General features: G+C 36.8%; 1 protein-coding gene across 2 annotated transcripts; it reads right to left on the bottom strand.

Annotated features, from left to right (window-relative positions):
• Positions 1-62,741: 62,741 nt before the first annotated feature.
• CDH19 (cadherin 19) lies at positions 62,742-125,649 on the bottom strand. 2 transcript variants are annotated; one of them, XM_036323262.1, is made up of 12 exons: positions 125,484-125,649; positions 103,884-104,192; positions 100,997-101,291; positions 93,008-93,127; positions 86,305-86,469; positions 82,726-82,910; positions 81,837-82,090; positions 77,204-77,325; positions 70,082-70,203; positions 68,659-68,776; positions 67,059-67,310; positions 62,742-64,354 (listed from the first exon to the last, which is right to left on the bottom strand). In XM_036323262.1, exons 2-12 carry the CDS (start codon positions 104,076-104,078, stop codon positions 63,903-63,905), a joined length of 2,280 nt encoding a protein of 759 aa, XP_036179155.1. In that variant the 5' UTR covers positions 104,079-104,192; positions 125,484-125,649; the 3' UTR covers positions 62,742-63,902. The 2 variants fall into 2 exon arrangements, with proteins under 2 accessions (XP_036179155.1, XP_036179156.1); XM_036323263.1 differs by lacking the exon at positions 62,742-64,354 and having other exon boundaries at positions 67,093-67,282; positions 125,484-125,647.
• Positions 125,650-144,179: the final 18,530 nt, after the last annotated feature.

Below are 144,179 nucleotides of genomic sequence, written 5' to 3'. Positions count from 1 at the left end.
TTAGCATAATGCTCTCCAGCTCCATCCATGGTGTTGCAAATGGTAGGAGCTTTTTAACTGTCCATATTCTTCGTGATGAGCCTAGTTCCCTAGTTTGGGACCTAAATTTTATGTTGCTTTTCTAAGTCATGAAATGAGGATTATTAAGCTCCATATATCCCAGACAGAATCTCCTTCCAACTCCAGTGTGATTATTTTCATGATTACAGAAACGTATTCAGTAAAGTTGTCACATGGGCCTAATATCTATTCTCCTTGAAAAATATTTTACTACTCCTGAAGATATGATGAGTACAGAAGGTCTTATTGTAGCTTCCAGTGCCACTGTACAACAGTGACCTGTCTGTGGACCTGCACAATTAGTTCAATATCTGAGACAAGCTTAGTGCCTCAGTTCTGAATGGGCCGTACAATAGCTCATCCATTGATATAGTCAGGATTACTTTATTTTAAATGTCACTTTTCATCAGGACAAAATAAAAATAATGAGAAGAAAGGTTCATTCCTAGGATTATTCTGTTCCCACAGAATACTCTTTCATTTGAACAATATGTTTCAGCATTTTTAGATTTTTATAAGGCCATGTTTATTCAAACTAAGTCATATTGATCAATAAGAATTTCTGTGTTCTAGTCATTACTGAAGGGCTATAACTGTATGGAAATAATACTGAATGTAATGCTAATGGTAGAAATATAGAGTAAGAAAAATGGTCAGATTCAAATATACCTTGCATATGTACTTAATAGTTACATATGCATTTTATCTACCTTCTTGACAATACTTTCCTTTAATCTTTATAACTTTTACTAAATTAGTAATGATATTGTGAGTTAGGAAACATTACAATACATAAAAAGTTAGAAAGCAAAATTGCTCCCCAGATAATATTTTAAATTAATCTATTACTTTAATTTTTAGAGGAAATATACTTTTGAGTAAGGTGTCACCAAGCATTACAGAAAATTTATTCTTTTTTCTCACTTCTCAGTCATTTCTGATTCATCCTTGGCTGGTATTGGAAACATAAATCACATAGTTAAACACACACATACACACTGAATAGTATTTCATATATTTCAGAAATATCATAACCAAAGTAAAATATAAAAAAATACAATTATATTTTAAAAAGTAATAACAACTTCAAACTTTTCTAAAAGCATCTTTGTCTACTACCCATTGAGTGATCAAAATCTTAACTTCTCATCAATGTAAAATAAAATTTAAACAATACTGCCTTGATCAACAGTTATAAGTAAGGTTGGTGAGCTCCTCTAATACCAGTATATCTGAGTGATTTCCTCCTGATCTCTGGTAAAATTCAATGGGAAAGGATGTTATCCATTCAATCAAAATATTGTCATTATTCATAGTTTTCAGTAATCAACATAATGATGCAAGTAAGAAAAAGTTTCTTCTACTAACTGAACACTCTTAAAGCCCAATGGTAAAATTGTATTAATTCAATAGAAATAATACTATTCAAAAAGTCTGCATAGATGTATATAGTAATCCAAGCAAGAACAAGTTCTCAAAGGAAGAGAATTTCCCATGATACACAGACTGTGAACATTGAGGCAGGTTAATTCAGGTCAAACAAAATATTTTTAAAAAGAAATTCTCCAATAGCATAAAAAATGTATACATCAAAATAAATATTAGACTAAAAATTTTTAATGCTAGAAAACATTTTTGGCTTTTATATTTTGTTGTATAGTTTGGTCATCTTGTGTAGAACAAAGTCCTTGTTATTTCACTGGGGTAAGTTAATCATGTCTGATTTTTTTGTGATATTTATGTTAGAACTTATTCATTCCTGTTGAGGAGGCATTTGAAAGAAAGCCATCATTCATGTTGCTGTGAGTGACTTATTGTCTCTCACGCAATATTTCTCCACTGAGGCGGCTGAGTGCTGAAGTGCTTTAATGTATGTGCATGGTTTCAAAGAACAAAATTATTATTTCATTATGATAAAGAGTAGAATATCAATGATCTAATCACTATTACTACTTAGATTAGTCTAATAGGTGAATGAATTCAATTTTCACCACTACCGCTACTTTGTATATGACTTAGTAAATTCTCCATTTGTATTTCGAAGGTAATAAATATTGCATTGTTAAATATTGGAGGATTTATATTTACCTGGTTTGAGCATCTCTTCTTATATGTGCATATATATCTATATCTATAATGTATATGTATACAAAATATGTATACCAAATACACATACATACCAAATTTATATAACTGTTACATATGCATATAAAATTTGATGATGTCGTTTGGTGAAGCCATCTTGCACACATGTATACACAAACAATGCATAAACCCATTATTGTGTAATCTTTAAATTCCTAGACTTTAGAGACAGATACGGGTACGAAAGAATCGATTTCTACTTCTATTTCTAAAGTATGGCTTCCTCACTTATAACATAAGAAGAAGAAGAAGAACCTCCAATATATGGGTCACCAATCAAGTGATATATGACCAGAAAGTAAATAATATATTGGCTAGAAAATGTGAAATAATGAAGTTTTATCATTAATATTGTTAACATTACCCTTTTATTATTGTTACTTATGTCATAAATTAAAATTTAGGTCATATATTTCCATTTTTCTCAATATACTTCATATTTTTTTAAAAATCATTTGATAGTTTCACTTTTTAAATTATATATTTTATCTGAAACTTATTCCAACATACCTTTTTTAAAATCAACATTTCCCTGTAGAGTTGAAATATCTGCTGTATATTTTAAAAAGACACACAAAGTACAGCAGAATGGGTAGTTCTTCATGGTGTAAAACAATGGGTGTTTTCTAAATCTAATTTTGGAATGATTCAATTGTGGGATATATGAGGGGAATGGAAATGTCAGAGATTCATTTCTTTGAGTTTAAGAAACCCATATTCCCTGAGATGCAGGGGAGAATTGAGTCCATTATTTTGCAGCATTATTGAAAATCACTCCATTTCCCCTCTGGGCTTACGGAGCAGGGAAGAATTTGAGGCCATCTAGTTACTATATGGCATTACTGATGTAATGCATTCCATTGTAAACTTTCAGCCTAAAAGAAGTCTTATGTTTCTCAGTGTCTAGCTTATTGCAGAGATTTAGACCTTTAGATAGGTACAGGGATTTGATATATCTGGATAGACTGTTAATGTTTTTCTTTTAAGAGCTGAGTTTGTAGTATTGAGTCTGTTCACTTCTCCTTGGGTAATACAAAAATCAAAAGAGAGTCATGCCCAAGCATTCTAGAATATCTGCTTATATTAGGGATGCATGGATTTTACAGTTGTTAAAAATGAAGAGAATAAACATGACAACCAACTAGAAGCTGTTTTAGTGAACTACCAAAACATCATTTTTCTAGGGATTACATTTAAAACTCCAGTTTCCTCAATTTTAAATGAGGAAAGTCTCTAATAACATAGCTATGGAGATCGAATGAAAGAAAAGTATGCCCAATTAATAATATACAGACAATAAATATGAGTTGTTTTACTATTAAACACTAGCAAGGGGTATATTATAAAATACTAGAGGCGCGGTGAACAAAAATTTGTGCACTGGGGGGGGGGGGTCTCCCTCAGCCCGGCCTGTGCCCTCTTGCAGTCTGGGACCCCTCGGGGGATGATCACCTGCTGGCTTAGGCCCGCTCCCTGGGGGTTGGGCCTAAGCTGGCAGTCAGACATCCCTCTAGCATCCCGGGAGCCCTTGGGGGATGTCCACATGCCAGCGGGGAGCAGGCCTAAGCTGCAGTCAGACATCCTTAGCACTGCTAAGGAGGCGAGAGAGGCTCCCACCACCACCACTGTACTGGCAGCCGTCAGCCTGGCTTGTGGCTGAGCAGAGCTACCCATGTGGAAGCGCACTGACCACCAGGGGGCAGCTCCTGCATTGAGCATCTGTCCTCTGGTGGTCAGTGTGTGTCATAGTAACCAGTCATTCCCAGTCATTCTGCTGTTAGGGTCAATTTGCATATTACCCTTTTATTATATAGGATAGAGGCCTGGTGCATGGGTGGGGGCCAGCTGGTGTGCCCTGAAGGGTGTCCCAGATCAAAGTGGGGGTCCCACTGGGGTGCCTGTCCAGCCTGGGTTAGGGGCTGATGGCTGTTTGCAGGCTGGCCATGACCCCCAGCCATCCAAGCTCCCAGTGGAGGCTGGCTGGAAGCAGGTATCTGGGATTTATTTATCTTCTATAATTGAAACTTTGTTGCCTTGAGCAGAGGCCACAGCCAGCCAGGGCAGGAGGGAAGCTCGGCTTCCTCCATCCCCGGGGCAACCAAGCCTCCTTCTTGCTCCAGCTCTGTGGCTGCTGGCCGCCATCTTGGTTGGGTTAATTTGCATATAGTCTCTCTGATTGGCTGGTGGGCATGACTTGGGGTGTAGCAGAGGTGCAGTCAATTTGCATGTTTCCCTTTTATTAGATTAGATTAGTATGATCCCTCAGTGGATGAGAAATACTATGTCTTACAGGTGTTTATGACAATCCCCAAATCCTAAATTATTCTGAGTAAAAGTATAATCAGCAATATGCATTTTGCCTTTTTACTTTAAAACTTTAAACTTTGGAAAATCCAAAATAGAAACAGTCAGGATGAAAAAGTTGATAGAAGAACCAATCAATGAATCAAGAAAGAACATAATGTGATTCCTTGTGTAGGGTCAAGGATAAAAGAGAGAAGACAAGGGGAGAAAAATAATATCATTCACTCATATGTATATTCCCAGCACCTTAGTATCTTGCTAATCCTGCGAAGTTACTGTGATCTGCATGAGAATCTGCTTTGTGTGAACTCAAGGGCCATCTGTGTCTGTCTGCTTGTGGTGAGTGCTCACAGCCTGGTTCAGTTCCTGGCAGGTGGTTAGGTGCCCAATTTCCTGAATGAGTGAATAATTAAGTGGAAGAATGAGTGAATCAGTGACTGACTGAGTAAATGGATGAATTAAAAGACACGTATCAGTAGAACCTCTTGTTTAACTTAGACACATTAGAAGCTCTTATTTTACTTAGTAATGTGAGTAGTACCCTTTTGAATTTCATCCCATCCAATGCAACAGGCACAGCAAGGGAAGACAGCGGAAGCCCTCCTGACAACAGGACTGTGCGCATGTTCAAACTACTTGATTTTTTTGAGGAAGAGTAAATTCACCTCTGAGACGGAAGCCTGGAAGTGGCTGTGGTGGCTTTGGCTTGAACTCATTCTATGCTGCCTGCCTTTAGAGACCAGATTTCCACTCTTCTACTAAAACTACCAGATCAATGACGGTTTGAAAAATGAAAGAAAAGATTTCTTAGATATAGGAGTAACACGTTTTATATTTTATTGTTTTGTTACTCCTCACCAAAGGATACTTTTTCCATTGATTTTCAGAGAGAATGGAAGAGGAGAGAGAGAGAGAGAAAGAGAGAGAGAGAGAGAGAGAGAGAGAGAGAGAGAGAGAGAGAGAGAGAAACCCAGGAGACCTGACTGGGGCTAGGGATCAAACCTGCAACAGGGTATGCACCCTTGACTGGGAATCAAAACCGAGACACCCCTTGACAATTGGTCAAGTTTGGTAGTAAAAGGAGGCCCTTCTGTACTATCCAGGAACAAAATTTTTATATATATATAACTCTCTCTCAGCATAAAACCTATCAAAGGGGTCAGCAGGAAACCTCTCCATGGCGATTAGCCAGATCCATTTGATAGTGTGATTCTGGGAAGTACCTTCCCAGAGAGGGGCCACTCTCGACCTCCTTCTCTCCTAGATGAATTGTAGCCTTGGCATTTGCCTAATGGGGCACGACCATGGCATTTCACAAAGCAATCAAGATACAACTAGAGCAAGCCAGTTTGGAATAAAATTGTAAAATTAGGTTGCAGTTGAAACAAAAGCACTCCTATTTGCTGTATGTGGCAGTTTGATGACCTAATGGTGTGAATCCAGCTCAGCATTTTGCACTGTTTTGGAAAGTGACAGAGCAAACATTCTGTTATTGAGTGGGAATCACAGGAACAATACACAAGGTCAAGAGCAACATGGCAAAAACAAAAAGATGAGTCCTGGAATTGGAAAGAGATGGCAATTCGGGAAGTAATAGAGTTAGTGCTTTTAGAGAAATAATGTGAGTGGTGATTTTTTATGTAGAAATGCACCTGATGCTACTAATGATGATTAGGTACCTGTGGCTGCACAAACAACGCAGCATTTTCCATATGTGTGAACCATTGATACGACAGGAGAATGGCTCCCTCCCCTTGTCTCCCAGTCTTCTATGGTTGATGATATAACTTGTCCTTTAGAGAATTAACTACTGGATCTCCCGTTGGCTGATTTCTCCTATTTTACAACAGGGTACATATACATCAGGAACCTGGTTTTCCTGATGTGTTTTTTTCTTCAGAATTTTTCATCAAAACCGCTGTTTCTTTGAAAACTATGAGCTCAGAGTAAGGTAAAAGTGTAGAAAATTGTCATCCATAAGCACATCATTTTCCTCAATCTAATTTGCATACACAGAACTGGAATGCTTCTGTAATGGGGTCAACAGGTCTGGCTGAAAAAAACATGTAGGTGTTCTCTCTTACTCTCTCCTTACAAAGTTGGTGATTTCAAAAGTTGGGTTACCATAGAATGAGGACTGTTTTTGGAAATAATTCATGAAACAACTAGAAAGTATTATAATTTTTTTCTTTTTATTTAGTGATTCCCAGATGGTTTAAGAAAAGTTTATATATTGTGCAGTACCAATATTTATAACTTTAGGTACCAAAATTTTATTATTTTGGTTTATTTACTTGACTAATATATTTGAGGTATCACAAGGATTTGGGGGTATTTAATGTTCATCCTCACCCAAGTATATTTTTTTCCATTGATTTTTTTGAAAGTGGAAGGGAGGGAGGGAGCAGAAGAGAGAGAGAGAGAGAGAAACATGGATGTGAGACACATTGATTGGTTGCCTTTCATACTAACCCTGACTGGGACCAGGGATATTGCCTACAACCCAGGGATGTGCCCTTGACAGGGAATCAAAACAAGACCTTTGGTCTGTGGGATGGTGGTCTAACCACTGAGCAAAACCAGTCAGAGCTGCATCATGTACTTCTTTAATATGTCTCCAATTGTAACAAAAGAACAGCCTATTGTGCTGTTATAATTTTTAAAATGTTTTTATTGGGGTTTTTTTAAAGAGAGAGGAAGGGAGAGAGAAATAGAAACATCAATGATGAGAGAGAATCATTGATTGGCTGCCTCCTGCATGCCTCCACTTGGGTTGAAGCCCAAACTGGGCATATGCCCTGATCAGGAATTGAACTGTGACCTCTTGGGTCATGGGCCAGCATTCAACCACTGAGCCACACAAGCCGGGGTGAAATAATAAATTTTAAGTTAGAATCATAGTGCAGAACTTGTCAATAGCAATCCATATTTTAGCATTCTTGTGAAACTTTTCTTAATATTGAAGTATACATACTGTATGACCAATCTAACATTTTGTCTGGTTCACTTTTGGTATTAGTTTACCTAGCATTGTTTAGAGGAATAAGACTTACACAAAATAGCAATTCAGTGCTAATTAAAAACAGCCAGCCATCATTATGGCCTCAATTTTAACATACATTTTTCAATTAGAATTTCCAGAAATTTTATCAAATAACGTCTTTTGATTTTTCACTGTTTATATATTCTTACAACTGTGAGATTCAATTGCTTCTACCATATTTATTGATTGCCTACAAAGTATTGTTCTATATAGTGATTATGAATGGAAAGCCCTTTGTGGAGTTTGAATCAAATCTAACTTTGATTACTGCTAAAGTGATAAGTAAAGGCCCTATTTGCTTGCAATCTGATACTTTAAACTGTCCTTTTGATCATATCACCAAAGCCCATACCTGCACTCTTCTGATATAATTTTATTAATATGAAGTTATAACAGTTATACAATTTAAAGTCACAGAATTGTGAATGCAATAGTTGGATTGCTTTCTGGTGTACACATTACGATTTTTAAGTGGTATTTTAATGTGTCCAGTGGTTTACTGGTAATTTTTTATTATTATTTCAGTCAAAAATCTGTTTTAAAAATCCATTTCTTTCTGTTTTAGCTGCCTCTGAAGCAGTCACAACTGGGTTTTAGGGGAATTTGGGAGGATTAGTGTCTAAGCCCTTTATCTGGGTAAGTCTGATAAAAATGAAGTGCATTCATACACTTTTCTTAGTGGAAGTACAGCCACTACTCTCTCCACCTTTTTCCAGGTCTCACAATTAGTGTGATTCAGTTGCTTCTCAGAGTAAAAGTAATTTCTGTTTCTGTTTCTTTAAGTGCCTCACCAGGAGACAGTGTGCCTCTTGTTAATGTCTGTCTCATCTTTTTACCCAGGGACTTGCAGTTATGCACATCAGCTTTGTCCCCTCCTCAGCTAAGCTCCTGTTCCATAAATATTACCCCATTGATTCAAACATGAAGCAGAGTTTTTCCTAATTTGAAAGGAATATAAGATGGATAATAAGAATTGATCCGCCAGGGAAACACCATAGAACCACAGTCAGAGGAAGAAAGAATTTTTTGTAAGGTTTGTTTTCCATTTTTAATTCAGTAAATGCCTTTTTCTCTAAAAGGCAACTGTGTTATTACACAGTAAGGCATATTTTGATAAGGCCCTAGGTGCTAAATTGATGAGAAACAGGAGTCGTAGGAGATGGGATTGTAGAGTGCCTAGTGGTCAGGCTTGGTTGTAGAATAGAATCATATGGGGAGCTCTACAAAATACTATTATATAGGTCCCACCTCCACAAAATCTGGTTTAATTTATCTGGGTGCTAGCTAGGGCCTCTCAGAGTCATGTGTGAAAAGTTGACATAAATGGCGCATTTATACATGGAGCCAGAGCAGTCATTCTGAAGGGGAAAATGAGACATTTTGGGGGAGCTAGCTATCTGAATCTGTGCCAGTAACCTGCATTCTGACGCACACTCTTGCTTGTCGATAAACTCCATTCTTACCTGTGATGCCTGTCCTGCCTTGCGGAACCTGTTTCCCGGAATACTCCCCTTTTATAGAGGCCATGAACCATATACAACCCCCTGAGGGGTTTGGCAACACTGATGCCAGACAGGCCTCTGAGTGTAATCTCACTTGCCCCATCCCAACTCATGGGGGGCTGGAAAGCCAGCAAAAAGTTTGGAAGCCTGATCCATATTTGGGGGACAAGGAAACCAAAAGGTATTAAGGGAAAGCTTTGCCCATATTCATCACTGAGGATTTGGAGACTGAATCCCTTGAGTCATGGCACTAGTGCACCTACAAAGAAAGGCTACTTTCCTGAATTTCCTCTGATTAATTCTCCCGTGCCTCCTGGCAGCTTATCTGCAGCAATCCCAGATAAAATGTTTACATGTCTTGCCCCTTAAACCTTTGCAATGTTTGAACTAGGTAAAATAACCTTTGGACTGGGCCAAAACAACATTGTCTTACAAACAACTGTTGGTAAAACTAACAGGAAAGCAGATATCCTGACCATAAGGACTGTTGATATAGGACCTTCCTTCTGAAGATAGAATCAGTAAGCACCCATGTACAGCTAAGGTGTAACTCAGTTTTTTAACACCAACAGCAGTTCCTTTCTCTACTCATGTAATTAATTCTCTTCCTTTTCTCATAAAAACACCTTGCTTTCACCCTGTAATCAGGAACAATTTGGGTTTCTGCCTAAATCTGTGCCCCATCAATGCAATTCTACGATCTCAAACACAAGCTGCCTCTTGAATTTGACTTTTTTAAAAAATATATATATTTTATTGATTTTTTTAGAGAGGAAGGGAGAGGGATAGAAACATCAATGAGAGAAAAACACCAATCAGCTGCCTCCTGCACACCCTCTACTGGGGTTGTGCCTGCAACCAAGGTAAATGCCCTTGACCGGAATCGAACCTGGGACCCTTCTGTCCACAGGCCGACGCTCTATCCACTGAGCCAAACCGGTCAGGGCAACTTTTATTTCTAGGTTAACACATGAAAACTCTAGTATGAAGACAAGATTGAGAAAAACTGGTATTAAAGTTGGAAGCCTCTGTTTTACTCATCATTGAATCCTTTGATTCTAGCCTTCTGTTTGGTGCAGAGTAAGTGCTCAGTAAACATGTAGTGTTAACATAGTAAAGAAACACTGAAATTTGTTAAAGTGGCAAATTCTAAGTATGGGTCAGAGTGAAAACACAGAGCCCCTGGAAGTTGCATATACAAGAGGAACTTGGCCTTTTCACAGGCTCTTTTCTAGGGACAATGCTGAAGATGGGAGAAAGCATTCCACTGGGTGGGATCCTGGTAGAAGGGAAAGGAAGCATAAAGCCACTGGGGGATAGGCAGCAAACTCTAGTGCCTACAGGGCACAAGTGGAGGCCCACTACAGCTTGGAAAGGAGGAAAGATGAGAAAACCCTATACCGCTGGGAGAGGAGGAAAAAACATTAGAGGTCTTCTAAAATAGAGCTGTTCTTTCACTGAAGGTATGTGTCGGGGGATGGGGGGTGGCCAGGGGGGAACACTGAGACCAGTTCTGAGACTCAGAAATTCAGTGGCTGCTTAGGAGACAGAAAATCCTTTCCCACATCCTGTCTAGCAAGTACTCAATCTTATTATTCAGAGAGAAATGACTGCAGAGAGAGAGAGAGAGTGAGCCCTGTTTTGAGGGACAGACACACAGAGAAGGTCTAACAGAGGAAAAGGGCACTGAGAAAAAATCTTCAGCAAACCAGACACCACCCTAAGGACAGGCAAGGTAACACTGGATAAATCGGAAGCTAATGGTGCATTGAAACAACAAAACCTAACCGTAATTCAATTCTTGAAAATATTAATTCAACTCCCCTCATGAACTTACTAGGAACATATGCACATACATACCCAGTTATAAGTACAAAGTGAAAAAATCACACACTCAGGTATGACCCAGGTGTTGGACAGAAAGGAAATCCTATATAATAAAGAGGCAATATGCAAATTAACCCTTACACCCTCACAAGATGGCTGCCTACGACCAGGCCAGCAGGGGGGTTAGTGAGAGACAACCAAACGACTGAACAAGCAGGCTGCCATGGGGCAACCAGGCTGGCAGAGGGAGGCAGTTGGGAGCAATCAGACTGGCAGGGGGGGCAGTTGGGGGCAACCAGGCTGGCGGGGGGGGGAGGCAGTAAGAGGCGACCAGGCTGGTGGGGGGGTGGCAGTTAGGGGAAACCAGGCTGGGAGGGTGGGCAGTTGGGGGTGATTAGGCTGGCAGGGGGGGTGGGGGCAATTAGGGGTGATCATGCTGTCACGCGGAGGCAGTGAGGGGTGATCAGGCCGGCAGTGGGAGCAGTTATGGGCGACCAGGCAGGCAGGCAGGTCAGCAATCAGGAGCGAGTGGTTCTGGATTGTGAGAGGGATATCCAACTGCTAAACTGGCAGTCGGACATCCCTCAAGGGATCCCAGATTGGAGGGGGTACTGGCTGCACTGAGGAGACCCCTTCCCCCCATGCACGAATTTCGTACACTGAGCCTCTAGTTTAAAATAACTGTGATTAATGTGTTAGATGTAGAAAAGGTGTTGAACATGGAAGAGCAGATTGGAAATTTCACAGAGAAATGGAAACTATAATAAAGAATCAGGTAGAAATGTGAGAAGAAGGGTAGCAGAGATGAAAAGTCCCTTTGATGGGCTGATCAGTAGACTTGACACAGCTGAAGAAAGAATCAATGAAGACAGATAAATACAAATTACCTACAGTAAACCACCGAGGGATGGGGGTATAAAAGATAACTATGGAAACAAACAAAATTAGAATCTCTATAAACAATAGAAAATTTTCAAACAATTTTGCATACTAGTAAATGGATATCTAAAAGCAGAAGAATGTAATAGAAAACACATATTAGTAGACATAAGGTTGAGACATTTCCAGATATAATGAATGAAATCAAATCATGGATCCAGGAAACTAAATTAATTAAAGAGAATAAATACTGCCCAGCTGGTGTGGTTCAGTGGTTGAGAGTCCACTCATAACCAGGAGTTCACAGTTAGATTCCTGGTCAGGGCACATGCCTGGTTGCAGGCTAAATCCCCAGTAGGGGGAGTGCAGGAGGCAGCAGATCAATGACTCTCTTTCTCATCATTGATGTTTCTATCTCTCTCCCTCATACTTCCTCTCTCTGAAATCTATAAAATCATTTAAAAAGGAGAATAAATATCAACATATACACACACCTATATAGATCATATTCACATTATCACATATTAAAGATTTTTTAAAAATCCCAAAGCAGATGAAAATAAAAGACACAGTACATCAAAATGAATAATGTTTAAGTCATAAGATAATTAATTAACACTCCATAATGCTGAAACAATAATAGAATCACTGCCATGCCAAATTCTATGTATGCTGAAAATATATTTCACCAAAAATGTAGAAATAGACTTCTTTTCTGACAAACAAAGGCTGAGAGGATCCATTATCAAGAGACCAAACAGAAATGTGAATCTCCAAAAACAACCAATAATCAATGGTTAAAATAAAGGGAATATAAAATAAAAATTAAATATTTTAAGGAAAATTAGTACCAATGTGTTATTGTCTGGAATGTATGAAAAGTAAACTGTTTGACAGCAAATAGCACAAAAGATGGAAAGAGAAGTTGGGAAATTGCTGTTGTAAGATTTATATATTAATGTGAAGAAGTGTAATGTTAACTTACAGTTAACATTACAGCTATAATTTGATACATTATAGAGATATATTGTAAACCTTCAATAAAGAAACATAAAGATAAGCATAAAACAACCATAAAAAGAGAGAAAAAGGAAAAAAGGTAGAATAAATAATATACAACTATAAAGATAGATTTTAATCCTACCACTTTAAAAATTTCAATAAGAGGAATATAATGAACAACATAAACTGATGAAAAAAAAAAAAAGATCCAGAGACAGAGAAGCATCAATCAATACAACAAAATAGCATACATATCAAATCGCATATATGTATGAGAAGCATCGATCAGACTGTCAAACCTCAGAGGGAAGGTAGGGGAGGGTGGGGATAGGGGGAGAGATCCAAAGGACTTATATGCTAGCATATAGGCCTAACCAATGGACACAGACAACAGGGGGGTGAGGGCATGAGTGGGGGGCATGGGGGGTAATGTGGGGATAAGGACACATATGTAATAACTTAATCAGTAAAAGAAATTTTCATTAAGAGTAACTGAGCTCTAATTACTTAAGAAAATATAGATCCTGACTCTATTTTTGTCTATAAGAATTACACTTTAAATAAACATAAGTATATTGTTCAAAAAAACTACATCATTAAATATATATATACATATATATATATATAATTCAACAATAATTAAAAGAAAGTTTTAGTGGCTATATTAAATCAGAAAAGCTAGGCTTGAATAAGGAATATTACAAGTGGAAAAAGTCTACTACCTACAAAGAAAATCCCAGGTCCAGTTAGCTTCCCTCAAATATGTAATTACTCTCAAATACATAAACATGGCCCAATACCAGGTGTACTGGTTAATAATGCGGCTTTTTTTCAATAGATGGAGTTACACACGTTGATATATATGTGATTTGATATGTATGCTATTTTGTTGTGTTGACAGCAAGCTTCAAAACTTCATATGTCAAATTTGCTGAAAGTATTAACATCATAGATATTTTTACACTTAAAAATGTCGAACATTGTGCCAAAAAAAGAGCATTTGTGGGAAGTTTTAATTCATTACTTTATTTTGAAGAAAAGTACTGCTGACAGTTATCGTATACTTCAGGAAGCTTATGGTGAACATGCTCCATCTCAAGATACTTGTGAATGCTGGTCGATGTGAAAGACAAAGAACGCCCAGATCAACCAAAAAAGTTTGAAGACCAACAATTACAAGCATTATTGGATGAAGTTGCATGTCAAACTCAAAAACAACTTGCAGAAAGATTAAATGTTGCTCAGCAAACAATTTCCGAACGTTTACAAGCAACAGGAAAAATTTTAAAGGAAGGAAAATAGTTGCCACATCAACTGAACAAAAGACAAATGGAAAACCAAAAAGTCATCAGTAAAATGTTGCTTCAACGGCACAAAAGAACGTCTTTTTGGCATCGAATTGTGACTGGTGATGAAAAGTGGATTTCTTTTGAGAATCCCAAATGCACAAAATCCTGGGTTGATCCAGGTCAACCATTAACATCAACTGCAAGGCCAAATTGCTTCGGAAAGAAGACAATGCTCTGCGTTTGGTGGAATCAGGAAGGTGTGGTGTATTATGAGCTCCTAAAACCAGGTGAAACCATTAATACTGATCACTACAGACAACAAATAATCAATTTGAACCACACTTTGATCATAAAAGGACCAGAATGTTCCAGAAGACACAGCAAAATAATTTTGCTTCATGATATCACGCCATCACACACTTGAAAACCAGTTAAAGACACGTTAAAAGATCTTGTCTGGGAGGTATTAACCCACCCGCTGTATTCACCAGACCTTGCTTCTTCAGATTACCACTTGTTCCGATCGATGGCACACACAGTTTCTGAGCAGCACTTCTAAATGTAAGAAGAGGTGGAAAATTGAGTCTCTGAATGGTTTACCTCAAAACAAGAACAGTTCTATTGGGACGGTATCCACAAATTCCCTGAAAGATGGGGGAAATGTGTAGCTAGCGATGGACATTACTTTGAATAAAGCAGTTTTGATGTTTCTCTTGAAATTATCGTGTTTTCTTTGATTACAAAATTCGCATTATTATAAGGTACACCTGGTACTTATTGTTAAAAGAAATTTCAAAAAAGAAGAGAATATTTCCCAACTAGTTTAGTGACAATAGTATCCTGACACCAGCCAAAGACCTATCATTCCTCAGAAAACTCATCATGACAATAATGAAGAAAAATCATATGAATATTAGATAGGAAGAAATAAAATGACCTCTATTCAGAGATCACATGATTGTCTACATAGAAAATCAAATAACCTATTAAAATGTTACTAAATCTAATAAATAAGTTGAGTATTTTCACAGAATAAGATGTCAATATACAAAACCTATTGTATTTCTATAAAATCAAGACAAATGTAAATTGGAAGTTTAAAAAAAATACCATTTACAATAACATCAAATACTTAGACATAAATCTAAATATATATATATATATGATCTCATGATAAATACTGCAAAAAGAAAATAATACATTTTGCACAGTGTTCCCCTTATATTTTCAGCACCATACATAGTTATTACAATACTATTGATTGTATTTCCTATATCCCCCTGACTATTTTGGAACTCCCAATTTGGCTAATTCTTAATCCTATTGTCTAACCACTATGCATCACACATAAAACTAATACACTATAATATTGGAAGAAACTGTATTGAAAAATAAAACAAAAAAAATGCAAAAACATTAAGTACATAGTAGCCTTCTGAATTGATATTTCACATAAATATATGCATATATATGTGTATTTATACACATTTGTGTGCATATATTAATTTGGGGTTAGAAATAAACTGGATTTATTAACTTAAAAATAAAGCCAAAAAAAACTGCAAAACAATTTTGAAATAAATAAAAGAAACATACACAAGATTTATTAGGCATCTTCCTAAAAAGCAAAACCAAAAAACCTTTATGTCTATTTCACACTATACACCAAAAATTGTCTTGAAATTTGGCAGGAATTCTGACAGGTATCAAAATGACATGCAATTTAACATCATTAGAAGTTTCCATCAATACGAGTATTGGAATTTATCCTCAGAAGGCTTCAAAATCCTTCAACCATTTTTCTTCTTTCTGAATATGTCCTAATAGAAAACTCCTGCTTATATGTATGCAATGCAATCTCCTCATTCAAAGAAAATTAGCACCCATTGGGAAGAAAAGTAATGCTTCCTAAGATGAATGAGTTTTCCCCTCTAGCATGTGATCAATTCATTTTAGATCAAAACTGAATATGTGCATGATATTTCAAAAATTATATACAAATAATAGAGCATGTATGTGCTTTGTCTACTGCCACTGTAATTCCATTTCTTGCACTATAAAATAGAGCTTCAATGAAAGAAAAAATATGTTTGATTCATATTTAAATGCACAGTAATTATCCAACAGGCTGAAAAGTCATGGCTCCCACAATGCTTTGCATTCGCTCAATTTTATAAGTAATATCAAAGGCCTGTTTCCTAGAAAAGATTCTTCTTTTAATTTTGTACACTTTCCATCTATTTTGTTAAATGCTTAACCTGTTTATATATTTAACTTCCACTATTCAGAGGTTGATGTTCTCATTTTCCCCATAACTTCAAAATTAGCTATAGTATTTTCTTTTTTCCCCTTTTAGTTGTTTTCACCTAATTTTGCAGCTCTTTATAACTGTTTTGTGTGCATACTTCTTATGATCTATTACATCTTTACTACCAATCTATATATTCAAACTATGTATTTTCACTTAATGTTTCTGTAACATGTATCCTAGCTGATTGCATTGAGAATATCTGCATATTTAATTTGACACTTTGATCCATTTTTTATTCCTTAAAAGTTGCTCAGCTATTTCTTTTTTTTTTTAATTCTCATCCAAGTATATATTTTTATTTCTTTTGGAGAGAGAAAGAAAAACATATTTGTGAGAGATACACCAATGGATTGCCTCTCATATATGACTCCACCAGGAATAGAAGCCACAACTCAAGCCTGTGCCCTGACCAGGAATCAAACCTTCAATCATTTTGGTGGACCATATGACCCTCCCACCAACTGAGCCACCCAATCAGGGCCTGACTATTTCTAACATAAGCTTTGGTTGTGAAAAGAAAATAAGATACTGATGTACTATAAAGCTATAAATAGCCACGATACAACATGAAGAGTGTTAAAATAAATGCTCAAAGTCACATGGAAGCTCTTGAAAAAAGATGCTAATTTGAAGTTAGTAGAATTTTACAATGTATAGCTCCGTGAAAAACTTTTTTTAAAAAAAATATATTTTATTGATTTTTTACAGAGAGGAAGGGAGAGAGATAGAGAGTTAGAAACATTGATGAGAGAGAAACATTGATAAGCTGCCTCCTGCACATCCCCTACTGGGGATGTGCCCGCAACCCAGGCACATGCCCTTGACCGGAATCGAACCTGGGACCTTCCAGTCCACAGGCCGATGCTCTATCCACTGAGCCAAACCGGTTTTGGCTCTGTGAAAAACTTTTAATCAATGGTAGGCTTGTTAAAATCTTACAATTTCAGTAAAAGCCTGAAATTACTTTGCTAAATAGTTGTTTACTTTTGAGCCAAATTAGGTATTGAGTCTTAATTTAAATGTGATTGGCATTATTTTGTAATCTTTTTTAAAATTAAATTTATTGGGGTGTCATTGGTTAATAAGATAATATAGGTTTCACGTGTACCTTTCTATGATACATGATTAGTATATTGCATATATTGCATTATGTGCCCACCATCCAAAATGTGATAACATTATTTTTAATACTTTCCCTACTGTTAAAGTTATGCCACAAACTTTGATTTTTCAAAAATAAAGAACTTGGTTATACTGACAAAGTACACTTTAATGCAAGCTGCTAAAACATGCAAGACCCCTCCCCTTAATCACAAGAAGGCATCTTACATTGGAAGAGATGTGCATTAATTTTTAGAAATAATTTCTCATGTAACTCCAATTGCTAAAAGGTATTTGAAATAAATGTTAAATTATAAAAAATAAACATGTGTTAAAAGATGTTACATAGTCTCAAAATATAATACTGTTAATAGTTTTAAGAAAATATTTTCTCCATACATAAGCGAAACACATAAGCTGTTAAGTAGGCAGATAGGTCATGTATCACTGGGGAGAAAGGAGAGCAATCATCAATGTTTAGTATTCCACAAGTTTGGAGTAAATGAAGCTACTAAATGTAACCAGACTTTGCCTTTTCTACTGCTCAGAATACACCTGGGAATTGGGAATTATGCTTGGTAATGAGCTCTTAAGCACATTTGTAGTGTGGGATAAAGTTCTTACTTGGATGAGTGATATTCATTCAACCAGAGCCGATTTTAAAGGGATAGAATATAGGCCAGCAGATTTCTGTGACACATGTATAACCTTTTTGCAAATGTACTGCCTTTATTTTTATATCAAATAAATGCTGCGGTTTCAAAAGGTATTATTCATAAATAAGATATAGTTTCTCAAAGGGGAAAAAAAAACTAGCCCATAACATGCTGAGCCTTGGGAAATAAAACACCAAATCATTTCTTCTTTAACTCCAAAGGAAGCCTATATGTTTTATCAGTCACTTTTGTAGAGAAAGAAGTCACTAGAGTTTCGCCATCTATCTCTGTTTCTATTAGGATTGTCAATTTGGTTTGAGTTTTCATCAGAGTTGGATTAACAGCTGGGAGAAAAAGTTGTCTTATCCAAACATTCACCAGGGGGCCCTGAGAAAAATCTATTAAATTTGATACAGGACAATGGTACTTATTCAAGAAGACACTTTGAACATTTGTAAAGAAAGGCAACTTTTTGAAAAAGTTTAGATAATTCTCACAAATTTAAGATTCTATTGAATGGAAAAAGCAATCTAATTCAACAAAGGAGAAATAAAGAGCCATATCTGTATGTATTGTTAATTAAGGAGGTATTTTAAATTAAGACATTTATTTTGGAGTACAAATGCAGTAAGATTTCAAAAATTATCAGTGCCAGAATTTAATGCAAAAGAATAATTCTACATAATAAAAGATATATATTACTTCTAGTTTTGTTGCAGGGAATGAAAAGAATTTAAAGATTTCTCTAGTTACAGTTCAAGTGGCATATGTTTTTAAAAGAAATAGTTGAAGTAAACGTGATAAAATATTAATGTTTTCTAATTTGGCTGATGGCATCAAAAGGCTCTAATACATTCATTTCTTGGCTTTTCTATATATTTTAAATATTTGTATCTTTCTTTCATATAAAAAAATTCCTAAGAGACAGCAGGTATCTATTTGTTAATAAAGTCATGGGAAATAAATTTGATTAAAAAAAAAGCCATAATATTTATGTGGTGAAATGCAGATTATAAAGTATGATCTAAGAAAAACAGCCTATCTAATAGAGGGAATATGCAAATTGCCTGTCACACCATCACAAAGATGGCAGCACCCATAGCCACACGATGGTGGCACTCAGTTCCCTTAGCCCTGCTGAAGTCCCCCAGTCCTTTCAGCCTTGCTGGGGGTGTGGCAGGCGTGTGGTGTGGGCAGACCCGCCCTCAGCCCCCCAACTCCCCAGGGCCAGCCTGAGGCGCAGGCAAGCCTCAGATATTGGTGGCCCAGCCACCCAGGGCAGGCCAGAGGCACAGGTAAGCCTTGGATGACGGCTGCCCAGCCACCCAGGGCTGCCCATGGCTCAGGTATCCAGGGCTGGCCAAGGCTTACACTGCCGGCAGTGGCAGCAGCAGAGGTGTGATGAGGGCGTTGACTTACCCTGATTGCTGGGTTGCCACCCACTCCTAAGGGCTCCTGGACTGTGAGAGAGGGCAGGCCAGGTTGGGGGACAACCCCTCCAGTGCATGAATTTTCATGCACCGGGCCTCTAGTCTATATAAAAAAAAAAATCATAATATGAAAATCAATTGGACCACAGAACGACTGGTTGGCTATGACACGTACTGACCACCAGGGGGCAGACACTCAATGCAGGAGCTACCCCCAGCCCACAGGCTCTGATCGCCCAATGGGGAACTGGGAACTGGGGTTGGCTGGCAGTGGACACGCAGCCCAGATCACAGGCCAGGCCTAGGGACCCTACCTGTACAGGAATTCGTGCAGCGGGCCTCTAGTAATAAAATAATATACCACCACTAATTAGGAAATAATATATCTAGTTTAGAGTTAGAATAAGGAACTACCCCTATATGAAGAGTTACCAGAAAAAAAGAATCTGTTCTATTGATTTTCAATGAGTGTAGCATATTTACAGATTAAAAATCTTAAGTCAAATGGTACAGCAGTTAATGTATTAGTTAAAGCATAATTTTTAAGATTACCTATATTTTATTACAACAGTCTCATGTTGCTTTGGGAAAAAAAGAGTTCCCATGTATGAGTTCTACATTGCTATTGACTTCCCATGGCTCCTTGAGCTATAGCACTCTTTACTCAGCATTCATGAATTATTCATTGAATATTAAAGGAAGTATCATTCCATCTCTTATCACACAAGCTATCATGAAATTTAAAACAGCAAGTTATGCAATATACAACTTTCTCCTTTAATAAAGGAGATATTCTTAGGTATGTTTTCTTCTAAGTGCATGCCCTTCACAACCCCTAAGGCAATTTGACCTCCAGGCTGCTACTCCAGTTGTAAATATTCCTTCTGTCAATTTGTGTTAGCATCATATCACATGGTAACTAAATACGGTCCTCACTCACATCCACCAAGCATTAGGTGTAGAAATCAAATATTTCTGTGGCCCTATTTTAGCAGTTGGAGCTGCACTTCTTGATAGAGATGTCCCCATTACTTTTCCTTTGTGACTATCCCTCAAAATTGAAATTCACTTCCCTACCCTGATGCATCTACAGAGATTTGAAACATGTTCATGAAATATTCTGAACAGTTACACATAATAACCTATCAACTGCTATAATGTTTCCTCTCATAGACCTTTCTCTCAGCAATATTAAATCTTATTGGAAAGATTTTATTCTTTTGCAACCTATACGGTGTCTCAAAAAAATATATACACACTTTAATAGCTAGTAATTCACTTAATTTTGAATACTAAATGTATGTTAATAAACACTGGCTTTATAATTATTAAAAATCTATATACATTTTTTGGCACAAAGCTTATATATACATATCTTACAAAAATGTGTCTCAAGCAATGTTTACAATACAGAAACAATAATAACTATTATTACTTGGCATTGTTTTGTGTCTTCATATGTAAACAATATAATCAAAGCACATTGTATTTTCAAAGAAGTAAAATATAGCATTTCAAATTATAAAATATAAAATAATGAATATAATTGGATTAGTCAATTATTTTTTAACATATATGTAGTGTTTTCATTATAGACCTGCAGGAGGAATAATCAGAGAGGGTGACTATTCCAACTGATGAAAATGGTTGGAGATTAACATTCACCAGACTGTTTCACATTCAGGAACATTAGGTCAAGTGTGACTAATTGTGGCCCAACCTCTTGTGAGTTGCTCTTGTTTTGGATGCACATTACTAATATTCGGGCTTCAATCATATGTAATACCAGAAGCCTTGTCCAAATTATATTTTTAATTTTCAGGATTCTGCTAACTTTAATGATCCAAAGACATAATCTAATCTTTTCCTCCATCAATATTTCTGTGATAGATCATAATTTTCCCTGGACCTCTTCCTGCAAATGCATATAAATACACAATTTTTAAGGTGAGTCTCATTTTTCTAACAAGGGCCCTTCTTCTTCTTAGCATGGACCCTAACATCCTTATGCAAATGAGACTATCTCTTGAATTTATGTGTCTCTAAAATGCTTCTGTGTATGGCAGGGAAGACATACCAGTATCTATGCCAGACATTTCTGCTTGTTTATTTCAAAATCTAGGGTAAGCTTATTTAGTTTACTAAGATGAATGATCCAACCCAAAACCTTATGTGAAGAGGTGTTATGATTGATATCCTTGGCTTTATGTCACAGTTTTCTGTACATGTAATTCCTGAACAATATATGCACTGCTAAAATGAGTGGACTTAGGAACCTCAGAGGACCTTGTAGCCTATAATCAAGATACTTGTAATGAACCACCCAAAAGGTTCATAATTCCCAAGAAGTTTGCTTTCATCTATTTTTAGCATTTTCTGTCTTATATACCATATATTCTACACTGAAGTCTACTTAGCTGATGATGTATTTTTATAATAATCTAAACTGTCTTCTCTCCCTTTACATAAAATATGCTATATTTAAACAACTCCAAGTTATCTATGACTGTAATTTTTGGTAATATGCCATGTACAAGATAGGATTATAATATAAACTGTTGATTGCAAGACATTTCTCAATTTCTGATAAGTAAATTTTTGAAAAAAATATGCAACTTAAGATCAGTGTAATACTCTTTATCTTTAGAAACGCTAAGTATAAAATATTTTGAGCAACCAATCAGAGAAGCTCCTTGTTGTTTTTTTAATAAAACAACAAAAATGTTTAATCTTGCAGATAGTTTTTCAATTGTTAATTTATTATGAATATAATGTGAAATCTAAACTTCTATTTCCACCTGCATAAAGTAATGCATCATTCAGCTGAGACCCATGGTAAAACCCCATGAGATTGGGTCCTGGCTGCCATGTGCCAACAGGTAGATCGCGAGCGCCATTCAAACTGCAAACCCCATGAGATCGGGTCCTAACCACCACGTAGATGGCGAGCACATTTCAAACTGATCGGGTAAAACCCCCTGAGAACGGCTCCTGACCTCTACCTGCTGCGAGCACCTTTCAAACTGCATGGGTAAAACCTGTGAGACTGGGTCCTAGACGCTACATGCCGCCAGGTAGATCGCGAGCACCTTTCAAACTGCAAACCCCATGAGACTGGGTCCTGGCCACGACGTAGATCATGAGCACCTTTCAAACTGCATGCGTAAAACCCGTGAGACCGGGTCCTGGCCTCTATGTGCTGCCATGTAGATCTTGGGTGGCCAGAAGCCGCCTCTTTCCTGTCCCCACACCCCTGCCGGTGATCGGAAAAGTACCTGTATTTTTTTTTTCAAAGTACCTGTATTTTTAATAATTTCTTGACATGGTAAAAGAATTTTACATTAGAATCCAAGGGTGGTGGGGTGAGGAGAAGAAGCAGCAGAAAAATCCAACAAACAAAAAGGGAAACAGAAATGCATGGTGGAAGGGATTTGAAGGGTGGGTAGAGGCATTGCCCAACTAAAATGCAATTGGTTTGTTACTGAGTACTATTCATGGGAAGACAGCATCCTGCCTCCTTCTCTATACAGCATATTTGGAGTAAATATGGTGCATCCAGGTGGAAATATGATTAGGGGTTGGAAGACAGACAGGGAAAGAAGAAGTCAGAAATAGACACTGAGAGAGTTACTGGCTGGCTGGCTGCAAATACTCTCCAATAGTGATAGAATAAAAAAGTGGGAGATATCTCTGGAAGATTCAAGAGATAGGGGGCAACTCTTCTATGGTTTTGACTTGCCCAGCAGATTTCCACATACACACGTGTACATGCCTATGTTTGCATGCACACACATATACACATAACTGACTGCCCTCCCTGGGAGCACAGAAGAAGAAGAAGCTGCCAAAAGAAGCCGCCCACCTTTGGTCCAGGCGCCAGCGCCTGCGGCTGGCTGCAGCCCAGGAGACAGACAAGCCACCTGCCCGAGGTGCCAGGCTGCAGCCACCTGGAGAAGCTTCCAGCCCTGTGGTCCAGGCACCAGCGCCTGTGGCCAGGGAAATAGGTTCCCTCTTCTCCTACTGCAGTCATTACTTCAATATTTCCCTTCTGAATTTCTCTCCTGTGTTGCAACCCAACTCCACTTTTCATTGGAAGGATATGGAACAGAGAGAGCAGTGTTAAAAGCTTACATTTTTAAGCCGGTAAGTTTGGTACTTAAACATATAAATGGAAAACTAGAGTCCTTAAGGTAACAAAGGCTACAAAGGACAGGGACAGCACATGACCTATTATATCCAGCAATCCATAAGGGGACCAAAAACTTTGCAATGATGACAATTAGTGAAGATATGAATCAACTAAAATAGTTGACAGGGACAATTCTTCCATTTTTGAAAATATCTACATCAAATCTGCTTAAATAGATTTTCAGCTGCATAATATAACACATTCTGACAAGACCACCACCATCACCAATGTGGTCAGTGTTGTGCCGATAAATATTTAATAACTGAGGGACACCCCCTTCCCCGAGTGCACAAATTTTTGTGCACCGGGCTACTAGTCCTATATTATAAAAGGGTAATATGCAAATTGACCGAACGGTGAAACAACCGAGTGCTGCTCAGCCACAAGCCAGGCTGATGGCTGGTGAGTTGTATGGCAGTGGTGGGAGCCTCTCCCACCTCGGCAGCAGTTGGACATCCCCCGAGGGCTCCTGGAGTGCAAAATGGTGCAGGTCAGGCTGAGCGACAACGCCCCCTGCCCCAGGTGCATGAATGATGTGCACCGGGCCTCTAGTCATATGTAATTAACTATATAAATTTTTTAAAATGCATGAAATCCAGAATTCTGCTGAAGACATTATGGTTCTGTGTAAGGAAATACTGACATTTAAATATTCCAACTTTAGTCAGCTTCCTGAGCCTTCTCCTAGACCTGTGTACTTTCTCATAAAATCCAGTTTTAGCAAGAACCCTGCTAAGATATTTTAACTGTAACTCCTCCCATTCTGCCTCAGTATCTGATCAACTTCAAAATCTGATCAGGTTCCTCATCCTCCGTAATCTCCCAGATGATATCTGATCATTCTGTTCTGTCTAGAGCAGTGGTTCTCAACCTTGGCTGCACATTAGAATCACCTGGAATCTTTTTAAAATTCTGATTTCTGGCCCTCATCCTCTGGAAATTCTGTTTCTTTGATACTAATGTTGTGGCCCCACCCCATAACAAAGAAACAGAATTTCTGGAGGATGAGGCCCAGAAATCAGGATTTTAAAAAGATTCCCACGTGATTCTAATGTGCAGCCAAGGTTGAGAACCACTGGTCTAGAGCAAAGTGCCAGTTAGATTGGTTTTTGCCAGATCCTCCTACCCTTGATGCTTTTCCTCTTAGTAATTTTCCACTGACCTCTACCCTGCTTCTTGGCTATAAATTGCTCCAGTATAAATTCACTACAGTGGTCTCTATAGCTGTCACAATGGTCCTAAACTAACAAATGTCATGGACTTATTTCTTTTTAATAATATCTGCCTTTTTTTTTTTAGAATTGTAGAAAAGATGCATATAAGTACTATAAAAATACCTTGCATAACCCAATAAGGAAAACTAAACAATTATTTTTACTGCTTAGCAAACTTGATTTAGTTCAACATGCCCACCTCCAAGGCTTTGAGAAAGCCTTGAGAATAAAACTCTGGTTAGATCATGCCATGTTCATCTAGGTGTTTAAAATCTTCCTAATGCTGCGACCCTTTAATACAGTTCCTCATGTTGTGATGACCCCTAACCATAAAATTGTTTTCATTGCTACTTCGTAACTGTAATTTTGCTACTGTTATGAATCGTAATGTAAATACCTGATATGCTGTATGTGTTTTCTGATGGTTGCGACCCACAGGTTGAGAACCACTGAGAGATCTCAGTTACATATACAAAGACTAGAGGCCTGGTGCATGACATTCATGCACTTGTGGCGGGGGGGTCCCCTCAGCCCAGCCTGTACCCTTTAACAGTCTGGGAGCACTTGGGGGATATCCGACTGCAGCTTAGGCCCACTCTCCCCCAACACACACCCCCCGGAGCAGGCCTAAGCCGCAGTTAGACTTCCTTACTGCTGCCGCGGAGCAGAGCGGGAGAGGCTCCTGCCACTGCCCTGCACTCACCAGCTGTCAGCCCAGCGTGTGCTGAGCGGCGCTCCCCCTGTGGGAGTGCATTGACCATCAGGGGGCAGCTCTTGCATTGAGCTCGTTCATAGCTACTGGTCGATTTGCATATTATCCTTTTATTATATAGGATTCATAACTTAGAAAGTAAAAGGTTTACAGAATTTTATAACCTATAGTTTTTATACCTTAAAAAGCATGTGTTACCATCTAGTAGACATAACCTCTCCATCTTTCTTAACCTTGAACTACAAATTGAAACTTTGGGCCTTTCAGAAGAACTGTAAACTGAGCCGAAGTTCAGCCCTATGTGCAAAGCCCACGGTTTACCTTTCAGTTTGTGTGGTCAAGGCACTCTAGCTTCATCCATGTGCACGTAGACTCTTTGAGAAATAGGAGCCCAAATTCTATTTCACTGTAGACGTAAATGCACAGCAGATTCTGGACACATGGTGGATGTTTCAGCCAACAGTTTCACCAATGCATGCAAATTACATAAGTCAAAAGTCACCGTTCATAGCCCTCTCCAATATGAATAGTCATAGAGATCCGTCACATGTTCTCCCTGCTTATTACTGTTATAAAATTGACTGGCAGGATTTCAACAAGTTATTTGGGGTTGTCTTACCAGCAGATAAGCTCCATAAACTGCATGCACAGGCCAACTGCAGAGATAAACCAAATGCTCTAGAAAATAGGAACCTGTAAAGGTAGGCTCAGAAAAATTGGTTGAGGCAGTTTTGCCATCTGCCTCAGAAGGTCAGACTGAACAAAAGATAAACATTTGTAAATTGAGCAAAGGTGAGAGAGTAGGTGAGTACCTTGGTAGAGTGACTAACAGATTAGAATGCCATTTGGGAATTGAAACCATGGAAAATGCTCTTCTTGGCCATATTTGTCCGTGGCAAAAGCAGTTTTAAATCACTTTAGTGAGCAGAACTGAGATGCAGAGATTCTGTCCAGACTGAGACAAATGACTGATCACAGTGGAAGCTGCCAGTCAAAAAAATGGGAAAGATTCACAGAGTCAAATTTTATGGCCCTCAATTTAGCATTCCTAAATTGTAAAGTAAAAGATTGTGGGACCATCAGGATCAAGGAAGAAACTGTCAGAAATGAGAAAATGTTTCAATAAAAATGAAATGGCTAATGGGATTTTATTCTTCCTAGACTATAATATTGTAGTAGTCAGAAAAGCCAGCATTTTCATTGACTTTGTAAAGCACCACCAAAAGCTCTTTGGGGGATAGGAGGACTTGATAGAGTGTCAGGTTGAATAATCAGAATTCACCTTACACTCACCTCTATTTGTATGTTTAGAACCCAGAGTTCTTTGTTCCTATGTGAAAATGTGTACCAAAGACACTAGGCTAATTAATCTATCATTTGTGGTCCTTCTGTAATTGATTATATTGTCTTTCCAATTACCAGTATTGGGCCCATGTTTCTAAATTCAGAGAGTCAGATAAGGCATGTAGAGTCAGAGTAAATCCAAATATAATAATGTATTTTTGCCAGTTATTTTTCGAGTTATGGGTTATGCATATCCAGAGTGGGAAGGTACATACATGAAATACTGAAGCCAAATATCATGAAACTAATATATTTCCTTCCCTGTAATAAATCTGTAGCTTTTACATATAAAAACTGAAATTCTTGATTTATTCTCTATGACAAAATAAAACATTTTCACTTGGTATTGTTGTAAGCATAAACAGAAATGTACTGAAAATGAAGAAAAATGCACTTACTCAGACCCATGTGTGGAAATAGTAACATATCCAAAATAATGTGCTATAATGAAGAAAATACTGAATGGTAAATAAGTAGTATGAGAACAGCATGAATAATTAAACACATTTCACAGAACAATTTTGGATATTCTGAAGAGAAATTAATGGTAAAGCTTAACAAAGCATCTTTAATTATTTCTTTCTCCTCAGTATAAAACTACTGTACACTATCAATACATTAATAACAAAAACATTTGATATTAATATGCATGCTTTTGAAACAAAATTTAGGAAGTAAAATCTAAATAAAATAACCTGTTTAGTATTGTTTAGACAGGATTTTAATACTCTTGTTTAATCATCATGAATTTCACACTAGAAAAAAAAGTGATGTTTTAGGGCAGACTAGGGTTTGTTGTAAATCTGCACCATCACTGCATGAGGTTGTGATGAGCTTTGAGACACTCACTGAATCTCAGGACCACAGCAGTGTTGTCTTCAGAATCTAATTGATTTTCTTTGGGTTCCCAAAGACGTTTCTAAAATTGAACAGATATGAATTTGCATCTCTATGAACTAGAACAATATGCAACTGTGCACATATATTCAGAAGATCCCTGGCTGGGAGTGAGGATTTATATCCAATCTCTTTTTGTATTCATAGCACTCTGTATTTTAGGAGACATTTCATTTTTTATTTCTGAGTGGCATCCTTTTCTTTAAACAACTTTTCCTTTTCAACTCCTTGTTATCACTAAGAATCAATTGTCTAACTACCCAACCAACTCCAAGGTTAGAGCTCAACAAGATCTTCAGGCCTTAGAATTTGAACATTGAATAGATACACTTAAATGTAAAGAAGTGGGATCAGAATTATTATGATGGCGACATCCTCCTGATGAGTTTGCTTTTGGCTTTTGAGTTTCCTAGAGCTTTTTGCTCTCTCTGTGATGATTTGGTGGGGTCAGGTTTTTCACAGAATAATTTCTTTGATTAACCAAAGGATACACTATAAAACGCCTGTTTTACTTAGTGTTATCAACATTTTACTGGTTTTGATTTCCAAGAAAAAGCAAAGGCATGTAGGAAGCTCAAAGACCAGAGTTTCCACAGACACATTACAAATTTGAGCAAAAACAGTCAGTATCAACTATGGCAGAACTATGATAAATAAAGGTTTACAACATAAAAGTATACAGTGAAATTTTAAAGGGAAGGCAACTTAAAAAATAAAGGTAAGTGAGTATATGGTATTTTGTGTGTCTGACCCAAACTCTCCCTGGACTTGTAGAAGTATTGAAGAAAACAGCCCCTATACCCAGTGGCCCTCCACTGGAGGAAGCAGAGTAGACCTTATTTTCAAAGAAACATGTTTGTCTGTTTCTGTTGGTGGGCTGCTGCTATTCACAAGCCCCATGATCACATTTACACAGAAAATCCTAAAGAAATCACAAAGTATTAGAGCTAAATATAGTTGAGCAAAGTAGAGGGTAAAATAGCAACACAAAAATCAGTTGTGTTTCAATGCACTAGCAATGAATTAGCTGGAAAGAAACTAAGAAAGAGCTTGGCCAACACAGCTCAGTGTTTGAGCGTCGACCTATGAAGCAGGAGGTCACAGTTTGATCCCCAGGTCAGGGCACATGCTTGGGTTGTGGGCTCAGTCTCCAGTGGAGGGTGTGCTGAAGGCAGCTGATCAATGATTCTCTCTCATCACTGATGCTTCTATCTCTCTCGCTCTCTCCCTCTCCCTTCCTCTCTGAAATCAATAAGAAAGGAACTAAGAAAGCAATTTTATTTTAAATTACGTCCCCAAAAATAAAATACCTAGAAATAAATTTAACCAAGGAGGTAAAATATTTGTACATTGAAAACTATAAAGCATTGCTGAAAGAGACTAAAAAATATATATTTTTTATTATTTTTTTTCTTAATTAAATCTTTATTGTTCAGATTATTACATTTGTTCCTCTTTTTTCCCCCCATAACTCCCCTCCTCCCAGTTCCCGCCCCACCATCCACCCTCACTCCCCACCCACTGTCCTCATCCATAGGTGCACGATTTTTGTCCAGTCTCTTCCCACATCTCCCACACCCCTTCCCCCCCAAGAATAGTCAGTCCATTCCCTTTCTATGTCCTTGATTCTATTATGATCACCAGATTATTTATTCACTTGATTCTTAGACTCACTTGTTGATAGATGCATGTTTGTTGTTTATAATTTGTATCTTTACCTTTTTCTTCTTCTTCCTCTTCTTAAAGGATACCTTTCAGCATTTCATATAATACTGGTTTGGTGGTGATGAACTCCTTTAGCTTTTCCTTATCTGTGAAGCTCTTTATCTGACCTTCAATTCTGAATGATAGCTTTGCTGGATAAAGTAATCTTGGTTGTAGGTTCTTGGTATTCATCACTTTGAATATTTCTTGCCATTCCCTTCTGGCCTGCAAAGTTTCTGTTGAGAAATCAGCTGACAGTCGTATGGGTACTTCCTTGTAGGTAACTGAGTTTCTTTCTCTTGCTGCTCTTAAGAGTCTCTCTTTGTCTTTTGCTCTTGGCATTTTAATTATGATGTGTCTTGGTGTGGTCCTCTTTGGATTCCTTTTGTTTGGGGTTCTCCGTGCTTCCTAGACTTGTAAGTCTATTTCTTTCACCAGGTAGGGGAAGTTTTCTGTCATTATTTCTTCAAATAGGTTTTCAATATCTTGCTCTCTCTCATCTTCTGGCACCCCTATAATTCTGATGTTGGTACGCTTGAAGCTGTCCCAGAGGCTCCTTACACTATCTTCGTATTTTCGGATTCTTTTTTCATTTTGCTTTTCCGGTTGGATGATTTTAGCTTCTTCGCATTTCAAATCTTTGCCTTGATTCTTGCGGTCCTCTGGTCTGCTGTTGGGAGTCTGTATAATATTCATTATTTCAGTCCATGTATGTTTAATTTCTAGTTGGTTCTTTATCATAACATCGAGGGTCTCATTAGATTTGTTGAGGATCTCATTAAGTTTATCAGCGGCTTCTAGACAGTTCTTGAGAGACCTTAAAAGTGTGGTTCTGAGCTGAATATCCTCCATTGACAGTTTTGTCCTGTTTCTTTGTCTCCGCATTTTTTATGCTTTCTTGGTGCACCCCCTGGTGGTCTTTGTGTGCAGTCCTCCTGTAGGTAAGCCTTGATTGTTGTAGTTAATACTAGGGGGATTTGACCTCCAGGCCAGCTGGCTGTGAGAATCAGCTTGTCTGCAGTGGGAAAACGTCTGTACTCTAGGGAGGTGCTAATCTAGCCTTTGCCTGAGTCTACCTGGCAAAAGCTCTGCGCAGGGCTTGGGCGGGGCGGGTGGGTCGCTCGGGCTCGGGATCAACAGGGTGGGCCGGAGAGAGCAGTTATGGCGGCTCTCAGTTCCTTCCCTAGAGGCTCTGCCTCACAGAGTCCCAGCAACCGCTGCAAACCTCAGAGAGAAAGCTGCCTTCGAGTTCCTACTGAAGCCAGACAGTCCTGCTTCTCCCGTTTGAGTCTGGGTCCCTAGAGACTCGCCTGGATCTGGAGCTCAGAGTCTGAGACTCCCTCCCGATTGAAAGCACCAACCGCGCCCTCCGCCGCCAGCCTGCTCCACGTGCACTCCGGACCTGAGTATTTCACTTCAGCACTGCGCCTCCTCTGAGTCTGGGTATGATATTCTCTTTCCTCCTAGTTGTAGAATTTCCACTCAGCCAGCCTTCCTGTGGTTCTGGTTGATGTCCGTTCCGTCTTTTAGGTGTGTTTTGATTTGGTTTTTCAAGGCAGCAATCTCCGGCGTTAACCTATGCCGCCATCTTGGTTCTCTCTAAAAAATATTTTAGTAAGTGGAAAAACAACCCCATATTCATGAATTGGAAGACAATATTGTTAAGAAGACATTACTACCTGAAGTGATTTACAGATTCAATAAAATCCCTATTAGAATTCTAATGACCTTTTGCTGCAATAGAAAAGCCAATCCCCGAATTCCTGTGGAATTTCAAGGAGCCCTTTAGGGCTATTTATAGCCAAAAATGCTAAAAAAGAAAAACAAAGTTAGAGGACTCACGGATCCTAATTTCATAACTTATTACAAGGCTGCCATAATCAAAACATTGTGGTACTAGCATAAGGAGAAACAAATATACTAATGGAATAGGATGAGTCCAGAAATAAATGCATATATGTATGACCAATTCATTTCCAAAAGGAATCCAAGATTACTCAATTAGTAAAAAGTAGTCTCATTAATTAATTTTGCTGGATCCACTGCCAATAAGTGAAGTTGGAACATACCTCACACAATTAAATAAAAATTAGCTGAAATGAGTCAAATATCTCAATGTAAGAGCTTTAAACCGTAACATTCTTAGAAGAAAATCACAACCTTAGATCTTAGCAATGGATTCTTAGGTACTACTATACAATCACATGCTATAGAAGAAAACACAGACAAACTGACCTTGTTAAAATAAAAACAAACAAACAAACAAAAAACCCAAACAACTTTTGTGCATTGGAGGGAATTATCGATAAAGTAAAAAAAGCAATCTATAGAATGGTAAAAAATATTTGCCAGTCCTATATCTCATTTACAATAAGGGTCTACTATCTAGAATATATAAAGAATGATCGTTTGAGCATCTGCTTTCATGTGCTGACTGGCCATTTGTATCTTTTTGAAAGACTTTCTACCCAAGACCTTTGCCAATTTTTAAATCAGGTTGTCTTTGGTTATTGAGTTGTAAGAGGGAAATTACTAGCATTGTTTTAAAACCTTTCCCAGCAGGTTCCATTTGTCTTCATAAGAAAGAAATGTGAGGAAGCCCCAGCTGGGTAGCTCAGTTGGTTAGAGCATCTTCCCAATATGCCAAAGTTGTGAGTTCGATCCCTGGTCAGGGCACATACAAGAATCAACCAATGAATACATACATAAGTGAAACAATAAATTGATGTTTCTCTCTCTTTCTTAAATCAATCAATAAATAAAAACAATGATAAAAAAAGGCAAATGTGAGGAAAGAAATTATGTGTAGAGTGTATACATTATCTAAATTTAATTCATTCTGAGAGAAAATTTTGGTTTGTGTATTTTTAAGCTAAAAGATATTTCTTTCATATCTATCCATATCTACCTATCTATCCACACCGACCCACCACACATTTATCTAATTAACATTAGTATGATGTAATAAAAACTGATAATTTATATTTAAAATCAGATATTGCCTGCAAATGACAATTACATCTAAAATGTTTCAGACCATTTAGAATGAAATGTAAAGGTTTAATGAACATAGAGAAAATGTCTTGCTGTAGTTGTATTATTGCATTACCTTATAAATGAATAGCAATGTTTCCCTGAGAAGTGAAGAGAAAAGGATACACTATATATACTAGAATTACTGAGGTCAGGGTAGGGAATGTCAATTTCTAGTACTCAGTGTGATTGATGCTACAACTGATAATATTGATTATGAAATATATAGTTGGTGATTTAAACCCAAATTAAATTCATATGTATTTGAAACATATAGAGTGAAATACATTGATTTAGTATTATCATGCAATACACATGATTAAATGCTATAGGCAATGATGTCAGAATAGTGAAACTAAAATTGCTACCTGATGTATGTTATTTCCTGAAGCTTCCTGTCTTTGCTAAATTTCACAGCAGTGGCCACTGTCCTTATGCCAAATGTTTGGCAGATAATTTGGAATCAACCTTTGCCTGCATATCATAATTTCTGATCTTGGCAATAATTTAATTTTTCCTTTAAAGCAGAAAGCATCCACTAACTGCCTTCTTGCTGAGATTGAGACCATAGATTTTGCTGTTTTAACCTGTAGGATGGACTATCATCATGCCCCTCTTAAATGGCCTTTGAGGGGGAAAATGCTATGAAAGCTCAACTTTAGCAAAAATGTTGCTGTCAGAATTTTACTCACACTAAATGGCCTCAGCATGTCTCTTGTTTTCTATGGGAACAACAATGGCTCTCTGTCAAATACCAAATTGATTTTAAAATTGCTTGGATGGCTTCTGAGGCACAGCAGTTGGGAGTGGTGTATTTATCTGAGTTGGTGTCAGTACATGAGTCAGGGTCCCTTCCAGCAGGTGTGAAACATGTTTCCACATGTTCCCAGCACAGGAGAGGTTAAAAGCCCCAAGATAAACAACTTCACTTGCACATATGTAGATCACAGCCTTGCTTCTGTTCCACATTTTGAATATTTAGTATATGTGCTGCCAAAGTGAGTACATTTGGAATATTTATATTCTTATATAAAGCACATCACAATTTAAAACTTGTTTTTAAAATGTATGACTTTTTATACTTAGATTGTGACATAGAACAATGTTGTATACACAATAAAGGGTTAGAGAAAAGTATGTTTTCAAAGGTAGCTAAGCTTATTTGCATTTAGAATTATGAAAACGTGCAAAGGATAAGTCAACAGGATGCGTGAATTCTCTGAAGATCCAGTAAATTATAGGCCAATTAACCTTTATTTTCTTTGTGCCAATTAACAGTCAGTTATTTAAAACACACCGTACGATCAATTGCACCCAAGGATGCTTCAAGTGTTCAAGTGCACCTGCAAGGTCTGTATCAGTGATGGCGAACCTATGACACGCGTGTCAGAGGTGACACGCGAACTCATTTTTTTGGTTGATTTTTCTATTTTAAATGGCATTTAAATATATAAAATAAATATCAAAAATATAAGTCTTTGTTTTACGATGGTTGCAACTATCAAAAAATTTCTATATGTGACACCGCACCAGAGTTAAGTTAGGGTTTTTCAAAATGCTGACACGCCGAGCTCAAAAGGTTCACCATCACTGGTCTATATGGTTGTTTAGTTTTAGTTTGTGGAACACCACAGAAAACCAAGCAAGACATCTACTCTACTTGCTATGGTGCATGAAGCATGGGATAGAATGTCGAGGAAAATTAAAAGGTATTTTGGGTTGGGCAATAAGAGAGAAGTAATATTCACAGGGAGTAGCTGGGTTCAATAAGAGAAAGAAGAGGGATATAACCCTGGGAAAATGATGAAGAAAAGATAAAGAGAATTTTGCAAATGTGAGAGACAGTGTTTGGGAGAGAAGAGCGGAAGATGTTAGAGGGTCAAAGAGGCATCAGAGATGGGTCCCACTGAAGTATTGTCTAACAATATGGGTATACTAATTCATTTGATGATGATGGCCCAGAGGAGCTTAGACTTCTGTCATGGCTGAGGTAAGGTGATTTGGAAGGTATGCTAGGCTCAGTCAGGAAGATGCTTCCAAGAGATGTGTGGGTGGCATCAATTTTAACTTCATGAGTTTCTCTTGCTCATCCACCAACCCCAGGTTGCATGTCTAGAGAGTTAAAATAGAGAAGCAGATGGTGTATTAATAGAGAGCGCTCTGCTGGACTTCTCTGATGTCTTTCAGTAGGAGGGAGTCAACTAACCCAGTGCCTGAGACCTATAGGCCTTCAGGAGAGATTCTTCTTACCAGAATGTACCCCTCTTATCACCTATAGCAATGATGGTGAACCTTTTGAGCTCTGTGTGTCAGCATTTTGAAAAATCCTAACTTAACTCTGGTGCCGTGTCACATATAGAAATTTTTTGATATTTGCAACCATAGTAAAACAAAGACTTATATTTTTGATATTTATTTTATATATTTAAATGCCATTTAACAAAGAAAAATCAACCAAAAAAATGAGTTCGCGTGTCACCTCTGACACGCGTGTCATAGGTTCGCCATCACTAACCTACAGTTTACTCTCTTGTGTCCAATATTATCTTAAAGAGTACTTATATTTCTTTACATTTGTTTAATAAAAGAATGTAATAAGGGGTCTAAATCCACTTTTTTGATGTTTGCTGACAGTTTTTAGGCCCCACCCCTCCCTGTTCCTTCTGCTCCACACCTGGACAAGTTGATAGAAAGTCTGGGTTCTCCCTCCTTTGGTGCAGGTGGGAAAATTGAAAAGCAAGTCCCTGTCTGCATTTGGGAACCTTCATCCCCATCCTTCCCCCTAACTCTAATAAAACCCCAGCCAGTGTTCTTTCTTGCTCTCTCACACCATTTTGGACTTGCATTGGTGGCCTGCCCTGTATCTACAACACACCTTTCATGCATTCTTGCTGTGTGTGTGACATCATCAGTCTTAACCTTAAACCAAACTGTATGTACATAGGGGTTCACCTGCTTTTTCAGGATGAGAATAGCAAGAACAAGGACACAATAAATGTAGTGACTATGGATGGGAAAGAACACATGTATTTTCAACATTTAAAAGAGACATTTTCAAAATTAAAGTGGCTTTAGTTCATGTCTTCAATATCTCAAAACAAGATGTTTTGTCAGAACTTGTAAAAGTTAATATAATAGGATCTTGAGACTGAATGTTTAGTAATTGGCAAAGGGAACACCTGACTAATTTTAAAAATATATTTTACAATCCTACATCCCAAATTCAGCTGCAAACAGTTGGTGCTAAAATGTCCTCTAAAGGTTATTAACTGGTAGGCCAATAAACTCTGCTACCCTGACCATACCCCAGCTAGATGTTTTTTGCGGAGTCCTTCCCGAGACCCATGTATATATGATCAATTAGTTAGTAGAGGGGAGAGGTTGGATAAATACACAGTGAGAATTCAAAGCATGCATTTTGGGAAAGTTGAGAATATTGCAACTATCTCAACCTGTTCAACTGTTGAATAAATGTGGAATATTCCAAAAACCCAGGTTATAATAGAATCAAATAGATTTTGAGGTGATTTTAAAGGAGTGTTGTCTACTCATCTCAAGCAAGATGTCTTTTCAGGCATTGGATCTGATGTCTACTGCACCTTCCCGGGTAGAAGAGACATTGAAGACAGAATGTCATATAGACACCAAAAAATATAATATAATATTTGTATAATATATTTTCTGCTTGATTCTATTCAAATCTTGAAATGGTCAATTCTAAATGAATACAAATGTGCAAGTCTAGACATGATGTAGTGATTAAAGCCATTCAGGATGTTGAATACAATCTTATTAATGAAATAGAGGCCCAGTGCATGAAATTTGTGCAGGGGGGGAGGGTGTCCCTCCGCCCAGCTTGCACCCTCTCTTATCTGGGACTCTTTGAGGGATGTCTGACATCTCTCTTACAATCCAGGATTACTGGCTCCCAACCGCTCACCTGTCTGCCTTTCTGATTGCCCCTAACCACTTCGGCCTGCCAGCCTCATCACCCCCTAACCATTCCCCTGCCAGCCTGATAGATGCCTAACTGTTCCCCTGATGGCCTGATCGCCCTCAACTGCCCTCCCCTGCCAGCCCGGTCATCCCCAACTGCCCTCCCCTGCAGGCCTGATCGCCCCCAACTGTCCTCCCCTGCAGGCCTGGTTGTCCCCAACTTTCCTCCCCTGCTGACCTGGTCACCCCTAACTGCCCTCCCCTGCTGGCCTGATCACCCACAACTGCTCTCCCCTGCAGGCCATCTTGTGGTAGCCATCTTGTGGCCACATGGGGACAGCCATCTTTGACCACATGGTGGTGGCCATCTTGTGTGTTGGAGTGATGGTCAATTTGCATACTGGTTGTGACTAGCCCAGGGGTGGGCAAACTTTTTGACTCAAGGGCCACAATGGGTTCTTAAACTGGACCGGAGGGCCGGAACAAAAGCATGGATTGAGTGTTTGTGTGAACTAATATAAATTCAAAGTAAACATCATTACATAAAAGGGTACGGTCTTTTTTTTTTTTTTTTTAGTTTTATTCATTTCAAACGGGCCGGATCCGGCCCGCGAGCCATAGTTTGCCCACAGCTGGACTAGCCTATCCAGTCATGACTAATTAGCATATCTGGTCATGATTGTGAGAGCATCCTGACCAATTTGCATATTACTCTTTTATTAGTATAGATCCTTTTCTATGGACTCACTGTGTGAAATGAGAATTCCTACATTTCATATTTAAAAAGCCTTTTAACTTATTATACCCCTCTTTGAATATTTAAGGTAAAGTATATGCTCTTTAGTGCAAACACTGGTATCAGGCATATTTATACTTCAATCCCATAGCCCACACTGCATTTTACTAATGAAGCATAGTGGTCCCTCCTTTGGAAAAACTGCTGTTTGAAACTGCTGTTTGAACTACTCTTATTCTTGGACAGTCTCTTATTCTGTGGGTCAACTCTATTATTTTTAGACTGTAAAATAACTTTGTTTTTTGCTTGAATAGAAAATATAAACTTAACTGTCTGACCTTGCAAGCTAGCCATCTAAAGGGACTGATACACTATATAATTCACATATTCTGTCAAGTGTTTGTTCATCCAAGGTTACAGGTGTTTGATTAGATATAATTTGTACTCAAAGTTACAAGTTGTATGTATAGATATTACAGGTGTTGATTAGATACGATATGTATTCAAGGTTACAAGCTGTCTTACACAAAGAACTAGAAGGATATAAAAAGGAAATACTCCCTCTTGTGTTTGTTCAGAATTTGACAGAGGTAATCTGCTCTGAACCTGTGTGCAATAAAGATGACTCCTAAGTAACTGGCTGATTCAGGCATCTTATCCAGATCACTGATTTGTGATACAATACTAAGATGGTAAGTATTTTATTTAAATTATTATTCTTAATATATTTTGTTAGAAACATTTTATTTAACAAGTTATGTGATGGGATACTTAGACCTACCAAAGTGCTCTAAGCAGGAAAGGCACTGGTATTTATGTTGCTCATTCATATTTATTTTGGAACTTTAATTTTCTTTTGTGTAAAATTATGATTTTGTACTAAATCAGAATGATTTGGGGAGATTACATATGGTAGTGTTTAAACCATGGGCTGAAGAGTCAGATTGCTTGGTTTTGAATTGTGACTGTGCCTTTTAATAACTAGATGAATTTGGGTAAGTTATTTAAAGTCTGTCACATTTATGACTGGGATGCTTGAGTATTAAGTGCTCAATGCTTATGCGTATACCTGGGATAAACATATATATATATATATATATATATATATATATATATATATATATATATATATATATATATATTATGCTAAGTGTCTGACCATTCAACCAGTAGCATGGAAACATGGAACAGACTGATGAATCTCAGAGATTCATTGCAAGAGGGTACAGACCAGGCCAAGGGACCCCACCAGTGCATGAATCCATGCACTGGACCTCTAGTCATAAATAATTATTTTAATAATGAGCCCTGACATTTTAGAAGAAATTACCTGGTAGATCACATACCAGGTAAAAATACTTTCAAAATATTTCATGTCAGGAAATACAATGTAGAACTAAACTTATTTATTCAATTATCTGATAAAGTTTCTTTTAAAGTAATATAAAGGCACTGCACTTACAAAATTGTTACTAAAAATCTTTGGCTTCTTTATTTTTTCCTTAATAAATGGGTTATATCCTGAAAAACTATATATTTGGCAAAGTCGATTTCTGTGCATTTTTTAGAAGATTAGACCACATTTCTTCATTTAACAATGTGAGGGAATTGAGGAAGCAGATGAAACATCAAATTGAATCTCAGGAGAGATAAAAGGGACAATTAAAGGAAAATCATTTTGAGGTGGTTTTCTGAGTGAGTCCCTTTAACAGCTTAACAGGAAAATCTTCTTAAGAAAACTGTGAGCTGAAACCGGTTTGGCTCAGTGGATAGAGCGTCGGCCTGCGGACTGAAAGGTCCCAGGTTCGATTCCGGTCAAGGGCATGTACTTGGGTTGCGGGCACATCCCCAGTGGGAGATGTGCAGGAGGCAGCTGATCGATGTTTCTCTCTCATCGATGTTTCTAACTCTCTATCTCTCTCCCTTCCTCTCTGTAAAAAATCAATAAAATATATTTAAAAAAAAAAAAGAAGAAAAGAAAACTGTGAAAGAATGTATTGACAAGTCATGGATAAACATGGATACACAATGTGCTAATAACCCAAAACTCCTTAAAAAAGTTTTTTGTTTATGCTTTTCCTAGTGTGAATTTTAATGATATCCCTGAATTACATTTCTCCCCACTGGGGACTGTCAGGACTGCCATTTTTAGTTTATTGGTAAGTATAATACTATATATTTTTATTTCAGTTGCTATGCTGATTACTGGCTTGCATTGTTCACTCTAGGCTAAATGAAACTCTTTATTGTTTTAGTAGCCATAGTATTCACAGAACATTTTTTTGGATCATAGACAAAATAAAAATGTATGTACATGACCAAGTTTGCATATAGGGATATGGTCCTGTGCTAGAGTTTTATATACTTGATACATGCTGGAGATCAGGCAACCTTCTTATCAAATGCTAACTTCACCCATCAGTCTCAGAATCCAGCTTATGAAACTACTGTTTGACATATAATCATGTATATTTTACTGATTCCTTAAAAATCATTTCATATTGTGGAGATTATAAACATAAATCATGGTTTTAGGGATCGAGGGACTTATAGTCATGGAATTATAAAACAGTTGCTGCAACCCCGGTTTTATTATGCAAACATAGTCATTTGATAGTATAATTTCACATTCATGGTCAAAAATACAATGATAAAATATAGAATTTGGGGAACAAAAACATCATTCTTCACAAATTTATTTAGGGACTCTGACACATAAAATCATATTTTAGAGTACATGTTTAAAGTGTCAAACTCATAATAAGGTAAATACTAATTTTATGACATGTTCCTAAATAACTCAGAGAATCAGATAATAACTGGCTTTCCTTAAACATTATATAATAGAAAAATATTTTAACATTGGACTGAATCCAAAGCATTCCTCTCAAATTAGGTGATAACCAACCAACAGGATTTGGTTGCCTAATGAGAGGCAAAGTAAAATCAGACAAATAAAAGAACAAACAAAAATCAATTGCAAATATTCTTGTTGCCAGCTTTCATTGTTAATTTCATATCATCATTACATTGGCAAGACATTTTTTTCCTATATCCTCGTGCTTATATTTTACTCTCCAAGTTATAACTAGAGACAATGCTGAGAAAATCACGAGTGAAGATGCATCACTGTATTGCATCCGTTATTGCAAGCACTTCCATTCTCCAATGAATTAAGGAAATAATGCCCTTTCTAAGTGTATCAAATGATCTCTGCATTTAAAGGCAAGCATCTGTTAACAACATAAATAAAATGCAAATAAAACCATAAAATATGTAAGCTTATGGGAACAACTATAAAAGGCATCTCTTTTCATTTTCAATAAATTCTTCATGGCTCAGCTGCGAAGAGAGTGTCTACACTGACTCTTGCTGAAAATAAATGCAGTTCATCACATAGCTGCAAAATATTTGAAAATACAATAAACATAAAGATCTATAAAATATTTCCATCATTTTATCTGCTATAAAATATTTAATTTTAGCTATCATGTATGTGCTGATTGACTCTAGGAAAAAATTGGTGAGCCTGTGTCCATCTCTATCAATATTTGTCTTGAATTGACTTTATAGTCCATAATTCAGTGTCACCACCTTCCCTTCCTACTGTATTTATACAGCAACAATTAGCACATTTAATCTCCAAATAACAAGAAAGATGAGTTCCTTTTAAAGTAACTGAAATTAAAAAATATGATAGTATCGCCCTGTAAAATAATTCTAATGCAGCCAGCTGGCTAAGTTTCTGGGCATCTGCCCCTTTTTTAGGACTAGAGTTAAAAGGACAATGGTTTGTATTCAAAGCTTTATCTGTCCATCTTTTTGGTCCTATTGTCTGTAATGCTTGATGTTTTGTGGGATTGTATCTCACAATCACTTTTAATTGAAGTTAATGGAAATTTCCACAGTTTTATCAATGTTTCAACATTTCATCAATTTCCAGTGTTCATTCTAGTATGTTAGATGATTTTCTATATCTTCATGAACATTTTCCATGAAGTTTGGAGAGATGGTAGCAGAAACATCTGAGGATTATATTAAGCATTGTCTTGGTTGGGTTCTTCTGGAAAGAGACCTGAAGATGTTGATAAGTAAAAAGTGATTTGTTGTTTTTTTTTTACCTAACTTATGTTTGGTTCTTATTTTAAAGATTAAAGATCTCTATTATATTAAAAAATAAATGTTTTTAGGTTACCACATGAACTAGAGACATAGTGAGTTACCCAACCTATATACTGCCTATAGAGTACACATAGATATACAGTGGGGTCTTGACTTACGAGTTTAATTCATTCTGTGACGGAGCTCATAATTCAAATTACTCGTATGTCAAATCTTAAAGTGAATGAGTGAGACACGTGATGCTGGGCTGATGTTGTGGCATTCACTGTGACGTTCGCTGTGCCAACTAGCGGTGGGGTATCTGAAGCTGGCTCGTAACCCAAATTTTAGCTGGCAACTCAAAGCAAAAAATCGGTGGAGAGATGGCTCGTATCTCGAAAAACTCGTTAGTCGGGACACTCGTAAGTCAAGGCCCCACTGTACAGATATATACATACACATATACACAAATACAAATATATACACACATACACATAAACATGTACAACTTATAATATTGGATATATAAAAATAGTTACCATAATTAAGCATAGCTTTGTTACTTTAGATATTAATTAACTGGTTACAATTACCTGGTTATCTATATATATATAAAACCCTAATATGAAAATAGACCAAATGGCGGAACAACTGAACAGCCAGTCGCTATGACGTGCACTGACCTCCAGGGGGCACACACAGACCATGGCGAGGATTGGCAGAGAGTGGAACATGGTGGGCGTCGAATGTGGTGGGATGGTGGAGCAGGTGAGCAGGGGCGCCAGACATGGGCGAGGCACCGGGCGTAGTCATCAGGACAAGCCTCTAATGGTTACTGAAAATTTTTTGATCCCACACACAGCGGTCCCACCAGGCACTTTCACCTGCTGCCAGCACCGGCCCTGCTTACACCCACTGGAGGTGCTGGAGCTGCCGCTCACACCCACTACTGGCGCCTGGCACTGGCCCCGATCACTCGGCGCTGTCAGTGGGTGTGATCAGCAGCTTCTGGCCCCAATCGCCCCTGAGGGCACCTCCCCCTGCTCCTGAAGGGCAACTGGGGCAGCAGCCACCACTCGCAACCGCGACACCAGCCCTATTCGCATCCACTTCTGGTGCAGGCTCCAATTGCTCAGCGCCGTCAGCAGGTGTGAGTGGGGCCAGCGCTGTCAGTGCATAGGAGTGGCAGTGGTGGCAGCAGGGTGCCAGCAGACAGGGGACTGGGGGCCGCACCAGGGGCATGTGGCCCACAGTTCCTTTCAAGGTGCACGAATTCATGCAATGGGCCCCTAGTTTAGATATAAATGCATATATGTTGTATTGATTTTTATAGCTCAACATATATTTGTTGAGCTCTGATTTGTACCTTTCCATACCAAAACTTAGCAAGAATTTAGACCCACCACTCATGAGATAAAATAAGTGGTTCTGATAGGAACAAGTAACCTCCAAGGCATAGTTTCAGAAGATAATTATTTCATACTTATTACAGTTGTGGATGCCATCAAGATGCACTGTCAAGATTTTTCTTTAAGACTAAGGCATTTGTTCCTTTGGTGCTAAAAGCAGTGACATCTCAAGGCACTTAGCCAAATCATTCTGTGGGAATTTCTTACTACTTTGTCCAAGCTCATGGCACCTTCTTGAAACAGAGTGCATCTATTGATTAGTCAACATACAGAATACAAAGGCTCATCCACTTTGTCTTTAGGTAGGGGCAATTCCAAAGGTTTTTGCCAGGTCTAGATCTTAGGGGATCATCTGAAATCTTGACTGTTGCTTCTGGGTTTTTCAAAATTGTTATTTTACTTTCTTCACTTCCCCATACTCCATACATGTAGACAATTTTTCATAAACCGTACTATAACAATTATACCTTATCTTTGCAAGCAGATCTACACTGTTATAATATAGAGCAATGCCACAAAATGTGTTTATTTTCTCTATCAGATTTGTTCTGTCTTCACTGTAGATTTAATTTTAATATTTGAATGGCAGTAACTCTGTTATACTGGAGTAGGCAATCAAAACAGATATGAGCTTTTCAAGAATGTAAAATATTTATGTAGTTGTTCTCAAGGAAAATTATTTAATTCTGTGATATATTTTTATCTATTCTACCACTTGAAATAGCATGATTAATCTCTAACTGCCACTCAATCTTTATAGTAATTATATCCAAACTGCCTCTAAACAATAGGCATTACAATTTGACATATTCTATTTTAGAATGTTATCATCCCCACTGAAAACAGGGAGCATCGTTTCACAACAGTATCCCTATTATCACCTATGGCTTACAGAAAGAAGCCACCGGTGACCTGAACAATAAAGTCAGCATGAATTTCATCAGCACAATTTTTATGAACTCAGAAACAGAGAGCTGTTTGGCTTTTTCAAGGAACAAAGTCATCTTGTAGGTTCTCTTACAACATAGATCCATTCTTGTATGCCCACATTCTGAGTTATTTGATCATATTCTCTGTACTCTGCCAAGGGATTTCTTTAGTTTTCACTCTATTTTAGATGAGCCATCACAATGCCAAGCTTCTAGGATGATCCTAGTAGTGGGTTATGATTAGTTTCTGGTGTTTTAGAGAAAGGAATTTAAATCCTAAATCAAAGAAGAGTCCCCAACACATATCAACAAATTTTACTTCCTGCTCTCAACTTTTTATTCCTTGTTGTTCTGTAACCCTCATGGTCCTCTCAAAAGCATGCTCTTCAAATCTCTAATGATTAATTTAGTGTGTTACTACAGTTGCCTTCGTTCACATGCCAATTTGTACACAGCTACATCCATTGTGCCAGCAGAAATATGACCTCATTTCTGGACTTGTGGCCAGGAGAGGATGTAGGGGTCCAATCTAGAGAGGAAAGTATTGTCTTTCAAGCTACACTTCACAGTTTCAGGACAGAAGTGATAGGCTCATTGAGGAGACCTTGGATAGGAATCAATACTGTTGTGTGTGACCCCACATTTCCCACTGAGTCCCACCTATATCACTTTGCAGACATGTGGCCTTTGATCACTTTATAGATCCTCCCGGTCTCAGCTTTTGGATATGAAATGAAATGTGGACATTGTATGTTATGTAATATATATGTGCGTGTATATATTATATACAGAGAGAGAGTTGAAAATTAGTCCATTCTTGGTACTTTAGGTTGCAAATCTGAGTGTTAGACTTCAACATAAATGATGAGCTAACATAGACTATGGCCCAAAGAGTATAAATAGGATTGTAAGGAAAACAAAAGTTCACATATGAAAAATGAATTTGGCTTTTGTAAAGAAAAATTGGGGGGTGGAAGGGATGAGAATTATCTTTAAGGAATTAAAAGGATACTCTCCTAAGAGGAATTGGATGTGTGGTATCTCATCAAACTCCAGATGAGATAATTAAAATTAATGGGTAGAAATTATGGTGAAGAAGATTTTGTATCAACATTATAATATTCTAAAAACAACTACAGAGAAAATTAACTAAAATTTATCTGGAAAGGGTTTATTCTCATGTCTGTGGATGTGTTTAAGCAAAAGCGGGATGGACACTTGCCCAATGTGTTGCACAAATGTATGCACCTCCAGAAGGCCTGGAATATATGCTCAGCGATTAACTTCTGACCATGAGATCCTAGTATAGTATTTTTACCTAGCTGCATTATCCTATCCTATATAATAAAAGAATAATATGCAAATTGACTCTAAGGGCAGACAACCAGTCACTATGATGTGCACTGACCACCAGGGAGCAGATGCTCAATGCAGGAGCTGCACCCTGGTGGTCAGTGCGCTCCCACAGGGGGAGCTCTGCTCAGCCACAAGCCAGGCCGACAGCTGCAGGCACTGAGGCAGTGGCAGGAGCCTCTCCTGCCTCCTCTGCAGCACTAAGGATGTCCGACTACAGTGTGGGGAGTGGGCCTAAGCCATCAGTCAGACATCCCCTGAGGGCTCCCAGGCTGCCAGAGGGATGTCTGACTGACAGCATAGGGCCTGATCCCCAGGGAGTGGGCCTAAGCCATCAGCCAGATATCCCCCAAGGGCTCCCGAACTCTGAGAGGGCACAGTAAGGCCTGAGGGACACCTCCCTCCCCTGTACACAAATTTCATGCACCGAGACTCTAGTAAATTGTAATTAATCCATGATTACATTTAATGATATATTCAGGAACAGGAAATATTAATATACTTACTATGCATTTCTTTATTAAAATGATTTGTACCATGATACATATAACACTTTCTTTTAGGAAAAAATAAATAATTATTGACAAATTCAAAACAGCCTAGAAGTACAGATTTATTTATAAAAATAAATGTGAAATGTCACAGTATTTTCTCACATTCAGTACTGCTAAAAGTCATGGTTAAGATATATTGATGTTGTTGTCATTTTACTTTTTATTTATTACAGATTTATTTTTTATGCTGTATTAATCAATGTGAATATAACTGAAATAAACAGCATCTTTTTAAATAAAACTTTCTTTGCTAGGTACAATAGTGATTAAAGTTTTACACAAAGTACCATTTGTGAATTGTCCCTCAAACATGAATACTTTAAATATTCATTTAAAATTTTCACCCAAGAAGTTTTTATCAACTTTAACATTGTTAATTTGCTGCCATTTGGTAAATATATTAAATTTATATTGGTGAATATGAACTTCACTGATTTCACAGTATATCTACCTGCATAAGGCCTGGTACATACTAGATACAGAAGTACTAGAAATCTGAAACAATGAACTCTCCTTCTAAACATTTATCTTTCTCTCTTTTTTAGAATTTTTATTAACTTTGCTTTTGAAAATTACATCTTCAATAATTTTCAGAGAAATGGATGAGATTAACAACATTGAAAATGTTACACTATTAGTATATGATGGATAATGTCATGTGTCAACTTTTCTAGGCCATGTTAAACAGCTATGTGGTTAAATATTATTCTAGATATTTCTATTTAGGTATTTTTTCTCTTTTAATATGAGATTAACATTTAAATCAGTAGACTTTATCCTTAAAATCCCCACTATTGCCATTTTAGGGGCATTTATGAGGTAAGAGAGATAAATTCATATACTCAGCCTAGTGGTTCTATATGAAATGATCATAGGATTTTTAAAAATATATTTTTATTGATTTCAGAGTGGAAGGGAGAAAAAGAGAGAGATAGAAACATCAATAATGGGAAAGAATCATGGATTGGCTGCCTCCTACACACCCCACACAAGGGATCCAGCCTGTAACACAGTCATGTGCCCCCCTGTTGGTTCATAGGTAGATATCCAACCAATGAGCAACACTGGCCAACCTAGCATTTTTATATATTTATATTTTTTTATTGATTTTAGAGAGAATGGAAAGTAGAGGGAGGGAGGAAGGGAGAAAGAGAAACATCACACTGATTAGCTGTCTTCTGCATGTCCCCAGCCAGGGATCCAGCCCACAATGTAGCCATGTGCCCCCACCAGGAATCGAACTGGTGCCCTCTGGGTACACAGTATGATGCTAAACCAACAGGTCAATCATAGGATTTTGAAGATAACGTTTTTATAGTATTGTCTATTTGCCATTTGTCTGTATCCTTGAGGTGTTCAATACTAAAAGAGAAAATGTGAAGTGCAATTATGAATGTGGATAGAAAAGTAGAACACTGCTGGAAAGGATATGGTGACATTTCAAATACAACCTACTATGCTTGAAGTTGATAATGTAAATTTTAGCTCAATCCAAACATACTATCAAAGCAAAAAAATCTATACTAATAAAAGAGAAACATACAAATTGGTGTCACTCTGCTACACCCACCAGCCAATCAGAGTGACTATGCAAATTAATCCAACGAAGATGGTGGTTAATTTGCATATGCAGTCGTGGAGTGAAGACTAAAGACAACTGAAGATGGCGGAGGCCACAGAGATGGAGTAAGCAGGAGGCTTGGGTTGCTCCCGGCAATGGAGGAAACTAAGCTTCCAGCCTGCCATGGGCTCCGCTCAAGGAGGGTATGGGGGCCTGGGTCACTTCCAGCTCATGCTTGACTCTGCTGGAGGAGCTGGGGGGGAAAAAAAGGAGGGGCTGGGAGCAGCTGGAGCAGAGAAGCCAAGCATCGCTGCTGTGGCCGGACCAAAGACCTGGGTCCTGGGTACTGGAGGAAAACCAGTGTCGGCAGCCAGGGGAAGGGAAGGCCTATTGTGTGAATCTTTGTGCAACGGGCCACTAGTAGCAGAATAAAAGCCCAAAATATTTATGCCGCACCAATTATCTGCTATAGCCAAAATGGTCAAAGAAGATTGGTACAGGACTCAAGGACATATATGCACTAAATAAACCTAATTAGAATTGCCTGGTAAGTCTCCAATATATGGACATTGACTTGCCTTGTTTTAAGATAATATTTTAAAGTTTTTTTTTCCCATACAATTTTTTTAGAAGAGGAGGTGTAAAGGTGGAATCTTCAAGAGGCAAAATATGCCCTTTCAGCAATTAGTGTTATAATTTGAAAGGATGTAAGAATGTGTAAGTCCATATAAGTTTTATCATTTGGAAGTATTATCTTATTGAATCATGTTAAAATTTGCTTATAAATAATAAACTTCACAACTAAATTTTTTATAATTTGTTACTAATAATACACTTCTCCAGCTTTCCATGTGTTTACTGTGTTTACTGTGTGGGGTGCAATCAAGTAGGTGTAGTGAGAAACTAATGTTAGTAATTGCCTGGTAATTTTCATGCAATTAGCAGATTTCTGTTGCTCTGGAGGAGGGAAGATAATATGGTATAAAAGAGAAGGAAATAAATACTGACCTAAGAATCAGGGAAATGAACGTTAGGATTTGGGGTAAAATAAATTAACCAAGTATAGACATAAACACACTATTATATCACCTTCTTACATTATGAGATCATGAATTGAAATATCTGTTCCATGACCTGCAGAAATTGGAAACCCTTATTATTACCACTCAAGGCAAATGGAGCTCCTATTTATGTCACTGGAATTCAGTATCCAGCTTGAGAAGGAAAGTAAAGCTTCATGAAGTTTCCCCTATATGACAGATCAGAAAAGATTAACATGAAAAGAAAAAAACAAACAGAATGAGTTTAATTCTGAGGAAGATAAATAGCTCAAATACAAAGCCAAGAGAATGGAGAATGGAGAACTACAGCTCAGAGTAAGAGATGGAGCAGACTCTGGAGTTCTTGAACTTACATTGGACATTGTTGAAATTAAACAAATAGGTCAATCTGGAGAAAAGTTTGGTCCCTGAGATATGTTGAGATCATAACCCTTAAGGTGATAGTATTAGGAGGTGGGGCCTTGTTATTAGTGCTTCTATAAAGGAAGCTCCAGAGAGCTCTTCTGCCCCTTCCACCAAGTGAGGGTATAGTGAAAAGATGGCCTTCTATGAGGATGTGAGACACTGACTTGGCTGGCACCTTGATTTTGGACTTCCCAGCCTCCAGAACTGTGAGAAATTTCTATCATTTGTAAGCTCACAGTCGATGGTATTTGCTATAGTAGTCTGAATGGACTAAGATACCATCATATGTCTTTTCTTTTAATCCTCACCTGAGGATATTTTTCCATTGCTTTTTAGAGAGAGTGGAAGGGAGAGGGAAAGACAGAGAGAAATATTGATGTGAGAGAAACACATTGATTGGTTGCCTCCTGTATGAGCCCTGATTAGGGCCTTGGCCAGGGAGGAGCCTGCAACCGAGGTACATGCCCTTGACTGGAATTGAATCCAGGACCCTTCGGTCCACAGACCAACCCTTCGGTCCACAGAGCAAAACTGGCTAGGACCCATCATGTATCTAACTTTAATTGTTGCAAATTTGAAACCTTAATAGTATTGATCTTTTGAGCCATGAACGAAATGTGTATATTTCTTTAAATTATAGAGGTCATCTTTAAATTTTCTCAGCACTATTTGCATTTTTTCAGTGTAGAGGTGTTTATTCTTGTCAGAATTTTTTCTGTTCTATTTTTGATATATAATAAATTATTTTGTTTTAATTTTAATTTCTGTTTATTCATTGCTACATAGAGGATATCATTTTTTTGCATATTAATCTTGTATTTCTATAGTTTTACTAAACTTATTTAATAGTTCTACCATCTTTTTTGGTAAATTTCATAATTTTAAATAAACTATCATTCTATTCACAAATCAATTCAGTTTTACTATGACTATCCTCATTTTTACTTTAATATATAATCTATTAAAAAAGAAAACTGAAATTTTTCAGAGGACAAGCTTTGTAGAGAGATTAAAATATATATTTAGCAAAATAATATTTTAGAGAAATTAAGAATATTAATATAAATGATTCTAACTCCCTCAAAGTATTGCCCTAAAATTAAATATGGCATGTCTTGGGTGTGCTCCCAATAATGGTATACAGCACTTTACTTGATGTAAAGCTCACAGGAAATGGGCAATGAGATCTGACTCAACAGAACTCAAATGATCTTTGCATTCATCTTTGCATCAGAATGAGAAATTTCTTTTTACACCTGTGAGATTAAGCACGTATAATATGTTTAGTTTTACAATACAACTTAGAGAAAGATAATTGTCAATTTTATAGAGTCAGGAAGATGTCTAACACTGGTATGTGAGAATGATTGGAGCTGCTTAATTTGCAGAAAAGAAAAATTGATGTGAAGATAAAGTTTGCACGTAATAGCTGATACTTAGCTACATATGTAAAGGACCTAACATGCAAAAAAAAAAAGTATCCATCCTACCTACATGATTTAACGTGCCTTTCAGCAAAGCATATGGTATTGGGTTTTATTAATTCACCAGCCTTCAAAGTTTTAACATGTTGCCATTTGACCCATTACTACCCTGCTTCTGAAAATTCCTAAATCCAGATTTCACAGGTTGGTCCTAGTGGCAATATCTTGGCTCTATTCTTCACCATTAGAAGAGAGATAATCATTAATATAATTGTTTCTTGAATTTATATTTGGCACAGTTAAAACTTTTCCAACTTTTCAGCATCTTGGCAAATAAATTTGAGATAGGACAACTACTATAAGTTGGCAGTGTGCATACCATGCATTACTTACTAGATTTTATTAGAAATACTTTAATAACACTACCAAAATTTATCATGTTCAGAGAAAAGAGATCTGTGCTTATTTAGACATTATTTTCAGAGCATAACTTAATTAAATTTTTATATAACCTAGATAGTAAATATGATTATTTTAAAAGTTATTCATCATCTTTATTTTGTGATTTTCTACAAGTCTAAGTTCCTAAGAAAGCTTAATATTAAATATGTTATGTAACAGAATGAAATCGCTTCAGGATCTAAAAAAATACTAATATTTCATTCCCATGTTTTTCTAGTTCCTTTTTCCCTTATTTATTTGCACACTCTTCACTCATTTATTTCTTTCTTTTTATTTAATTTATTGTGGTGACATTGATTAATAAGATTATACAGGTTTTAAGCATACATTTCTATGATACATGATCTTCATATTGCATCTTTTTAAAATATGTTTGTGTTTATTTCAGAGAGGAAGGGAGAAGGAGAGAGAGAGAAACATCAATGATGAGAGATAATCATTAGTCGGCTGCCTCCTGCATGCCCCCTACTGGAGGTTGAGCCTACAACCCAGGCATGTGCCCTGACCAGGAACAGAGCCATGACGTACTGGTTCAAAGGTCGATGCTCAACCACTGAACCACACCAATTGGGCTCATATTGCATATTTACTCAATATTTTTTTCTCTAGAAAAGTGATTCTTACTAGTTTTAATGTGGACTTATACATTTCTGGTAAAAATTACAGATGATTAAAGCTGAGTGTTCTTCCAAATTACTAGTCTCTATTAACATGTTTGTTGGTTAAATCCATTTAATTGGATATTTGTAAAATAAAATTCATTATTAAATAAATTTGGGATGAATTTTTTCTCTATGTTCAATCAAATAACATGGAAATAAAATAATAATATAGGTGAACTTAAATTCATTTTCAACACCACATCAAAAAACTAACACTCATAAAGCATAATTTCCCCCAGGAACTGTTTGAATTGCTTTACATAAACTAAGTCACTAAATGATTGTAGGTTTATTATTAGTGCCATGCTACCTTTGATAAAGCACAGACACAGGGAAGCTCGGAGCTGCTCAAGCTGGAACCTTAACTGAGCAGGTTTCACACCCAGGGTATGAAAATATTTTAATTTCCAAATATTTTCTATTATAATAGTTGGTATTAAAACTTAGAAATATGATTGTTGAGTTTGAATTTTATGGAATACATTTTATATAATTAAATTGTGATTCTTATACATAAAGGATTCTCTCTAATGCAGTGATGATGAACCTTTTGAGCTCGGCGTGTCAACATTTTGAAAAACCTCAACTTAACTCTGGTGCTGTGTCACATATAGAAATTTTTTGATATTTGCAACCATAGTAAAACAAAGACTTATCTTTTTGATATTTATTTTATATATTTAAATGCCATTTAACAAAGAAAAATCAACCAAAAAAATGAGTTTGCGTGTCACCTCTGACACGTGTGTCATAGGTTCGCCATCACTGCTCTAATGTGAGAGATTTATAAAGTTCCATTGTGCGTTTTAACTGAGGCATTTTTAATTGCACTGCAAATATAAACAACTATTCACTGATGTAAATAATTTCAATAAAGATAGGAGGAATCCTCTAACCCTGCTAAATAATTCAGAATATTTTCATTAAATCAGACCTTTGGTTAACTTCGAACTTCAATGAAATGTCCATTTAAATATGAATAGCTAACCATGCTCCTGTACAAACCGAGTACCACTTCTAGAGGGTTTGCAAAGTCAGGCTACTTTTAAAGGCTTTCAGTAATGTCTACAACACTAATACTTAACGAAATATAAAATACCTTTTCAAAAATCAGCACAATAACTTCATATACTTCTTACATTAAAAGGAGCAAACCTAAATTATTGCATTAAAAGGAATAAACTTGTGGTAGTGAAGTTCCTTGATTTATTCACTTACCTAACATTAACTCAGCACCCGTATTTCTGCAAGTTACTGATTTTTTAAAATTTAACGCCCTGACTGGTTTAGCTCAGTGGATAGAGCATCGGCCTGAGGACTGAAAGGTTCCAGGTTCGATCCCGGCCAAGGGCATGTACCTTGGTTGCAGGCACATCCCCAGTAGGAGGTGTGCAAGAGGCAGCTGATCGATGTTTCTCTCTCATTGATGTTTCTAACTCTCTATCCCTCTCTCTTCTTCTCTGTGAAAAATCAATAAAATATATTTTAAAAAAAATTTAAGACTAAAATGTAAGACTAATATTTAAGACTAAAATTGAGAGTTTGTATTGGTTTTTCGAGCCTTGATTTCTTCAGCATTCTCAAGGAATTTTAAGGATACTGTCTGACTCTGGTTAGACTGTGCTCCATGTGGAAACATCCCTCAATCTGCCTTATTTTATTTTTAACTCTACTAGTAAGAAGTAGTTGTGTAAGATGGGGACAACCAAAGAGAAAAGGAAGGCAATTATTCGTAGTGATAGGCAGACCTATGGGCTTCTGAGGAAGTAATACATTGAAGCTCCTTCATGAGTTATTTTCTTCCTGTAAATTTTCTGTCCTGTGCTATAGGCATGTGTGATTATTGTCATTGTTTTCCTAATTAGGTAACTTTTTGACTTCCTGCAAAAGAAAACTGTCTAGGAAAGGTTCTTCTCAGTGGTTCTCAACCTTCTGGCCCTTTAAATACAGTTCCTCATGTTGTGACCCAACCATAAAATTATTTTCGTTGCTACTTCATAACTGTAATGTTGCTACTGTTATGAATCGTAATGTAAATATCTGATATGCAGGATGGTCTTAGGTGACCCCTATGAAAGGGTCATTCGACCGCCAAAGGGGTCGCGACCCACAGGTTGAGAACTGCTGTCCTAGACTTTTGTAAATCAAATCCTATATAATAAAAGGCTAATATGCAAATCGACCGAATGACAGAACAACCGTTCGCTATGAGGTGCACTGATAACCAGGGGGCAGACGCTCAATGCAGGAGCTGCCCCCTGGTGGTCAGTGTGCTTCCACAGAGGGAGTGCCACTCAGCCAGAAGCCAGGCTCATGTCTGGAGAGCACAGTGGTGGTGGTGGGAGCCTCTCCCGCCTCTGAGGCAACACTAAGGACCTCTAAGAGGTCCTGGACTGCGAAAGGGCGCAGGCCAGTCTGAGGGACACCCCTTCCTCCACCTCCCAGTTCATGAATGTCATATACCGGGCTTCTAATCTTTCAATAATTTTCATGCATTTAATTCCTTTAACTGCATTATATCTCTTTAACTCAGAGGGATAAAAATCAAAGTTCAATAGCCACATTACTTGGTCCTGTAAATCATGTTTAGCAATTACAAGATCAGGACATAGAGCAAGAAAATAATACATCTAGATTTAACAACAAACTTGGCAATATTTCTTATATTCTTATGGATACCTATGACTCCTATGAATTCTGTGATAATGTTTTTAAAAAGATATATACATGTTAATGAGAGTTTCTATCTGGAGCTCACTTTAAGATGCAATACTAAAGATCTCTCATAGAAAATGACTCCTGAACCTTAAACTTTCAAAATGTTTGTCCATGACCCCAATTAAAAAGTATGAAAAATGTTATCATATCATCAGATGCAATAAAGCTGAGAGATTGAAAAAATAAATTGTGTACCATTAAAATTTTCCTGTCTTGTGCTTTTAGACAGTTTATTATTTAAGTTTATTTTGACACTTGTCAAATCCAAAACTTTAATTTATGAGAAGTCATGTAGAATAGGATATATTTCACCTGCTTGGCATTTTTCCCATGCTTGAGATAAGACTACATAAAAATAATGTTGGGATATAACACATGATATCATTTGGTCTACAGCCATTCATTAATTCTTACTAACTTGAGATAGAAGGCATCTATGACCCCAAAAGAGCAACCATCTCTTTCAGCCCAGCTTTAACCACTTCTCTTTTGGATAAGTGAATTTTGTAAGGATAATTCATACCTATCCAAAGAGCCTAATTTATTATTTAATTGATGACCTATTAAGTACTCAGCTCTGTACAATATCCTATGATTATTAAAGAGATAACTTTTTGGCATGATAAATTGCAATCCATTCAGGAAGTAGTAACTGATATGAATAAAAAAAAAATCTAAGCTAACTAGAAATAAAAAGATCAGTAACCACTCTATCTTTCTATGACCTGTAAAGTATTACTATGGGATTTTGCAAATTAAGTGACTTACACTTAATCCCTTTTCCAAAGGTACTTCTTGAGGCATTTACTAGTTTCTCAGAGTGAATTCAGATGGAGAAAGTGCTTTGAAACTGTTTTAAAATATGCTCTGCTGGGGTTGATTTTGAAATCTAAAAGGCTGATTCACACTGGACTATGTTTGAAAATAAAATTGCCCATAAAAATACTGTAGTTCCAGCCTGATAAATTCATGTTTTAGAAAAGTTTCCATAATTCTTTAGTAAAGCATTAAACCCACTTCACTGTTAAATTATATAGAAAAAAAATGATCTATAGGCTTTTGTTTTAAAGAAATGACAGGGATGGCCACTACTTAAAGAAGACCTGTATCTTATGAGAAGTACTGTATAATGAAAATCACTCTACCAAAAGTGTACATTCAGAGGAATGGCTGCTTTGGGAGAAATTATGGATGAAATGTGAACTTAGATGCTGAAAATCTAGGTTATTTCAAAGTCATAGAATCCTCTCTGAACCAAGCCAAGTTAAGGCCGAGCCAGCAGACAAAACTATCTATTCCTTTAAGGGGTGAAAATACCAAAGAAAGAGGGATAAAATGTAATGGTTAATCAATTAATCAGTAGACTAAATAGTGTCTTAATTTGTAACTGGACAATTAAGGGATACATGCTGCCTGTCACTGCTTGAGCCAGTTAAGCAGATACAGGGTTGAATCATATGAGTGTTTATTTCAATAATGCCAGTGAAGTAGGATTTTTGGACTGGAACACGCAGTGTTCCCCTGGGCAGAATGGTTCCCGGGTCATTTGTCCGTTGGAGTTGAAGAAGGAATCCACAGAGGGAAGATGGTATAGCAAAGGTAGAAATTTATTGAAGAACAAGCACAGATTCCCATGTGGGGAAAGGAAAGAAATTTCAAAGCACAGACTCCTAGGTGGGGAGGGGGAGAGGGTCCCAAGTTCCTGTTCCCACTGTTTATAAAGGCTGTAGATCTTTTTTGCCTTGATATTCCCTGATGGGTCACTAGTCCCTTAGACTGGTTACTATAGTAACTCCTGAGCTCAAAGGTCAAGCCTCACATGGGACATATAAGGGTTCCCTCCCCTCCTTCCTTATTGTTTGCCTATTCCCTTTGGGTTTTCTTCTTCTCCCTTTGAGTGAGGGCTTTCCTTCCCTTTATTTTGTAAATATAGACCTTGGCTGCTTCCAGCTCCCTCATTCTATGGAAATATACCTGTTGCAGCTTTTCAGCTCCCCTATTCTATGGAGATATACCTTCTGCTGTTCTGTGTTTTTTCCATGGTCCTCTTAATTTCTAAAATTTCCTAAACCTGTCTTTTTCACCCCTACAAATTCCTGTTTCACCAGCAGTAGGGGAGAGCAGCAGGTTATCCACAAAAATCTGCTCTGTCTCTCCCCATAAGTCAGCTTCTTATATTGGGTAGAAGAACAAAGATTACATGGTGAAGTAGGCAAAGGGGTGTGCCAAATGGGCAGTTAACAGGTAATGCAGGCTGGAGATTTGCAAAGGCCTGCAAGTATGAAGAGGGCTGAAGGTCTTAAAAGGGCTGGTGGCTCTGGTTTCTGCACCCAGATTGTGAATCTTTCCATGATAATAGGCAGCTCCCTGATGGGGAGGATGGGCCCAATTTCCAGGTGAGCTCCCAGATCCCTCGGTGCAACTCCCAGCCAGGTTAGAATGTGCCTTCTTTAATCCAAACAAAACAATCATGATTAACAGGCATGATTAATATTTTTTATAATTATAGCTGGTCCCCAATATTCTATTTCCTCCCCTATCAAATTCACTGGGATATGTCCAATTAAATAATATTTACCAGAATATAAAAAACAGAATATGTTTATTTGTTATAATTATAAAAATTCTTAATTATCCAGTATTATATCATTTCCAGTAGATTTTTCATATAGATTTTCACAACTGACATTTAAAAACAGACCAAATACATAAAGCAGGTGCGTATTCCTACAAAGAACTGTGACAGGCATAGGAGCGTGTTTGTTTTCCTCAACTCCACCTTCCCGGCAGATAGATATTACTATCTCTGATTTTGCACTTGAATTAAGTGAAGTGGGGAATTTTAATCACGGGTTGATTGAATATAAGCATAATCCAGGCAAATTCCACATCATATTGTTTAACTCTTCAGAACATTGAAAATAAATCATTATTCAAAGCACTAGAGTATTGAAATGTAGCTGTAAGTGTATTGGATTTCCAAAGAACACACTCCAACAAGGGCTGGAGAACTATGGCCTGTGGGCAAACTGCCTGGTTTTACAATGTTTTATGGAACAGGAACCTAGTGAACCTTCTACTTAAGGTATCAGCCTTGGCTGTTTTATATTACGAAAGCAAACATTGAAAAGTGGCAATGGAGACCAGAGGCAGGGCGCCTAAATATGTCCTGATTCTTTAAGGAAAGATTCGCTGAATTCACAATGGCCATCGACAATTTCAAATTTCAACAAAAAACAGTGAGAAGCTCAATCCCCAATTAGAAGGAACTCAAAACCCAGAGCTTCTCCCAAGGAGAGAAAGGGAGCACCCCCACATGGGCACCCAGATTGTAAAACCTGAACCTGAGAGTCGGACCCCAAAACATTGAGCTTCAAAAGCCAAGGGTGCTCTGACCAGGAGACCCCCAGACTGCAGCAAACAGAAACCATTCTAAAAGGCTCCTTGCAGACTCCCTTCCCCCAGGCCCCCCAGAGAGGATGCCCTTGAAAAGCTCCCAGAATTTATGTAAACGCTCCGCTAACCTTAAGCTTCGGCCTGAGGGTCAGGGTCTTGACGGGTTTGCTGCAGGGAGGAAGGCTGGAGGTGTCATCATTTTTCCTTTTTTTCTCCAGCCAGGCCAGCCTTAGCTCCCGTTGGCCCTGCTCCAGCTGCACACGCACCGCAATCATCTTCGGGATCTTCTCACGCCATTGCCCATATTTGTGGGAGAGACTTCTGGCCCAAGCGACAAGGGTGGAGAGCTTGGAAGATGTCACCCCATTTCTTAGAAATTAAAAACAAAAACTGTCCAATCTGAAAATCAATGACTGCGTAAACAGGTCTGAGAACTGACAGAGCAGCTCTTAGTTCAGGCCAAACTGCCCCGCTGGCACCTACAGAGACAGGTGAAGGCAGTGAAGGCTGGATTGCTAACCTGGAGGATGGGCCTCCAGAGCCTTTAACTGGTGATTTGCATGAATGGGTGGAGGCTGTGCCTGCGGCCTAGATTGAGAGGGAGAAACTTCCTGAGCTTCAGTCTTTCCTAGATTTCACCTGGGGGGGGGGGGGGGGGAGAGAGAGAGAGAGAGAGAGAGAGAGAGAGAGAGAGAGAGAGAGAGAGAGAGAGATGAAGAAAGGAGGGAGGAAGAAAGAAATTAAAGGAGAAAGAAAGGAAGGTTCCTTGTGTTTCTGGGAGTGGGAAAGGAAAAGTAACCATTGTGTAAATGTGCCATAAAGTTCTCTGTGAGTCTCTAGAATAGCATGTCTCCATGGCCGACTTTCCTGTGGAAAAGACCACCCAGACAGGAACATATATATGACAGTAACTTCCATTGCACAGCTCTGAAGTGCTTACAGTGTGTGTGTCTGTGTCAATGTATGTACATGTATATCTCTTAGTATACTAGAACTAAATCATCCTAAAAAATGGAATGTTATAGGGATAACAGATACTCCAATTAGTGATATTTAATAATATTATTTAAAATGGATAGTTTGAAGAAAATAATTGTTGAAGTAACAAAAAAAATCCAAAATTTGCATTTCCACCTCTTGCTACTTTGAGTCATTGAGAGACAGGTTAGGGATATACTGTCTACCAAGTAGTTTAACTATATGAGATTTAATCTTTTGAAAAGATTAATAATATTGCCCTAAAGGATATCGACTAATGTTTGAGTATTCCAAACCAATATCCCTTAACTCTTATTTTTAACTAGCACCAAAATTCAAGGGGCTGGGCCCCCAGCCACCATGGCTTCATCTGGAAGTCATCTGGAAGGATGTACAGAAGGATGTCTGGTCTAATTAACGCATTACACTTTTATTATTATAGATGCAGAGCAGTAGGGGTATGCTATTTACAAAGTCATTATTATTCTGACTTTTTTCATCCGGGGCAATGTTTAAGGCAGAAGCGAATTGTAAAAGCCACTTATCAGATCATTCCTATCTGAATAAAGGAACTGCCTGAAAGAAGAGACACATCTTTAATTGCTTTATAAAGGTGATGATGCTGTTGAGATCCCCAAGTCTCTCAGTGGGGCTGTTGCCCTGTTCAACATATTTAATACATTTAAACATCCTACATTCAGAAAAGCAATTAGAGGTCATAATGAAATAGTCTGGTTTAGTTAATGTTATATACAGTATGAAGATAAATAGAAGTGATTAGGGAAGGGAAATTTGGGGCTGAAATTTGCCTCAGGGAGTAACAAAGTACTGCCATAGAAACTAGCAGTTGGCTTTCAGAATGATAAGGCTTCTAGCAAAACAAGAATCAGCTTGGAAATGAATAGCCCTGTCTCTGTAATGCTCTCTCAGTTCAAATCCCCAGGCTCCACAAGCTTTTGTGCAACAAATTTAATTAGAAAAGAAAACCCATTATAAACTAACAAATGATTTACAAGGACAGAAAACCCTTCCGTAATCTGGAATGTTACACACACTAAGATGATTCACTTTCGTTATAGTTATTCATTTCATTCTCTATTCATTTCAGTTCCAGTTATATCTCTATACATTTTAATAAACCTATTAATTTTTACTAACATTGCAAATCAGGAATTTGAAAACTGGACATTATAAGAAATGTAGGATTTTAATGAGATATACATTTCTGGGTCACCTTTACTTTTTCTTGTACATATTCAAATATATTCTCTTCCTCTAAGTTGATAATAGTGAACATTTGCCTTGGCACAAGATGTAGTGGAACCCAGGCTTCCATCTAAGTAAAAGTGAGTGGAATGCACCCTCTTGCTGGGGCAGATCATCAAGTTGATGACTTGTCTACCTTTCCTTTGCAGATAAGAGCCAAGGAACCTAACGAACAAAACAAACTAACGAACAAAATAAACTGATGAACAAAATAGGTCCAGAGGCCTGGATACATGAAACAAACGGACAGATCGCAAGGGGGAGGCAGGTGGAAGCAACTGGAAGAGATTAACCAAATAATATATGTGCATATCTGCATAGCCCTGGACACAGACAATATTGTGGTGAAGGCCTGGGAGGGGGAGGGGGGGGCGGAGGAGCTGGGTGTAAGGGAGGAAAGAGGGGAGGAATGGAGGACATCGTAATAGTGTCTACAATAAAACATTTAAAAAAGAGTTACAGGCATTTTAATGATCTGGTTAGAAATATAGTAAGGATTCAATGCTAATCTATCCTGACTATGTTTTAATATATTTTCTAAAATATTATTATTTTAGTATTTTAGATTTCCTCTGCTTTTCACCAAGTGGAGTAAAAAGAAGAGAATATGGTCACTTAAGAACATTTGCCCTTTGAAAATGTGTTTAGATATGTAGCTAAGAGAGATTTATTCTCTCTTTTGTTTTCACCCTTTCCAGGTTTATTACTAAAAGAAATAGAAATGTGTGAAGGAAGGTTGATTCAGGCCTAGATGAGATTGGACAGGTTAAGAGACTGTGATCAAAAGCAAGGATAGGGTAATCAGATAGGACACTGATTTGTATTTGAAATGTGCTTTGAAGCCCTGGGGACCCATCGTGTTCCAGCAGAATAGCATCAGCCCTGGTGATGACGCTGTTGTTTAATGCTTGTGCTGCTTGTTTGACTGACTCTTCACAACAATCTTGGGTAAAAGGGAGACTGGACCTCATGTCACAGATTAGAAAGATTAGGCAGTTTTACAAAATTCAGTTTTTCAGATAAAGGTGAATTAATTCAAACTCAGCTCTGTGAGGCTCAAGCTTGTGCACATCTATTATTGCTAACTTTTTTTATTTATATAAACAACTAGATATTTTTCTGTCTCAACCAGTAGTAATTTAAGATTCACAACTAATCCTGTGAGTTAACTAAGGGTGGTATTGAAACACTTGGGGATTAACATGAGGCTGTGCTGTTTTTGTAAATATCTGCATTGATGGAGCCCCTATTAAAATTAAAAATGAGATCTTAATGCCAAGTCTTTAGATTAGAATATAACTGGTATGAAACACAGATGTGACTAGGAAGAGATTAAAATAGTTATTGAGATATTGCCAAGTACAATATCTAGGATATTACAGCTTCTCGAGTCAGAAAGCATTTTTAATGCAGTTCAAAAGGATACTTTTTAGACTAGAAAATAGCTATGCAACCAGGTGTGCTCTTACATGTACCCTATGATTGACAATCCCATCATTAACTAAACCAGAACTTATTTTAACACATCTGTTTAATACACCTGAGCACAAATGTGAAACCTGGTGTGTGTGTGTGTGTGTGTGTGTGTGTGTGTATTGCACTTTTATAATGTGTTCATCCAAATTGAGAAGTTTTTATAAGGTTTTCAATGACAGGATCTTCTGCATCACCAGACCATCCTATTTCTATTTTTTAATAATCTATTTTCCATAGATTGCTTCATCTGTTGTTTATCATTATTTCAAGTTCTTCAACCATCATTACATTGTGTTAATTTTTAAATACAGGGAAGATTCCTGCCTGGAATAACTTAAACAAATTTCCCTAGCTATACTTTTTCAAATTTTATGATAATATGGTAGAAATACAAATATCATCTGTACTCATAAATTTTTATTTGCAAGTTTTCACTCTTTAAAATTTTTCTTTTAATATTCTTACTCTCTCCTAAGTACATAATAATATGAATGCATAAGGATTTACTACAGCTTATCTACTTTTTCTTGTCTACTTTCAATGTCTTTCTAAATTTTATTTCAAGTCTGATTTTCTCAGGCTTTTGTAAAGTTGATATCTGTGTCACCAACATAACAGTATCTGATTGATATTGGTGTGGATATTTACATGGTGTGGATGTTTACAGCTCAAAGTACAGAGGGGAAATATTGTAGCAATTCAACTACTCTAACTTTAGCTCAAAATTATTCAAAATATTTTATTTAAACATATATGCCCAACTTCGTTCAGATCAGGTAAAAGTGAACATATAAACCAATTTTAGAACATTGTTCTCACTACTTTATTTTTGTTTAAACTATGAATTTTGAATTCCACCTTGATTTGAATAGAATAATAAGGATCATTCTTAAAAAGTTGATTAATATTAAAAGTTTTATTTTATGATCTAATGTTACCATAAAGCTTTATGTGTAGCAGCTTAGCATCTATTCTTCATAAGGTTACAATAAAAATAGCCACTGCACCTAATTCTATATTCCATAATATGCCGGGGTTCATGTCCCAGCATCAAGAAGGGTTCAGGAATCTGGAAAAGGCTGTGCGCAGATGACATAGAAATCCAGAGACTAATAAAGAGTCCGGAGATGAGTTATAATTTTGAAAGGGATTGGGGGTCAGAGGATCTTCAGCTAAAGGAACTGAAGAGTCCCTCCTTGTCTAGGACCCTTGCTTTTATTAACACAATTTGTCCTAAGGCAAGGTGGAGATAATACACCTCAATGGGTAAGGTATCAAAGGGTACAGAGTCCATTGTCAGAATGGGGGAATAGCCTACGGCTGTTCAGGTGTTTGGCCAGTAGGAGGCAATAACATGTAGATTAAGATGCCCTTTAACTGTCTGGCAGCCACAATCAGTTTCCTATTCAGGTTTGGGGAAATGCCTTTAGCCATTTCCAACAGGTGACTACATGTGTGACTCAACCTTGTTGAGTCCCCACGTTTCATCAACCTTTTGATGAAACTCTTAAAATTATGACATGCTGGAATTGGTCTACGGCACCATAATAAAAAAGACATCAAAGACCAAGTTATACTCCAAGTTTTTAATAAAAAGGAAATGTTGATAATTTTATTGCTGTGCATGGTAGGATTCAGTGCAGTTGATCATAATACTTAGAATGAATATTAATTCAAGGTTGAACACAGTTCTTTTATTTGCTTCTCTCATTTTAGTAGCAATAAAAAGTTACTTATATTATTTCACACTTTCCACCACTTTTATAACATTTAAATTTAATGATGAGTAAATGTTGACAAATACTCTGTCATTGCATTGTGACATAATAAAGATGCATTTTGGTTACACAGGAACACAAATTATGAAAAACTTTTAAACAAAGTAAATAAAACTTATATACAAAGCTGTAATATCAAAAATAATACATATATACTGTATCTTTGATTAATTAGCATATACAGATTAGCTGTCTAAATGTGAAATCAGTTTTAAAATGTGGTCTTGACAAAGATTTAAAAATATCAAACTAGAATGAATCATAGAATCCTTTTAATAAACTTGCTTATTTATGTAAATGAAATAGCTTTTCAAGTTTTATACGATTACTCAGATTCTCCTAGGTGTTTAAGTTTATCTGTGTATAGTATCACGAACTTAACACACATGTATACTTTACTCTTACTTGGTAAGATTTAATAAATGCATAAATGAAATAATATTAAGATACTCTAGGTTTAGTGCCTTTCCCACATTAAACATTCAAAAATGTTGAGAATTTGTATTGGATGGTATGGGGGGGGAGTGCCAGGAGAATATGCCAGTGCAGTGCTTAAGGGGCCTTGCACTGGCATTTTTCTCCATGTCATTATTCAGTGACAACATGTGGCTAGCCTGAAATAACCATGAGTATTTGCTCCAAGGAAATCAGAAAACACTATAACTCAGGTCTTATATTTCTCTCAGAGAAATGAAACCTACAACTCTTTACCAAGAGCCTCCCAGTTTGCCTCAAAACACATTAGCATTTTCAAACTTTTATCTTGATTGAACTTATTGGGGTGACATTGGTGAATAAAACCATACTTGTTTCAACTGTATAATTGTGTAATACATCATCTGCACACTGCATCATGCGCTCACCACCCAGAGTCAAGACTCTTTCTGCCACCATTTATCCCCCATTCTACCTCACCCACCCTCCTTTTCCCCTGGTAATCATCATACAGTTGTCTGTGTTTCCCCCCTCCCCTTAATGCTTTTTTACACCCAACCCTCCCCCTGTACCCCCAAGCGCTAATTATTTGACTGCATAGCAGAACCAAACATACATACTTATATTTGAAAGGGAAGTTCCAAATCATGAAAGCAATCAAAATTTTCATTCTCACCAGAGGCTGATGACTCTAAAGAGCTCAGGGATCCAGCTAAGGACCCTGTTCCCTCAAAGGCATAGGTCTGGAGGGAGTCAAAAGGGTGAGCATAAGTATCAGTGTTAGCTTCTTCCAGCTTTTCTAGGATGAATTCCTTGATTACAGCATCATCTGGGCCAACCTGCCATGACATCCTGCACAAGCTCCTAATCTCTGCAGATCTGGTTTTCCGGGTCCGAGGTTCCCTCAGGAAGGTGCTGCATCTCAGCTCTCCAACAGCAAAGGCCTCCGAATCTTCTTCTCCTGTCCCCCTGTCATCATATTTGAATATATTCTCTCTGCAATCTTTACCTTTCTCAGGAAATAGAGTCTGTTTTCTTCGTTGTTGTAGATGTAGGATCATAAAAATAAACCCTGACAAACAAAGCATACCAAAATATTAACACAATATAGCATAACATAACATGACATATTATGATAAACTTTACAATCTTTGCTTTTGTGACAAGATCAAGACATAAGATTTGATTTTTTTATCTTAAGACAAAAAAAGATATATTTGTTGTTGAAGATTTACCAAAGGGGCTTGCGGAAAGACATGGGATGGATAGCAAACTTCCTGGTTGATGATTTAGAGGAGAAAACCATCATACAAATATAGTGACATGTTTTTGATGATGATCAATTTAAAACCTCTAAAATTTTATTTTTTTCTTATATATTGGAAATAGAACAAAGCAGAATATGAGAATACTTTCCAATCTATTTGCATTTGTCCATTTAGTAACCAAAGAGTCAGGTTAATAGAAATTAAGCAAAATGGACCAGTTTGATAGTCCCCATTGAGGCAAATTTGGTGGTATCATTATTTTCTAAGTTAATATTTACTGCCTACAAAGTGTGCACTGGGCATTTTTCTAAAAGCTTTTAATCTATTCACTAATTTAATTGTGAGACCCATATGTTATTCTTAATTCCCTATTAAAGTTGAGGAAATGGAAGCCTGGGGATGTTCCATAACACACTCAGTCACACATCAAGGAAACAGAAAGCTGGCACTCAAAATCAGATAGTTAGTTCAGAATCTGCAGTTTGTGACACCACATTATTTTAGAAATTCCAAACTATCAAGTCTTTTAATCATAACACTGGTATATCCACTATCAATATTTATTAATAAGGTAATTTTAATAACATGTAGAAATGGAACGATTTCAGTACACTCTAGATTTTAAAGAAAGTGTGTGTGTGTGTGTGTGTGTGTGTGTGTGTGTGTGTGTGTGTAACCAATTCTTACTCAGTGTTGGATCTTATGTGGCTGTTCAGAATTTCATAGATAGGACTAGAACAAAAACTGAAGCAATACCATTAACATTGTCACAAAGATAAATACATTAGGTGATATTTATATAAAACTTACTTTTAAAATATTGAAACACTGCTCTTGACTCAAATAAGGTCATCATGTTTAAATTTAGGTACTGCACTTTAAAGCTCACCTGATCCCTGGCCAGGTGGCTCAGTTGGTTGGCACATCATCCTGTACATCAAAAGATTTGGGGTTTGGTTCCTGGTCAAGTCATATACCTAGATTGAGAGCCTGACCCCAAGTTCAGGAGCATAGGGGACACCAAATCCATATTTTGCTCTCATTTCTTTCTCTCTCTCTCTCTCTCTCTCTCTCTCTCTCTCTCTCTCTCTCTCTCTCTCTCTCTTCAAATCAATGAAAAGATATCCTTGGGTGAGAATTAAAAAAACCCTAAACCAACCAAACAAACAAACAAAATCTCATTTGAGATATACAGTTGAAATTGAAAGGAGTCTAGTAAATAATTTCTAAAGTTATGAACTGGAGACAGTCCTTATGAAGCACTCAGAGGAAACTGCCATTGGTGGACCCCACTTTCCTTCCTTTAAATATTATGCCTGTGCAGCTGCCCTTGGTTTACCTGCAGAATTTCAAGACTTGGTTTAGGTCTAATAATTCAGTACTTGCCAAAACTACACTGTTTTAACTGCTTCTTGATTCTGATGTCTAGCTATGTAGCTCTAAATTCATTTTTATGATCCAAGATCATTAAACATAACAGGAAACACTGAAGGTATGTATAAGAGAATGTTGGATGGTAAGAGAGGATAGCATGGGTTCTGAAGCCTTGAGAAAGTTGAGGCGAGCAAAGGCAAAGCAAGTCCTGAAACATATTTTATGTCAGTTGAGCCATAAGTTTGGAACAGTGGCTGTTATAATTGCTTTCAAGACTTAGGAAGGTTGTGTTGTTTTAATGTATAGTTATGAGGTATGGAGGAAAAGGGTTTAGATTATAGATACTGATAGATTATGTAAAAGCTTATGCGAAATGAATCATTTGTTGTCTTGAAAGCCTGACTACATAAAACATTTAGGGGCTCATTTGCTTCATCAGTAAAATGAGTATAACTTATCTTCTTTTGAAAACAATAATAACAACAACAACAAGAAATAATGGAGTTATCTGACAGCAATTTCTTTTGTGTTTAGCACATTGATTAAGTAAAAGTCTCTTGTTTACATCCCTCCATGCTAACATTTACTCTCTTTTTAATACTCCAAAGCTGAGAGTGAGTTGCAGTGTAGGATTGAATCATGGTTGGTTATGGTTATGGAATCTCAAAACATCAATACTTTGAGTTTCACTCTCTGTCTATTCAACACAGGTGATAATAGTTACTACTTCATAAGATTATTCTAAGGATCAAATTGCAATATATATGCAAAGCACTTAAGACACTCCCTGGAATGTAATAAGCACTCAGCAGAAGCTCACCATTATTGCTACTAATTTTTACATAACTATGTATGTTGCAATGTGTGTGTGTCAAAAACATTCCTAAACAAATGAGCACATACATACATACTCATATAATTCAAGAATTTTTGATTTTCAGCTTGAAGTTCATATTTATCATTTTTAAAATGTACTTTACTTGATTTAAGAATTATAATACATTCAGAAGAGAAATTAAATATGTGCACACACACAGCCACGTTATATTGCTATCATTATAATAAAAATTATCTATTTTCTATATTTATGTTATCATCAATAAATGAAGAGATGTTCAGTTAAGCACTACTTACCAAGTATTATTATCACAGCGCATATCAGAACGGCAGTCATGATCTCTGTCCTGGGTTCCATGAGTAGCATATCTTTACTGTGGCAGATCTGTATACTGCCACTGTCACCACAGTCACAGACTTGGATGGTAAGGGTGTTTGTACTTGTAAGGGATGGGATACCATTGTCGGCAATTAAGATGGATATGTAGAAGACAGGCTCTTCTTGAAGGCTGAAACCAGTTCTATTAGTCAAAATTACAGCTGTGTTATCTAAAACAAAAATCCACGCGCATAATTTTTTCAACAATACATAAAAAACTCATACCAGGCATATATACTAGAGGCAATAGGATAGAAATATCTAAATAACTTTTCTTCAGTTCAATTTATTACACCTATATAATATGCATTTTCCTTTCTGTTGTTTTTTTTTTTGTATTTCTATCTCCGAAAAAAATATTTTCTGTAGCAATCAGACAAACTTTATAAGATAATCTATAAAACTTAAAAAAATGGAAGTCTTTTGAAATGTATGCCTACTTATAATTTTTCTCAAATAATATTTTTAAAACAAATTCTCCATCTTGCTCTTGAAGTCTATAAAACCCTTTTGATTATAGTTATCAGAGAGAAATAATGTGATGTAATTTACACTTTTTCCAATATATAGTTTATTTGTAATCACAAACATTAAACCAAATCAATTATTTTCTTTGTTTCAATATCTATATTTTGCCCCAGTACATTGTTATTATTTCTTATGTTGATATTTGGGCTTTCTATCCTAAGTTCATTTGAGCTCCCTTCCCTGGGGAATTTGACCAGGACTAAAAGGAGATAACATGTCTGCATTTATTCTTCTAACAAAAGATCCCCAAGATTAAAGATTAACCTGTTTTCTGGAAGAACAGCTGCTGCTATTGGTTATAGATTCTTGAATAATAAAGACTATGGTTCATATCTGGGATATAAAGGAGAATTAAAACAGAAATCCATAGGATGATAAAAATGTTTTACTGAAGTTAAAGAAAAAAAAAATAACAGAGTGACTCTATAAAGTTAGTCACTTCTATATGGAAGGAAAGGAAATTTTATCTCTCCACATGAAATCTTTTAGAACATTTTGTTCTTAGATTGATATAATCATTTCATTTTGAAGGAAAAAGAATAATATTAAACCTATTTTATATAGTTATAGCCAGAATTAATGACACCAAATATCTTTGAATTAATCGAGCTAACATGAGTACAAGTTAAGTATCTATCACTCTGATCCCCAGGCATAGATTGAAATTTGAGTTACCTGATGACATGAAAGGAACCATTCTGTCAGAACTGCAATTATATTTGCAAAGCTATTCAAACTTTTTAAGGATTTATAGCCACTCATGACTTGAAAAAGTGCTTCTAATTTCAAGAAATCCAGTAGAAAATGGAGATAGTATTTTCAGAACTTGACTTTGGGTTTTCTTTCCCATTTTCATTTCCACTTCTTGCTCTATGTCTCAACATTATCAGTATGCAGTTAAAGTATAAAAAGCAATGCTGTAAGTTTGCTTAAAATAAACCACAATGCTAGGAAAATGGGTCAAAAGCCATCAAGAATGAATGTAATTACCTTGATTATCTATGATTGTAAATTTAGAGTTCTTTGTGTCTTCCACAGATAAATTAAAATAAAAATTTGGACTTTCTATGGAGTCATCTTTATCCACTGCACTGATGGTCTGAATCACCTAGGGGGAAAAAAAGTTTTGTTTTATTGTGTTTTTTATTCAGGAAAAAGATCACTGTCATTGTTGTTATTAGATTTTTTTATTAAAATCGCTTTACCAAAATCTTTATGAACATTGCAGAGGATAACTATCAAATGGATAGAGATATTAACATATTTTCTCAGCTTAAAAATATCTTTGCTTGCCCTGATCAAAACAGTGTTTTGCTATCACATAATGAATGTATTTTTGTTGATGAGCCAGATGGTTTTCATAAGCTAAGTTTGTTAGAAGATCTCAAAGCACTGTAGCTCTATGTCAAGACTCCCTCCCATTCTCCCAGTCTAGATTTCTCCCTTCCTTCTCTCCTTCTCCCTTCCCCATCTGAATGACAGCCATTATGATTTGCTGCAATTATACATTCCCTGCTTATACTGAGAGCGTAACTGTGGAGAAGTTATTGTCTTACTAAAGTATTTGCTAAAGTAATGAGTTTGTTTAAATTTATTTCAGGAAATAGTGCATTTAAAGCTTAGGGACAATGTACATGCTTTCCTTTGACCCATAAAGATTATAGGAAAAGTGTTCCACCTCAGATAAGTTCCTCTCTCTTGGATCATAAGAAGTGAAGTAATGCAGCTATGAACAAATCAGATCTCAATTAATTATTTTCTTTAGACAGGGATGTGTCAGTCAAGTGGCTCCTTATTGTCAAAAAAGAAATAAAAAGATATGCTGTCAGGGTCAGATAGTGAGATTGTGATTAATTTTGGAAATCAAAAGTTCATTATATAAATTAACAGCGTGTTTATACTCCTGAACACACAACTTCTGAGTTATTACCTTTTAATATTTTCAGAAATTACTTTTAATTATAATTTACATCTGATATTTACAGCCATATGCTTAATAACTTTGTTGTGTTTGATTTTATGTGTGCAGGTAGGTGTTTAATTATGTCTTCTTTTTTTATGAGTCATTTGAAAAGAATGATACAACCTGTACTCTAAAATTCCTGTCTTATAAGGATTTAGTAAATTTAAATACAATTAGATGAGTACATGGGCAGAACTGGCCTTTGTTAAAAGTAATTTTATTAATATTAGCAGTGATAGTTAAGACTAGTGTTGTGCATTACAAGTTCTTCACATGGGGCCCATTTCCTTCTTAAGAGGTTCTGAATGAGTTATAAGATGTCTGTTACACTCAGCATTGCAGAGAAACACTGTCAAAGTGTGACACTTTTAAAAAGAAATTTAAGGTATACAGAACCCACAACATAAAAGCATGTGATTAATATGTCAGCAATTTATTATGAGTTCCTACCTGACCAGAGCTTGCATTTTCACAAACGTAAATCTTATAAAATTCAGGGAACTCAGGAGCATGATCATTAATATCAAGAACCTGTACATACACAGGGACTTCAGAAGTCTGTTCTTCATTATCTACAACAAACAGAATACAAATAGATAATGCTGTCTTTAGGGGGCAATTTTTTAAAAAAAAAATTAGCATGTTATATTTCACTTGAATAAAAGATATCTGAAGACAGGCTGTCTATATCATTCATATATTTATCAATAATACAGAGTGAAAAGAAGGTTATCAACATATTTAACTCAACCAATACTTATCAAGTGCCTTGTACCTGCCATAGATGTAGGAGCTGATGAGAACAAGTAATAGAGAAGATAGTTATATAAACATCTTCCTAAAACCCAGGAAGTTTTTTAAATATTTGTATAAATTCATCTAATCATGATGAATATGTGCTATTATCCTTCCCCCAGCTCTACTGATAAAATCATTGAGAAAATGTTTAATTTTATACATTGTAGATAATTGACTTGTCTAAGCTCATAGCTGAAGTAGAAAAGGCAGGTAATAAGCCAGCATCCAGTACTCTCAATGAAGAGCATCATTCAGTATAGTTTCAAAAACAAAAACAGGACATGAAATATAATCTAAATACATGGTAAAATAAGATAATTAACATAATATCTAAGTATGCATACATTGAGTTGGGAGGATTTTCTTAAGTGAGTCAAGAAATACAGAAACCATGAAAGACTGGGAAGATATGGTTAAAAACAATTATTTAATGGCAAAAGAAATGTAAAAAAAGCCAAAACAACAACCAAACAACAGTGATCAGAAAAGGTGTTTGCATCACAAAATGAAATATTAATACCTCCCATTTTCAAATCCTGACAAATGATATGAAAAAGACAATTCATTCCCAAACCACAAATTCACAGATGAGAAAATTCAAATGATTCATACCAAGGTTTCTTAACCTCATCACTATTGATATTTTAGACTAGATAATTATTTGTTTTGAGGGGTTATCTGTACATTGTAGGATGCATAGCTTCATTTTTTAGTTTCTATTAAATGCTAGTCATGATCCCCACATTGGTTGTGATAATTAAAACTGTCCTCAGACATTGTCAGATGTCCTAAGAGGAAAAAGAGCCCACAGTTAAGAGATGCTGTTCTCTAATAACAGTATTCACAAAGATTTTTGCTCACCAGAAGTAAGGAGAATGATTACTTGGTCCATGTAATTTATGTTAAATGTGCAAAACAGACCCAGTGATGGGGGAGTAATGAGAAATAATGGGATGTACACATGTTCTAGAATGTAATCTGGCAATAGGTAGTGAAAGTTAAATGACACATAATTAGCTTGGGCACTGTCACCAGAAAGGGACTGGGACCAAGGTGGGTCTACCTAAGTTCGATCTGGAATGTGTGGGTCCTTGACTTCATGCAGGACATGAATGATTTTGAGAGTGCCTTCATTAAAGCTGGGGACATTGAAATTAAGAAAGGGCTTGCGATAGAAGAGGCAAGATCCCAGCAATAGGAGTGAACCTAGGCAGAGCTGCCTTGGCCCTTTGGAAAGGGAGGGAGTCTAGACTAGCCTAGACATGACTGCGTTGGCCCTTTAGAAAGAAAGTCAAAAGGGCAGAAGTAGTGACCCAGCCGGGCTGCATGGATTCAGGAAAAACAAGCTACAGAGGCAAAAGCAGTGCCCTTAGAGACAGCTTCAAGGGGTTAGTCCAGGACAAGCTGCTGCTGCCCACTGCTTCCCTGGTTGCAATTCTCCTGGGAACCTCTACTGCTTAGGAGAAAAAAAAGCAAAGTTGCCCATCTGAGGAAAGAAGGAGTGGGGGGAGGAAGGCATGGGTATGCTCAAGGGAGAGAGTGCGCACTGAGTTCTTTGTCCTAAGAGTTTTTATCTGTTTTTCAAAGGTGGGAATTTTATGGGAGTTCTTAGGGGAGAATCTAAATAAAATAGTCATTGACTTTCTAGGTGTGTCTTTTAATATGCTGATTCATTCAGATGAGCATATAGAGGGATCATGGTCATTCTCTGGTCAGTTTCACCTTCAAAGAATGTCACCAAAGAGGGACCAGATGAGACAGTGTTGCCCCACCAGGGTCTGGAATGTGTAAACTGTTTGCTCCTGTGTACTTGATTAGAGAAGATAAAAGCTTGTGACTTATTATCTGGCTGTAAATTACTCAGCCTCACAGCAGTTCTCAATCTGTGGGTCACGAACAATGAAAATACATCCTGCATATCAGATATTTACATTATGATTCATAACAGTAGCAAAATTACAGTTATGAAGTAGCAACGAAAATAATTTTATGGTTGGGGGTCACCACAACATGAGGAACTGTATTAAAGGGTGGAGGCATTAGGAAGGTTGAGAATCACTGTAAACTATCTGTCTTAGTTTCCCCATTCCACTTGCCAAGGAATTTTTCTAGCTTCCTACTATCCTGTCTCAGCAACAGTATATAAGAATATAAGATTCAATTAATTTATTCCAGAATTGTTTGCATCACACCGAAATAACAAAATAATCTAAATGTATATCAAAAGGGAATTGGCAAAATAAATTATAACCATACTATGAAATTCTGTGTGTTTATTAAAAATGAAAGAGTCATTGTAACAAATGTATTAATATAATGAGCTTTAAAATGGATTTTAATCTTGGTTCTCAACTTGAAAAAAATATTTAAGTACTGTTTATTTCAGTTCTCAGTAAAATGCAAATGATACTAGTAACTACTAACAGAACTTTATTTATTTAATAAGTATTAAATAAATTAATGCATATAAAGCATTTATAAGATCATTTAGCATATAAAGAAGCAATAAATATCAAATATTATGTTATTTATCTACTAACCAGAAATGATATACATATTTTGTGAAATGCAAGTTGCAGCATAATATGTTCTATATTTGTATAACTTTATTTTAAATCTTTCCTCTTTTTATTTAAAAACTAGAGGCCCGGTGCACAAAAATTTGTGCACTTGGTGGGGAGGGGAGGGTCCCTCAGCCCGGCCTGTGCCCTCTCGCAGTCTGGGACCCCTTGGGAGATAACAACCTGCTGGCTTAGGCCTGCTCCCGGGTGGCAGAGGGCAGGCCCAATCCCTAGGTGCAGCCCCTGGTCAGGCTCAGAGCAGGGCCGATTGGGGAGTTGGGGTGCTGCCCCCTGTCATGCACAGAGCAGGGAGATTGGGAGGTTGTGATGCCACCCTCAGTCGCGCTCAGGGTAGGGCTGATTGGGGGGTTGGGGCACCGTCCCCTGTCACACTCAAGGCAGGGTCGATGGGGAGGTTGCGGCACCACCCCCTGTCACACACAGAGCAGGGCCAATCAGGGGGTTGGGGCACTGCCCCCCGTCACACACAGAGCAGGGCCCGTGGGGGGGTGTTGGGGAGCTCTCCCCTATCAGGCACAGAGCAGGGCTGATCAGGGGGTTGGGGCGCCTTCCCCTGTCAGGAACAGAGCAGGGCGGATAGGGAGGTTGTGGCCCTGCCCCCTGTCACACACAGAGCCACAGGGCGATCAGGGGGTTTGGGCGCTGCCCCCTGTCACGCTGATCCCGGTGCTGGGAGGCCTCATGGCTCCACTGATCCCAGTGCTGGGAGGCATATTACCCTTTTATTATATAGGGTAGAGGCCTGGTGCATGGGTGGGGGCCGGCTGGTTTGCCCTGAAGGGTGTCCTGGATCAGGGTGGGGGTCCTCACTGGGGTGCCTGGCCAGCCTGGGTGAGGGGCTGAGGGCTGTTTGCAGCTGGTCACACACCCTTCAGGGTAGGGGTCCCCACTGGGGTGCCTGGCCAGCCTGGGTGAAGGGCTGAGGGCTGTTTTCAGGCTGGGGGTGACTAAAGCTCCCAACCACTCCTTTTTAACTTTTTTTCTTTTTTTATTCTGGGCCAGCTTTAGCTTTGAGGCTTGGCTCCAGCTCTTAGGTTTCTGGCCTTTGCTTACAATGTTGCCATCCTGCTGGCTGAAGCCCTGTGGTATTTGTTACAGAGTTTCTTAAACTGCCCACTCAGAGGCCTGCAGCGGCAGGCAGGGAACGCTGGTTTCCTCCGTCACCGAAGCAAGCAAGCCTCATGTTAGTTTCAAGCTGCCTGGCTGCTGGCCGCCATCTTGGCTGACAGTTAATTTGCATATCGCCCTGATTAGCCAATGGGAAGGGTAGCGGTCGTATGCCAATTACCATGTTTCTCTTTTATTAGTGTAGATGCTGTGGAAAAGGCACATAAACTAAAGAATAGGAGGAGTAAGGTTCCTTTGTTTCTCAATGTTTCTATTTATAACTTACATGCTCATTTGTTCATGGAAAAACATTATATTTAAAATTTTAATTTCAATGCAGACATTTTTTAATCTTTATTGTTGAGAATATTAAAGATGTTTCCCATTTTTCCTCCATTGCCTCCCTCCATCTGGTTCCTGACACACCCCAGGCCTTCACCTCACTCTTGTCTGTGTCCATAGATTATGCATATATGCAGATACTTTTTTGGTTAAACTCTGCTCACCCCCTCTCCTCCCTTCCCTTTGAGCTCCATCAGTCTGCTTGGTGCATGCTTCCATGCCTCTGGAACTATTATGTCCCTCCGTTTATTTTGTTCTTCAGATTCCACATATGAGTGAGATCATGTGATACTTGTCTTTCTCTGATTGGCTTGTTTTGCTTAGCATAATACTCTCCAGGCCCCTCCATGCTGTCTCAAAGGGTAAGAAATCTTTCTTTTTTTTATAACTGCATAGTATTACATTGTATAAATGTACCATAGCTTTTTTATCCACTCACCTACTGATGGGCACTTGGGCTATTTCTTAGATAGTGCAAATAGCACTGCTATGAACATAGGGGTGCATATATTCTTTCTGATTGGTATTTCGGGGTTCTTAAGATATATTACTAAAAGTGGGATCACTATGAAATGTCAGTTTTGTTTTTAATTTTTTGAGGAAACTCCATACTATTCTCCATACTATTCTTCCACCAGCAATGTGCCAGGGTTCCCATTTCTCCAAATCCTTGCCAATACTTGTTGATTTATTGATGGTAGCCAATGCAAAAGCAACCATCCCTCAAAATGCAAAGGGAACCCACTGTACAGGAGAACATAATTATCAATGAGGCATAGGACAAGGTGTTAATTTCCAAAATATATAAAGACCTCATACAACTCAACAAAAGGAAGACAAATAATCTGATTTAAAATGGACAAAGGACATAAATAGACACTTCACCAAAGAGGATGTACAGATGGCCAATAGTCATATGAAAAAAAAAGCTCAAAAGTCACTAATCATCAGAAAGATGCAAAGACAATTTTTTTTAAAGAGACAATTCTCTCTTTTGAAAATAAGGGAAAAGACTGTCCCTCCTTCCTCATAAAACATTTATCCTAGAAAACTTAAAATTATAATGTCTCTGCTTCTTTAAAATATATGTAAGCCTTTTAAAAGTTAAAGAGCCATAGCTGGTATGACTCAGTAAATAGAACGTCAGCCTGATTACTTAAGTGCCCCAGGTTCAATTCCAGGCAAGGGCACATACGTGGGTTGCAGGCTCCGGGTGCATGCGGAAGGCAACTAATCAAGGTGTCTCTCTCACATCAATGTTTCTCTCTCAGTATCTCTCCCCTTCCTTTCAATCTCTCTAAAAATAACGAAAAAAATATCCTTGGTGAAGATTAAACATACATGCATGTATACATACATATATACATACATACATAAAATAAAAGTTAAAGAAACCTCTTGCCAACTTTCCAATCCAGGTTTGTATTTCTCAAGTATTGGGAGCCAACTCTTTGGAATGTAATCATCAAGCAGGAAGCATTGCTTCCTTCCAGTTTCTGGGGAGGAGGCAAAGTTTAGCAAAGGCCTTGACCCAAGTAGCAAACTACCTCTTATCATACAGGAATGAGAAGCTTAATTTTCATTTGGATAAAGTAAATTAGCTAACACAGATGGTCACTCTAACTACTTAGTGAATTTTAAATAATTATGTGTGACACCTGATGTGAAGTCCTAATTGTTTATCTTGAGAACTTGCTTGCAATGGGCTATATCTGCCTGGGTGTATAAAGGGTTAGATTTCTTTCTGTCTTGGCAATTAGTGGATTTCCTTTAAGGGACATCACATTCTGGTCAATTATAAGACTGATCAATGACTTTTCTCTCTATTCCACCGTTATAGACCTCTCTTGCTGTGTTGGGATGAGATTTTGAAAAACTCATGGCTTTAAGGAAATACATAAACCATTAAGAGTTATTTTAAGACTCTTGTCTATTGTTTTATAATCATGATAAATGGATAAAATAAGACATTAACATATTTAAAAAGTATTTCTAGAGATTTCAAGATAGGATGACTCAAAATTTAAGGCTCATCTTTTAATGGTTTAAACATATAATATATCACCATAGAATAACTTTTTGCTTAAATAAACTAGAAAAAGTATTGCAGGCACAAATAAATTTAAGAAAAATTAGTAAGCAATTCATTTAAATATTGTATTCTTTTTTTCTGAAAAAAATCTGTTTAAAATTAAGTTCAAATTAAACCTCTGACATGACTATGTAAAACATACATATATCTTCACAGCTTCATTTTAAAGTGATTAGTATTTTTATTCACTTAGCTGGCATGCTGGGAAATAGCTTGTTGCCTCACTCAGGAAGTTTTCCAGGAACCAGACTAAGCACAGTGACCTTCATTTGCTGATAAAACAAATGTTACAAGGCAACATCTCTTTCCTACAATCAACAGACCTGTTGTGTTGCAAGCTTCTAGGTAGTGAACACATACAACAGGGTTTTTTATAGCACTTTTTATGGGATGCCCTGTTTTCCACGATTCAGGAAGTTTGCTTATATTATTACTGAACTTAAATTGTGAAATGAGTTAAAAGCTATAATAGGAATGAGCAGGCATTGTTAATTGAAAGTAATAAAAATATACATGTATGAATTGACATACAAAATATCACTAAACTTTATTCTAACATTTTATACTAGTAACATTTTAAACTAGTTTTTGTCGCTATGTTCAGAAGTTATTGAATGGTTTAAAAAGTATGGTTCTCAAATGAGTACTTACATAGTTCTCTGGCTGTAATGCTGAGGTTGCACCAAGCACTCATCTCTCTGTCAAGAGGGTAAGTTGTGATGATGGTGCCATTGTCATCAATTTGGAACGTGTTGCTTTTGGTAATAGAATACCTGAACCAAATAAAGTGTTCCTCAATTTTATTTACTCTGTATAACAGTGATACATAACATCTCTTTAAAAGCAACAAGACAAATTGTTAAGTGCATGTCCACATAGATAATTAAATTCAGACCAGTTTCAGAAAGGTGTATTTATATATTTAAGATTCAACTCAGAGGAAATTGGGGGGAAAACACTAAAACACTTAAATTGATGTATGCTCAATCTAAACTCACACTCATTTCTAAGAGAGAATTTTAATAAATGAGTGACTAGTTTAAAACAAAATGGCAAATTGCATTTATAAAGAGAAAGAAGAGAATGTGAATAAATGGGAATAAAATGGGAATAAAAATTAATTTTTGAACCTCTTTTTAAAAAGTTTAAAGCAAGATAAAACATATTCTTAGCCTAAACTGTTCTGAGTCTCTTTCCAACACCACATAATTGCTTGTTAAATCTGAGTATCACATTATAATTACTTGATAGCTGACCTATGGGAAACTGCTTGTTTTTGTTTGCTGAAATAAAACAATTTGATAATATTTAATAAATAAAACATATATATAGGGATGGGCAAAAGTAGATTGATGGTTGTCCATATGGAAAGTAATACAATACTTAATAAATTATAATAAAAGAATAAACTTTTGCATCATCACAACTGTAAACCAACTTTTAAAATTCATGATATGATGAAAGTGGCATATCAAATCTCTGTGGAAAGTTAAACTAGGTTTTTAATAATAAATGGTGCTGGTATTATAGGAATAGCCATTAGAAAATGATAAACTTAGATCCATACCTACCTACCTACATACATACATACATATATACATATAGATAGGTATAGATACACCAGGAGTAAGGTTAGTAGATCTAATGTGCTATTAGATCATACATGGAAAGAAGTCAGATCATAAAATTCTCTCATGCAAAAGCCTGGAAATTGATCTCCAAATCCACAATGAAAGAAATCTTTGACGTACTCAGCAAAAGTTTACCTTCCTGCAAATGATTAATAATAAAAATTAAAAACGAGTAATGACTAGGGTTTGGTGATGGCTTCTCATTGCACAGATATTCCAGATGACTTTGATGAAACATCAATGAAGTTTGCCAAAAATCATGTGGCAAAAGATCAGAACATTTTAATCTTGAATTGATAGGTCTCTAAAAATATCAGTAATTTTTAGCTTGGTGTTCCAGGAAGAATTAGAATCAGAATTACAGAGAACTAAGCTTTAGAGGAACTCAGTTTTAACTCTACTCACTTTTAAACCTTTATAATCAATTTACTTACAGAACCACAGATGGTCACACTTCCTACTTAAGAGATTTTTTGACTAATGAAACATTAGTTTAACAGTTACTATATGTTTTAAACATCTAAAATATCCTTTTCTACAATACACCATTTGAAATAAAACCAATCAAATGTTAGAGATTATTTCCAAATTAAAGTTTTTAAAAATTATGATCCTGAGTCAACATTAACATTTTAAGTAACAATCAATAAACAGATTTAAGAAAGAGCACATGTCTGCAATCTATATATATAAAAGGCTAATATGCAAAGTGTCCCCTTGGGAGTTTGACTGGGAGACCAGAAGTTCGATTGCTCACTATGACGTGTGCTGACCACCAGGGGCTAGCGGGAAATGAAGGAAGGCCCTGTCTGGCAGCCAGAAGGCCCCAATCAGCCCTGATTTCTGTCCAGGCCTAGGGACCCTACCCATGCATGAATCTCGTGCACTGGGCCTCTAGTATATTTCATAAAATGCCTGGGCTAAAAAGCTTAAACAGTAGAGTTTTGATGCTTAGAAAATTAATCTTTGGTTCACTTCAAATGTCCTTTTATGGACTCTTCATTCTAATATATACAATGAGATACAACTCAGCCATAAAACCAGATTAAATACTGTCATTTGCAACAGCATGAATGAATCTAGAGAATATCACACTAAGCAAGATAAGTCAGACAGAAAAAAATAAAAACCGCATGACTTAACTCATATATAGGATATAAAACTGAAAGCAACAAATGCACAAACAAGAAAAACAAACAAAACTCATAGACACAGACAACAGTATGATGGTCACCAGAGAGAAGAGGGAATGGGGGAAGCAAAGGGTAAAGGGGGGTATAATGTGACAGAAGATTGGGTGGTGGGCATACAATGCAATATGAAGATTATGTATCATAGAAATATACACTTGAAACCTATATGATATTATTAACCAACATTACACCAATAAATTTATTTTTCAAAAGCTTAATGATTAAAATGTGACTGTGCAATGTTTTCTCATTGTTAATGGCTCTTGAAGGAATGATATAAACAAATGATTCTTCCAGGCTTTCTTCTCCAGATGCTTTTATATCTTGTTCTTAATGTTTGTACGATTACAAAAGTTCTATCCCCACTTCACAGAAGAAACTGAGACATGTGAAAGCTAAGTCTCTATACATTTAACTTTGTTTTCATGATATATTTTGAACATTTGCTATCCACATAGAAAAAACATTTGTGAAAGCAATATATGAAAAGCAATCTTATTTATAAGATACTTATAAATCTTCGTCTAGAAAAGGCATTGAAAGGTATTTTTAATAGGTGCTCACAAACTATTTTTAAAGGTAATTAATTTTGATGTAAAAATAACAATTGTTACCAAACATATATTGTAGAAAATAAGGTAAATAACCACCAGAAGTGATACTATAAAATACATTACCTCTGTTAATATTTGGGTGTGTCTCATATATGCCTAATATTTTCACTAGTAGTAAACACACAACTCTAATAATGTTGTATTATCTTTTAGAATCATGCCATTGTTTTTATTGACATTCACAGGCATTGTAAATCATTCATCATTCATTGCCTTATTTGCATCACTAAGATTCAATGTTTAAATTGTTTTCAACAAGTTTCTGTAAATTATAAAATAATAAAGAGCTTAATAATTAAAGCATTTTAAAAAATTAGTCTTAAGTATTCTAAGGGAGAACAATAAATAGGTTAATATATCTACTACTTTAAAAATCTAAACAATTGATTTACTGGGTTATAATTATATATATAACATCTATATATATATATATAAAAGGCTAAGTGACTGGCCAACTGGCCAACCGACCGATAGGTATGATGCACACTGACCAGCAGGGGGCATACACTCAATGCAGGAGCTTCCAAGTGACAGCAACTTTTCAGAGTGCCCTCTTGCACTTCGGGGCCCCTTGGGGGATGTCAGATTGCTGGTTTCGGCCCAAACCCACAGGCCAGGCTGAGGGATCCCACCTGCTGGAGGGACCCCGCTCACTCCACAGATGCTTTTGGAGCCCCAGCGCCACCCCAGGTGCGGCTGGCTGGGGAGGGACCATGGGAGGTTGGCTCCAGGGCGTGTCTGGCCCTGCTCACCCAGTCAGGCCCCACCGGCCACCTTCTAATTAATTTCTTTTCAATGGGCATGAATCTGTGCACTAGGCCTCTAATAGAAATATTTTTCCTAAAATTACTATAACTAAATAGGAACTATATCTACAAATTAGGAGATGGTTTTTATTAGTAATTACTGTGGAAAACTGTGAGCATTGCTCTGTCTCACAAATGCAAAGAAGCTCCTTCTCCTCTCTGTAGCCTCCCCCACACTCGAAAACGCATAGCAGAGCCAGCATCGTCATACATACAGGGAAGTTTGTAGAATTTTCTGAATGTGGAAAATAGATAATTAAGGGAACATGTAACAGATTTTGCTTTTATATCTAACCAGGCCTACAATTTGAATACTGAAAAAACTAAAGAAGAAAATTGAGTACATGAATGTAACAGACTAGTTTAATAGTGGCAAGTACAGTTTAAATGTAACACAGATATTTATTTCTAACCAATTAGACTTAATTTTTATTCCTTTAAGTGGTATCCTATAAAAAGCTTTGTACAGTTTTTAAAAAAATATATCTTTATTTATTTCAGAGAGAAAGGGAGAGGGAGAGATAGAAACATCACTGATGAGAGAGAATCATTGATTGGCTGCCTCCTGCATGACCCCTACTAGGGATCAAGCCCACAACCTAGGCATGTGCCCTTGACCAGAATCAGACTTGGGACCCTTCAGTCCCCAGGCTGATGCTCTATCCACTGAGCCAAACCAGCTAGGGGACTTTCTACATTTTTGAATATTATTTAGTTTAAACAATATTTAAATACACCACATTTGGATCAACTTTGTTTCTTCTTTGATTGGGCACCCTCACCTCCTTAACCCACTTAATGGAGTTGGTTGCATCCAATTTTAGATGGTGACTGCCTATTTCTTGCATGTTTGCAATTGCTTATTTTACTGCTTTTTAACCAATAATGAGGTCACCTATTATAAATTATCTAAATTGTTGCTAAATTTGATAGGTACTATGCAGAGAAATATAGACATATCCTTGTTACATTCACATCTTATATTTAAGCCAGTCTGTGTTCATTCACTCATTACTGCAAAGTTGGCCTTCCAGACATACCTGATAGGACTTCTGTTGTCATCTGGATCAATGGCAGAGACCACACCCACCGATGATCCCTGTGGGCTTCCTTCAAAGATCTCAAATAGGTAATACGGAAGGAGGAAGACAGGAGGTTCATCTTCATCTTCCACCCGGACCCTAATAAAAGTGGTGGAAGCCACAGTGTGATACTTCTTGAGCTGCTCATCAACATGGCGGTTTTTAACTTTTGCTCTAATATTATAGTAGGTCTGTTGCTCATAATCCACTTTCTACAAAGAAATACAGTGTGCATAAAAGAAATGGCTTCAGTAACCCACCACATTACTTAGCAAAAGCAAGTTTTTGTTGTTACATTATCTCAGTTATAGTTAGGTTTTACCTTTTCACTCCCTTAGGTTGTTCTTTTTTTAAATTTTTCCTTTTTATTAAATTTATTGGGGTGATATTGATTAATAAGATGATGTAGGTTTCTATTATTCATGATCTGCATATTGGTTTTACTTTTTATCTATTGGATCCCTCTGATATTATTATTCAGCATTGGCACAACAATCTCCTACTTGTACTTTGTTATTTTTATCTATTACAAAATGTTTTGGGATAATAACTATATTTTTTAAATTTAGGTTAAAATTACACTTTTCTGGGAAAAAGTATCTTATAAAATTAAGAATTAATTTCCTGTATTTTAAGATCTTTTCAAAAGGAATGCTCTACGTATAAATAGAAGCTTTGTAATAACTAAATATCATCTCTAAATACCTTTTCTTTCTAAATCATAAAGCACAGGTTATCATTTCAATTACTTAATAAAGCAAAACTAACTGCCTATACAAAATAATCATGTGTTTTTATGATTTGATTTTGCATTATTCTGCAAAGCAAATAATTTTAATATATCTACCTTTTTCAATATAACAATGCCTTCTTGGGTCTCATTATTAGTAATGATGTCGAATGTTTGTGATTCATCATTTTCAACGCTGTAATCCATTTCTGCATTCTTTCCTATGTCCCTATCATGTGCCATGATTGTTCCTACAGAAGTACCAATGGGTGCAGATTCGGAGACATTCATGCGGTATAAGCCTTCAAAAACAAAATTCAAGATACTTTGTATTAACATAAGACTCTCCCAATTGTAGAAAATCCCATGAACACCTTTCCACCTTTCATTTTTATAATCTGAACATTTCCTTAATAATATAATTGAGCATCTATTATTGTCCCTTAAATATATCTTAGGAAGTTCTTTTACCAGTACATATAACTTTCAAATTTCTATTCATATAAATACATTCTCAATATTCATGGATTTATTTTTTATTGTACCCTTCAACCATCCCAAATTAAATTTGATAAAAAGAGGTTTTCAATTTCACTCAAGCATTCTGATACCTAAAGTTACCAATAAATGTAAGCATGAATTAAAGATGGGAGAGACTAAAAGAAAATAGTTGAAGTCTAAGTATGATGGTTTGATTTGAAGATGTTGAGCCTAGATTCCATTAAACATGGTGGAAGTGAAAAAGAAAGTTGGATCCTTAAAATTTGGAAAGTGGATATAGTGGAAAATCTGTGTTTAAATTAGATGACCCTACTGCTTTAGCCATAACAAAATAATGATAATTGTACCTGAAATGCAGAGACAATAAAGAGAAATAACTGAGCTCTTTTCCTTATTTGGCAGAAGAATCTCGTATAAAACTGGTAACGAACTAGCAATTCATATATTATTATTTGTAATATATTCTTAAATGTAGGAAATAATCATATATGTTAATATTCTAAAGATTGAAACTTCTTAGAATTTAAAAAAAATAACCCATGCAATGTAATTTTCTTTAAAGGGACTCTTGATCTTCTTAGAAGCATAAAGCAAGTCACTTCACATGTCACCTTGTAATACGTTCCTTTATTTTTTAAGCGACAGGAATGTTACTTAAAAGTTGCTAATATTTTACTGTGTAAGGAAATAGCAGTTTAACTATACTGCAGTTTTTATTTTGTTGTGGGAAAATGAAAAGAATTGTTTATTTCATTGCACAAATTAAAAATTGCCAACAAATTAATCTGGAGAACAGAGTGACACTGCACTAAATCTGAAAGCATATGCTTTAACAATTTGATAATTCAACACTTTGTGCTGTTTTCCATACTTTCAAAAATATTTTGGACAAAAAATGCTTATAAGAAGTGCGATGGGATGGCAATAAAGAAAAGTAGCTTGAACAAGAGTAAGGAGGCCAGCATGCTTCTATTTTGTAAGAATAGTCAATACATACATTTTTCAAATGATTATGGTGTGGAACGGGAATAGGGAAATCATTTTGAAGAATGAGGTAACTTTATGGTATTAGAATCATGTCCTCCACACTCACATTCAATTGAAGTTACGAAACTATCATTGTGCATTAGGATTCTGGGTAACTAAGAGGATTTAAAATGAGTATTTTAGTTTTTTAATAACTGATAAATATTGACTTAAAAAACTAAAAAAGCAGCTGAAGTTTGGAAGACTTCTCGCCATGCTTCATTGAGATCTCTCTTCCTTCTAGTCTTAAACTAGCTTTTTCACCTTTATATGAATAAAATGTAGACCAGATTTATTCAATGAATTCAGCTACCATGTCTCTATATGTATTATATGCCAATTATTTTATAAAGTTCTCAGCATTTCAGATTTACTTAGACATTATCTTCTTGCCTTTAGGGCATATTCATGTTGTAGAGAGAGTCACAACACGATACAATTCATAATGAGGAGATGAAGGTCACCAACTGCTGCTCCATTGCCTACCTTCCATCTGAAGAGGAGCTTTTTATTGACTCATAAAATGTAGCACAAAGGGTGAAAAGTTGCAATGATGTAGGATGGATAAATTTTAAAAATCTAGAAATGAGCTTTAGAAATGTAGATCATGGTGATTAAACTGTATTTGGTAACAGAAATTTTCTAAGAGAGTATATATCTCTCAGTTTCTCTCAACACACACACACACACACACACGCACACACACACACACATACACACACACACACGCACGCACATCCATGGTGTGTGGAGATGGACAGGTTAGTTTGACTGCAGTAATGATTTCACTATGTATATATCAAAACACCATGTTGTACACCCCAAATATGTATAATTTCTATTTAAAAGAAAACGCAGTTGCTACATTTTGTAAACAAACACAATTTAAAATTGGATGATAGCACAGAAATAAAAATTCAGAATTCTAATATTTTTCAAAAGTTCAAAAGATCGGTTAACCCTGGACCTGGCACAAATTGGCAACATTGAGTAGTGTCTGCATCATGTAGGAGTGTGTGTGTGTGTGTGTGTGTGTGTGTGTGTGTGTGTGTGTGTGATCTACTTTCTTTGCTTCATGCTTATCGAATTTTCCTTCTATCATGATGATTTCTCATGATTTATGGAAATGCTTGCAAATTTATTTCTGTAGCTAAGAAAGTATTCCCTGAAAAAGAAACTCCTTAGAAAATAAGTTTCTCCTAGGAATGTCATAAGAATTTCTTTCTGAAGCACACCATGTGACTTAACTTGTACTTATTACTTAATTCTCAGATCAGATGTGACCTTTTCTTGCTACAAAAATAAAAAAAAAATAGATATACTCATTTTATTTTTTTTATTTTTTTCAAAACCAGTGCAGCATTATTGGCTCAGGCGATGGACATTATCATTGTCAGGCCTGCCCTGTGCTTCCGCCAAACCGATATACTAATTTTAAATCATTCCTGGTAGTAGGTAGAAGAATGATTCCCAAAGTTATTTGTGTCATAATACCCTCAAAAACATGCAATAGGGAATTAAGGTTTTAGATGGAATTTAGATTGAAATGTGGACATAATCTTGGTTTATCCAAGTGGTCCCAATGTACTCACATGTGTCCTGAAAAGTGGAAGAAGAAATAAAAGTGTGGGTCAGAGCGATGGCAGTGAGAGAAGGATATGACACCCTTTGGTGCTTCTGAGATCTGTGGCCATGCACAAAATCCAGAAAGAGGCCTCTAGGAGCTAAGCATGTCCTTCAGTTGACAACCATTAAAGAAACAGACTTTTATCCTACAAACACAATAACTGAATTCTAGGAACACCCAAATGCAAGGAAATAGGTTCTGCCCTAGAGCCCACAGAAACAATGGCAGCCCTGCAGACATTATTTTGCATGATCCTACTTGGCCTGCTGACATGCATATTAGACATCTTTAAGGTAATAAGTCAGTGTTAAGACATGAAGTTTGTGGTGATTGGTTAGAGAAGCAATTGAAAAATAACACATTACTCATTCATTTGTATTTGACTTCATGCTAATGAAAATAGGCATGTCTTAGAACAATTAAATTTCTTTTACATCATTTTAGTGCTGTAGAAGTGCTTTTAGAATACACACTAACACCTGCATATATTCAACATACTTATAATTACGGTATAATAAAAACTCAAGATGCTTTCTACTTACCTTTTTTAAATGTAGGGATGTTGTCATTAATATCAGAAAGTGTAATTAATACACTCGTTGTTCCAGACAGTGCTCCGGGCAGACCAATCCTGTCTTTGGCTTGAACAATTACCCAATATGAATCTTGCAGCTCTCTATCCGTTTTAGAAGATGTTCTTATAACTCCTTTAAAAGTTTGATAAACTCCAATTATTATTTTATTATTAACCATGATATATTTCTAGTTAATTTCAAGAATTCAACCATATTATCATTCTTTTGACACATTTTGAACTACTACAATGTGCCAGACACTGCTCTAGATAAAATAATAACAATAATATCAAATTAAACAACAATTCTACCTGGACTTTCATGGGCCATCACAATATTAAGGACAGTAGTAGACCCTTAATAAAATCCCATTGTAACCCACAGGTAGAGAAGAAGACTGTATTATTTTTACCTCAATCTATTTTCTGCTATCTTCTCTAACATAATGTTAGTGTGCTACAATTAACTTTTCTTATTAACTTGTAATAAGTTAGGTTATTGTGGGTAAATGTGTAAATTAAAATACCAAATGTATGTAAAAATATTGTGCACCTGTGATGTCTATTTTGAGTCATGTTGAATAAAGAAAGATTGGTTTCTGACACTATTATTCATAATCTACCAATAGAGATGAACACACGCACAGGTATTTGAAATCAAGATGAACCATGATGAATATGTTGATGCATGTCCACTATCTATGAAGTCATTTAGTGAAAAAAATTCATCACTGAATAAAACATAGAAAAAATGTCAGCAGTTTACAGGACAGGGGAATGCAGTCCTAAAGATTTGGGGAACATGTGAAAAAATACAAGAAAGATAATGGTCAATCCTCAAATGTGTCTGGAAAAAGGAATACATTAAAAAATTGTGATGCCAGTTTGTGTGTGTGTGTGTGTGTGTGTGTGTGTTTTAAAGAAAGATAAAATAGCTGCATTCTGAGAGGATTTAACTGTAGATAGAGTATTTCACAGTTGTAATCTATTATGTGAATCAGTATGAAAACCATTGAATATATTAAATAGATGCTGCTAGTATTTACCTATATGTAACTCAAGAGAGAATTATTTTATATCAGCAAAGGAGAACAGTATTTGAGCTTCTGATATATCCAAAGATGTAGAGATCAGTACATCAGTGAGTGAGAGGAACACAGAGGCCTTCACTCCCCATGTGGGGGGCTTCCATGAACTTTGCCTACTTTATTTTCAACTTTTCTTCTCATCTTCAGACTGAAGAAAGGATATATATTCCCAGAGCCTCTTATACACACTGAAATTTACAGTTTCATGTTTTTTGGCTCTCATCTGTCTCGCTGCCCATTCCACCTCTCCTCCTTAAATATAATCCATAGCTTTAACTAACTTGCTCAAGATATTTTTTAGAAAACAGTGAGAATTGGGAACAAAGACAGTGCTTAAAATGGTCAAGAAGCCCCAGTATGACCCAGCACATGTCTGTTCTTCAGATACCTCATTTTCTACTCTCCTGCTCTGTGCTTTTCTACACTGGCCTCTGGTCTAAGAGCTTCAACACTCTCCCATCTCAGGAATGTCTCTTAGATTCCATAACCTGGAATGCCCTTCCATGCCCTTCTCCTCTGCCACAGGCTCAGCTCTGCATTCTGGTTTCAGGGTATTCTGTCTTGACCATACAATATAAAGTAGTCCTCACTTTCTTTCTCTTATTGGATCTTGTTTGTTTCAGTTAATAATAATATTCACAAACTGAGTGTATGTATTCATGAGTATTCAACATGTTTAATATATATTGGTAAGTTCCAAGGAAGGAATTCATGTTCTTTTTCTGTCTTTGTTATAATTTTTTAAGGGTGTAATATTATAAATATCCAGTATATTGCATAATGCCTGTTAACATAATTCACCCCTCTCAACCAAGATTGTGTGAGGGAATTAAAACCTAATGTCTTAAGGAATCCACTGCAAGTATTAAAATAGCTGTTGTCCTGTGCATCCCGAATAATAGAAGCTAGGTACCATCCTTGATAGAATTAAAAATAGAGTCACTCAAGTCATATTTTTCTGAATCTGATTCTCTCAAGAAACTCTAATTGAGAAAGAAAGGCTGAGACATTTAATATTTGCTAATTGAGCGAATTGATAAGAAATGTTTAAAGGTTCAATAGAATGCTCTAATTTGTTTAAGCTTTTCATGTTACCAAGATGAAAATAATAATTTGCCTCTTAAAACAAATATAGAATTTTTCTTCTTTTAAAATTTGCCGCATTCCTGGCAGTTAGCTACAAACTTGTTTGTTTGATTTTTGTTTCTTTGTTTTCCATGTTTAGAGATTATAAACTCTTAAAGGCAGCATTCATATGGGCTTAATCTTTGTTTTGGACATGGCAATCAATATTTTTAAAATGAATTAGTGTCATAGAACTCTTATGCATTTAATTGACATATTTAAAAGAACAGAAAAATGTCCTATTTATTTTATAAAGTATTCAATTGATTAATGGAAATTAGAAATGCAATTTTTATACTTAAATTTTTAAATCTAAATAAAAATACATAAAATGTAGAAATACATCTTTGAAAGCAAATGCCTTATATCAGTTCCTACATCCAGCTGTAAATTCATGCTTAATATTAGTCATTCTGGTTGGGTTTTTGGTGTATCTCATTGTGGTTTTCATTTGCATTTCCATAAAGATTAACAAGGTGAGCATCTACACTAATAGATAAATATGTAAATTGACCATGCCTCTGTGACACCCCACAGCCAATCAGGAGGGAATATGCAAATTTGCAGGACAAAGATGGCAGCAGCCACGGAGCCAGCCGGAGCAGGCAGGAGGCTTGCGTTACCCCTGGCAACAGAGGAAGCCAAGCTTCCTGCCCACCTGGGCTGGCTGCCAAAGGAGGGGCCTGTGGACAGTGGCCACAGAGCAGGCAGGAGATAGTGGGAGGCTTGGATCGCCACCATCAACAGAGGAAACTTGGCTTCCTCCATCACCAAGGGCGACCCAAGCTTCCTGCCTGCCCTGGATTGCCGGGAGCCAGTCCATGCTTGCTGTTTCAAGGGACCTGGCATATATGGCATACTGTTCTTAATATGTTTGCTCACCTTCTTGGCACTATGTGTTTTAACCAAGGTCTCTGAGAAAGGTTGTTTCCCCAGGTAGGGATTTTCCCCTGAAGTTAGGGAGGGAATAAAACCTCTTAACTAAGTGCCAGGTGGGTAATTAATCACTTTACCTACGAACAATCATGCTTAAGCTACATAATCTTTACTCCCTGGAATGGAGATAAGAAACGCCCTAACCTTTGAAATAGAGATTGATAGGATTGGAATCAACTGGTATAAATACAGATGTAAGAAGACAGAACGAGGAGAGACAGAACCTAGGCACAGAACCTACACAGAACGTTCTCTAGAGACAGAAGAACTTCGCTGGAGAGAACATGGCAAAAGTTCCTGGACAGAAACTGGCCTCAGAACCTAGAGACAGAACCTAGTAAGAGAACATGGCAAAAGATCCTGGACTGAACCTGACTACAGAAATTGGCAAGAGAACCTGACTAGAACCTGGTGACTGAACCTGGCTGGAGAACCTGGACAGAACCTGGCTGGAGAACCTAGCAAGAGAACATGGACACAGACCCTGGCAGGAGATCCTAAGCAGAACCTCTCTGGAGATCCAGACCAGAACTTGGCTGGAGATCCTGGCTAGAGATCCTGGCTAGGCTGCTGATCAACTGAACGCTGTCTCCATGTCATCTCTTCTTCGCCGACTCCGTCCACACCTTTGGGGACCCCTGGACTCGCTGGGGCTGGACCCCGGCATATGGCACCCGAACAGGGACCCCTTAGGTAAGCCCCCCCGCACTCGGGACGGATAGGACTCCACCGCAGGAAGAGGGTGGATAGTCTTCGCCGACTCCGTCCACACCTTTGGGAACCCCTGGAACAGGATTCCCCTAGGTAAGCTCCCCCCCGCATTAAAACCCCCACACTCGGGATGGATAGGACTCCACCAGGGTGCTACAGACCCCCCTATAGAGGATAAGTAGGGTAAGAAGGTGGATAGTACAGAACTTAGATTGAGAAGATGTGCCATACTGAGTCCAAAGAAAGAAGACTCTGTATTGATTCTTAGATTGAGAAGATGTGCCATACTGAGTCCAAAGAAAGAAGACTCTGTATGATCTTTAGATTAAGAAGATGTCCCATACTGAGTCTAAAGAAATAAGACTCTGTATTGATCTTTTAACACATATGCTTGCTAGCAGAGGAAATAAGGTTACTCCCAGTAAGACAGAACGTTTTATACAAGAAATATGTCCATGCTTTTCTGAGGAAGGAAAGATAAATGTAAAGGCATGCGAGGAGGTAGGCCCAAGGAGCCTTATCCTTAACCCCACTGTAGCCTTTCCACCCCGGGAAAGTGCAGGATTGGCAAGCTCTCCCTGGGGTGATAGATCAGGACTCAGGTAATAGCGGAAAGTGCCAATCCTACTCTTAAAATGGATACAAGAGAGCATTTGGGGTTTTTCTTTTTAATGCCTGCTTTTAAAAAATAAGAAAGGGGGAATTTTCCGGGAGCCGGACCATGCTTGCTGTTTCAAGGGACCTGGCATATATGGCATACTGTTCTTAATATGTTTGCTCACCTTCTTGGCACTATGTGTTTTAACCAAGGTCTCTGAGAAAGGTTGTTTCCCCAGGTAGGGATTTTCCCCTGAAGTTAGGGAGGGAATAAAACCTCTTAACTAAGTGCCAGGCGGGTAATTAATCACTTTAACTACGAACAATCATGCTTAAGCTACATAATCTTTACTCCCCGGAATGGAGATAAGAAACGCCCTAACCTTTGTAATAGAGATTGATAGGATTGGAATCAACTGGTATAAATACAGATGTAACAACACAGAACTCAGAAGACAGAACCAGGAGGCACAGAACCTACACAGAACGTTCTCTAGAGACAGAAGAACTTCGCTGGAGAGAACATGGCAAAAGATCCTGGACTGAACCTGACTACAGAAATTGGCAAGAGAACCTGACTAAAACCTGGTGACTGAACCTGGCTGGAGAACTGGACAGAACCTGGCTGAAGAACCTAGTGAGGGAACATGGCTACAGAACCTGGCTGGAGAACCTGGAGAACCTAGCAAGAGAACATGGACACAGAACCTGGCTGGAGATCCAAACCAGAACTTCGCTGGAGATCCAGACCAGAACTTGGCTGAAGATCCTGGCTAGAGATCCTGGATAGGCTGCTGATCAACTGAACGCTGTCTTCATGTCATTCCTTCTTCGCCGACTCCGTCCACACCTTTGGGGACCCCTGGACCTGCTGGGGTTGGACCCCGGCACTGGATGGCTGCTGAAGGAGGGGCCTGTGGGCGGTGGCCACAGAGTTGGCCTGAGCTGAAGGAGACTTGGGTTGCCCAGGCCGGCCACAGAAGGAGGGGCCTACAAACTACCCTCAGTCCTTCACCCAGGCCGGCCACACCCCCATGGGTGTGCGGGTCCCCGCTGGGGGGCATGGCCAGCCTGAAAACGGCCCTCAGCCCCTCACACAGGCTGGCCATGCCCCACCAGTGGGGACCCTCATCCCATGGGGATGTGGCCAGCCTGCAAACTGCCCCAGCCCCTGGCCCAGGCCACCCCGCCCCCCAAGGGAACCCCCACCCTGATCTGGGGCACCCTTCAGGGCAAACCAGCCAGCTCCCACCCATGCACCAGGCCTCTATCTATACTAATAGAAGGGTAATATGCTAATTAGACTGGGAGACCTTCCAGGAGACCTTCTGGACATTCTTCTGGACAAAGTCATGGTGGCGGGGCCGAGGTAGAGGCGGTTAGAGGCCAAGAGGGGAGGGCAGTTGTGTGTGATCAGGCCACTGGGCGGGGCCATTGGGGGTGATCAGGCCAGTGGGGGAGCAGTTGGGGTGAGCAGGCTGGCAGGAGCGGCCAGTTGGGGGCAAGCAGGCCATCAGTGGGGGTTCAGTTGAGGGGGGTGATCAAGCCGGCAGGAGGGGCAGTTGGAGGCAAGTAGGCCAGCAGGGAAGGCAGGTGGGGGTAAGCAGACCAGAAGGCAGAGTGGTTAGGGGCAATCAGGCAGGCAGGCAGGTGAGTGGTTAGGAGCCAGCAGTCCCGGATTGCGAGAGGGATGTCCGACTGCCGGTTTAGGCCTGATCCCTCTGGGGTCGGGCCTAATCCGTCAGACAGACATCTCCCAAGGGGTCCCGGATTTGGGAGGGTGCAGGCTGGGCTGAGGGACACCACCCCATGCACAAATTTCATGCACCGGGCCACTAGTTTTTAATATGATTGTAGTCTTTTTTATAACAATATTTTTGTCAAATGCTCATAAAGTTCTTTTCCTCATATTTTGAATTGGGCTATCTGTCATTTTTTAATTGATTTGCAAGAATCCTTACGTATTTGTTATGCCCCACACACAAACCATTTGTGGTATGGGTGTATGGAGCTCAATCTTTCAGCCTTATAAAAATCATTTAAAAGACTAGAAAATGATTAAAGGTTTAAAATACAACCCCTTTATTTATTTTATTTTATTTTTTGTATAACAACAGGTCTGCAATACAACATGTTTGTAAGCTGAGAATTTTTCCTGTTATGTTTGCCTACTTTGAATTATGTTGAATTGCACTTGGTTTCATTTAGAAATACCTGTTGTTGGCTCAATGGAGAAATATGGTTGGCCATGTAGTAACTCGTATACAAGACGAGCATTATTATTACATAAAGGATCATCAGCATCACTTGCTGTCACCTGGATGACGAATGTCCCTAAAGAGAAAGTAAAGACAAAAGTTAGTACAATGATGATATACAACACAAGACCAGTCTACATCCTTGTTTTGAATTTCAAAACCATGTATAATTTCTATATAGACAAGAGGCTATAACCTCATACTATGTAGAATTTTAAATATCTATGTCTATGACATAATTAAATGTAACCGTTGAACAATCCATTATAATGTGTGATTCAGGATTTTCAAAGTTGAGTTACTAGCAGAGAAATAAAACAAAATTGGAAACACTTTCCTTCAAAAATCATGGTGTGATCAGCACCTCAAAAATTAGAGAATATTGATGTAATTTTAATAAATATTATTTAAGTAAGCTGGAAATAGTATCAAGTTGAGAACAGGTATAACTATTTTGCCTGTTTAATTTCCTTCTATAAACTCCCTACTTGTTTAAAGAACTTTTGTTTTTAATGCAAAGCAAAATCTACCAGATACTGATAAGTAAGCATTATCATTAAATCCAGTAGTAATTAATAGAAATATGAAAAATAAGTACTTGTACATTTAAAATTAATGCTCAACTTAAATTTCTTGGAATCTAGCATTATGGGTCTTTTTGAAAAATTGCATTTATTGATTCATAATGTTCTATGTCAATAAGAATGTTAACACAAATAGCACAAAGTCAAGTTTCCTATGTGATTTTTTTTGCAACTAGCATCCTGTGTTTTTAGTTTTTTAATTTTATAAACTGAGAAACTGTAATAGAAAGCCCTTCTATTCTTCAGTAAGAAAACTTTTGAAACTTTACCATATTCCTTAATTATACATAACTGAAGGCCGAGTGCAAGGGGGAGGGGGGCATAACCTGTGGGAATTGGCCCGCTGTGGGAGCGCTGCTCATCCCAGTCAGGCTAGCGGCGCTCCCACTGTGGGAGTGCACTGACCACCAGGGGGTAGCTCCTGTGTTGAGTGTCTGCCCCCTGGTGGTTAGTGTGCATCATAGCGACTGGTTGACCAGTCGTTCTTGTTGCTCTGCTGTTTGGCTGCTGGGCTTTTATATATATATAGATGTTTGCTGTTTTGTCTTAGTATTTTGATGCTAGTTATGTAACACTTGTTTTACATGGTTCAAGTACTCAAAATGTACACACATTTGTTTCCAGTGTTTTATTTTTTTAAAATATATTTTTGTTGATTTCAGAGAGGAAGTGAAAGGGAAAGAGAGATAGAAATATCAATGATGAGTCATTGATTGTCTGCCTCCTGCATGCTCCCTACTGGGGTCGAGCCCACAATCCAGGCATGCACCCTTGACTAGAATCGAATCCGGGACCCTTCAGTCTGCAAGCCAATGCTCTACCCACTGAGCAAAACCAGCTAAGGTTGTTTCAAGTGTTTTAAAACTTATTTCTGCCACTTGTGACACTATGGATGGATCTTAAGAGCATTAAAATAAGTTCAGTCAGACAAAGACAAATACCACTTAATATCATATGTGAAATAAAAAAAAATTGAACTCATAAAAACAGAGGGTAGATTGCTGGTTACCAGGGACTGCAGGTGGGGAAATTGGGGAGATATTGATCAAAGGATACAAAATTGCATTTAAAACATAAATTCTGTAGAAATGCACAACATAGTGATTATCATCAAATATATTTTTTTATAAACTTCAAAGCTGCTGAGAAACTAAATCTTAAAGGTCTCACTACTAAAAGAAATGATAATTATGTGACGTGATGGAGATGTTAGCTAGTGCTACAGTGGTAAGCATAGTGCAATATATAAATGTATCAAATCAATACATCATACATCTTAACTTTACACAATGTAATATTAAAATTATATCTAAATAAATAAATAATAAATAAATAAATTATTGTAGTGCTTATGAAGTTATTTCAGCAAAAGCGTTCTTAGGAACCACCAATTCAACCAGTTTTTATTGGGCAAGATGTTCTTTTAAATACTCTTTTTGGACACATCCATTTACTTCCCCTACAGCTTCTCATTGTTTCCATTTCATTTCTTTCCATGGGAGTTTTCTGTCCCTAGGTTGCAGAACTAGACTATGTGTATTTAGCTTCAGAAATAATAGTCAAAATCATGGTATGGTTAGTTGTTGACCAAAAGAAATTCTTTGTATTAAAGCCTTAGATTTTCTAACACATGATTATTTCTCATGCCCCATGGAAGAAGCTACAAGTAAAAAGAAGATATCTACCAAATTCACTCTAGTTTATTGCAGTGCACCTACTATTAATATTATTTTTAAAAAAATTAAGGCAGGTAAACTTTGGGTAGTAAACACACAATGCAATATACAAATGATGTATCATAGAATTATACAAGTGAAACCTATATACTCCTATTAACCAATGTCACCCAAATAAATTTAATTAAAATGGTGCAAAAACACAATAAAAATAAAAAATTTGGAACAAACGTTTCCAGGAAAATTCCTGAAATAAAATAGGGTGAAGCAGAGCTGTTCTGGGTAAAACTGGACATAGAATTACCCTACTTCAGAACACCTGTGACAATATAAAATGACTCCAGGATTATGTATAAAGGAAAGCGACAATTCCCCAGAATAGATATGTGCATATTAAATTGCCTCACCCTTAACACGTGCTATTCCATCTTAAGACTCCATCCTATGATTAGAATTAAACATTAAAAGTTTAGGCTAGAACACTGTGGTACATCTACACAATGGAATACTAGGCTGCTGTAAAAAAGAAGGAATTCTTACCATTTGCAACAGCATGGATGGAACTGGAGCGCATTATGCTAAGTGAAGTAAGCCAGTCAATGAAATAAAAATACCACATGATCTCACTCATTTATGGATAATAATGACCATTATAAACTGATTAATAAAAATAGATACAGAGGCAGAGCAGCATCAAACAGACTGTCAAACTACAGTGGGAAGGTGGTGGTGGGGGTAATAGATCAACCCAAGGACTTGTATGCATGCATATAAGCATAACCAATGGACACAAGACACTGGGGGGTAGGGGAGGCCAGGGGAAGGTCAAGGGGAGAAAAAAAAGGAGACATATGTAATACTCCTTGTAATACTTTAAGCAATAAAACAAAATTTTTTTTAAAAAGTTTAGGTTGGCTAAATCCTTGAAATCGAGTTAGAAATGAATGCAAACCAGTCTTCTCTTGGGAACTGAGGGTGCCTAGGTTAGCATGAATTTCTGAATGGAGTCACATTCACTTGATCAGCTATATCATTGTAAGAGCAAACAATTGCATTTGCTGTCTAAAGATTTTCTTAAATCCTTTTTTTTATCTATTCGTTTTAGTGAACAAAGGTTTAAATACAATAATTATTCTCTCAGAATCATACAAATATTCAATAGAATAATTCTGGGTTCTATTATCACTTTGAGAGTTGCTATTGTCTGCCAATATCACCCTTGAGAGACTTTTTCAAAAATGCAAATTTAAAATCAGTTTTACTTTTCCGGCTAGCTTCTGAATCTTCAGAACTATTATTTTTTTGCAAAACAACTTTATGATAGTAAATTTAAGAGATATTTGACTTCGCTTATTTTTCATAGGCTTTATTGCAAAAATGTATTATTATGTATGTTACCCAAGATGTAAACTTGTACCAGTGCTTGAGAGAAAAATTATAGTTTAGTACTCTCAGAATCTTCATTTGCTGACATACTTTTTTATTTGTTATAACACAGATAGAAAATTATAATGAAGTAATGGTATGTCAGTATAAAGTATTTATTATTTGTGAGTAATTACATATAAATTATGCTGTGTGTGATAATGGTAATAAATGCTAAACCTTTTTGAAGATTGCAAGCATTATTGATAGCATCAAATATATTCCCAACACTTTAGACTTATGTATCTTTAAGAGTAAATGTAACTAATGTAAGAATAATGTAACTCTGTCAATGTTGATTTATATGAACTTTAGTATAGACCAGCAGTATAACAAAGGACTAAATGATTCTCACCCAAATGTTGTTGAATATTTGTTAACAAAACTGTATTAGACGGTGATGTCTCATATTTCACACAGAATGCTTCGTCTTCTAGTGATTATGGGAGGCATTCAAACATAAAAATGGAAAAGAGTGATAAATTTTGATATGCAGACTAGTTTAGACATCATGTAAGCAATAGAGAAGTCAGCTATCTGTGGCTAGAAAATTAAGAAGTAAAGTTTGCATTTATAGAATACTAAACAAACAGCACACTATAGTTTAATATGGGGTTTGAGTGCCAAGATTTGAACTGTAGATTTCAAAATGGCTCATTTATTTTTATATGCAATGTTTTTGTTTTAAACTCAGTGGTAAAAATAATAACAGCCTTTTCTTAGAATGAAGTTATAAATTGTTTAACATGAAAGGTATTTTCACTTGCATTTTTAGTACAGGTACACTTTGATTAATCTGAAACAAATTTATTGAGAGGATATTGACTTGTATAATGGTCAAATTTAAAGTAGCACAAATTAAACAATAGTATTTTGGCATACAGTCTGAATCTGTGAGTTTTGGCAATAACAAAAACAGATATAAGATATTAGATAATCTAGTAAAAATGTAATTTTCAGAAATTAAATCCATGATGGAAATGTTGGTTTAATCCATGCATCTGCTCACTCCTTCATACTGAGAACTTATTTTATCAGTGCAATAATTATTAGTTATTTACAAGTATTAATTGACCCATCCTTACTGTGAGTATACTTGAGATGCAATTACTTTACAGCTTAAAATCTCCAGATGACACGCAAGAAAGAGATGGCATTTCCCTCTTGTCCATGCACTCATTCACTTAATCATCCCAAACCTCAGGTACTGTTTTACTCTTGGCCTATTACATCTTATATTTTTGTGTGGAAGAAATATGCTATTTGCAAACCCAGACTAATGAGTGAGCAAACAGAATGTTTTATCATAGTTCCACCTGATAGTTCTAGTTTAAAAGTACTGCATTTCAAAAGTAAATGTAATTATTACAAACCTATCATTACTTGTAAATGAATATTACTTGTAAATAAATATTACTTGTTAAATATCAAATGCATGGTTTATAATTTTCTTGGTTTTTCTCTTTTCATGATCCTCAAATGTAGATTCCTTTTAATAGTCTACCAAGTTCTAAGTTTAAAGTACAGGTTCAAATATAATAATTAGTAGTAGACTCTAATACAACACAAATATACTTAAGACAGATAATAGAGAATAAAATTTTTCACTGGTTGTTTTATAAAAGATAAAATGGGGAATTTGGAAGCAAAATTAACACTCAAGAACCTGTTAAATGGCAATGGATATGGAAAGAAGATAAAGTATTAAAGATATATTCAAATAAAATAAGGTCCACACTATCTATTAATTACATATTGAGACTGAGGGAAACAGAAAAAATACATATAATATAACCAGTTCCTTCACAGCAAAGTGAATAACTGTAAGCATTTTTCAGAGGGAGACCATCTAAAAAATGATTGACAGAGCAATGGGGGTGTTCCACTATTTCCATATTAGAAAGTATTTCTGGTTGCAGCTGCCCATCATGCTATTGACCCCTTCTATCACTGGACAGATATGAAAAGTGCTCATTGCTTTTGGTATGATTCCATACAAAGCCTGGACCCTGGATTTACTTGTAAAGAAATATTTATTCGTATTTCCACAGGCTACATTAAATTACATAGACTGACTAGGTTAATATGTACCTCTAATTGCAAAGTGTAAGTGGCCAAATATTGTACAGACCAAACCGATGTTTTGTGATCTTCATCAAATCAGCCACAGCATGGCTACATGTGGTGCCATGATACAAATACTGTACTGTACACACTGGAATCTCATTGTGGGCTCACTCTCCAACTCTATAAAATGCCCGTTATGTACCTCTTCTCTCTAAAATTCCTCCCCTCTGCTCTCAATTACTGCCTTTCCCTCAGGCATCACTGATTAAATAGAAATAATCATGTGGTACCTTGTTTGTTAACAATCAATATGTTAACCTACCTGGATCTGTCCCCTCTATTATTTCTTTAGATTTCATCACTCTTTCTCTTCTCAAAAATAGTTTTCTAGCAGTCACATCCCTTTTATTTTGCTTCAAAAATACTCTTCTTTTGCATCATTTCCTATATTATACAACTATGCTATTAAATATCCCATCTTAATAAATAATTAAACAATAATTGTTTTTAAAATTGCCTTTACATTTCACATCCCTCTCTCTCCTGCCTCACATCTCTATTTTTTTCCTTGCATAGCACTTTTAAAGAGGCTAAATTAACTGTCAATCACCTTTTCTCCTTCCATTCATGCAATAGAATAATTTCCAACATAATGTAGTTACACAAATTCAACCAAATTACTCTTACTGAAAATACTAGGGGCCTTCAACTTGCTAAGTCAAAATCAGGGCTATCTTGATTTTATTCAACCTCACAGGAGCATTCCACATAGTTGAAGGATCTCTTCCATTGCAACATCTCATCTCATCTTTCTCTTCTTCCTATATCACTGGCCAATCCCATTCGTACTAATTTACCAGTCAACTCCCACTTGCTTAACTGTCGATTTACCAGGTATGTTTTTCTCATCTCTACCTATATTGTCTACTAAGAGAATCTCATATAGTGCCATGACCTAAATGCTCACTATAGGCCAATAACTCATATTCATAATACAATTTTCATCACACTGCTTTTCCTAGAACATGGCATAGCTGTCCTCTGTATCATTCCCTTCAAATTTTACCTAACATGTCCCCACTTCCTTCAGTCAATTAATCATCAGCATAATTTTCCCATACTGAACACTTTCGTAGCATACAGTATCAAATATGATCTTATTTATTTAAAATAGGTATTGTTTGTATTATAACTAAAACATGTTTCATACTTGTGATTACTAGTAACTCTATATATCTCCTTCACAATTGAATCCGCAGTTTCAAAGGAAAGTTCCTAGAACATGTTAAATTTATAATATGTACTTATTAAAGAAGAAGGATGATTTGAGTAAAGAAGAGAAAGAGAAGGAGTAAAAGGAGGAGGTGAGGAGGATGCAGTTCGAGGGGGGAATAAATAATGTTTCATTGCCTAGCTACCAGATGGAACAATATTAATATGTCCTTTAAACCTAATGATAATTGGTTGTAATACATATTACACAATTAAAGTTAATTATGCTTTAATTAAAGATCTATGTTCTGAATACATGTAGAAAAAGGTCTTTAAATTGCTACCTGGAAGGTTAAAAAACAAAGAAATCAGAAAAATGTACCATGTTATATACATTTTTATACTCACTGGCTAATGAATCAAGTGATAAGGTAAAACAGTTTTTGAGCATGGAAGCAAAATTTAAAATGATCATTATTAAATCACATTTAAGTTTATCATGTTAGTAAATTATATACATTTAATTTAATTATATATTGTGTTATCAAAATTATCTTGATAGGGGTGGGTTTGGCCAGTCTGGCTCTCACCCATGGGGGTGGGGCTGGCCGGGTCTGGGTCTTGTGTAATTTCGAGGTGCACATGGGTGGGCAGGGACTTGATTCTGGTTCCCATGATGCACCCTAGACTCTGACAGGAAGAAGATTTTCATATATATTTTACTAATTTTCTTTCATCTTTGGCACTTTTATTATAGAGAAATGGCAAATAGCAATATTAAAATATTTCCTCCATTTAATCTTTTTTAATGTGCATGAATTTTTGCACCGGGTCACTAGTTTCAAATATTTTACTTAACATGCTTGTAAAAGGAAGTACAAATATAGAACTTTCAAATAATTCACTTGCAATTCATATGCTCAAAATCTCAAACTTGTTTACATTGCTAATATATGTTTGATGTCAATTAATATGTAATACCTTCTGGAGACATCTCTGGTACAATGGCCGAATAAGGTTCATGTAGGAATTTTGGTGCATTGTCATTGATATCTGTAACTTTGACAACAAAGTCAGATTCAGATTCCACAGCCTTTCCAGTAGTGTTGTCCATTAAATGGGCTTTTAGATTGTAGAAGGCCTGTTTTTCTCTATCCAGCTTCTGTGCCACAGATAAGACACCTGTTGCTCCATCAACGAAAAAAATACTTTCGGCTCCATCTCCTGAAATCACGTACTTCAAAGACTGGGATCCATTGTGCATATTTGAGCTTAGCTGCAAGTGCAAAGAGCAATCATTTAGTTTCCATATGTGTCGAAATGAGCAAGTCAATTATAATGGTTTTATTTTCTAGTCTGCTTATTATTCCCCAAGTTAATAATTCCATACAACTCCCATATAATATTTAAAAAGGTATAATATTAACTTTAAGATTAAATTATATCTCCACATATATTCTACTCAATTCTCAAATATACCTGTTCTCTTTGCGCTCTCATTATTTTTATATTTTAAGAGCAAAGTAAATCTGTTTATCTTTGTGTTAATATAATTTTGAATTTCAGATATAAAAAGTGTTATTATTATATAGAGAACATTGGTTGTATTTTTTTATATCTAAATTATATTTACACAAAGAGGAAAATCTGCCAAAAGCTCCTAATTATTGTGAATCCATGATTTTCTTGTTTCATCACTTATGGATATACCCTTCTTCAAAGTAAGAGCTTCTCTGAAATTTTACAAAGTGAACCAAGAAATAAAATCTTAAATTCATAACTTTCTGAAAGTTCAAGATATAATGTATTATTCATGACTAATTAATAAATTGTTCTATGTGCTTGGGGGAGAATATCTGAATATTTCTAAAACAACTAATTTTAATAGCGCATTGAGTATCACTGCCATACAATAATAATAAAAAAAATTGGTACTACTAATAAAAAGCTAAGGAAAAAGTTCTAGCTATCTTAATTTGACAATTCATTATCATAAAATAAAAAGTCTTCTTGACCTAATAATAAGAAATTAAGGAAAACAAATGTTCTCTATCATTTTGATGTAGTTTGAAAATTTGATTCAATATTGGAATGAAAATAAGTCAAGTTTAGCAATGTATACATGCTTTTCAAGTACATTGATAGACTAATTTTCATAAATCAGTGGCTTGGTTTTTATAAGAACCCAGATTTAAGTTAAAAAAATATTTTCTCAAACATCTGCTTCTTAATGTTGTAAGATGCATCAGTTCCACACATTTCAATTTCCACACATTTCAATTTCATAGATTCAGGTATTATTAAATTTCTATATTGCCATTCAAAAATATTTTCTCAATCATGCAGTAATTATCAATTTGGCAAATCAACATGACTTTAAATTTTTACTTAATTGTGCTTTCCAAACTTAATCACTTTTTAAAAATAGGTCAAAAAGAAAGTTATGTTGGGCACCTCAGCTACATTTTATTTTTACCAGCTATTTACTTACAAGCACCTAAACATTCATTATTACTTTCGTTTAAACAAGTTATCTATATATTATTATTTAAGCCTAATGAAGTTGTTTAGAGATTACTGTATTTTCATAAATATGTTTACAGAATGCAAAAATAGGCAAAGCCAGTTGCTATGTGAAAGAGGTGGGGGGGTGGGGGGGGGGGAGAAACGTGTAGGGAGGGGAAAAATAAAAACACAAACAAACCAAAAAATGTGGCAATGAGCCAGGGAGGTAGTCTGTCTGGACTGCACTGATGCACTTCCCTGTAGAGCCTTACTCACTAAAAGCCACAAGCCCCTGTTGGCCTGTCATTCTTTCAATGAATGGAGAGCATATGGAGTTCTGTGGAGTCCACTGTAAATGTGGTTAGAGAGACTCGGTTAAGTAGCAGACACTTAACTACAGACCTCCTTTATGGTATTCTGCCCGTGATTTACCTGCAGTCATCTTACAAAATGAAAAGGGAGGAGAAATATTACTTTCAGGACATGTGTGCATACAATTTGAATATGTGCCTAAGGCCCTAGTCTAAGCCTTTGGTTGAATGTACTCATATACATTTGGACAATGGAATAGATGAGCTCCTATGGAATCTGGACATCAGGCTAACGCTGCAGTTCTCCTGAAAGGGCTAGAAAAAAGAGTTAATGAATTCTGAGTGCTTCACCCTTTGGGCCCAATTAAATTTTAGTGCCAGTTAATTAGCAGTTACACTTACTTCAGTTCATTCATCTATAGAAAGAGCTTTACAGAACAGGACTTGATATTGTAATTACCTCTATTTAAAGAAAATCAAAGAATAATAAAAGCCAAAAGTATAAATAGGAAATGTTCTTTCTCATTAAGGAAATTCTCTTACAATATATTCTTATAAGAAAGTGAAAATAATAATTCTTTGTATTTCAACTTCACTAATCAAATGAATATGTAGGTTCTTGAAGCTACTCAACTGTAAAAGAATTTGGTATTAACCTGCTTCATTAAAAATTAATGAGGTGTATATCAACACCTGCTTAGCATAATAGAAAATCAGGCTAAATACTGTTGGTAACTTTATTGTTCTCAGTGTAGTTGCTTTGATCCATTACCAAAAATAACACCATCAAACTTCCAGATGTGGATAATGAGGGCTGTGTTTTTACATGGGAGACTAAAGTGAAATGGGAATACTAGAGCTTTCCCTCTTCTGCAAGCTTTTGTGATTACTCTAGGTGCTAACAAACCTGAAGCAATTAATTATGCTGGTATTTGAAGTTTTCTAATGTTTCTACGGAGAAAATTTAGAATTCATCTAATACCAAAACTTTCAACTCATTTATTTAGATTTATACAACATTATTTCCTGTAACATTTTCAGAAAATCAGTACCCGGCCAATGATCTTTCTAGTGATATTCATTTCCTCTTCTACAAAATACTGGTTCCAAATCCAGCCACTCTTTAGTCTCAGATGAGACCCTTCTGAGTGCTTCGCTTCCTCTGTTTTAGAGTTTTCTGTTGCTGTAAGGCAAGGCCGTAGGAGGGAAATTCCCAACATCAAATGTAGGAATAAGCAACAATTCATTCTGCTCGTTTGATGCCAGCTGATGGATACTCTTTAGAAGAAACTATATGTTGCAAATGAAAATCTTAGATTCCTTTATAATCTTTTTAAAAATCTGAAGTATCTTCCACATTCCTAAAGAACAAAACACACAAAAAAAAATTTGCCATTTTAAAAATAACACTTTCTCACATAATTGCTAATGTAAGGATACAACTTTTGCATTCATAAAATGCAAATGAGACAAAAATACACATTTAATTTCTGTTTTAAGCCCATTAATTATATTTTGTAGCTCAGCGATAACTTGAATGTCATAATGGTACATTTCTGCTCAGGCACAGTGCAGCTTAAGCTGTAGTCAAATCTGCCTGAAGGTTGGAAAGTTGCTCTGGAGTCTCCTTGATTGATAGCTAACATTCAGATAGATTTTAAACAAAATTATCAGGATAATATTGATTAATAGGATCATATAGGTTTCAGGAGCAGATTTCTATGATACACTAGTAAGATTTGTATGTTGCACTGTGTGCTCACCACCTAAAGTCAAATCTTATGTTACCATATTTTAGGCCCCCTTTAGCCCACCACCTTCCCTCGGGCAACCACCACACTGCCTTTTGTGCCCACGAGTTTCAGTTTTATATCCCACATTAGGGGCCCAGTGCACAAATTTGTGCACCTTGAAAGGAACTGTGGGCTTCGAGGCTGCAGCGGGCACAGGGGTGGGTCTCGGCCCATCCTCTGTGCCCTCACCTGGTCCCTTTCACCACGACCCTCGGTCCCCTGTCTGCTAGCAGCTCCACTCTTGCTGCTGCCACTCCCACGTGCTGACAGTGCCAGCCATGCTCACACCTGCTGATGGCGTGATTGGGGCCAGTGCCAGCAGCAGGTGCAATTAGGGCCGGTGCTGTCAGCTGATGCAAGCAGTGACTGCTGCCCTGATCGCCCCTTAGGAGTAGGGGGCGGTGTAGAAGCCCTCGGGGCAATTGGGGCTGACAGCCACTGCTTGTACCCACTGATGGCACTGAGCAATCAGGACCAGTACCAGGCACCAGCAGCAGGTGTGAGTGATGGCCCAATGCCGACTGTGGGTGCAAGCAGGGCTGGCACTGGTGACAGGTGAAAGCGCCCGCGGGACTGCGGCATGCAGGGGCAAAAAATTTTCAGTAACCGATGGAGGCTTTCCCAGATGACAGAGACTGGCGCCCTGCCTTGGTCTGGCACCCTCGCTCACCTGCTCCACCATCCCATCATGGCCAATGCCCGCCATGTTCTGTGCACACCCCCTGGTGGTCAGCACACATCATAGCAACCAGTTGTTCAGTTGTTTGGTTGTTCCGCCATTCAGTCTATTTGCATATTAGGATTTTATATATATAAGATGTGTATTATGGTTCTTAGAATTTTTCTGACTGGCTTATTTTACTTAGCATAATATTATCAAGTTCCATCCATGTTGTCACAAATTGAAGTATTTCATTTTTTCTTATGGCTGAGTAATATTCTACATCTTCTTTATTCAATCCTCTATTGCAGGACACTTTGGTTGTCTCCATGTCTTGGCCACCATGAATAATGCTGAAATGAATATAGGAGTACGTATATATTTGCAAATACATGTTTTTGAGCTTTTTGGGTATATATATAGGAGAGGGATGGCTGGGTCATATGGTAACTCTATTCTTAATTTTTTGAGAAATCGTCAAACTGTTTTCCATAGTGGCTGGATCAGTCTACATTCCCATCAGCAGTGAATGAGGGTTCCCTTTTCTCCACAACCTCTCAACACTTGTTAATACTTGTTAATAAAACCATTCTAAGAGGTGTGAGGCAGTATTTCATTGCAGTTTTCATTTGCATTTCCTTAATTGCTAGTGAGGTTGCACATCTTTTCATAGATCTGTTGGCCATTTGTATGTCTTCTTGGAGAGGTGTCTGTCTGGGACTTCTGCACATTTTTTTATTGGGTTGTTTGTTTGGCATTGAGTTTTATGAGTTTTTTATACATATTGGATATTAAACCACTGTCGGAACTATTGTTTGCAAATATTATCTCCATTTGGTCTGCTGCCTATTTGTTTGGATGCTGTGCAGAGGCTTTTTAGTTTAATATAGTCCCATTCATTTATTTTTACCTTTACCTCCCCTGCCTTTGGGGTCAAATTCATAAAATGTTCTCTATGACCAATTCCATAAGTTTAGTACCTATGTTTTTTTTCTATGTAACTTATTGTTTCAGATATTATATTTAGGTCTTTGATCCATTTTGAATTAATTTTTTACATGTTGGAATTTGCACAAAAAAAGAATAAAAAACCTATGAATAAACTTAAAGAATCTGAAAGACCTATATACTAAAAACTGCAAAACAGTATTAAAAGAGATTGAAAAAGACACAACAAAATGGAAAAATATCCCATGTTCTAGCATTAGAAGAATCAACATAGTTAAAATGGCCATATAAATCAAAGAATATTCATATTTAATGCAATACCTATCAAAATCCCAATGTCATTTTTAAAGTAAATAGAACAGAAAAATCATCATATTCGTATGGAACCTCAAAAGACCCCAAATAGCCAAAGCAATCCTGAGAAAAAAAAGAATGAAGCAGGAGTATTACACTACCTGACTTCAAATTATACTACAGAGCTACTGTAATCAAAATAGTATGCTTTCAGCAGAAAAACACACACATAGATGATGGAACAGAATTGAGAGCCCAGATGCAAAACTTCATGTATATGGGCAGATAATTTTCAACAAAGGAGCCAGAAACAAACAATAGCATAAATAAAGCCCCTTCAATAAATGGTGCTGGGCAAATTGGAAAGCCACATGCAAAAATAAAAAAAATGAAACTAGATTAAAAAAAAAAAAAAAGCCTGCTTACTTCTTCCATTTTATCTAGTAAAAACACTATCCCATTAAAGCAACAGCAAGGAAAAAATATGATATTTCTACTCTTTTTCAATAAAAATGTTTTCTCATACAATTTTCAAAAACTATGGTTTTATGTAGTATTAAATAAGCAAACTGATAATTCACCTTAAAACCCAGGGGGCTAGCCAGAACCGGTTTGGCTCAGTGGATAGAGTGTTGGCCTGCAGACTCAAGGGTCCCAGGTTCGATTCCAGTCAAGGGCATGTACCTTGGTTGCAGGCACATCCCCAGTGGGGGGTGTGCAGGAGGCGCCTGATCGATGTTTCTCTCTCATGGATGTTTCTAACTCTCTATCCCTCTCCCTTCTTCTCTGTGGAAAATAAATAAAATATATTAAAAAAAAAACAGGGGGCTTAATAATCACTTATATTGATGTTATAAAAACACTCTGAGAATAGAATGTTTGTGCAAGATATTTCCCATTTTGTGCTATGAAATAGAGGAAATGGAAAGTTTTTTATCTTAACAATAAATAATGCAGGTTTTTGCCCTAGCTGGTTTGGCTCAGTGGATAGAGTGTCGGCCTGCGGACTGAAGGGTCCCTGGTTTGATTCTGGTTAAGGCACATGCCTGGGTTGCCGGCAAGATTCCAAGTAGGGGGCGTGCAAGAGGCAGCCAATCAATGATTCTCTCTCATGATTGATGTTTCTATCTCTCTCTACCTCTCCCTCCCTCTCTGAAATCAATAAAAATATATTTTTTAAAAAGAATGCAGGTTTTAGAAAATAAATACAAAATTATAGTGACTGGGTAAAAATGACTGAATGTTTTTAATATATAAGACAAAGTTGAAAGGTATCTTCTAGTTATAAATATTAAAACAAAAAAACCCTCAAACTGTGGAGTTTTCTTTCTTTTTAAAAAAAATATATTTTATTGATTTTTTTACAGAGAGGAAGAGAGAGGGATAGAGAGTTAGAAACATCGATGAGAGAGAAACATCGATCAGCTGCCTCTTGCACACACCCTACTGAGGATGTGCCCGCAACCAAGGTACATGCCCTTGGCCGGAATCAAACTTGGGACCTTTCAGTCTGCAGGCTGACGATTTATCCACTGAGCCAAACCGGTTAGGGCTGGAGTTTTCTATTTAAAGTTTTCCATTTATCTGAGATTGATTATACACACACACACACACACACACACACACACACACACACACACATGTGTGTGTGTGTGTATGAAAAATCACATTTTCAAAAATGGGGATGGTGTGGTCCCTCTGCAGTTCCTTTAAGCCAATGTATTTGTTATAAGTTTACTTAACAAAAGTCATGAAGAATCCAGCTGAGATGAAAATTAAAGATAAACTCCACCCTTACTATTTGAGATTCAAGTTATGTCTGTTGTTTAGAATTTGTTAAATATGTATATTTAATATCTAGTGAATAATTAAAACATTTGGAACATTTAGTTTTCTTTATGATAATGTATTTTTCATAAATTTGGAAAATTATCACTAACAGTAACTTTAAGTATACTTATAATGTTAGATGAATGACATTCTTATTAACTTTATATTAAGATATTTTCATACATCTAGAAATATAGAAAATAGTGCAATGAACACCTAGAGACCATTACTTAGATTCAAAATGATCAAGGCTGGACAATCTTGTTACATCTATGTACATATCCACTTTCAGATGTTAAAACAAATTTAAAATGTTATAGTATATTAACTATTCATTACACACTTGGGCACAAATGCTACACATATGGGTGCAATTTATCTTTCTAAAAATCAAAATTGAATACTAAAAATTGAGAATAAGTCTTTAATATAATCAAATATTCAACCAGTGTTCAAATTAAAATAATTTTTACTTAGGATTCAAAGATGTCTACAGAATGCAGTTTGTTAATGTATTTCTTTGGTCTCATTTAGTCCATACGTTTCATCAGTTTAAATTTAATTTTCCTTTTCACTTATGTGTTGGACAAGCAAGATAGAGTTTCCTAAAATATGACTTAGTATGTTTATTTTCTATAAATCAGTAGAGGTTTGATTAGGTGCAATTTTAAATATTTGTCAAAAATACTCAGAGCTGATACTCAGTACTTCCTATTGCATGATGTCTGGAGGCATAAAATACCTAGTTTTTCCCCATTTTGTTTTCAGTGTTAAAGTTGTTCTTGTTTCCAGATTCATTTGTTGGTTGGTTCATTTATTATGAATTTCCTAGTTACCATTTGTTTTAAAGTCTTACTAATTATTGATTATTGCTTAAATTGACTATGTCAGTGACCAGATGGTGAAACACAACTGAGAAATAGAAGTTCAAAAAGCACCAAAAGAAACTCCTACACAAATTAATATTTGGAATAAAAACAAAATTCACAGGATGGTTTTATTAAAAGATGAAACATTACAGAAGATAATACATTGGTTTTGAAGATTGTTTAATAGAAATTATTAAAATTACAGTACAAAGATAAAGTACAATAGTAAAAGTAATTCTTAAAATTAAAAAAAAAATTCGTAACTGAGGAACAATCTTAAGTGGTATTATAAATATGTCATTTGAGTCCTAAAAAGGAAGAGAGATATTGGCTTAAGAAATGATAATGGCCAAGTGTAAAGAGCAAATAATAAAATTTCACCAGAAAAATAAAATGGTAAGAATATCTAATAAATGTTCATCAGAAATAATGTAAGACTGATAGAATGGAATTCATAAAGTTATGAGAGAAAAACTTTTAACCCATAATTAGATAACCTTTAAAAAAAAGGGTCATATTAAGCAAAGTAGAAAAATTAATCAATATCACTGAACTCTAAAAATACTAAGTAAAAATTCTTCAGAATTAAGGACATGTGAATTTACACAACATAATAAAATATGGAAATATAAAATATAAAGGTAACTATAAAATGTTATTTTGTGTTTTATTAATATTATAAAAACAATTTCACTATTTATTCATTAACAACAAGGTGTTTCAAAATATGTAACATATGTAGAAGTAAAATCCATGATAGTGGCACAAACAACAAGATGTGGAAAATAAAAATATCTGGTAGTCAACTTCCTATGGATAAAGATATAACAGTCACTCAAGTAGACTGCTGTGACAAGTGACTAATGTACATCAAAATGAACTACTGATGCACACATCTCAAAATAATTATGCTGAGTGAAAAAAGCTTGACAAAAAAAATCCATATTCTATGTTTCCGTTAATATGTCATTCCAGAAAATGTTAACCTAGCACAGTGACAGAAAACAGATAGTAGTTCAAAGAGAATGGAGGTGAGGAGGGAACAGAAAGGATGACCAGAATCAGGATGGAACTTTGTGAGTTAATAGCTATGTTCTTTATCTTGATTGAGATTATGGTCTCACAGGAGGAAAAATATGTTTAACCTATAAACTAACAAATATTGTTTACTCCTTTATACATGAAGAAACTTTCAAACTTGTCCACTGGGAGGCAATATAGATCCAATTAATTGGGAAAAACATATTTAAAAAGAAAGTTCAGATTGAGGTACTACATAATACCAATTGTAGAAGTGTTTCACAATTAGAAAATAATGCCCTACAAGACACCTGTCATAAATAGATTTCGTAAAATAAGTGTAGGTAAAAAAAAAAATGACATGCAAAATTTATCATGATAATTACCATGATAGTAGGGAGAGAAATTGGCTTAAAGGCTGGACTTTAGAAATAACTATCATATTTTTCTCCCTCTAAAACAATCTAAATTATATATATCAAACAATAGTATTCATTAAATCTGGGTGATTCCTCTACCAGATGTCATATTTTTATATGATTGAAATATTTCACAATTAAATTTAAGTCAAAATATAATTTTATAATACTAAATCATAATAAAATAAATATGGGTACCCTTTTATTTGAACCTTTTTGTATAAAAGTACAAGAATGAAAAAGTATCAGAAATGTTGTCTGAATTATGAAATAATGTGGCTTTGTTTATACTCTTCTACATTCTATATTTTCTATAATGGTCAGAAAATATACCCTTCTATTTAAAGGAAAGAGAAAACATTTCAAATAACGGTGCACTTGTGATTGAAGAGTGTTGGCAGCTGTCAACATGCCAGACTGAGAAATACTCAGGGCTGAGTCCCAGCGAATAAGGAAAAGTGCTATCAATTAGTATTCTGAAATGGTCCCTAGAGAAACAAGCAGTGACATTTTCACCCTACATCTGCAATCCTGGTTACAGTTTCCAATCAGGTTAATAGCTGGATAAAAACTGGCATATTATTTAAATATAGAAAAAGAAAGTCATGCTAATACTATCTCTTGTTAGTGTGCTTCAATTTAATCTAATTGTCAGAATCTAGGTGTAATTCTTTATATTTATTAAGTAAAATAGAGTATTGTATAATTCAAAATATATGATGTATAATAATAAAATGACATTGATATTAACATAACATTATATAATGAAACAATTTTACTATATTTAAGTAACACTACTTCATAAATATCAAATATTATGTACAAGTAGAATCATATAATTTCAGAATTGAAAGTGCCAGGCTGGCATAGCTCCGTGGTTAAGCATAGACCTATGAATCAGGAGGTCATGGTTCGATTCCCAGCCCAGGTACATGCCCAGGTTGTGGGCTCAATCCCCGGTGTGGGGTGTGCAGGAGTCAGCCAATTAATGATTTCTCTCATCATTGATGTTTCTGTCTCTCTCTCTACCTCCCCCTTCCTCTCTGAAATCAATAAAAATATATTTTTAAAAAGAGAAAAATGTATTTCATATAATACATTGCATTCACACAGAATAAATTTATATCTAGAAAATTTAAGGGATCTGCTCAGTACCAAACAGTTATTTAACAGTAAAGGTAGTACTGGAAACCTAATCTTAAGAGCATAGAGTGAACAATATATACTATGCTATCCTGAGTGGAAGAAATAAAATTTATAGATATCTGGCATCATGCATAACATCTATCATCTTTAAAAATTGAATACAGATCTATAAATTGCATTATACTGTTTGGACAAGTCTTGAAACTAGACATAAAAAATGTTTTCTATTACCATCTTTTAAGACACCTCCACCTCACTTATTCTAAAGACTCGTGAGATTAATAAAAAATGGAAGAATAAGTCAGAATGATGGATTTGGTGGCTGCCGGGGGGAAGATAAAAGTTGAAGCTGGGGAAATGTGGATGGTTTAAATATAGAAACCTAATCCTATTTGTGATCTCTTAAAAATCAAAGGAAACTTGGCAGCCTTATAGAGTGACACTCTCCCTCAAGACTTTTAAATGGCTTTCTCAGAACTCCTAATCGGAAATATGGAAAGATATACGAGTGATAGAGCCTGCATACATAAGTGAGAAGAAAGCAGCATTTCTGGGCTCAAAATTGTCATTGTCCATATGCCAACTCTTTCTCCGCAGAGCTAGAATATCAAAGATTGTTCTTTGTCCCATTTATGAACTCTCATTAAACATACTGTGCATATTTACTGTCACGAATAAAAGTTGTGTGCTACGGATAAAGGAACATAAAGTCAGAAGCATGTATAAGAATGTCTCTAGCCCTCTTTGACAGTACTGCCTTCTCCATTCACTATTTGTGTGGTGTCCTAAGATATGGACTAACAAGTGCCATTCTCCTGGGCTGGCCATCAGGAACTCTGTTTTTGAGCAGTGAGGGGGGCTGCAGTTTAATGAGCACCCCATTCGATGTGCTGAACATTGACAAGATGAGCCTGGGTGGGCAAAGTTTTCTAGAATGAGGAGAGACAAATTCCAGTTGCTGATATACACACTGCACAATCTCATTAAAAAAAAATCAGGTATCCCACCCTAACACACGCTCACCCCTACCCTCCACAAGATACCAAAACATGACTTCTCCTTATTATTTCAAGGCTAAATCTTTGTATGCTTCTGTCCCGATGATCTGTCTAAAACTCCTTTTGGACCATATACCTAATTACATGTTGCCAATCCAAGTAATCTGTATAGAATTTGTGTCTTTGCCATTGTGTAATCTGATATTAATTTAGCCATTGCTTGTCCATAGGCTATTTCTTACACTTATTTTCCTGTGTGGCTGCTGTCAAACCTGGAAAATATTTTCTTTTCAGAAATATCTTCCCTTAATGTTCTTTTAAAAGTAAGTAACATGTACAAATAAAGCAATTCTTTATTTCTAATATCTAAAACATTAATGTGACTTTCATTATTAAAGAGGTAAACCCATGTACATTTGTCTCTATTTTGATTGTCATTGTATAATTTAAAACCACTGGGAATTCCCTGAAAACTCCAAATCTATTCATTTGGAGAGAATACATAAAATTAGTCTCACAATTGTTTTTATTTACTTGTTGAAAAAAAGTGAATAAAAACAAATTTCAAAATTCATATTCACAAAGTGTCATTTAGCCATTGAATGTGGTGCTTTAGGTCATTTTATGATATGGGAATATGGGTGTAATACTTTGTTAGATGGGAAAAATAAATAATTAAATACATTTAAAATGATTTTATTCAGTTAAGGGAAAAAGGTAGGCAAATGCAGAGAGAGTGTAGAAGATTATGCCTTCAGATGCAGACAGTAATCACCTCTGAATTGAGGAATTATAAGTTGATTTAAATTTCCTCATGAGTATTTCTATGTTTCAATAATTATTCAGTTAATACATATATACATCATGTTATAATAAACTATTCTCCCAAATATGCCGAGATGAAATGTTCTGAAGACAGTTGGTGAACTGAAGAATCCACCTGTGCAGCAAGGATGATTGAATGGCAAAGACAGTCTGCCACCCACTAGCTGAATGACTTCAGGACAATGGCCCAACCTCTGGGAGCCTTAGTTGTCTCATGTGAAAAGGGAGGATAATAATCGCCTCCCATAGGGTTGCTATCTTGATTAAATGAGTTTAGGCATCCACTGTCTGACACATGCTGTTATATATTTTAAACTAACTATACAAATACCTACTTATAGATGAGTAGTAAGGATCTGATCATTTCTCTACTTCAAAACTTTGAAATGTTCAGCTGCTGCTATTTCCACAAACAATACACACAGATTTCAAACTTTATAGATGACTTTTGTAAAAATAGTGTAGGATACATTGTCCCTGATGTATGTGCTCTACATGTATTTTCAAATGATTTAAATGCCATTATATTTTTTCCCAAGCATGGCTAAATGACTATGACAAATAAAAATTGTCATTCTTGAAACAGTATATGATATTGTGTGGGCGTGTATAGGCTGAAAATGATCCTGATGAGACACAGAACAATTATGTTTTCAAAGAAGACTAATTATGACTTAACTGATGAAAATATTATAATCTAGGCACTTATACCATTTGTAACTGGATCTACTTAGAAATTGTCTTTTCTATGACCCCTTCTTGATTACATAAAGATAATTATTCCATCTGTGAAAGCTTTACCAAAATATAATGTATTATGGAAGGCTTGTCGAAAGCTGAACTAAGCTCAGCTATACTAGCTTCTCAGAGAGAAAAGCATGGCAATTAATATAATGTCTCCATCTTCAGAAAACCATTGAGTAGGCCTGACCAAAAAAAACAAAAAAAAGGAAGAAAGAAAGAAAAGAAAAAGAAATCTCTTAAAATAATGGTTTATAAAACTATCCTTAAAAATAAGAGAAACTGCCTTGGCCAGTTTTGCTCAGTGGATAGAGTGTCGGCCCTCAGACTGAAGAATCCTGGGTTCAATTCTGGTCAGTTACAAACTCAATCCCCAGAGTGTGTGCAGGAGGCAACCCATTGCTTTGTCTCTCTCACATCAATGTTTCTGTTTCTCTGTCTCTCCCTCTCCCTTCCACTCTCTCTAAAAATCAATAGGAAAAAAAATATCAAAATATCCTCAGGTGAGGATTAACAAAACAAAATAAATTTTAAAAAAGGAAGTTTTATCTTCATCAATTTAAAGAACTATGTCTAACATACAATGGAGTTGAAGCCAGCAAACAGTGCAAAACATATATTAAACTGTATGTGGCATTATTATAGTAAAAGTAGTTAGAGATTTTTTCTTTCTCTCTTTTAATTTGAGGGATTACTTACAGAAGGGAAAAAACTGAGTCCTTGAAATATCTATTAACAATCTCCATTTATCCCATATACACCTTTATAATACCTTATAAAAAAGTAGCATGGAATGTTGGTGGCCAGTTATAGACTAAATTTCAAAGTCTCTTTTTTTAATGTTATAGACACTGCCTCAATACTCATTTTGAAGAAGGTACTCTGTATGGTGTGAATCTACTTAAAATCTTATCTACATAAACACCAAAGCAAGGATATTTTAATGAATGTTAGGTGTTTTGAATAAAATGTTAAGTGTTTAAAGCTGAAATATCTTGGAGAAATCTGTATTATCTATTGTCTCATTTCCCATCTAAATGTCTACCATTATATCTAATTTCTATTTTTATTTTAATCATTAGTTGCAATACAATGTTATTTTTCAATTAAATAATTTGAACCTTCTAATCCAAGCATGTCAAACTGGCGGCCCATAATGAATATTTTTGCAGCCCAGCTAATACATCAGTATGTAAGAAACATTTTAATAAAAATTTCATAACTTAATTTTTACAATAGTCTGTTATACATAATTATTAATAATGAACTACAATGTTTACTAATGACTGATTACTATAATCATGCTGCATTCATTTCCCTTACGTGCCTTACCCAAAAGTGCAGCATTTCTCTCCACATGCTCAAAGTCACTCACTAATCAGTGTAGGAGGCTTCCTTTTTCTCCACATTCTTGCCAGCACTTGTCATTTGTTGGTTTGTTGATTATAGTCATTCTGACAGGTGTGAGATGGTATCTCCTTGTTGTTTTGATTTGCATATCTCGAATGATTAGTGACTTGGAGAATGTTTTCATATGTCTCTCGTCAAGGCCTTCCTTATGTCCTCCTTTGAAAAGTATCTATTTAGGTCCATTGCCCATTTTTTTGATTGGGTTGTTTATTTTCCTTTATAAGTTGTATGAGTTCCCTGTAAATGTTGGAGATTAAACCCTTATTGGTGATAACATTGGCAAACATGTTCTCCCATGCAGTGGGCTTTCTTGTTGTTTTGTTGATGGTTTCTTTTGCTGTGCAGAAGCTTTTTATTTTGATGTAGTCCCATTTGTTTATTTTCTCTTTAATTTCCATTGCCCTAGAAGCTGTATCGGTGAAAATATTGCTTTGGCATATGCCTGAGATTTTGCTGCCTGTGGATTCCTCTAGTATTTTTATGGTTTCCCATCTTATGTTTAAGTCCTTTATCCATTTTAAGTTGATTTTTGTGTATGGTGTAATTTGGTGGTCTAGTTTCATTTTTTTTGCATGAGTCTGTCCAATTTTTTCAACACCATTTATTGAAGAAACTGTCTTGACTCCATTGTATGTTCTTGCCTCTTTTGTCAAATATGAATTGAGCATAGTGGTTTGGGTCAATTACTGGGTTCTCTATTCTATTCCATTGGTCTATATGTCCGTTCTTGTGCCAGTACCAGGCAGTTTAAGAACAGTGGCTTTGGGAATGCAGGCTGGTGTAGCCATTGTGGAGAACAATATGGAGTTTCCTCAAAAAATTAAAAATGGAACTCCCATTTGACCCAGTGATCCCACTTCTAGGAATATATCCCAAGAAACTAGAAACACCAATCAGAAAGGATATATGCACCCTATGTTCATAGCATCACAATTCACCATAGCTAAGATTTGGAAACAGCCTAAGTGCCCATCAGTAGATGAGTGGATTAAAAATCTTTGGTACACCTACACAATGAAATACTACACTGCAGTAAAAAAGAAGGAATTCTTTCATTTGCAACAGCATGGATGGAACTGGAGAGCATTATGCTAAGCGAAATAAGCCAGTCAGAGAAAGATAAATATCACATGATCTCACTCATTTGTGGAATATAATGAACAACATAAACTGATGAACAAAAACAGATCCAGAGACAGAGAAGCATTGATCAGACCGTCAAACCTCAGAGGGAAGGTAGGGGAGGGTGGAGGTAAGGGGAAGAGATCAACCAAAGGACTTGTATGGATGCATATAAGCCTAACCAATGGGCACAGACACCAGGGGGGTGAGAGTATGAGTGGGGGAGTGGAGGGGTAATGGGGGGATAAGGACACATATGTAATACTTAAATCAATAAAGAAAAACAAAAAACAAAAAAAGGAAAAAAGAGAAAAAATAAATAGGCAAAGAGAAAACAATGTCTTAGAGAGCTCTTAACAGGAAAGTGTTATTTAAAAGGAGGGTTAATATCCAAATAAAAAGGGATATTATGGAGCTTTATTTTTCATCTAACACTACATGAAAAGGGTTATACTTTGCTCTACTAGTTCATGAGCAATTTCAAGAATTATTTGCTTAATGACAAACAGCATTACCCTTAAAACACAAGCAAAAGATGCATCTATGTTCTTTTCTCTTTATTATTTTTAGTGTTCTACTTATAGTTCATGTTTTTCTCTGAATTGGGTAGTATTATCTCTTTATCAAAGGATGTCATAGAATCTCCACTAGAGATTTTTTAAAAAAATTATTGATTATTGTATTACATATGTGCCCTTATCGCCCCATAGCTGCTCCCCCCCCCCGACTCATGCCCTCACCCTCCTGTTCTCTGTGTCCATTGGCTATGCTTATATGCATGCATACAAGTCCTTTGGTTGATCTCTTACCCCGTCACCCCCACCTTCCTTCATAGGTTGGACAGTCTGTTCGATGCTTCTATGTCTCTGCTTCTATTTTTGTCCATCAGTTTACGTTGTTCATTGTATTCCACAAATGAGTGAGATCATGTGATATCTTTCTCTGACTGGCTTCTTTCGATTAGCATAATGCTCTCCAGTTCCATCCATGCTGTTGCAAATGGTAAGAATTCTTCTTTTTACTGCAGCGTAGTATTCCATTGTGTAGATGTACCACAGCTTTTAATACACTCATCTACTGATGGGCACTTAGGCTGTTTCCAAATCTTAGCTATGGTGAATTGTGCTGCTATGAACATAGGGGTGCATATATCCTTTCTGATTGGTATTTCTAGATTCTTGGGATATATTCCTAGAAGTGGGATCACAGGGTCAAATGGGAGTTCCATTTTTAGTTTTTTGAGGAAACTCCATACTGTTTTCCACATTGGCTGCACCAATCTGCATTCCCACCTGCAGCGCACGAGGGTTCCTTTTCCTCCACATCCTCTCCAGCACTTGTCATTTGTTGATTTGTTGATGATAGCCATTCTGACAGGTGTGAGATAATACCACATTGTCGTTTTGATTTGCATCTCTCAGATGATTAGTGACTTTGAGCATCCTATATAATAAAGAAGTAGTATGCAAATGGAACATCACTCCAACACACAAGATGGCTGCTTCCATGAGGTCAAAGATGGCCACCCCCATGTGGGCACAAGATGGCCACCACATGATGGCCGGCAGGGAGGGCCATTGGCGGGGACCAGGCCTGCATGGGAGGGCAGTTAGGGGCAATTAGGCCAACAGGGGAGCAGTTAGACGTTGATTAGGCTGGCTGGGTAGTGGTTAGGGGGTGATCAGGCTGGCAGGCAGAAGCAGGTAGGGACAGTCAGGCAGGCAGGCAGGTGAGCAGCTGGGAACCAGCAGTCCTGGATTGTGAGAGGGATGTCCGACTGCCCGTTCAGGCCCGATCCCACTGGGCAGTTGGACATCCCTTGAGGGGTCCCAGATTGGAGAGGGTGCAGGCTGGGCTGAAGGACACACACACACACACACACACACACACACACACACACACACCCTGTGCACGAACTTCATGCACAGGGCCTCTGGTGTTTTCATATGTCACTTGGCTTTCTGAATGTCCTCTTTTGAAAAGTATCTATTTAGGTCCATTGCCCATTTTTTGATTGGGTTGTTTATCTTCCTTTTGTTAAGTTGTATGAGTTCCCTGTAAATGTTGGAGATTAAACCCTTATTGGTGATAACATTGGCAAACATGCCCTTCCATGCAGTGGGCTTTCTTGTTGTTTTGTTGATGGTTTCTTTTGCTGTACAGAAGCTTTTTATTTTGTTGTAGTCCCATTTGTTTATTTTCTCTTTAATTTCCATTGCTCTAGGAGCGGTATCGGTGAAGAAATTGCTTCGGCATATGTCTGAGATTTTTCTGCCTGTGGATTCCTCTAGTATTTTTATGGTTTCCCATCTTATGTTTAGTCCTTTATCCATTTTGAGTTTATTTTTGTGTATGGTGTAAGTTGGTGGTCTAGTTTCATTTTTTGCATGTGTCTATCCAATTTTCCCAACACCATTTATTGAAGAGACTGTCTTGACTCCATTGTATGTTCTTGCCAATAGTTAACTTACAAAAAGAGAAACTAAAAAAAAAATCCCATTTACCATTGCACCAAAAAAATTAAGATACCTAGGAATAAACTTAACTAAGCAGGTAAAAGGCCTGTACTCAGAAAACTATAGGACACTGAAAAAAGAGATAGAAGAAGACATAAACAGATGGAAGAACATATCGTGTTCATGGATTGGTAGAATCAACATCATTAAAATGTCCATACTACCCAAAGCAATCTATAGATTCAATGTACTCCCCATTAAAATACCAACAGCATATTTCACAGACCTAGAATGAACTCTCCAAAAATTCATCTGGAATAGAAAAAAAGACCCCAAATAGCTGCAGCAATCCTGAGAAAGAAGAACAAAGTAGGTGGGATCTCAATACCAGATATCAAGCTGTATTACAAAGCCACTGTTCTCAAAACAGCCTGGTACTGGCACAAGAACAGACATACTAATTAATGGAATAGATTAGAGAACCCAGAAATCAACCCAAACCACTATGCTCAATTAATATTCCACTAGAGATTTTAAAGAATAAAATAGATGGCAAATTTTTGGAAACAATTTTGCTATAATTCAACTTTAAAGCAGGAAAATAATGGCATTTTTTTTGTCCTATTATTGATGTGTAACTTGCTCATTTTCATAGGAATGACATTTCTAAGTTTTGTGCCTAGAAAAAATTACTTAGGTTATTTTAAACCATAAGTGATGTGCCCAAATTATTTCTACTTTAATGTACTATTTTGCAAATTTTCAATGATCTTTTATCATGTAAGTTCTTAGAATGAAGGCACAGAAAATGTGTATATACTAATCTTACATGTTGATAAGTCACTGTTCTATAATAACATATAACATTTTTATTTTATTAAGGCAACATTGGCTCAAAACTTGATATAATTTTCAGGTGTAGAACATTACAATTCACCATCTTATATACTACAAAGAGTCTAGTTTCCATCCATCACCACACAATTGACCCTCTTTACCCATTTTGTCCTCCTCAACCCCTTAACCCCTCAGGTAACCGCTCATCTGTTGCCTGCCTCTCTGTTGTTTTGTGTTTGCTTGTTTGCTTAGTGTTTTTGTTTGTTTGTTTGGTTGGGTTTGTGTGTGTGTGTTTGTTTGTTTGTGTGTTTGTGTGTGTGTGTGTGTGTGTGTGTAACTTGGCATGCCAAAGTAGGGTCTCTGAAAATTGTGTTTTGCTTTAATATTAAGACATTCTTTCATGATTGTGAATGTCTTCTATCAAGTAGTTAATGCAACAAATTTCTGAAGTCAACATTTCCGCTTTACTAAAGCTAGAGCTGTTTTGAAAGTCAGATGAGAATTCTCCTACTGAATCATATCAGAATCTTTGAGGGCATGTATCATTTCAAAAGGAAATTAACTAGTTAAGTGGTGGAAAGGCAGGTTTTAGAACATGTGCTGGATTCTCTCAAATGAGGGGTGATGTGAGTTGCTAACAAACTCTCTAATAGTGTGGATATTTTTTAAGTGTCAAACATATTTCTGGTCACTTTGGTAAAAGTAACTCATTTCTCAAATATGTGAGCTGTAAGCAGCTCTGCCAGAGAGAAGGATTCATACAAGTTTATTAAATTCCATATTTGTTTATGTTCCATCCCCAATCTGATATGCTAAAGCAAAGATACAGGTATTTGAAGATCATGGGAAGTAAAGGAATTCATCATGACAACAAAATAGAAAAATTCCATTTCCTCATACTCATCAGCAGAGTTCTCAAACATGAGGTCAGTGGCAATAAAACCCAGTCAACAAAGGTATGTGAAAGGACATTATGTTCTATTATACACAAAACACTAATTTACATCACATTACTGTCAATAATATGTTAAATACTACTGTGTAATATCTGAAATATAACATAATATTTAAAGGGTACATATTAAGAGAACGGGTGGCAAACAATTCAGTATCAATTTATGTTATAAAAAATTCCTAAAAGAATAATAACAATTCTTAAGAATGCATAGGAGGCATTTGTACATATACTTTTAAAGCATCCTCAATTTATGATGATTTAATTGAATTTATAAAAAGTCTCCTGGAGATAAGTATTCTGGAAACATTCCAAAGGGAAAAACAAAGCAACAAAAATATAAGTTGATACTATGTGCTTTAAGACTTCTACAAATTGTGTGTGTGTGAAGGAGGAAGGGAAATAGGAAGAGAGAGAGAGAGAGAATAAATATTTCATTAAGACACAAGTAAAGGACTTATTAAAACTGAGGCTGTAAAATGCCAATATAACTTACATAATCTGATATATTTCAGTCATTGTTAAGACTTGGGAAAGTAGAAAATACATACAATAAATAAGATGATTTCTAGGTTTTATAAGCTAGTTGTTTTTAAAAATTGAATGATTCCAGACTTTTAATTTTGTTATGTTTATTCCTTTTAGGAAATAATTTTATTGGTTAAAAAATTAGGTAAGGAGAAATATTCAGATTATATTAAAATTTAAATATTTTTACAATGTATTTTTAAATTATGGTTGACATACAATATTACATTAGTAAGTTACTATGATTTTACTGACTATATTCCCTATATTTTATAATACCTCCCAGTAATTTATTTTATAACTGGAAGTTTGTAATTCTTCGCTCCCTTTTTCAAATAAAAAATTATGAGCATGCATGTTTATATAATTGATATACTTAAACATCCAAAGTATTTAGAATTTTAATAGAGTATTATTTGAACATATCTTATTATGTTATTTGATACTGTAAATACACACAAAATATCCATATTACTAAATTTGCAAACATTTTATATAATGTCTGCTATACAAATATAGTAAGTTAATTCATAGAGTTCAAGTTAAATTTATATAATATAAAGAAAACATTTACCATTTTATTTAGATATTTTTTATTATTTACCTCTTCCTGTGTTTGTTGTTGATTTTTTAAATATATGTTAGCTACAGATTTATTAAATCCCTTTGACAAAACTTCATTGAATATTTTATCAAAATTAGTAGCCTAATTGAAATTATTTTTAACAAATTAAAATTGAAACAATATTACATGTCAATAGTAACATTTTGCATTTTGTTAATTTATACTTTCATGTAATTTGTATTTGATAGATTAGATTTTTATTATATATAATGAATATAATATATTGAAAATTAATATGTATGCATGTTTTAATATGTACATATTTATATTCATGATATACTCAGTAGTTTACTTTTATTAGAATTAGTATTATAATATTCTTAGTTACTTAAGCTTTTGGTTTTCAGAATTGTCTAATGTCAATGCAAAGTTTGATAGAAAAAGAGGAAGAAAAGTAAATATCTGTATGTAAGATTTGATAATAGATTGTCCTTCAAAGAGACATTTAGATTTATTTTGATATGAAGAAAGCACCATACTGAATATCATTTACTAAAAATAAATAATTTATCATATTAAAATATTCACCCTGTAAATAAATATTTCCTTCATATCTTTAAGGTTGACAACTTTATTGTTCACAACATTTGATAGTATAGAGTAATGTATGATAATTAAAAACCAAATCCTATAGAAAGAAGAAGATGCAGTAGTGAGTGAAACATACCTCCCAAGAAACAATGTTTCGAATGTTCTAGATGTGAGCAACTTTTCATTCTCCTCAATCTAAATGGTAAAGATGGCAAATTGCTCTCACACATAGTTGTGTTAGAGAAAGCTCAATATACATGTCACAGGTTTAAAATTTTAGAATTTTTTCTTTCCTTTGTGAAGTGCAAACTAACAAAGAGCTTTTCAAAGTACTTTTTGCCCCTATAGTCATTAAAAAAAATTTATATAGTTCAATCTATGCCTGATTAACACATTCTTACCTGTGCCTCTTCAAGTTCAAGGAATTCTGTGGAAATTAACATTCAAAATTCATGTCTACCACATGAGAAATATTAGAAGAGATCGTTCTTACGTTGCTTCTCTGGCTTCTCATCAAAACTGCATGAGCCACATTGCTCTGAGCTTGGGCTTTAAGTACTCTCATGTCACTGCTTAATACTGAACGCTATTTTGGTTTTAGTGTGTAAAACCACAGACACTGAGCCCTTTGTGTGAAATATCATAAGGTCTCTCTGCTGTCCACTCATCGTCTGGAATTCAAATGCAGGCAGCTCCAGCAAGTAGTATGAGCTGATTATATATGTTTTTTCCTTTTTTTCTAACAACAAACAAAAAGAAAAAAGAAAAAAAATAAAGTACTTATTGGTTTGAGGTGATAAAGGGGAGATCAACTTATGTAAGAATTCTGCAAGTGGAAATGTCATGCCTCTGCTTGGGAGTTAGCTGATGAAACAAATGACCAATTTAAAGTTAGCAGGAAAGTTACTAAAAAGAGAAGAGCTTTTCCATTGTGTCCGTGTCTTCTGGCTGCTTCTTAATTCAGTCTTTCTGCTCAGAAATCAGTAACACACAGAGAGAGAAGGCAGTGTCTAAATCTAAACTGTAATCCTCCTCTTTTCCTGGGCTTATTTACTACCCAACTAGACTGATTTCATGAAATGTATAATTAGATTTTGTCGTAAATATCATTTATTGTAAAATACATAATATTAAGTGTTATGCTGTTTTCTCAAGCTGTGTTTAGTTAAAAGTAATTTGTACCAGAACTTGAACTGTTTCCTAAGGTCAATAGGAGGTAACCACTGAAAATTCCTACATTGTAACCAATCACTGAAGAACAAAGAGTCCCTGCCCCTCACTCTATCAGCGGCTTGATAACAATACATCCCTGAGCCACATGCATGTTTCAGTCTGAGTGCTCCCAGTTTACAAACTGTCTTTTTGATGTGTGCACAATAAACTCAGATTAATTCCTAAAAAGAACAATAATTTTCAAACCAATTCAGAGAGAGGTTAAAAATATTGCTATAGAATTTACCAGGTGACCGAAAAATACTCAGGAGTACTGGAGGCACAGGAAAAACACATTTATTTCCAGACATTTCACATGTACCGGTACAGTGACTCCGGGGACACCGTTTCTCTCCAAATCCTGAGCAAGCCAATATGGAGGAAGGTTGCCCTGTATACTCTTCGGTTTCTTTGTCCCCCAAATATGGGATGGAACTTCGGGACCTTTCCCGGGCTTCGCAAAAAGCCCCGTGTGTTGGGCTGGGGGCTGTAAGACCACATCTAATGGCCTGGCTTGGCGCTAGTGCTGATAACCCTGTCTGGGGGTTGTGCATTGTTCATGGTTTATGGCCTCTCTAAAATGGGAGTAGTTTTTAGCTAAACAGGTCTTGCAGGACCAGATAATTAAAGAAGGGACAGTGACTAGACTATAGGCTAACAAGAATGTGCACTAGGTTACTGGCACAGATTCAGATTTGCTAGCCGCCAAAAACGCCTCCTTTTCCCCATCAATATGAACAGTGTCTAAAACTATAAATGTCTATATAACTTAACATTTTAAGGTTTGTATGTATAGTTATTATAAGCAGTAGTTCTCAACCTTCTGGCCCTTTAAATACAGTTCCTCATGTTGTGACCCAACCATAAAATTATTTTCGTGGCTACTTCATAACTGTAATGTTGCTACTGTTATGAATCACAATATAAATATCTGACATGCAGGATGGTCTTAGGTGACCCCTGTGAAAGGGTCGTTCGACCGCCAAAGGGGTCGCAACCCACAAGATGAGAACCGCTGTAAGGAGACAGCATCAACCGGAGTCCTACAATATTGGGACTATAAGCATATGCATTGCTCTTTTATCATAAGAAGGGAAAGATAGTAGCAAAAGGGTTACAACTAATGCTGTGAGAATGAAATACAATGCGGTCTGATTTATGCTTGTTTCATTTTTTTGAATTCACAAAAAACACAAATTTTATTAGTTACTGTATGTTAAATAAATGTTCCATACCTCTGTGACATGTGGCAAACCAAACAGAAGTTAGCTTTTAAAAAAAAAAAAAAATCATGGTAGGAACACAACATAAAATCTAGCCCCTTAACAAATTTTAAAGTGTACAACACAGTATTGTAAACTATAGGCACAACATTGTACAACACGTCTCTAGAACTTACTCATCTTGCCAAATATTATACCCATCAACCAACCTGCCATTCCCTCGCTGTCAGGCTCTGTCCACCAGCTTCTCCTCTCTGCTTCTGTGAATGTGACTAACTCAAATGTCTCACGTAAGTGGAATCATTCAATATTTGTCCTTCTGAGACTTGTTCATTTACTTAGCATAATTTCCTCAGGGCTTTATCCATGTTCCAGAATATGCAAGATATGTGAGAATCTCACATTTTACAGGATGTGGCTTCTTGCTTAGATACAATTTCCAGCCTCACTTTGGATTGTAATGACACTTTTGAACCTGAGAGGTCACATTTAACATCATGTCCCGAGAGCTTATTTTATGGCATAAGGGAGCAAGTGTGGGCCAGATTGCTACACTGATTGTTTCAATACCTTACAAAATCCACCAGAATTGTAGAAACTACAGTGAGACAGGATTATGTTTCAATGGACAGCCTGGAACTATATGTTTTATTTAGGACACCATTAATAGCAATTTTTTATTTCTTTAAATGGAAGATGTTTTTATAAAACACCTGTGTAAAGAAACCAACTAGATTTGATTTTCAGATAGCCTCAAAGTACTTTAAAATTTAAATTACTCAGCAAGGATGTTGTCTGCCCTGGAGGACAAAAGGTGATTCATAGCAGACAGACTGGAACCCAGCAAGTCTTTACAACTATGTCACAACCAAGAATGTAGGTGCCAGGACTGATGGGAATAGGAATCATACCAGCTGAAGTCTTTTCCAGCTACGGGAGGAGAAAGAAATTTTGAGGAGTGAATGGAACATGACTGTATATAAAAGGAGAGTCTCAGAACGAGTACACCATTACTCAGAGGAGAGTCAAAGCCATTGCACTAAGGGTTTTTGGAGGTCTCCACACCATACAGGGGTCCTCAAACTACGGCCCGCGGGCCACATGCAAATACAAATATTGTATTTGTTCCCATTTTGTTTTTTTACTTCAAAATAAGATATGTGCAGTGTGCATAGGAATTTGTTCATAGTTTTTTTTTAAAACTATAGCTCGGCCCTCCAACGGTCTGAGGGACAGTGAACTGGCCCCCTGTTTAAAAAGTTTGAGGGCCCCCTGAATAGAATAAGCACGTGAGAGGTGGACTGTTCCTGAGATGCTGTTCCAAAGCTACAGAGAAACATTCTGGTAAGCAATCCACATTCTCATGCAACCTGGGGGAATTCTACCAACGTCATCCGCCAGCAGGGTGACCAAGGGAGCCTGAAGTTTCAGAAGCCTTCAAGCAAGAATTGTATTGAGTAAACCTAAGGGTTTGAATTAAAATATAATAATTCATCAATGCTCTGAAGAGCCAGCATTTTTTATAAACCAGATATTTGAGAAATGTAAATCTATTGATTAACTGCAGACTGGACCATCTAATAAATCTCAGATATAATGTAGGCAGGAGACAAAAGCCAAACATCATTAGATTCTTTGAAGATAAACGTTTTCCTTGAAAATAAATGTTTAAGCAGAAAGCTTAGGTCTACCGGCTTCACAGCCTTGACTATCCAGGTACCTTCCATTAAATATTCAGGTTTCATCCAATCACTGTGTGCAGGATGATAGAATCTAAGGTCTACATCATCACCAGTCTTGGACATAGTATTTCTCAAATTAAAATTATACCCAGACATGTTTTTTGAAAAAAAAAAAAGATATATTGCCCTAGCTGGTTTGGCTCAGTGAATAGAGCATCAGCCTGCAGACCAAAGGGTCCTGGGCTTGATTTTGGTCAAGGGCACATACCTTGGTTGCAGGCTCCTCCTGGCCCCAGATCCATGCAGGAGGCAACCAATTGGTGTGTTTCTCTCACATCGATGTTTCTCTCTGTGTTCCCTCTCTCTTCTACTCTCCCTAAAAATCAATGGAAAAATATCCTTGGTTGAGTATTTTAAAAAAATTGCGCTATATTAAGATAGAATAATTTGCCCTGATTGTGTCCTCAGTGGTTAGAGCATTGTCCCTCCCCCACCCCCACGTCACCAACCCTCCACTCCCCCCCACACACCCTCTAAAGGGTCTTGGATTTGATTCCCAGTTAAGGACACGTACCTGGGTTGCAGATTTGATCACAGGCCCAGTCAGGGTGCATGCTGAAGACAACCAATCAATGTGTCTTTCTCACATTGGTCTCTCTCTCTCCCCGCCTCCCTCTCTCCCTTTCACTCTCTCTAAAATAAATCAATTGAGTATAAAAAAAATTTTTAAGGAGATAGGATAATTTGAAAATGTATTTGCTGTATGGTATCACTGTATTCATTAGGATTTTTGAAGCTGCCATATAAAAACTAATACAAAAAAAGTCCCCAAACGGCTTAAAGAATGAAGAAATTTGACACATACATAGAAAGATAGACTTAGGATTAGTTGATTCAGTGCCTTCACAATGTAACTAGTTATCCAGGCCCACTTGATCTCTTCTTGTGCTCAAGAGTAAGTAATTTTTTCCAAAATGCCCCCAAAGCACTCTATGTTTGTCTTATTGACTAAATTAATCATTTGTCCATATGTGAGAAAATTATGCCAAAGAGAAAAGCTTAGAAAACCACTAAGCCATTCCTGCACCAGGAAGTAAGAACTACCTGTTAGAGAAACTTGACTCTAGTTATAAACCAACAGCATTTACTATAAGTATTATTTGTGGGGAGAGGTCTACATCCCCACCTATTGCTTCTGGGGTGGGCTTCTTGTCATATCCTGAGAAAGGGAATTTTCTGAGACTCACATGGGAGGATGAAGTGCAGAAGGCTTTATATCTGTGGAATGACACTCCCTGAGTTTCTAAGGGCCCCTCTTTCACCTACCAACCATGGAAGAAGTGTAGCTGTGACTTCAATAGGGCTAAAAGAAAGGCCAGTGTCCAGAGTTCCCGTTACACATTAAGGCATAGTCAAATCCAACATCAGGCTAGCTAAGTTTGTGTTTCCAACTACAGTCCATCAGTCCACTGACGACATTGCTATGTGACTATGGAGGGAACACAGGCAGGAGCAAAGCCAATTCCGTTTGTTTACCAAAGAGCTGAGAGAGCCATGAGTCAAGAGCCAAGAGAGTGAACTTATTTGTTTAAGGGATTTTGTACCCCTAAATTTTCCCAGGCTTGCACTGGCTTCACCTCTTCTAGTCAATGATTTCTGTTCCCAGGTTTGACAGACAGACATATTTCCTAGTCATCCCAACCTACTGCACATGCATTATATCCTTTTTGTTGGATCCCTTCCCCCGGTGACCTGCAGGGAATGGGCTGGTGGTTCTCTGGGGAGTGTGAAATTGTAGCTCCCTGGTGAAGCTGCCCAAATGACATGCCTATAATGTCTGGCTTCCCTTTTGCTCCTTTCCTATTATTATAACTAGCTAATTACAATGGCACCATAGGCATGTGTAAAATCACTTTTTAGAAAAAATGAAAACAAAAACTAATTTCCTCCATGGATAATCATTAGATGTCATTTTTTTCTACTAGTCCAATTTGCTGCATTTTATTTATTAAGAGTGAACATGCATCACAGTGATAAATAGGAGAACATAAAATGCACTAAGAAAAAAAAACAATGAACAAAACACTAGCTAATCAATATACTTCAAACAATGGCAAGTCTTTTTTTTTTTTTTTTGTCAGACTCAGTAAAACTTGGCTCCTAGTGAAAAACAAAACAAAACATTCAATTGAATATGGCAACTTGTGCATGGCCTTAGAAGATTTATCTTTTAAATTCTAGTTGTAGCAGCATTGCCTTGATATAATTAAAATGTATCTGTTCATAAAAATCCAAATTTCCTTCTCTTAGTTTTCTTTTATTTTGTTACAGTAAGCAGACCTTCTCTGGAGTTCTGCATCCAAGGAAGACTTGTGTTTGATTAAACGATAACATAACCTCCATGATAAAGGAAACTGGCAATAAATAAGTACATGAGTAACCAAAATGTCCATTCTATAAAAGTCATCCTTCAGCAATTGGCAATATAAATACAAACAATTTAAAATACTAGAATTCAGAAATACAACCCCAGAAATGCAGAATTATTACCTTTGACCTCTGACTCTCCATCTCTCTATCATCTATCATCTTTACTTTTGCAAGACATTGTGTCAAAGGTTAGAGTTATACAAAGACACTTTGACTCTGACCAACCTTTCCTTGAAAATGAAAAAAATTGTTAAGTATCATAAGGAGTAAAAACAAAATGGATATTCAATAGAATCATTTGGGGAAAGAGGAATATCAACCTCCACTGAACATATGATGAAATGTGAAATGTGTGTTATTGATTCAAGAGCTGATCATGGGAGAACTGTAGATCAGAACAGCTTGATTTCAAACGATGTTGTATTGCATAGCTAAATGTCCTGCATATTGCTTAAGTTGCCTGAAATGTGATGGTTCCTCTCCAACTTTTCTGCATTTTATAAAAATTTTGTATATACCTGTAAAAAAGAAAAATTCTGCTTAAATGATATATTTTTAAATTAATGAAAAACTGGTCATTGAAAATTAGTAATGGTTTAATATGAATTAAATGGCAATCTTTCTTTTATGACCCGCTAACTAAGAAGCCCACATGCTAAATCCACCCGGCTTTCTATTTACATAAATAAGATTCTATTGGAACTCGGCCATTCCATTTGTTTTAGCATAACCCAAATTGTCTGGTGACTTTCATACTATACTGGCAGCCTTGAGTTTTTGCAACAGAGACTCAACCTAAAAAGCTAAACTACTTTCTCTCTAGCCATTTACAGAAAAAGTTTACCAATCCCTACTTTGTATTTATGTGATATAGTGACATTTAGTTAATATTTATAGCATAATTTACTTACAGACACATCAGGGAAAGTCCAATTGAGAAGGAGATAGTAGGTAAAAACATTAATGAGATGAGGGAGTGTGCTCTGAAGTTATCTTGCTGAAGAACAGCTTAGATCATATGAAAACTGTTGGCCTTAAATGTTCAAGAAACATCAAGGAGCCGTAACTGGTTTGGCTCAGTGGATAGAGCGTCGGCCTGCGGACTGAAGGGTCTCAGGTTCGATTCCGGTCAAGGGCATGTACCTTGGTTGCGGGCACATCCTCAGTAGGAGTTGTACAGGAGGTAGCTGATCGATGTTTCTCTCTCATCGATGCTTCTAACTCTCTATCTCTCTCCCTTCCTCTCTGTAAAAAATCAATAAAATATATTAAAAAAAAAAAGAAACATCAAGGAGTCCATTCTGACTGGAGTGTAGAGAAGCAGAAAGTAGGAGATGGAGAGGTGTGTTTGTGAGGATGTGATCACTTGTTACACCGGCTGGGGGAGCGGGGGCAGACTTTATAAGGCCTTGCTGTCAAATTTTGGTTGTTTGGCTTTTACAAGTAGTGAGATGGAAAGCTATTGGAAACTTCTGAAACAAAGAGAATGTGACCTAACTTATATTTAAAAAGCCCAATGTAGTCTGTGTCATGAGATTAGAATGGCACTGGCCATGTTGGAAAAGGAGGTAAAATATGTTAAGAACTATTGTACATTCAGTATCCGGCTTCTTGGTTTCAGCAAACTTATGAAGCAAGTATCATTGTAGTTATGCTCAAGCAGAGTTTCATGGAAATAAAGGAAGAGCCTTGGCAGGGTTATAACAGATCCAGTGGTGGCCATGGTGAGAGTTCATAGTTGTCTCTTTAGGTTTCCAGAAGCTATTTGGCTGCTCTCTCTGTTCATCTAGTCCTGTCCCACTTAATACCAAAGGTGGGTCATTACCTTCTGTCTGAGAATGGATTTTCTTTCCCTCAGAGTTGTTGCGTATGTATAATTTATCCTTTTTTTATGGCTGAATGTTACACCTGTAAGTTCTTAGTCTCAGATTATAAACTTCTACTAATAAATGATTATTCTCTTCCTAGTACAGACCTATCTCAACTAACAAGAAAAAAACCAAGTAAACAACCTAACATTATACTTTAAAGAACTAAAAAGAGACAAAAGCAGCCCAAAATTAGCAGAAGGAAGGAAATAAAATTAGAGCAGAAGTAAATGAAATAGAGAACAAAAAGAGTATACAAAAATGAATGCAACAAAGAGGTGGTTCATTGAAAATATTAATAACATTGAAAAACCTATGGCTTGACTCACTAAAAAAAAAAAGATGAGACTCAAACAAAATGAGATATGAATGAGGAGAAGTTACCACAGACACTACATGAATACAAAGGATCATACAAGAATACTATAAAGACTATATGCCACTAAATTCAGTAACCTAGCCCTGGCCAGCATTGCTCAATGGTTAGAGCATTGGCCCCTGCACAGAAGGTCTTGGGTTCGATTCCCAGGCAAGGGTGCATACCTGGGTTTCAGGTTTGATTCTATATGGAATCTAAAGAACAAAATAAACTGATGAACAAAAAATTCAATAACCTAGAAGAAATGGATAATTTATTGGAAATATATAACCTTCCTTGAATGAATCCCAAAGAACTGGAAAATTGGAGTAGACCAAATCAACAGTGAAGAAATTTAAACAACCAAAAAAAAAAAAATCCTCAAAAAGTAAAAGTACCTGACCAGATAGATTCGCTAGTGAATTCTACCAATTGTTCAAAGAAGATTTAATACCTACCCTCAAACTCTTCCCAAAAATTGAAGAGGCAATATTTTTCTGTTAAAACTTTCAAGGGGTAAAAGTATTCCATGTATATTGCAATGGTCCTCTAGTTACTTATCTTTTGGATTCATACCTCTAGTCCAATTTTCTATGGTAATTCTCCAGGGCATCCCTCCAGCAGAAAAACAAAAACAAAAACAAAGAAGAGAGAGAGAGAGAGGATGCATAGCCCTTCTAAGTGATACCTAGTTCTCAGACTTTGTGATATATGTTGGATGCTATTATTTTCCTCAGGCATGAGGAAAGTAAAACTCAGAAAATGTCATGCAGTTAGGATGTTTTGCAGCCAGATTTCAAGTTCCTGTCAATCTGATGCCAAAAATCATACAGCTTCCACTCTATCATGCTGTCATATATTTAGGAGTGCCAGTGAATGTACAACATTCATTTATTCAAAGAATATTGGTTGTTACTCTGTGTGATGCCCTATGCCAGAAGTAGATAAAAACAAACAAATCAAAAAGTCCCACTATAGCCGAAACCAGTTTGGCTCAGTGGATAGAGCGTCGGCTTGCAGACTGAAAGGTCCCAGGTTCGATTCCGGTCAAGGGCATGTACCTGGGTTGCGGGCACATCCCCAGTAGGAGATGTGCAGGAGGCAGCTGATCGATGTTTCTCTCTCATCGAATGTTTCTGGCTCTCTATCTCTCTCCCTTCCTCTCTGTAAAAAATCAATAAAATATATTTTAAAAAAAAGTCCCACTATAGTATTTCTCTACAAGACTCAAGGCATCTCTTAGTTAAAGGGCCCTGCAGATTTTAGACTCTGGTAAATGCTATGATATATTTATCACAGAATACTATAGGAACACAGGAGGATGTGGCTTAATCTACCCATGGTTTGCCAGTGGAAGTGTGGAGGCAGTTGGGAAAGTTCCCAAAAGAGATGGTACTCATATTGAGTTCCATAAACAAGCAGGTCTACTTACATCAAAAAGGTAAGCCTCGTGCAATACCATTATGAATGGCATCTTCACGGAATGCTTAAAAAAGCAGCATACTTGGATTTTAAGGTAGATATTGAGAAATGTTAGAAGTTAAACATGAAAATATAATCAGAACAAGAACATGAAGGTATAAAATTTAGTTGTGAATACATTAATGTCTTCTGGGAAAGGACAATTTGACTAAACTGAATTTTAAGAAAGTAATTTTGGCAACAGTAAGGAGTGGTGTCTAACAGCAAAGGCAGAATATCCGGTCATGAGTCTATTTTAGTAATTCTCACACAAATCAATAAAACATAAAGGCATGGGATAAACAATGTTAAAGGAGATGAAAATTACTTGTAAAGATATTGGTTAGGTAGGCCCTACAAGATTTGCTAATTGTAAGTAAATATAAGGGAGAAATAGCATGTTTCTTCCATAGGTTCCTATATTGGCCAATTGTGAGAAAAATGGCAAAAGGAAAAGGTGTAAAGTAAAACAGTTGGGAGTAATCTGTCTTGGGTATGAAGAGAGAAGAAAAAATAATGGAAGTGATAAGAGATGGGGAGAAAAGGGAATGGTATTTTAAGGACATGTTGCCCTTGAGTTTATAATCAATATGTGCAGGTGGGGGGATGAGTACTAGGTGACACTGTCATAGTAGTGATAGCTCTTCAACCCATAACATCACATTTTCTTCCCTCAGAAGGACATAGAGAGAAACTCTATGTTAACCTCAAGTTATATTTTTAAGTTCTTGCATTATTCACACATAATATGGTTCGGCATCATGAGATCAAAAGAAACCAAAAAAGCATAAATCATCCTATATAATAAAAGCCTAATATGCTAAGTGTCCAGTTGTCCAGTCGTTGGATTTCAGTACCAGTTAATCAATAAGTAAGCAAAGGTAAAACCCAAATACATTGATATTACAGGTTCTGTTTTATACTCACAGCATGTCTTTTCTCCTCATATTAAAGCCATGGATGTCTCCCACTGTAGAGAGGACACATATGTATGGATCAGAAACATATTTTGCACCAGTTGGCAACATTCATGTTTAGAAATTGCCTTGCAAATAGATGGTCACCTCTTCCATGATTAGTGACTTATCAAAGAATTTACTAACAAATACTTTCTTTTCTCTGAGGATAGTGTGTCATTTCTATGTATACATGTTACTCTTAGTGGCAACTCCACCTAAACAAACCATGTGAGTCATCCTGGAAGGGGCCCCTTCCCTAATCAAGCCTTCAGATGACACCACAGCTCAATCACAACCTCGTTAGACATCCTAAAGCGGGGTGCCCAGCCAAATCATATTTGATTCTGACCTATAGAAATGTGAGATTATAGATGCAGGTTATTTCAAACCACCTATTTTTGGTGTAATGTATTCTGCAATAAAGGTAAGTAACAGTTCAGGAACCCTGTGTCTACTGCTTTACCAAGTGACCACATGAAACATAATTTTTATATGCAAAATGAGTTGTACTTATGTTACTTAGAGATGTATCAACTACAGTTACTAAAGCATATAAGATAAACATAGGAATTAAGTCATTTCAATGTACCCTTATTCTATTGATTAGTCAAACCTTTAGTGAACCTTATATATGTCAGTGGCCTTATAGCTTATTTTTATTTTTAATTTGGATTACGAGTACATTTTTTAATGTAAATTCCCTTCCAGGGGTACTCTTTCTTTTTAATTATTACCTTGAGATCCCGTTATAGTGCCACGGTTAGGGGGAGTCAGTGAGAACTGAAGGAGTCCCTGTGAAAGGCCATCCATTAAAAGCAGCCAAAAGTGTTTTACAGGCATGATTGTGCTTTAAAAGCAGTTCGTAATGCCAGATTTTTGGAGTGCTTCTTAAAATAATGTTAAGAAGAAAAAAAATACATAGAATGGGATCTGAGTTTTGGTTCTAAAGGAAAATGTTGTAAAGTGCAGCAAAGGTTATTTTAGTTTAAAATTTTGAGTTTAGTTCTAAAATTTAAAATCAGAACTTTCACATGATAATCCTATATAATAAAAGAGAAATATGTTAATCAGCCGTTACACCCTGAGGCATAACGACCAAGCATGTCACACCAGATCACGGATCAGCAGGAGGGTGGGCCAGCGAGGTACAAGCGAGCTGTGGAGAGAGACAGGAGGGGGCAGGGCAGCAAACTATGAGGGGGTGAGGGGGAGGGGGTGAGGGGGAGGGAGGGAGCCGGGGAGAGCTATAGGGGGGTGGCAGTGACCTACTGGCTACAAGTGGGAGGCAGAGAGCTACAGGATGGGGCAGGGCAGCCAGCTATGGGGGGGGGGGAGCTACAGGAAGGCAGCAGTGACTTACTGGCACACAGATTCATGCTCAGGGCTACTAGTGTGTAATATAAACTTTCAAAGACAACTATCCAAGGTAACTTACCAAAGGACCTTCCTATCCTTGGGGCACCGATAAATGATTGACAAAATAGTGCCTCTTGTGACAAACACTTCACGGAAATCATTTTTGGTAAATCTGTGAAAGTTGGTAACGTGTTAAATTGTTTCAAGAAACCTTGTTATGACCTCCTATAATCCTCTCCTTTTAATAGTTCTATGTAGGATATTTGGATATTTTCTTCTTTAAAAAATATGCAAGCCATTTATCACTGCCACACTTGTGAAGGAAGAGGGTCAGTAAGTTTTCACACATAGCCCATTTCCCATCAAGTAGCTAAAGTGGTTAAAAACCTATAGACTATTTTATGCCTTTTTTTTTCTATGGAGTTCATGAAACCAGCTTTTTGTCTATTTAAAGATAAAGTCAGTATATGGAACTACAGCTGAAGAGCTGACTAAATGGCAGGTTAATCAATTTCTGAAATGCAGGCGAGGAAAAACACTGGGATACATTTCAACTGTGGCTCTTCCACATTTAAGTTGTGTGACAAAGAGTAACTCACTGTTTTTGTTATCTATAAAATGGATAGTATTGTCATGAATATTCAATTCCATAATATAAATAAACTTGTTATAGGCACCATGCTAACCCTTAAAAAGTATCACTTTTCCTTCTGTTAAAAGCAAATATTTTGCTTGCTAATACAACTGTGAAAGATTAGATGGTGTTGCAAATTGATTCAAATCAACTAGCTTTAAAACTTTGTAAGGCTACTTTTTAATAAATGTCCTTCAGTGAGAGGATTAAGATAAGAACACTCTTACCCTAGACCAGTGGTTCTCAACCTTCCTAATGCCGCAACCCTTTACTCATGTTGTAGTGACCACCAATTTCATTGTTACAAATTGAACGTAATTAAAGCATAGTGATTAATCACAAAACCAATATGTAATTATATATGTGTTTTCCGATGGTCTTAGGCAACCCCTGTGAAAGGGTCATTCGACCCCCAAAGGGGTCGCGGCCCACAGCTGCCCTAGACTCTATGCCTCCATTAACAGGACTGAGGAGAACGCCTGGAACTCTTCGTAATTTGGGTAAATGTCCCTCCCTTCCGTCTCCACAGCTTCACTGTCAGGAGGGAAGACAAGTGCAGATATCTGCATGGCATGGAAGGACCTCATCCCCTCTATTTTCTTTAGTAACAGCCTCAGGACGACCATTTGCCTGGACCTAATCCTGATTACTATCTAACCCTATTTATAGCATAAGGATCTCTAGACTCCCAGAGTCATCCTATTACCTGACATTCAGCACCACAGAGCTGTGCCCATTATTATCCTTCTTGGAATAGTCAATCATCAGCAAAATTCCTCCAAACATTATTTATAAGCATTTTATTCACTTTCTTGCTCCAATCAAACTTAGCTCTCCCTGAGCATACTACTTCCCCAGCAGCCTGCCATGTTTATTTTTCCTCTTCATACTTGTAGAAGTGAGAGCCTCACCTAGAGATGGGCCATAACCTCAGCTATTCCATGCACCACTCTTCTTGATACAGTCATTTAAAGAACCTGGATCACTGTTTCTCATAATTTGAATATTTTAACTTATTATATTGCTACTCTCTCCAACAAGATTTTCCAGTTATCTCCAAGAAGACATTATAATTCTTAACAATTTCTACATAGATGACATTAGTACTTTGAAATCTTCTCCTCCAATAGCCTTCTCTACTTCATGAAAACCTTTTGACCCAACCCTAGATTTTGTCTTTACCTACCTAGGATCTTATTTTCAAACTTCGCATTTATTTTTTCATCTCACAACCCTTCTTGCCTAATCTTTGACCACAGAGGGATGTATGATTCATTCAGACACTATTTCCCTTCATCTACTACACTGCTGTCTGCTCACCTCACTCCACCTCAACTCCACCATCTTCTTGCTGTTTATCCCAAAGGCTGGCACTCTTCTTCCTCAGAGTATTCGAATTTGCTGTTTCATCTGCATTGAGTGCTTTTCTGCTTTAAAACCACATAGTCACTAAAAAGAAAGGTTCACACCCAAGCAAACTCAATTATATTGTAATGAAGAAACAGGGAATGCTCCATTAAAATAAGGAAAGATTCCTCCATTAAGTTTTCGGGAGTAGAGAATGGGACTGAAAGGTCTTATAAGCAGGAGTTAGTTATCAGAGGCCATTGACTTTCTGGGCAAAAGAATGAGGCAAGAACCAATGTACCTACATACACCTATCAAAACAAATTTCTTAAATGCCATTCATTTACTTCCATTTTGCCAAGCTGATAAATGACTTTACTCATGCAGATTCTGATAGCTATATTTAAATCAATGTTTGTGGCTACCTCCGGAGTGTGGCTCTTTTTTAGAATGTTTTAGACACTCATTAAGCATGACTACACCATTGATTCCTAAGTGATATTTCAAAAGTTAACTAAAAATCATTGGAGTATTGATTAAAGAGACTAACATACAATTAAGTTACACCATGTATACTGAAGTGTTTGATCACAAATAAATACGTATTTGGATCTATGCTAGCATTATTTGGAATCAACAATAGCCAACAAAGAGTCAAGAAAAGTGTCACTGATCAGATGTTTGTTGAAGATATATATAATGAGCTGGTTTGTATGGGGAGGTGGGATAAGGTGTGCGCTAGTTTATTGGGGGAAGTACTTAGGATTGATGACTGTGGGAAATCAGAAGTAGCCAGGGAGAACTGTCAGACCACAATACAAGCCTGATGCCTATGCAGGGAACTGGAAAGGAATGAGGATTGGTTAGGAGAGATTTAAGGCTGCAGCAACACTATTCTGGTAAGGTTTTGATTTCTCTCATGTGGGCCATTGACTCAAGACAGCCTGTAAAGGGAGTCTCCTAGAAATGGGCCTGTACTAGTAGCTCTGTCATCACCAATCTCTGGTGGCAGCAGCCTCAGGGCATCATGATCCTGGCATCAACATGGTGGTGGATCCAGACTCCAGAGGGGTATTAGTAGGGACTACCAGTCACCTATGTTCATCATAGCAGCAATTCATATGGGGGATTCTCATAGTGACCACAATGACCATTTTTAGAGTTTGCAGGAAGGTTTTCTTTTTTAATGTTTTTGCCCTAACAAAAATGTATGCAGACTTACAAATTAAATATTAAATACAAAGTCGTATGTTTGATAGATATTTGTAATATCAAGTCATCTACTTGGTCATTATTTGACATATATGACCAGTATGCGCACACACACACAGAGTAATCAAAACAATCTCATATTTCCACCTGAAAGCTCCTCTAGGACAGTGGGACTTGCACCATTCTTAGCTCTCGGCTGCTACTAACTATACCTTCCCATCAAAAACTCTGGGGTATCAACAGGGGTATCATGCCTTTTCTGCTGAAACATGAGGGGAATTGGCAGGAAAGGCTGTTTCCTAATAAGCCTGCTTTAAGACTAAAATAAAAGAAGCTATGGATGTGTCTACTTAAAGGGAAATTTTACTATGAAAGTAAAATTAAGGAATAATGAACTTAAACAATATAAAAACCTTGAACTTTTTCTTGAATCTTGGAAGATGAGCACTCAGATTCCCTTACATCATTCATCCTATACTTCTTCCACTTCTGACCCAGCTCTTCCGAGTTTTTGCCTATACTACACTTGTGTACTTATTGTTATTTTGTTTGATAGCAACAATTGTCAAAGCACTCTTTCTATAGGCAGTGGTAATTTTATCAACTTAACTTCGGCTTCATACTAAAGTGCACTTCACAAAGGTATGCAAACCTTTTGTGAGAGTAAACGTCTTCTTTCATTAGTTTGAATGTTTGTACTTGAACTCTAAAACTAAATACGAGGCCCTTGCCTTAGTTGCATGGCACAAAGAATCAAGTTACTCTAATGGCATCCAGAATATTCAATAAAGTATCGAAAATATAAAGATTATAAAACATGATGAAAATAGTTCTGTATAACAAGCTATGACAGTAATCTTGATAAGGTAGGCTATATGAGCCATCTCACCAGGAAACAGTGCAGAAAAATACAACATAATGAACTATGAGGCCTTCGGACATTCTGGGTTTGTTTTCAAATATGTTCATGTTAAAATTACATCTTATCTAATAATAGACAAACATGCAAATTGACCATACCTTCGCTATGCCCAAGCCACGCCCACCAGCCAATCAGAGTGACTATATGCAAATTAACCCAACCAAGATGGTGGCCGGCAGCCACAGAGCTGGAGAGAGCAGGAGGCTTGGTTGCCCCAATGATGGAGGAAGCCAAGCTTCCCGGCCAGCTCTGAGCTCCACTCAAAGCAACAAAGTTTCAATTATAGAAGGTAAATAAACCCCAGATACCTGCTTTCAGCCAGCCGTGGCCACGGAGCTGGAGCGAGCAGGAGTGGGTTGCCCCTGGCAATGGGGGAAGCCAAGTTTCCCGGCTGGCTGCTGCCTCCTCTCAAGGCAACAAAGTTTCAATTATAGAAGGTGAAGAAAACCCAAGATACCTGCTTCCAGTCGCCATGGCCACAGAGCTGGAGCGAATAAAAACAAAAAACAAAAAAAGGAAAGGCTGGGAGCTTCGGTTGTCGGGGGGCTTGGTCAGTCTGAAAATAGCCATCAGCCCTTCACCCTGCTGGCCAGGCACCCCAGTGGGGACCCCTACCCTGAAGGGGGTGTGGGCAGCCTGAAAACAGCCATCAGTCCCTCACCCAGGCTGGCCCAACCCCCATGGGGACCCCCACCCTGATCCAGGACACCCTTCAGGGCAAACCAGTCGGCCCTCACCTGTGCACCAGGCCTCTATTCTATATAATAAAAGGGTAATATGCAAACTGACCCTAACAGCAGAACAACTGGGAATGACTGGTCACTATGATATACACTGACCACCAGGGGGCAGATGCTCAATGCAGGAGGTGCCCCCTGGTGGTCAGTGCGCTCCCACAGGGGGAGCTCTGCTCAGCCACAAGCCAGGCTGATGGCTGCCAGCACAGAGGTGGTGGTGGGAGCCTCTCCTGCCTCTTCAGCAGCACTAAGGATGTCTGACTACAGCTTAGGTCTGTTTCCTGCTGGCAAGTGGACATCCCCCAAGGGCTGCCGGGCTGCCAGAGGGATGTCTGACTGCCAGCTTGGGCCCATTCCCTCAGGGAGCGGTCCTAAGCCAACAGGTGGACATCCTCCGAGGGGTCTCAGACTGCAAGGGGGCATAGGCCAGACTGAGGGACCCCCCCCAAGTGCATAAATTTTTGTGCACCGGGACTCTAGTCTAATATAAATAGTTGAGATAAAAAATAAAATTAATCTTCAGAAAATTATTTTAATGGTGTGAAGAAAATAATACTAGAGCACACTTATTATTCATGTTCAAGCAAAATTGTTGTTTATACAAAAAAAAAAATGAAATTTCAGCCATAACCGGTTTGGCTCAGTGGATAGAGTGTCAGCCTGTGGACTGAAGGGTCCCAGTTCCGATTCCGGTCAAGGGTATGTACCTTGGTTGCAGGCACATCCCCAGTAGGGGGTGTGCAGGAGGCAGCTGATCAATGTTTCTCTCTCATCGATGTTTCTAACTCTATCCTTCTCCCTTCCTCTCTGTAAAAAATCAATAAAATATATTTTAAAAAAATGAAATTTCAGATATAATTCTATTCATAAGAGTTAATTTATGCAATGCTACTGAATCTCATTCACATGCAACTGTCATGCATATGTAATAAATGGAAGGACACTTGAAGAGTTTTGAATGATAAATATCTGGTCAATTCAAATATTATTTGGGCTATTATTTTACTGGAGAAACATGTAGCACCATTTTAATTAAAAAGCTGATTGTCTCTTGTAAACTGAATTTAACTTCACTGCTCAAAACCACTTTGATCTGTCTTAGTAAATTTTTGCTTTCACTAAATATTGTAAATAATAAATTGAGTTTCTAGGAGCAATTTACTTATGGAAACTGATTTATGTACAGGAAAATAGGTTTCTCTATTTCAACACATCTTCTAAAAAAATCCCAATAACATTTTCATGTTCAGGAAATCTGTAGCAAAAGGATTTCTAACCTAAGTCAATGAATAGTAGTTCTTCCCTTCAACAATAAAATAGATAGCTACCATGAAGCTGTTTTTTTCTGTTCTGTACTCTATTGGTAGGTATTTTTGCAACAGGCTAACAATTGCTTCACTGAGTGCTTCTCACTGGGAAACACACTTAAATAGAAAATGCATTATCTAGGCTGGTGTCTAAAAACAACATTGTCACTGGGGAAAAAAAGTATGCAAAATGTATTACTTCAACATTTTTTGCACAGTTGTACTGGCATCCAGGGTATTATGGTTGCTTGTTTACACTTAAGTCCATAGTGCACTCTGCTTTGTCTTTTTGCAACACAATTTTCCTATTCCTATGATTATATTTTCCATAATATGGACTATAAAAAATGGATCTTATGTTAACAGTTCCTTCTATAATTAATGATAAATAAAGGGATATGCCTGGATAAAAAAGTATTAGATTATTACTATTGCTTTAATAATTAATATGGAAAATAATGCTGGGTAGAAATATGCACTCCTCACCACAATCTTGAGTAATTTTCAATAAATGGTTGTATCTATCATGATAGACTAAATCATACTGTAGCTAAAAAAAATAATAAGAAGTTAAACCATAGTGACTGAAAAGAAATGATTCTTTCTCCTAAAGCAACATTTTACAAAGCTTAGCTGGGAATCTGCTTTGTGTACTTTCTTGAGAACTCAAGCTATCAGGGCAGACACTATATTGAAATGATGCCTGTCATCAGCGTGGCATAAAGAAAGACTGATGGGCTGTGTACTGGTTCATTAATATTACAACTGGACCTGACAAATGTCACTTCTACTCACATTTTATGGGTCTTCAATGATGTAGGGCAGTGAAATCATAGAAGCTTCTCTTAAGGAGAACCAGCAATATTAGAGGGGACATTGATAATTATAACCAAAACCAGGTTCTTCTGCATGCCACCATAAAAGCCAAACTCATGAGACAGGTGCTGGTAAAACAGGAAAGATGTTTAAGTGTTGGCCATTTGAGAAGATTGGGAACGCTTGTCACAAAACCCATCTCTCCACCTCAGTACAGGCAGATATTTTTATAAGGATAGAGAGGGAAAATAGAGCAAAAAGATCAAGGGAAGTGGGTTACAAAGTTCTCTACATGCAGACCAGTACAGTCCAATCTAATAAGGATCTTAAATTGGTGACGTGCTTGTCTGGTATCATTCTGGTCTTTGTTATCCTGGTTCTACTAGTACATCTTCTTGGTTCCATGGTTGAAGGTCAGCAAATTTCCCAGAACTGGGATGACTGAAGGTTAGAGTCTTTATCTTCTGTAGTTAGTTTCTAGGAGTCTTATACACACACTAGAGGCCCAGTGCGCACGAAATCGTGCACGAGTAGCTCGCCTCTGCTTGCCTCAGCTGACCGCCCCACCCATTGCTTCTCATCGCTTGCTGCCCTGCCCTCTGCCGCTCATAGCTCTCCACCACTTGTAGCTCTCCATCGCTAGTAGCTCTCGCCCTGCCCCGTCCGCCATGAGAGCTGCTGCTCGTTTGGTCATGACAGCATTATGGTGTGACGGCCACGGGCCTTTTATATAAGAGATGCTGTTTATCTACAAGCTGCATTAATCAGAGTCAGCATTTATAGAAACAATGTCAAAAAGAATGGTGGGGTGGATTACAATTCCCTTCTGTTACATAATGATTACACAGGCTGTCTAGCTATGTTCCAGTTTGTAGGTTCTTCTATTTATTATATGTAGACACACTCACTCACTCCTGTAGGAAACAATGCAAACATCTCATGAAGTCACTGTGTTCCAGGTCAAATTCCAGGAACTTGGAATGATATATGGGTGGTTTTTGTTTGTTTGTTTTTTGCCTTTATCATGTTCAGATATCATTTCCTCTTGGTTTACTAGTAGAGACCTACACATTGGAAGACAAGTTTTCTCAAAACTCAAACAAACACTATGCAATAATAAAGTAGTTACAGAACATACAATAAACTCCTGCATTTGGAAAGACAGAACTCTAAGTGCACAGAGCAGTCACAGATATGCAGCAATTCTGACTTCCCTGCAAGCATGGCCAAGGCCTTGTCCCCCACGGTGGAAAATGCTTCAGGGTCATGCCTTAATTTTGCACATAGGGGGAGTTGCCCAACCAACTTTTCTCTGTAGATGTTGGTGTCATATACTGGCAGTTTCTTTTTATCCATTATTCTCCCCGATCATGTCTACATTGGATTAGAGACCATACTTTCATGGGGGTTAAGCAGCTTCCTCAGCCCATTACCTGCCTCTAGTCACCTGGATTAAAAGAACATTTTAAGTCTAAACAGACATAGTTTGTGTTGGTCTGGGAGAAGTGATGGTGGATATTCTGGCATGGCAACTTGCTTAAGAAACAAGTTGGCCTCTGATTTTAGTCAGATCTACATGCCAAGACATACATTCACATTTTATCTAAAATCTACTTCCTGAATTGGCTGTGCATTTTATTTTTTTCACTAGAGGCCTGATGCACGAAATTCGTGTGAGGTGAGGGGCTTGGCCCTCACAGCCATGGCAGTTGCCTTGGCCCTCGCAGCCATGGCTTCGTTTGGAATAATGTCCGGAAGGTCGTTAGGCTGTCTGGTCTAATTAGCATATTACACTTTCATTGTTATAGACTCCCAC

The sequence above is a fragment of the Myotis myotis genome, unplaced genomic scaffold (assembly GCF_014108235.1).
Source record: "Myotis myotis isolate mMyoMyo1 unplaced genomic scaffold, mMyoMyo1.p scaffold_m19_p_9, whole genome shotgun sequence".
In the NCBI taxonomy this organism is placed as follows: domain Eukaryota; kingdom Metazoa; phylum Chordata; class Mammalia; order Chiroptera; family Vespertilionidae; genus Myotis; species Myotis myotis.
This window is presented reverse-complemented; position numbering and strand designations above follow the sequence as displayed.

Coding starts and splice junctions, on each gene's coding strand:
- CDH19 (XM_036323262.1), bottom strand. CDS start 104,078: ATGAATTGTTGCTTATTCCTACATTTGATGTTGGGAATTTCCCTCCTA. Junction 70,204..77,203: donor CATTACAGCCAGAGAACTAT/GTAAGTACTCAT, acceptor TGTTTGTTGTAG/ATAATGAAGAACAGACTTCT. Junction 68,777..70,081: donor AAAATGCAAGCTCTGGTCAG/GTAGGAACTCAT, acceptor TTTTCCCCCTAG/GTGATTCAGACCATCAGTGC.